Raw genomic sequence first — 144,179 nt, 5'->3', positions numbered from 1 at the left:
CGCGGTTAACGTTATACTAAACCCTAGTGGTATTGATACTAAGTTTTGTCGAGGGAAATTGTTTTAAGAGTAACGAAGTGCTGTCCGAGTACCGAGTCACCACCGTATCAAGTGAGTGCATAGTTACTTTCATCTTACACATAGATATGAAATATTTTATATAAATTACGTGCCATGTGTGCATATTATTTGGATACTTGTTGTCTATGCTGGATGAATGATTTTATACATGTTTTAAATGATTTAAACTATATATTTATTTTATATCTACAAATATGTTGGGATAAAACATGGGTAGATGAAATAATTGATGTGTGATGAAATAAAATGATGAGAGATAGGTGATGATGATTAGGTGATGATAGATAGGTGATGATGAATCGGTGATGTAGGATGAAAGATACGATAACCTTATCCGACAATTTGGAGATGTAGTCATCTACCACAGTATAGATGACGACCACAGACTATTATAGACAACCCCGTGGAAACATCAGCATGCTCATAACCTGTAGGTGATGAATTACGAGTTCAGGCTATGTTGTAATTACGTATTCATGCAATGATACTCTAACCCTTTACTATGAATTACAAGTTCAGGCGATGTTGTAACTACATATTCATGCGATGATACCCTAACCCTTGTTGGGCACGTATTGAGGGAGTAATCCCTGAATCAATATTGTCTATGCGATGTAGGCGATGACCCGTAGGGAGAGTCCTTAGGAACAAACATATAAGGAAATGCGATGTAAGGAGATGAGAGGTAAATATGATGTAGGAGACGACCCTCAGGATAAATCCTTAGGGAAGGTACTTAGGAATAAAGAAGATAATGGGATGGGTAATTGGGTTAATTGTTTGATGATTAAAAATAATAATTATATTATTGTGGGTTGAAAACCCTATGTACTCACCAGGTTTCCCAACTTGACCCACTCAGTTTAATTGTATCACAGGTGTCGATATAAAGCTACACTACACTGTGAGATTAAGGAGATGTAAATCACTAGTGATAATGAATGTAAGTTCTGTTTATGCTTCTGTTCATGTATTAACGATGACATCCCAAATGTTTTAAAATGAATAAAAATACTTTTCTTCGGAATACTTTGATAATGTATTTATCATGTTTTACTGGGAACAAATTCCGCAACATTTTTATTAAAGGAGGTACTCTGATTTTTATGAAGCATAAACAAAATCGGTCTTTTTTGGCCGTAAAAATGGTGTCACACCCCGAAACCATGATGACGGAAACGTTCCGGGGTGGAGGACGTCATGTGTAGCATCACAACATTTGTATAGCAAGCATAGTAAGCACAACCAAACATTGAATACAAATATGAAAAATGTTTACATCAATTTGAAACTTGTTTTAAATACATCAAAAGTATGTATAATATAGAAAAGATGACTCTTATTGCTCCGGCTTCACCAAATTCCTGGAAGTACCTGTCTACTAATTCCCTGAGAATACAAGCAGTTTGAAAAATATCAGCATAAAGCTGGTGAGTTCATAAGCATTTAGTTTTTAGAGAAAAATGTTCTTTGATGCTTTTGAAAAGTGTTCCTCAAGAAAATCCTATATTTTCTTATGAAAAGTAGTGTTGAAAGAATATCTATTAGTAAAAGATAAACCATCAGTTTTAGAAATCATGTTATCCGTCCTAGAGGTAGAAATGTCAGTTTAGAAATCCCTAAATACTATCTGTATATATAGGTAGTTTTATTACTCAAAATAAAACTCATGAAGGGTAGAGTCCGTAAACAAAGTTAGTCTATACTTATTTGCGAGTCGTATATGATGGGTTTTGGTCCTAAGAACATCTTATGTGCTCATACAAACCCTAATGCTTGGATCTAGGTTTCTCTATTGTACATGCAAGTTATCCAAGACTATAAACCCTAATTCTAGCAAGTCACAATTGTCACTCCTCTAATGGTTCACAAACACCAAAAGCAAGAGGATGAAGAGGAGAGAGGATAGAGGCTGCCCAAAACGTGTTCTAACCCTAGAAGAATTGTTCCCCACGTTTTTGAGCCTTAAGGGTTCTATATATAGTGAGGCTATTAGGGTTATCTAACAAGGAAACCCTAATTTGGATGCTTAAGCCCTAAGCAACCCATGGACTCATTTAATTAAGGCCTTGGACGATTTCTTATGGGCTTCCCCATAGAATTTGTCCACTCCTTCATATAAGGCAATCCATGGCCCAAATTGCAATTATCTTTATAATTACAATTCCAGTCCCTTAAGTTTAATTAATCTCTTTTAGTCACAAAACTAATTACCAATTAATTATTGACTAATATTAATTAAACAATATGATTTCTCCTTTAATATATTATTCTCATAATATATTAATAAATCATATTTAATCCTTTCTCTCCATAATTCATCCTATCAAGTTGCTTTGGTGAAGGCAACCCAAAAGGACCATGCACCATCAGGTCAAGTACATACCAAAATAGTTGTGGACTTAGACACTAATCTAACAGTCTCCCACTTGGATAAGTCTAATTACTATTATGCGTATGACTTCAGATCCTGATCTGCAATCGTAGCTTTCCAAAGCCGCTGTCAACTCTGATCCTATCAGATACGCGTGTCCTTAGATAAGGGATCATATATTCCTCCATTCTAGATATCGTATGAGACATGATTTCAAATCATTCTCTTTGTACTATATCTCGATTCCTGATTTATGACGACTGACTAATTGAACAAATCAAATTAGCCCTAGCTCGGCCGAGCATTTACGTTTGTCATCACAAAATCATCGAGGGGCCCAAAGATATCGCTTTTATCCTACCCTGGATAAAAGGAACGGATAAAATTTGATACAATGCTCGCTTGCACTCACTCACCAAATCACACACAACAATATGTTTTATAACACCAAGTTACTAGTGCGTTTACATATTATCAATGTGCAACCGATTCGCAAGATACAACTCACACATCTCGGTTTCAAGAATATAAGATGTTATCGTCTCACCAATCACTCGTGATATAATTCATGGAATGATCCAAGTGAGCGTGGGTTTAATCCAATGCTCAAATCATATTCATAAGCACTCATGAACGTTGTAGCAAACATTTGCTTATGTCTAATGCTCTTTAGACAATCCACACACCAATTCACGACAATCTTCATTCGTATCTACTTCCAACATATGAACGACTGTGGCCCGTTCGAATAATTCGATTATTCTTAATAAACTCAATTATTCTGGAAGTCAAAACATGCAAATGTGAAACACAAGAATAATACTAATCCCATATGGCCTCAAACCTTTGAGTATAAATAAAACACCTTTTATTTATCACCATATCGATTACTCATTATTTGTCGTTTCGGGTAATCAACTTCTTACTTGAATTATTACACTTGTCCCATGCTCTTAGCATGCACACAATGTTTACCTATGGTTCTTACTTTTGTGAAATAGATCAAATTGAACACATTTCCAATCATTCTCATTTCACAACTCCAAATATTTTCTCATAAGTGTGAGAATATCAAATTCTTGTTACTTATAAAATATGTTAGATTCTAACATTCTATGCAATGATCCTTTTGTAATGTCACTACACCAAAGTCACAAAGACTATTGCCAATGATATTACAAAGTCCTCTATCGGACATTGTTACAAGACAATTCTTTAGATATGATGTCTCTCACTCAAAGTACATTCCTTTGAACATCCTTTTGCATAAAGGTTTCTAATCTAGACATAGATTTTCAATATTCAATTCCCAATATGGACACGCTTCCATATTTTCCTATGACAACTCATTCTTAATAGAATCTTATCTATTCATAATAATGTCGATATGGTCCATCCAATATGAAAACATTTCCATATTTTCCATTACTATACTTCCAACTACTCACAAGCGACCAATCCTCGTCGAACTTTGGATTGTCCTTTGATAGTTGTTTAATTATTTTAGTCAAAACCGATTCTAGTCATTTTTCCCTCTAAATGCGCTAGACATTTGGAAAATTTTAGAATGGTCAAACATTAAAGCATTTGCAATCGATCCTATACCCGAAGCGTATGGGACACGACGCATAATGTTTTATTTGCTATGTTCTCAAAATTCGAATTGTGAAGAGGAATGCCGTAATCATAATTGAAATTTTAAGAACACACTATGTACCCTTGACTAAATTTATTGACATTCCACAACCTAAGCCTTTAGATTTGAAATGAAGCATAATATTCTCTCCCTTAATTATAGCAAAACAACTATTCCATCCTTACAACTTTGCAAAGAATGACTCTTGTTTTCTATAATTAATATTACCAACTTGCAATACTTTCTTTAATAATCATACAATCATAACATTTATGCTCCCACTATCATGATGATTATTATAAAACATAACACTTATGCTCCCACTAGCTCCGACATGTATTCATAAACATCTTAACTTTCAGAAAAACAATACTTATTGACTTTCTTAAGTTCATGTTTCTAATACTTAGTGCTTTGATAATCTTTTATCAAGGCTTCTTATACACTTTTGCCTTAGATAGTTCATATGTATGTCTAAACAATTGCGACTAATTGCCAAAATTCACAGTTCAAATTATGGAAAGGGATACCGTAACCATAATCGAATTCGAGAATACAATTTTACAATCACTATCTTCTTAAAATCTTTATTAGTGAAAGCATTTCCTCACAATCATTTTCATGAAGGAGGAAATCTTATGACACTTAGATTTAAACGGTGTATTTGTTCCTATCCATGTGAATTTGTCAAACCAAAGTTTACGACAAATTCAAACTCATATGGATCGAACTTTCTTAATCTTGATTTCTTGCCTTATGGTAGCACAGATGCCCACCATGTCTTCCAAGTAGTTAAGCAGCTCACCCTTTCCTATCAATGTACCTTTCATTGATTAAGGTGCCTTGCCTTTTATGCTTTCAAAATGAGAACTCATAGAACTCACATGTATAATTAACTCAATTGGAATAGCACAGAAACAAAATAACGTCAACACGATAGGTTGAAAACCTCAACTCGTGTGCTAGTGATGATCGATAAGGTTTATTTGATTTGTTCTTGAAACTTTTCAAGACCATTAAGACTCCCACTGACTCCTTGACATATAAGATTCTCTTGTCAATGAACATTTCTTGACAAACAAATATTCAAAAGTTAGTGTAGTTTTTATCAAAACACTTCATAAATTGGTCCTAGTTGGTCTTTGTCTTATTCAAGACATCACAACTTTCCACATTTGATGAATGTTATAAACCTTTAATACTTTTCACTCATTGTTACAATCTTAACTTTAAGACTTGTTATTGGAACAAAGTATGATAGACTCCTTAACCATTTCTTCAATTCTTGATTCCTCTTCTTAAACATACAATTGTAATAAGACTCACTTAGAGGATCAATTGAGATATGGTCCTTAATCATTAAGACCTATCATAAAGCATAAAAGGTACTCTCCCTTCTTCTTAGAATGGAGAAACTTTTATCTTTCTGCCTACTTGATTCTTCTTATTCGTTCTGCTATTGATTTAAACTTTTTCAATCAATTCATAATTACACTTAATCTTGTAAGTATAATCATATTTACTAAACCTTTAGTAAATCATGACGAATATCATTGTTACTCTTATGGTGGACTTGATTAACACGCAACTTTGTGTGCTTGATCTCCTAGTCCTTCACTTGACACTTTGTCAATGAATTAGTCTAATTTCCAAATATGAAATTTCTCATTCATCGGGCAACCAAGTTGCATGATTCCAAGTTTCTGTCCAATTGAAACTTGGGCGATGAGAAACTCTCCCTATTTGGTAAATTCTCGACATTTCCACAAACAACATAATTAAGAATCAAATCCATTATTGCTAACAATAGAAACATTCTAACATCAATTTTTCATACACGCCATTGCAAGGATAAATAAATAATATAAAATCAAAATTTATTTTATTGCGGAAAAAATTTTGTCCTTACAATGCAATTCATTGAAAAACTATGCTAATACGTCTTTCTTAGCTATCTAATTCTAACTCTAAGTAGTAGCTCAAGAATCTAATTTTCGAGAAATGCGATCGAAATCCATCCCTTCACGGTTAGATTCTGCTCACTTCTTCCCTTAAGCTTCCTTTCTTTTCTTCGATCCTACAAAACATCAATTGTAATCTTATCACATTATGTATTAAGGATCTAGAATGGAAGCTTAAAAGAGTTAGTTAATAGATTTTACCTATATTAGAGCCATACGTTTCGACTCTACCATCTCTTAGATCTCTTAGGTAAATGGGGCAGCTTCGTCTCCAATGCCCATTCTCTTGGCAATAAAAGCAAATTGACTCTTTTGGAACATGACATGGAACTACTTCAGACATTGTCTTTCTCTTATGATCAAACTTTTCGATCATAGCATGTCTTTCGTTGCCATTGTCAATTTCCATAGAGGTCTTAAAGGCAGATTCACCAATCAGCTTTGCTTTTCCATTGCGCCAAACCATTGTTGATTCAGTAGCAATAAGCATATAGGTGAGATCTATAAGGGTCACGTCGCGGTTCATCATATAGTACTTTCTTACGAACAACTATATGAGTTAGGAAGTGATTGAAGAATCCAATCAACAACCATTTCCTCACATACAACGGATCCCAACATTATTAACCTATCAATGTGTGACTTCATCCCTAGGACGTGTGCACACACCGACTTTCCTTCTTTATGTTTACTTGCCAAAAGGGCTTGAGTGATCTTGAACTTTTCAAGCCTTCGAACTTGTGGGTTAGGGAGAATAATTGGAGGAGGTGGAGGAAATGAAGCATGATTTCTTGTTCCTCGATCGAATCGTGGAATATCATCTTCATGTGGAAAGCTTGTTCCACAGGATTTGGGAAGACCATAGTTGTCGAACTTTGACATCTACAAAACGGGAGAAAATAAATTCAAGTTAGTTGATTGATTGAGTCCTTAGTAAATCACCCAAATGAGATACTAAGGCTAGGACCCAACACAATATTCTACAACTCGGGAGAGGGATGCCGTAACCCAAATTGCAGAACATTTGAAGGTAAGTGAATGACGATTCACTAATTTCCACCATGAAAAACGAAAAATAAATTTTAAGTTTTAAATCTATGAAAACTCCTAGATCCTTTGAGATTCATTGAACTTTCAATGGCATGTTTAAATCTCGATATGCCCCTCTTGTTTGTGACTGGGATGCCGAGGATCACAAAGCGGGTGTGAATAACCATGCAAACTTACATGGTGCCCTCACATGTTACAGTCACCTATTCGATGTTCCGGTAAACCACACACGCTCCACCGAAGTATGACAAACATTGGGTCACCCTTTGCTACCTTTTCTTAGAACCATTTAGTGTGCCGGTAAACCGCACACGCTCCACTAACGTCTTCGCAAGGGCACAAAGTGTAATTTCATGGAATTGCATCAATACACTTTGCCTAAGTAACTAAGATTGGGAATTTTAAAAGACATTTAGTTACTTTAATGATTCATTATACTTATAATGGAAGGTTTCGTCCTATCCTACCTGTTCGGCTAACGACCCTCCACTAGTCAAGAGTGCGGTGAGTAAGAGTGGATACCCATTCAATCGCCATTTTATAGGCAATTTCCTTAAACACCCCTCATATACCAGCTTCATGAATGAGGCCTACTAACGGTAAGACTGAATTTTAATCATACATATATATAATGTTAGACTTTTAATATTATATATAGTATAGGGTGTATTTTACACTTTTAAAATACTAGGTGGTTTAATTTAACAATTATACTTTTAATTCAATTAAATTGTTAACCTAAACTTTTATGGATTTATTAAACCTCTTTTAGTTATACACCTTAATTAATTAATAAAACCATAAGGGTGTGATTTGAACCTTTTCAAAAGAATACTAGGGTTTTAGAATTTAACATTCCTAATTAAACTTTTAATCAACTTTTAAATTCCAAAACTTGAGGGCAAGTTTTGAAACCTTTTTCAAAACATTAGGGTTTAGAATTTAAATATACATCAAAATTAAACTATTAATCAAAATTTAAATTCCAAAACTTGAGGGCAAGTTTTGAAACCTTTTTTCAAAACATTAGGGTTTCAACTATTTAAATTTCAAAACAACAAAACTTTTGAGATTCAAATTTAAACTATAAAACCTAAGGGGAAAATATGAAACATTTCATAACACAAGGATCAAATAACAAATAATCTAAATTAACATTTAATCACATAATTATCTATATTTGATTTATTTAATGATTTCTTGCAAAACAATTTACCAATTTAATCAAAATACTTAATCAATTATCACATAAGGAAACAAATATTTTATTAATTGATAAATATCTTCAATTAGATCAAGAATATAGTCATATATATCATAAAATCGGATTTATATTGATCTAATATGATAAAGGCAAGTATCTCAAAGATAAACAACAAGAAATCCCGAAAATAGCTCCATCTGACGCTCGAACTCGCCGAGTACCACACTGTACTCGCCGAGTACACTGTGGTACTCGCCGAGTTCATCAGGCAGATGGCTCAAAACTCGATTTTGCAACTTGAATAAACAGATAATGCATCAATACAACAGAAATCAATCAAGGCTCTGATACCACTGATGGGTTTTGGTCCTAAGAACATCCTATGTGCTCATACAAACCCTAATGCTTGGATCTAGGTTTCTCTATTGTACATGAAAGTTATCCAAGACTATAAACCCTAATTCTAGCATTCAAGTAATCATATTAACATAAGAATAGGTTTAAGATGTTACCTTGATTGTTATGTAGCAATAACAATCCCAAATCTCCTTGTATTGACTTTAGAAAGCTTAGAGTCACAATTGTCACTCCTCTAATGGTTCACAAACACCATAAGCAAGAGGATGAAGAGGAGAGAGGATAGAGGCTGCCCAAAACGTGTTCTAACCCTAGAAGAATTGTTCCCCACGTTTTTGAGCCTTAAGGGTTCTATATATAGTGAGGCTATTAGGGTTATCTAACAAGGAAACCCTAATTTGGATGCTTAAGCCCTAAGCAACCCATGGACTCATTTAATTAAGGCCTTGGACGAATTCTTATGGGCTTCCCCATAGAATACGTCCACTCCTTCATATAAGGCAATCCTTGACCCAAATTGCAATTATCTTATAATTACAATTCCAGTCCCTTAAGTTTAATTAATCTCTTTTAGTCACAAAACTAATTACCAATTAATTATTGACTAATATTAATTAAACAATATGATTTCTCCTTTAATATATTATTCTCATAATATATTAATAAATCATATTTAATCCTTTCTCTCCATAATTCATCCTATCAAGTTGCTTTGGTGAAGGCAACCCAAAAGGACCATGCACCATCGGGTCAAGTACATACCAAAATAGTTGTGGACTTAGACACTAATCCAACAGTATAACCATACTTGATATGACCGAGAGACCTTTATAACGTTCTTCAGGCGTTACACTAAATGACATTTGCTCACCCCAGGCGTGCCCGCCTAACTGTAGCTAGCAGTTCAGGTGTGGGATTGTCAGTCCCGAATAGATCTATTCACAAATCTCACGCTCTCCGTCAAGGAGAGTCTGGTTATACTAAAAGGATTTATCACTATACATCTAAGGGTACAATATTGAAGTAGCGCCTCATAATTCTGTATAATCTAGTTTACTAGCGTGAAATCAGTATAAAACAGTAATTATCCTTGAATAAATGTACTTTATACTTCTGAGAAAACATATAACATAAACTAAATCTGCCATAGTTTATATATATATATATATATATATATATATATATATATATATATTATCCTTGACAGACACCATGATCAACGAGTGATTGTGCCAGTTCCTTGGCGCTGTCGAAGGTCATGGGTTTGGAAGCTAACACACTTCCTCGAAGTTGGGGTGATAGTCCCCAGATGTATCTCTCAACCTTTTGGCTTTCCAGGATCAACATTCCTGGGCAAAGTGTTATTAAATCATTAAACCTGTTGGTGTAACCTGCGATGTCCGAGCCTACCATCGAAAGGCCCCACAGTTCCTGTTCAAGCTTCTGAATCTCGCCTCTTGGGCAGTACTCTCGAAGGAGCATTCGTTTCAAGTTTTCCCAACCCATGGAGTTCGCCACCACTAGGGTTAGTGTCTTGACGTGGCCGTTCCACCATGTCAGTGCGCGTTCAGAGAAAGTAAAAGCAGCAAACTTTACCTTGCTTTCTTTAGGGCATGCGTAAATTTCGAATACAGCTTCCATTTTCTCTATCCATTGAGATAGAGCCAATACTCCCCCAGTCCCATAAAAGGGAATAGGTTTTCCGTTGGTGAAGTCTTTGTAAGTGCATACCCCTGAACGGCCTTGACCTTGGCCATTTGTAAAGCTGTTTGTTCCTCCTCCCGACTCGTTGTTGCTCATTTGAGCCATCGCTGCGGTTACAACGGCGGTTACAGCAGTTTGGAACATAACGGCATCCATAATTGGAGGAGGTGGTGGAGGTGGTGTTGAAGTTGAGTTTCTGCGTGCTGATCTACGAGGAGGCATGTTCTGGTAGAGAAAATAAGAATGAATACTATAAGTTTCTAATGGTTTGATAATCGTGTGTTAGTTGTATCTTGTAATTTGTTTTGACTTTAGTTTATGGTTTCAAGGTTGGTATAGTAATTTTAGTTAATCCCATAAGTTTCGAGAGGTATACAAAGAAGTACTTCATTTTTATATATAGGTCACACCTGAGGTGTGTTACATTACGCTTCTTGTTTGGAAAATTTGACATACCTAGAGGTCTCCGATTACAGATACAAAAGGAAATAAGGAAAAAAATTTATCCGAGTCCTATTTTATAACAAAATTGTTGGGGTTTGAGCAAGCTCTACTTGCGGCGTGTTGCACGTTTGGAGCTAGATTCGGCATCCGACTGTTTGACTCCCATCAGGCGCCTCTCGAGATCTGCTTGTTGTTCCTTCATCTCTCTTATTTCTGCTAGTGCCGTTATCATTTGATTCTGAAGCGTCCCTGTGTAGATTTGGGTATTCTCATGTAGTCCTTCCAGACGGCGGATGTCTGCGGTGTTACCCTGAGTAGCAGCATTGACCTCGCGAACTCTGGCTGCTTGCTTGTCCGCCTGGTAGTTTTGGGTAGCTATAGCACCCACAATAACAGGAAGTGCTCGATCGGCTGAGCGTCCCCCACTAACATTGTAAAAATCTCGACACATGCCGAAGGGAGGGCGTACACCTTGCTGGCGGCTCCAGTAGTAGAGGTGGCTTCCCCACATGGGAATGGGTCCCGGTTGATATGGTCTGATTTCGGGAGGATGAGGGATGGGAGGGTCGATTACTTCCGGCTCGGAGTCTGTTCCACTAGTAATTTCCTCGACCTCCTCGTCGACTTCGAATTCCTCTCCGACTTCGACTTCGAATTCTTCTTCGACTTCCTCTTCGAGTTCTTCCTCGACCTCCTCTTCGATTTCCTCTGGGTCTTCCTCCGGGTCTTCTTCTATCCAGCCGCCGTTGCCTTGGTTTGGGTAGTAGGGATCTCCCGGTAAATGGAATCCGGCCATTTGTCTGTACTAGGATAGAGGTATGAGAATTTTATAAGAAAAGAAATTTCTATTTAACGACTTCCTACGTTTAACTATATCCTTACGGAGCGCAAATGTTTCATTGTACAATTATTTTTAATAATACTCCTATAGTATTTCAAATTGGCGAATCTAAAATAATTTGTATTTGGTAAGTTTTTGGCTTGTTGTCCACTACGACCATTCCTCGACGTACATTGGTCAAATCCAGGATAAATATAGTTGATCAGGCTATATTTATTCTCGACCTGATTACATACCCCGAGGCCCAATCGTAGTGTCGCAACTTGCCTTAATACTTTTTAGAAAACTTGTCATGATACAAGACTAATACATGTGAGTAAAAATGTATTTTATTTTTAAAAGGAAATGTATTGTTGATGAAAATGTTTTGTCAGAGGGTTTTTGGTCCCCTTTGCATTTATAGTTTGTATATCCTATGTGGTTCGATATACTTAGTTCACTATAAACAATGCTCTGATACCAATCTGTCACACCCCCAAACCAAAATGGCGGAAACATTCGGGGGTGGATGACTTCACGTAGTATCACAACAATTGAATATTGTAAAGAAAGTAACACAACCATCATATATATAATAAAAATGTATATTGTTGCGTTATACATATTTGCAAAAGAATATTACAATATGATGATATAAATGTTTAATGATAAACGTCCTTAGCGTTCCTTCTTCAAAAGCTGGTGATTACCTGTATTACTGATTCCCTGAGAAATACAAGTGGTTTCGAAAAAGTGTCAACAATTAAGTTGGTGAGTTCATAAGTGTTTTGCATTGAAAAGTATGTCCTTTTGGTAGTAAATCGATGAACGAGGTTTTCAGAAAATCCAATATTTTCTATAAATGGTTTGAAAAGTTCCCATAGTTGGAGTGCGTTAGTATGTTTCATACTTGAATAATAATGATAAACTTTGTGCTAAAAATAATGTGGAAAACTGAATGCATATATGAATCTCGTAAATCAAACTTGCTTTTATACTTTTTATGTGAGTTTTATAACCATACTATTGACACTGACTGCCTGTAACAATATTCTTCAAGTGTTGTAGTGTTATGACATTTGTCACCCCAGACCTGCCGGTCTAACTATAGCTAATAGTTTAGGTGCGGGGTTGTCAATCCCGTATAGATCTATACACAAGTATCACGCTCTCCCTCCAAGAGATTATGGTATATAATACAAGACTTGAAATGCATACATAAGAGTACGTTGAAGTTTGAATATCTCACATTGCTTGGTATAAATAGATTTACGATAAGAAAGACATTACTTCATTTGAAAGTATTTCGTTTTTCAAGATCTATATGTAAAAATGTATGAATAACTTGCTAACTATACTCATTATAGTTTCTCAGAAAGTATGTTTCCATTTAGTAAAAATAACTTGGTGATATAATAGCCCTTTAAACATAAAGATGTTTGTTTCGATACTCTATAAGATAGATATTACATTTACGTTTATAAAATGATACTTTGACTTGTAATGTACTTGTATTTCCCCCCTAAAACATGAAAAGAATTGAAAGGTAGGGGTATGAACTCACTCGTTTGGTTTGAAGAGAGAGAGGCTAGAGTTGAGCAGAACTTCGACCGCGGAAAGTTGCGTCTTCGGGCTCTTCGGGGATCTCGGTAGCGTAGATCTTTCGTCGGGGGCTCGGGTACGGAAACCGAGGGCGTCGAGACAGCTTCTGGAGCTTGAAAGTATGAGAGGGTGACTGGGAGTTTGAGAAAGTGTGCAAAAACCCGTAGCTCAAACCCTCTATTTATAGTGCTGGAGGATCGCGTACGTGGGGCGTACCACCGGAGTACGCTGGGCGTACGCGGTACGTGGGACGTACTTAGGTTATGCGGGGGGTAAAAATGCGTCACGGCTTACGACTCCGGTCTAGCTAAGCGTAGAGTTGCAGCCGATGGGACTCGACTCTGGGTCTAGTACGCTGGGCGTACTCCAGTCTCCCATCTTCTAAATTCCGTAACTTTCGCGTACGGGCTCCGTTTTTCGCGTTCTTTATATCCACGCGTAGGTGAGATTATGCTCTACAACTTTCATTTAGACCCGTCGGCTAGTTTTGAATTTATTTTTAATGATATATTTTTAATAGGCCGGGACTGCTAAAGTCCGTTAAAAACCCATAGTTTCTTTATTCGACGTCGGTTTTCGTTTGTCTTTTTATCATTTTACTCCTATTGTGGAGATCTTCAACTTTCGTTTAGGTGGCGATAGCTAACAAACACTCGATCTTCAATTCGAGTTTTTAGCCCTCTACTACTGTTACGAAACTTAGGAAAAATCGTAACTTCTTCATACGAGGTCCAATTTGGGCGATCTTTCTATGTACGTTTACAGTTTAACGAACTCTACAACTTTTGTTCAGATCCTTAAGGCTAAAATGCATTTTATTGAATTTCACTTTTTACGTTAAATAGCGTTTTAACGGTGTGTCGTAAATATACGATTGATTATAATTTCTTCAATATAACCCCATTTTGAACGTTCTTTACGTTTTTTTCTGGAAACCTTGGCACGGTATCTAATATTTGATGCATCCCAACTTAGATACTTGAACACTTTATTTTTGAGGTTAATTTAGTTGATTCCAAATAGTTTTCGTTGTTTTTGACTTTTGAGTGTTACACTGCTTTTGGAAAAATATAGGGTTGTCACATCATCCCCCTGTTAAGGGAATTTCGTCCCGAAATTTAATCTAAGATAGAGTTTACAGGTTAGGAAAAAGATGCGGGTACTTTTGTTTCATCTGATCCTCGCGTTCCCAGGTGTATTCAGGTCCTCGCTTGGTGTTCCAGTGGACCTTTACAATAGGTATGCGGCTTTGTTTAGTCCTTTTTATTTCCCGATCCATGTTCTCTACTGGTTCATCTACGAATTGGAGATTCTCATTTATTGCAATTTCGTCTAGAGGGATGACAAGGGTCTCATTGGACAAGCACTTCTTTAGGTTTGATACGTGAAAGGTAGGGTGTACGTTGTGGAGCTCCTGAGGTAATATAAGTTTGTAAGCCACTGGACCGATCCTGGCAATGATCTCGAATGGTCCGATGTATCTTGGGTTTAGTTTCCCGTGCTTTCCGAAGCGTATTAATCCCTTCCAGGGCGAGATCTTTAGTAGGACTCGATCTCCTACCTGGAATTCCAAGGGTTTCCGTCTTTTATCCGCGTAACTCTTTTGTCTGTCCCTTGATGCTTTTAGACGTTCCCGAATCTGAACAATCTTCTCCGTAGTTTCCCTTATGATTTCTGGTTCAGTGAGCGTGTTGTCTGTTGCTTGTCCTTTTGCTAGTTGTGTGTCCCCCACTTCAGCCCAACACAGAGGCGACCTGCATTTGCGGCCATAGAGGGCTTCGAACGAGGCAGCTTTAATACTGGTGTGGTAGCTATTGTTGTACGAGAACTCGACCAAAGGTAGATGTGTGTCCCATGCCTTGCCAAAATCGATTACGCAAGCTTTCAGCATATCTTCTAGGGTTTGTATGGTCCTCTCGCTTTGGCCGTCGGTTTGTGGGTGATAAGCGGTACTCATGTCTAGTCTTGTCCCCAAAGCTTTTTGTAGCGACTGCCAGAACCTTGAGGTGAACCTACTATCTCGGTCCGAGATAATGGATATGGGCACACCATGTAGTCGTACAATTTCTCTGAGGTATGTCCTAGTTAGCTTCTCTAATTTGTCTGTCTCTTTGATCGGTAGGAAGTGCGCTGATTTAGTTAATCTGTCGACGATCACCCAGATAGTGTCGAGTCCGCTTGCCGTTCTGGGTAGTTTGGTTATGAAATCCATGGTTATCCGTTCCCACTTCCATTCGGGTATTTCTGGTTGTTGCAACAATCCCGAGGGCTTTTGGTATTCTACCTTGACCTTGGCGCACGTCAGACATTTACTCACGTAGGTAGCAATTTCAGCTTTCATGCTCGGCCACCAGTACAATTTCTTGAGGTCGAGATACATCTTATCGGAGCTGGGGTGTATGGAGTATCGTGTTTTATGGGCTTCGTTCATGACGACTTCTCTGAATCCGCCAAACTTCGGCGTCCAAATCCGATCCATGAAGTAATGAACTCCATCATTCTTGACCTCAAACTTCTTATCCATTCCCCTTAAGGCTTCCCCTGCCACAATTCCATATGTTAAGGCTTCTATTTGGGCTTCCTTGATTTGTGTGGACAAGTGTGAATGGATTGTCATGGTTAAAGACTTCACTCTGCGGCCCGAGTATTCCTTTCGGCTGAGTGCATCGGCCACTACGTTAGCTTTTCCGGGATGATATCGAATCTCGCATTCATAATCATTTAGTAGTTCTACCCACCGTCTTTGTCTCATGTTGAATTCTTTCTGGTTAAGGATATGTTGGAGGCTTTTATGGTCGGTGAAGATCGTACATTTTGTTCCGTAGAGATAGTGCCTCCATATCTTTAGAGCGAAGATGACTGCTCCTAGCTCAAGATCATGCGTTGTGTAGTTCACTTCGTGCATCTTTAGTTGTCTTGAGGCGTAGGCGATGACCTTCCCTCGTTGCATCAGGACACACCCGAGTCCTTGGTTTGATGCATCGCAATAGACCACGAAGTCCTCCGTTCCTTCTGGAAAGGTTAGGATGGGCGCACTACATAAGGCTCGTTTTAGCGTTTGAAACGCGGTGTCTTGTTTTTCTCCCCAGTTGAAGGTCACACTCTTCTGAGTTAGGGTGGTAAGTGGTTTGGCAATCTTCAAAAAGTTCTGTATGAACCTTTGGTAATACCCGGCGAGTCCCAAAAATTGCCGGATTTCTGTAGGGGTCCTTGGAGTCGTCCAACTTTCTATTGCCTTGATCTTAGAAGGATCCACGTGTATCCCCTCCTTGCTTACTACATGTCCTAGGAAACCCACTTTCCGAATCCAAAATTTGCACTTGGAAAATTTTGCGTAAAGCTTTTCTGCCCTCAACGTTTCCAAAACTTGGCGGAGGTGTTGGCTGTGTTCTTCCTGGCTTCTAGAATAGATGAGTATATCATCTATGAACACGAACACAAATTTATCCAGGAAGGGACGACATACTCGGTCCATCAAGTCCATGAACACCGCTGGAGCATTTGTCAATCCGAAGGGCATTACTACAAACTCGTAGTGGCCATAACGTGTTCGGAAAGCCGTTTTGGGGACGTCTCCTTCCAATACTCGCAGTTGGTGATAACCTGATCTTATATCAATCTTTGAGAAGTAGCTTGCTCCCTGTAGTTGGTCGAACAGATCGTCTATGCGCGGTAAGGGATATCGGTTCTTGATCGTGAGTTTGTTCAGTTCTCGATAATCGATGCACATGCAAAAGGATTCGTCCTTCTTTTTCACGAATAGGACTGGTGCTCCCCATGGTGAGAAACTCGGTCTTATGAAGCCCTTGCTCAACAGCTCGTTTAATTGACTGGGCAGTTCCTGCATCTCGGCTGGGGCTAAACGGTAAGGCGAATTTGCTACAGGGGTAGCTCCGGGGATTAAGTCGATTCTGAACTCAACTTGGCGCTCTGATGGAATTCCTGGAAGATCTTCTGGGAAAATATCTGGGAAGTTGCAGACTTCCGGAATGTCTTTAATGTTCTTTGGTTCTTGTTTCTGGTCTACTACATGGGCTAGAAAGGCATGGTATTCCTTGCGAAGATATTTTGGTGCCTTAACACAAGAGATGATTTGTAAACTTGAACTAGGTTTGTCACCATAAATGACAAGAGTTTCGCCGTTTGGCAGATTGAGGCGAACGGCCCTTTCGTGACAAAGTATATCGGCATGGTGAAGGCTCAACCAGTCCATACCGATGATGACATCGAAACTTCTTATCGAAATGGGCATTAGGTCGATTTGAAATAAGTGTTCGTTTAAATTTAATGTGCACCCTACGTACATATCGCTTGTGCTTTCCGTTTTACCGTTAGCCGTTTCTACCGTGAATATTTTATTGAGTGGTTGAGGTCTTTGATTAAGTAAGTGTTTGAATTTATGGCTCACAAAACTTCTCTCCGCACCGCAGTCAAAGAGTATGCATGCATAAATGTTGTTGAGGAGAAACGTACCCGTAACCACCGTTGGGTCGGCTATTGCTTCATTTTGACCTATTGCCAGCACTCTCCCAACACCGCCAACATTCCTCGTCTTGGGGCAGTCCCTCTTGAAGTTCCCAGTTTCTCCACACCCATAACATGCCTGGCTTATCCCAGTACCAGGAACTTGAGTGACTGGTCGCGTTGGTGCCTTACAAAAACGGGCTGTGTGCCCTTTCATATCGCAGTTCTTACAGTGCATCTCGCGGCAATTACCGTGGTGATGGTAGTTGCATTTGCTGCACTTGGGCAGGTTCCCTGCATATGGTTTTGTTGGCGCAGGGGTAGTAGGAGTTGTGGTGGGAGCAGTAGCATCATGAACCGCAACCATTTGTTTCTTTGAAGGTTCTTGCGAAGTTTGCCCCTTTCTCTTGTTCCAGAATTTCTTCTTGCTGTTGTTGTTGGCATTGATCTCGTTGTTGATGTTCCCTTTGGTTGGTTCAGCCATGACAATCGTGACTCCTTGACAGACACCATGATCAACGAGTGATTGTGCCAGTTCCTTGGCGCTGTCGAAGGTCATGGGTTTGGAAGCTAACACACTTCCTCGAAGTTGGGGTGATAGTCCCCAGATGTATCTCTCAACCTTTTGGCTTTCCAGGATCAACATTCCTGGGCAAAGTGTTATTAAATCATTAAACCTGTTGGTGTAACCTGCGATGTCCGAGCCTACCATCGAAAGGCCCCACAGTTCCTGTTCAAGCTTCTGAATCTCGCCTCTTGGGCAGTACTCTCGAAGGAGCATTCGTTTCAAGTTTTCCCAACCCATGGAGTTCGCCACCACTAGGGTTAGTGTCTTGACGTGGCCGTTCCACCATGTCAGTGCGCGTTCAGAGAAAGTAAAAGCAGCAAACTTTACCTTGCTTTCTTTAGGGCATGCGTAAATTTCGAATACAGCTTCCGTTTTCTCTATCCATTGAGATAGAGCCAATACTCCCCCAGTCCCATAAAAGGGAATAGGTTTTCCGTTGGTGAAGTCTTTGTAAGTGCATACCCCTGAACGGCCTTGACCTTGGCCATTTGTAAAGCTGTTTGTTCCTCCTCCCGACTCGTTGTTGCTCATTTGAGCCATCGCTGCGGTTACAACGGCGGTTACAGCAGTTTGGAACATAACGGCATCCATAATTGGAGGAGGTGGTGGAGGTGGTGTTGAAGTTGAGTTTCTGCGTGCTGATCTACGAGGAGGCATGTTCTGGTAGAGAAAATAAGAATGAATACTATAAGTTTCTAATGGTTTGATAATCGTGTGTTAGTTGTATCTTGTAATTTGTTTTGACTTTAGTTTATGGTTTCAAGGTTGGTATAGTAATTTTAGTTAATCCCATAAGTTTCGAGAGGTATACAAAGAAGTACTTCATTTTTATATATAGGTCACACCTGAGGTGTGTTACATTACGCTTCTTGTTTGGAAAATTTGACATACCTAGAGGTCTCCGATTACAGATACAAAAGGAAATAAGGAAAAAATTTTATCCGAGTCCTATTTTATAACAAAATTGTTGGGGTTTGAGCAAGCTCTACTTGCGGCGTGTTGCACGTTTGGAGCTAGATTCGGCATCCGACTGTTTGACTCCCATCAGGCGCCTCTCGAGATCTGCTTGTTGTTCCTTCATCTCTCTTATTTCTGCTAGTGCCGTTATCATTTGATTCTGAAGCGTCCCTGTGTAGATTTGGGTATTCTCATGTAGTCCTTCCAGACGGCGGATGTCTGCGGTGTTACCCTGAGTAGCAGCATTGACCTCGCGAACTCTGGCTGCTTGCTTGTCCGCCTGGTAGTTTTGGGTAGCTATAGCACCCACAATAACAGGAAGTGCTCGATCGGCTGAGCGTCCCCCACTAACATTGTAAAAATCTCGACACATGCCGAAGGGAGGGCGTACACCTTGCTGGCGGCTCCAGTAGTAGAGGTGGCTTCCCCACATGGGAATGGGTCCCGGTTGATATGGTCTGATTTCGGGAGGATGAGGGATGGGAGGGTCGATTACTTCCGGCTCGGAGTCTGTTCCACTAGTAATTTCCTCGACCTCCTCGTCGACTTCGAATTCCTCTCCGACTTCGACTTCGAATTCTTCTTCGACTTCCTCTTCGAGTTCTTCCTCGACCTCCTCTTCGATTTCCTCTGGGTCTTCCTCCGGGTCTTCTTCTATCCAGCCGCCGTTGCCTTGGTTTGGGTAGTAGGGATCTCCCGGTAAATGGAATCCGGCCATTTGTCTGTACTAGGATAGAGGTATGAGAATTTTATAAGAAAAGAAATTTCTATTTAACGACTTCCTACGTTTAACTATATCCTTACGGAGCGCAAATGTTTCATTGTACAATTATTTTTAATAATACTCCTATAGTATTTCAAATTGGCGAATCTAAAATAATTTGTATTTGGTAAGTTTTTGGCTTGTTGTCCACTACGACCATTCCTCGACGTACATTGGTCAAATCCAGGATAAATATAGTTGATCAGGCTATATTTATTCTCGACCTGATTACATACCCCGAGGCCCAATCGTAGTGTCGCAACTTGCCTTAATACTTTTTAGAAAACTTGTCATGATACAAGACTAATACATGTGAGTAAAAATGTATTTTATTTTTAAAAGGAAATGTATTGTTGATGAAAATGTTTTGTCAGAGGGTTTTTGGTCCCCTTTGCATTTATAGTTTGTATATCCTATGTGGTTCGATATACTTAGTTCACTATAAACAATGCTCTGATACCAATCTGTCACACCCCCAAACCAAAATGGCGGAAACATTCGGGGGTGGATGACTTCACGTAGTATCACAACAATTGAATATTGTAAAGAAAGTAACACAACCATCATATATATAATAAAAATGTATATTGTTGCGTTATACATATTTGCAAAAGAATATTACAATATGATGATATAAATGTTTAATGATAAACGTCCTTAGCGTTCCTTCTTCAAAAGCTGGTGATTACCTGTATTACTGATTCCCTGAGAAATACAAGTGGTTTCGAAAAAGTGTCAACAATTAAGTTGGTGAGTTCATAAGTGTTTTGCATTGAAAAGTATGTCCTTTTGGTAGTAAATCGATGAACGAGGTTTTCAGAAAATCCAATATTTTCTATAAATGGTTTGAAAAGTTCCCATAGTTGGAGTGCGTTAGTATGTTTCATACTTGAATAATAATGATAAACTTTGTGCTAAAAATAATGTGGAAAACTGAATGCATATATGAATCTCGTAAATCAAACTTGCTTTTATACTTTTTATGTGAGTTTTATAACCATACTATTGACACTGACTGCCTGTAACAATATTCTTCAAGTGTTGTAGTGTTATGACATTTGTCACCCCAGACCTGCCGGTCTAACTATAGCTAATAGTTTAGGTGCGGGGTTGTCAATCCCGTATAGATCTATACACAAGTATCACGCTCTCCCTCCAAGAGATTATGGTATATAATACAAGACTTGAAATGCATACATAAGAGTACGTTGAAGTTTGAATATCTCACATTGCTTGGTATAAATAGATTTACGATAAGAAAGACATTACTTCATTTGAAAGTATTTCGTTTTTCAAGATCTATATGTAAAAATGTATGAATAACTTGCTAACTATACTCATTATAGTTTCTCAGAAAGTATGTTTCCATTTAGTAAAAATAACTTGGTGATATAATAGCCCTTTAAACATAAAGATGTTTGTTTCGATACTCTATAAGATAGATATTACATTTACGTTTATAAAATGATACTTTGACTTGTAATGTACTTGTATTTCCCCCCTAAAACATGAAAAGAATTGAAAGGTAGGGGTATGAACTCACTCGTTTGGTTTGAAGAGAGAGAGGCTAGAGTTGAGCAGAACTTCGACCGCGGAAAGTTGCGTCTTCGGGCTCTTCGGGGATCTCGGTAGCGTAGATCTTTCGTCGGGGGCTCGGGTACGGAAACCGAGGGCGTCGAGACAGCTTCTGGAGCTTGAAAGTATGAGAGGGTGACTGGGAGTTTGAGAAAGTGTGCAAAAACCCGTAGCTCAAACCCTCTATTTATAGTGCTGGAGGATCGCGTACGTGGGGCGTACCACCGGAGTACGCTGGGCGTACGCGGTACGTGGGACGTACTTAGGTTATGCGGGGGGTAAAAATGCGTCACGGCTTACGACTCCGGTCTAGCTAAGCGTAGAGTTGCAGCCGATGGGACTCGACTCTGGGTCTAGTACGCTGGGCGTAATCTGGGATTACGCTGGGCGTACTCCAGTCTCCCATCTTCTAAATTCCGTAACTTTCGCGTACGGGCTCCGTTTTTCGCGTTCTTTATATCCACGCGTAGGTGAGATTATGCTCTACAACTTTCATTTAGACCCGTCGGCTAGTTTTGAATTTATTTTTAATGATATATTTTTAATAGGCCGGGACTGCTAAAGTCCGTTAAAAACCCATAGTTTCTTTATTCGACGTCGGTTTTCGTTTGTCTTTTTATCATTTTACTCCTATTGTGGAGATCTTCAACTTTCGTTTAGGTGGCGATAGCTAACAAACACTCGATCTTCAATTCGAGTTTTTAGCCCTCTACTACTGTTACGAAACTTAGGAAAAATCGTAACTTCTTCATACGAGGTCCAATTTGGGCGATCTTTCTATGTACGTTTACAGTTTAACGAACTCTACAACTTTTGTTCAGATCCTTAAGGCTAAAATGCATTTTATTGAATTTCACTTTTTACGTTAAATAGCGTTTTAACGGTGTGTCGTAAATATACGATTGATTATAATTTCTTCAATATAACCCCATTTTGAACGTTCTTTACGTTTTTTTCTGGAAACCTTGGCACGGTATCTAATATTTGATGCATCCCAACTTAGATACTTGAACACTTTATTTTTGAGGTTAATTTAGTTGATTCCAAATAGTTTTCGTTGTTTTTGACTTTTGAGCGTTACACTGCGTTTGGAAAAATATAGGGTTGTCACAACTTGAATTTGGTTGAGGAATGTTACCGAGACTTTCTTCAATCAAAGGAATGAGTTTACGGCCTTAGAACACGAGTTTACGGTTTCTAAAGTTGACCGAGTTTACGTCCGTAAACTCAAGAACTGAATTTACGGTCTATGAAAGTTGAACCGTAAACTCGGAAAATGATGTTTGGATGCTGATTTCGACGAGGAGAGTGATCCCAGACGTTCAAAAGGGCTCCAAACGGTGTTTTTCGATGTTTCCCGGAGTTAAAACACGATTTTGAGAGTTTACGGTTGATGAATCTTAGAGAAAGGAGGAGAGAATGCGGCCAGAAACGTCCCAATAAAGTTGGGGGCATCGTATTTACAAGGTGAAAGTGGGGTCCACTCGTCACATACCATAAATGGAGTTTACGGTCGTAAACTTAGTTTACGGTCATAATCCCATTTTAGACCGAAAATGTTGTTTTCTCGAGATTTTCGGGTTTCCGCGCTATTTTTGGTTCCGAATCGTAAATAATTTAATTAAATATAACTAGATTATTTTATTAAACCAAAAAGTTTGACGGAAAGGTTAACGGATCTGAAATTTCATTAATGGAAAATGCGAAACAGAAACGGAAAAAGTTTTGGGTTGTCACATCATCCCCCCGTTAGAGGGAATTTCGTCCCGAAATTTGAACCTACAATACAAATCATGGATTAGGAAAGAGATGCGGATACTTCTATTTCATTTGGTCCTCGCGCTCCCAAGTGAATTCAGGTCCCCGCTTGGCATTCCAATGAACCTTCACTATCGGGATGTGACTTTGTTTCGTTCGTTTGACCTCTCTGTCCATGAATTCGACCAGTTCTTCCACAAAGTTGAGGTTCTCATTGATTTCAATCTCATCGAGAGGAATCACAAGTGTCTCATTGGACATACACTTCTTTAGGTTTGATACATGGAAAACAAGATGGACGTTGCTGAGTTCTCGCGGTAACTGAAGTTTGTATGCTACGGGACCGATCCTAGCAAGGATTTCGAATGGCCCAATGTACCTTGGATAATACCTTGGATGTTCATATTTGCGTGTATAATAAAGAAAACATAGATCCAAGGTATTTAGGGTTGCATGTACACTTAGGAGTGTTAGAATGCTCAAAACCCAACAGTGGTATCAGAGCCTAGGCTTGTTTTCTTGTTACACTTGCAAAAGTAGCTGAAAAAACGAGTTTTGATGCTGTCTGCCCAGCAGACTCGCCGAGTCCAAGGCAAAAAGCATCCAAATCGCCGAGTTGGTTTGTGCACTCGACGAGTTGGACCCCCAGACAGCATATATTCGACTTTTTTGGCTGGAATTGGACTAGGAACATTACCCTAAGATGTTTTTGGACTTATAAACTTGTTTTTTGATGTGGTAATGTTCATGCTAATCCAATTTCAAAGATAAATGTCAATAGATTCATGTTTTGTATTAGTTTAAGGTTTAGACTAATTACATGAAAAAGTTTTGATTTGAATTATCTTGTTCTTATGAGTTGCTTAGATTAATAGTAAGTTATGTGAAATAGTTGTTTTCAATCCAAATTAATCTAAGAGTTGATTCTAAAATGTGTTTTTGTAACTTGTCCTCAAGTTATATGAAAAGTCACATTTAAGTTTCATAAAACTCATAAAAGGTTGGCAAAGGTTACAAAATGAAGAGTCTAGTTCTAATTAAATGGTTTTATGACTCCATAACTTGTCCTCAAGTTATGGAGGACCAAGAGTCTCTTCATTAAATAATAAATTAAAAAAGTGTAACCTTAATTAATTCCATAAGTTATAAAATAAAGATAAGTTAATTCTTTTATTAGTTTAAAGTCTTCCATAACTTCTCCTCAAGTTATGGAACTTGAAGAGTTTTTGGATTAAAACTACTTTAAACAAATAAGTTATGGAATTAATTAGTTTTGAATAGTTTCAAAACTTGCCCTCAAGTTTTGGAATTTGTAAAGTTTTCTCTTATGAATACTTTAATTCCAAGTTAGCCCTTAGAATTTTAAAAGTTAAAATTCAACCCTTATACTTTATAATATTATAAGTTAATATATATATATATATATATATATATATATATATATATATATGTATGTATGTATAAGAGCAAGTCAGTCTTACCGTTAGTAGGCCTCATTCACGAAGCTGGTCTATAAGGGGGGTATAAGGTTACTGCCTATAAAATGGCAGTTTAATGGGTGTCCACTCTCACCCACCGCTTCCTTAACTGGTAGAGGGTCGTTATCCGAACGGGTAGGACAAGGACTAGAATTCTCCATTCATTAAAAGTATTAATGATAAATACTAAGTAACTAAACTCTTAATAATACCCAATCTTAGTTACTTAGGAAAATGTGAATAAGGTGCTAATCCATGAAATTACATTTTTCACTTTGTTTAAGTTGGTTAGTGGAGCGTGTGTGGTTAATCGGCACATTAACTCGTATTTAACAAGGTAGGCAAAGGGTAACTTAATGTTTATCATAGTATCGATGGAGCGTGTGTGGTTAACCGGCACATCGATTGAGGGGTAAACACTTAAGGGTACCAAGTAATTTGCATGGTTACTTCACACCTTGTTTTGTGATCCTCGGCATCCCAGTCACAAAACCTGAAGGGCACACTCGAGATTGAAACATGCCATTGAACAATTCAATGAATCTAAAAAGATCTAGGAGTTTCAAATCCAATTAAAACCTAATAACACATTTCGTTTATCTTGGTGGAAATTGGTGAATCGTCATTCACCTACCTTCAAATATTTTATAGCTTGGATTACGGCATCCCTCTTCCAAGTTATAAAAATATTGTCTTAGGTCCTAGCCTTAATATTTCATATTGGGTGTCATATTAAGGACTTTAGATCAACTATCTTGAATATCTCCCAAAACATGTCTGGTTTAGACATCTATGATCTTCCCAAATCTCTTGAAACAAGTTTCCTAAATGAAGATGATGTCCCATGGAAATAATACTTCTTTCACCTCCTCCAATTATTCTCCCTAACCCACAAGTTCTTAAAAGTCTAAGGTCACTCAAGCCCTATTGGCAAGGCAAGGTCTAGGTGTGCTCACATCTTGGAGATGGAGACACATACTGACAAGCCGGGAGAGTTGGGTGTCAAAGTCTTGAGAAAGTTGATGGCTCAATCACTTTATAAGTCACATAGTGAGTTCCTTTGGGACACCTATGAAATAGACTATGACAAGACCCTTAATGATCTTATCTATTTGCTAAGATCAACTTCCTAAAACTTTATGGACATTGATAATGATGACATTGGATATCCAGTAAAGCTCTCTCTTCCCAATGGAAAGGGATCGGCCATAGTCAACTCGGTTGACCAAATGGTAAAGAGAAAAGCTAAGTCTGTGATAGTCCCGTGCACCATTACCAAAGGGTCCATATGTTTATATTGCCAAAGGAAGGGGCATTGGTTGCGAGTCCGCCAATTTACCTAAGGATGTTAAAGTCAATAAGTTTGACTCTACTTCAGGTAAAATCCACTAACTAACTCTGCTAAGTTTCTATTCCGAGATTCTTGATACATGATGTGACTGGGTCACATGATGATGTTTTAAGAATCAAAGAAAAGTAAAGAAACTTAAAGAAAGAATATGTTGAATCTGATCACGTAGATGGATTTCTATTGCATAGTTTGAAGATTGGATTCTTGAGCTACTTCTTAGGAGTTATGAGATATTGCTTAGGAATAGATAACAACAAGTTTTCATGTGTTTTTGCACTGTAAGGATAGTTTTTTTTCCACAAAGATTTTAAAATAAAAGGAAAGTTTTGATTTTATTTATTTTAAAGTATCCTTACAATGGCATTTGTGAAAAATTGTTGCTTATATGATTCCATTAAAAGCAAGAGTGGAAATATGAAATTGATTCTTTCATTTGTGGTAATGTCTAAATTAACCAAATCAGCTATAGACATAGAATTTGCCAATTCTAACACAAAGGACTTATTAGATCGAATGTACTTATGAATAAGATGAGCGGAAAGTCTTCAAACTCTTCCCACTATTCTTTTATGCGCTTTCTCGCTAACAAGCCAAGCAGTCCCTAGCAGGCTATCCAACCAAAGTCTAGCCCAATTTCTGCCTGAAAGTCTGGATTTGAACCTAACTTCTCAACAGACTTAGTAGAGTTCACGACCCTTGCCACTATGACTCCTAATCAGATTTTCTCTCGTCCAAAGCATGATTGAACGGGATGGAGCCGTATGATGCGGAAGTCTCACGTACGGTTCCCCGAGAAGGGAGTGGCTACCTAGATAAGGAAAGATTCTCATCACCCAAGTTTCAATTGGACCGGAACTTAGAATCATGCAAGTTGTATAGCATGATGAATAAGAACTTTAAAGTATTGGAAAATTAAGACTAATTACTTGTCACATGGATGTGTGAGTCAAGTAATGGACTAAAGGATCGAGTACACATTCTTGTGCACTAATTAAGTCCACCACAAAAGATCAATAAGACTACTCATCATAGTTTACTAAAGCTCAGTAAATATGATTATACTTACAAGATTAAGTGTAATTTTGAGACATTGGAAAAGGTTCCAATGTATGGTAGAGCGAATAAGAAGAATCAAATTAGGCAGAAGGATAAAAGTTTCTCAAATCTGAAAAGATGGGAGAGTACTTTAGTATCAGTTTTTGTGGTCATCTTAATGATTAAGAAACCATATCAAAATTAGTTCTCTAAGGAAATCTTAGTGCATTCTTATGACTAAGAAGATGAACTTGAATTGTGGAAATGGTTAAATCAAGAAGATGAGTCATACTTCGTTCCAATACAAGTCTTAGAGTCATACTCCAAGATTATAATTTGAGTGACATGTCTTAAAGAAGGTTTAAAACACTTGTCAAATGTAAGAGTAAAAGTTTTCTACTCTTGTACATTTGAAATTGGTAAGTTGTGATGTTTTGGATAAAATAAAGATCAACTTAGGCCAATTGTGTGAAGTGTTTGTCTTGATTAGAATCCACATTATCTCTTGAATATCTGAAAAGAAAGTCTTATATGTCAAGATGACAGTGGGAGTCTTAAAGGTCTTGAAAGTCTCAAGAACTAATCAAGAGTAAAAACCTGAAGTTCTTCACTAGCACACGACTTGAGATTTATAATATATCGTGTTGACATATTCTGTGCCCATTCCAGTTAAAGTTGGCTTTGCATATGAGTTCTTAGAGTTCTCAATTTGTTGCACAACAACTTGGAAGCAATGGCAGGCCCTTGAGTTGCCAGGTGGCAAGAAATTAAGATTGAGTTCAGTCCATATGAGTTTGGATTTGTCATTACCCTTGTCTTGTGACTATGGTTTTCACAATTTACATGGATAAGAACACATACATCAGTAAATATAAGTGTCATAAGGTTTCTCTCCGATTCATGAAAGTGATGGTGAGGAAACACTTTCACTAAGTAGATTTTACCAAGATAGCAATTGTGATATTTGCATTCTCAAAGTCGTTAGTGGAGTGTATGTGGTTTACCGGCACACTAACATGGACTTGTGAGAAGTGGAAAAGGTCTAAACAATTGAAACTATGATTACGGCATCCCTTTTCATAGTTTTTAAAATTGTTTAGACACACTTGTGAGCTATCTAAGATAAGGTGTATGATTTTGATAAAGTTTTATCAAAACAATCTAGTATCTGAAATCTGAACTTTGGTAAGAAAGTCAGCTGATTTCTGAGTACATGTCAAAGCTAGTGGGAGCATAAGTGTTATGCAAATAATCATCATGTTAGTGGGAGAATGATAATTATGATAAGTATTGCAAGTTAGCAATGTTAATTATAGAAAACAAAAGGTTTCAATTGGGAAAAAGTTGTTTTGCTATAATTAAGGGAGAGGAAATTATACTTCATCTCAAATCTAAAAGCTTAGATTGAGGTTTCAATCGTATTTGGTCAAGAATATATATATGAATGTTATGTTGGAATGGCTCAACATAAGAAAATTCTATATATGGGTCCATTATTTGCGTTCTAAAATTCAATTATGATTACGGCATCCCTTTTCATAATCTGAATTATGAAAACTTGGCAAATAGAAATGGAAATAGTATAGCAAAAGACTAGTTTAGTCTTTATGTGAGACATCATGAATCGTGTCCCATATGCTTCGAATATAGGATCGATTACATGTGCTATATTCATCCTTTCTAAAATTTTCCAAATGCCTGGGGCATTAAGAAGGGAAAAGGTCTAGAATTGGATATGACTAAAAGGATTAAACAATTGTCGAGGACAATCTAAGGTTTACCAAAGATTGGTTGCTCAAGAACAGTTGGAAGTATAGTGATAATTATGGAAGGACCATATTGACATAATCTGTAAGGAGGCAACTCTTGTTCAGAAGTAATAGTCAAAAATGAATCTGGAAATGTTTCAAAGTTAGAATTTTCAATCTGAGTAAGATTAAGGAAACTTAATGCAAGGAGTTGATCTCCTTTGGAATACTCTGTAATGATTGTTGCCAAGTCTTTATGATTTGTGCATAATCATTACAAGAGGATCAATGCATATAAGTTTAGAATCTAACGGATTTCAGTAAATGGCATGAATTTGGAATTCTTGCATTTGCAGTAAGGAATTGGGAATGTGAAATGAGGATCATTGGAGTTATGTTCAATTGATCTATTTCACAAAGTAAAGATCATAGACAAACATAGTATGCATACTTGGTGTATGGCATGACTAGTGTTTAGAAAACATAGTGTACATGCTTGGAGCATGGGACAACTATTGTTTTAAATTCAAGAATACAGTTGATAGCTGAAACAGCATACAATGAATAATGTGTAATCATATGGTGATAAATAAAAGGTGTTTTATTTATGTTCATAAGTTCTTAGACCATATTAGATTCCATTATTATTGTGTTTCATTTTGCATGTTTTGACTTCCAGAATAAACTAGGTCATTGTTCTAGGTGACTAAGTTATTCAAACCATCCACAGTCGGTCATATGTTGGAAGTAGATATGAATCAAGACTGTCATGGGTTGGGCTTGTTGAGGTCTAAGATGTTGGACAAAGGGCTACAACACTCATGAGTGCTCATAAGTTCTGAGTATTGGATTCAACTCGCGCTCATTGGAATCACTTCATGGATTTTATCACGAGTGATCATGAGACGATAATATCTTATATTCTTCAAACCTAGAGATATGAGTTGTTACTATGAGTTGATAGTACATTGATTGCACGAAAACGCATTGGTAACTCGATGTTATAAAACGTGCCTTTGTGTATGATTCAACAAGTAGCAGAACAAGCCATATGAGTCGAAGTTTATCCATTCCTTTTTCCTTCGGGATAAAAGCGATATATGTGGGCCCCTCGATGATTTGATGATGACAAATGGAAGTGCTCGGCCGAGCTAGGACTGATTTGATTTGTTCAATTAGTCAGTCGTCATAAATTGGAAATCGGGAAACAACAGTTGGACAGAGAGAATGATTTATAATCCATATCTCAGTCCATATGATATCTAGAATGGAGGAATACATGATCCCTTATCTAATGGACAAGTCATTGACAAAGGTCAGAGTTCATCGGCAAGGTCAGAGTTCGACAGAAGCTTTTGAGAGCTACGATTGCTAGTCGGTTCTTGAATTCATACGCAATAATAGTTTTAGACTTATCCAAGTGGGAGACTGTTGGATTAATGTCTAAGTCCATAACTATAATTGGTAAGACTTGACCCGACCCGGCATGGTCCATTTGGGTTGCATGACATCATGCACTTGGATAGACTAAATGAGAGAAATAAGACACTTATGGTTATTAATATATAATAAGTTCTAGTATATTAATAATAAGAATAATAATATTTAATTAGTATTAATCAAGAATTAATTTAGAATTAATTATGTGATCAAAAGAAGACTAATTAAATATATGGGTTGATTGTGCAAATCATCCATAACTTATATAGTGGGCCAAAGCTCCATGGATAAACAAGCTGGGTTAAACCCATAGGATGCTCCATGGAGGTTACATAACCCATGGGTCATGGAAATGAAAGGTCATGACAATTAGGGTTTACATGGTGTAACCCTAATTGTAACACACTATATAAGCATCATATTATTCACCAAAATCGGCCATTAGTGTGGGTAATAAAAGGGCTAGCCGATTTTCAAGGAGTGTAGAATTCTTTGAAGTTATTCCAAGTGTAGTTGGTGTTGTGTGAACCATTTGAGGTGTCACACTTGAGGCACTTGGCACTCAAGCTTCATGAAGACTTTCTACATGAAAGAGGTATGTATTCTATCTTGTTATATTCATTGTTTTATAGCTTAGATTAGGATAATACCTTGGATGTTCATATTTGCATGTATAATAGAGAAAACATAGATCCAAGGTATTTAGGGTTGCATGTACACTTAGGAGTGTTAGAATGCTCAAAACCCAACAATACTTAGAGTGAATCTGCATACTGAGTTTGGCTCTAGCGAAAATACTCCTATAGTATTTTATGTGAGATGATTTTTGGTAAGTTTTAGGCCTGCTGTAACACCATAGTCACTTTCAAGCACATGTTGGTCATGTTTTGACTGGATATAGTTGATCAGGCTATATTCACCCAAAACATGATTACATAACTACCCAGGTTTGACCGCAGTGTCCTAACATCCAAATACTTTTTGTGTTGTTATACTAATGACACGAATTCTGTTAGGTATGCATGCTTGTATACTTTTATAAAAATACTTATAATTTTGAAAGTATACTTTTAGTGTAGAGCACTTATTCCCCTTTATATTTATAGTTGTATACCATGTAAGTTTCGGTATACTTAGTTCGCTATAAACAAGGGCTCTGATACCAATCTGTCACACCCTGAAACCGTGATGGCAGAAACGTTCCGGGGTGGAGGACGTCATGTGTAGCATCACAACATTTGTATAGCAAGCATAGTAAGCACAACCAAACATTGAATACAAATATGAAAAATGTTTACATCAATTTGAAGCTTGTTTTAAATACATCAAAAGTATGTGTAATATAGAAAACATGACTCTTATTGCTCCGGCTTCACCAAATTCGTGGAAGTACCTGTCTACTAATTCCCTGAGAATACAAGTAGTTTGAAAAATATCATCATAAAGCTGGTGAGTTCATAAGCATTTAGTTTTTAGAGAAAAATGTTCTTTAATGCTTTTGAAAAGTGTTCCTCAAGAAAATCCTATATTTTCTTATGAAAAGTAGTGTGGAAAGAATATCTATTAGTAAAAGATAAACCATCAGTTTTAGACATCATGTTATCCGTCCTAGAGGTAGAAATGCCAGTTTAGAAATCCCTGAATACTATCTGTATATATAGGTAGTTTTATTACTCAAAATAAAAATCACGAAGGGTAGAGTCCGTAAACAAAGTTAGTCTATACTTATTTGCGAGTTGTATAACCATACTTGATATGACCGAGAGACCTTTATAACGTTCTTCAGGCGTTAAGCTAAATGACATTTGCTCACCCCAGGTGTGCCCGCCTAACTGTAGCTAGCAGTTCAGGTGTGTGATTGCCAGTCCCGAATAGATCTATTCACAAATCTCACACTCTCCCTCCAGGAGAATCTGGTTATACTAAAAGGATTTATCACTATACACCTAAGGGTACAGTATTGAAGTAGCGCCTCATAGTTCTGTATAATCTAGTTTACTAGCGTGAAATCAGTATAAAACAATAATTATCCTTGAATAAATGTACTTTATACTTCTGAGAAAACATATAACATAAACTAAATCTTCCATAGTTTATATATATATATATATATATATATATATATATATATATATATATTGATTTCGGAAATCTGATTAAGTAGAGACTGCCTAGAGGGTTATCCCAAACTATACCCATTATAGTTCATTAGAGTTGATATGGAAAATGTTTTGTAAAAACCTTTCTGAAAGCTAAGAAGTTGTATTTCCCAAATAAAAGTTTCCCTTATGTTCAACATATTACAAAAGAAGATAAAATATCTGAATATGTTGTTAAACGTGGAAATTGTTGGACTGAATTAATAAGTTTAATACTTTAACAAAATACTTAGCGTTTGGCTTGTGTTCCCCCCCCCCCCCCCTTAAAACATTAAAAAAAACAAGGAAAATGTAGGGGTATGAACACACAGTTGTTCCGTGGAGTGGTTGATTGAAATAAGGATTCCCGAGTTGATGCACGTGACACTTAACGAAATCCTATTATCAAATAAATACGTATATGTATCTAAATTAGCAATTTCGATAAATAAAGTTTCGGAAAACACTTGAATTTGGTTGAGGAATGTTACCGAGACTTGCTTGAATCAAAGGAATGAGTTTACGGCCTTAGAACACGAGTTTATGGTTTCTGAAGTTGGCCGAGTTTACAGCCGTAAACTCAAGAACTGAGTTTATGGTGTTTGAAAGTTGAACTGTAAACTCAGAAAATGATGTTTGGATGTTGATTTCGACAAGGAGAGTGATCCCAGAAGTTCCAAAGGGCTCCAAACGGCGTTTTTCGATGTTTCCAAGAGTTAAAACGCGATTTTGAGAGTTTACGGTTGATGAATCTTAGAGAGAGGAGGAGAGAATACGGCCAGAAACGTCTCATGAAGTCGGTGGCATCGTATTTATAGGGTGAAAGTGGGGTCCACTCGTCACAGACCGTAAACGGAGTTTACGGTCGTAATCCCATTTTAGACCGAAAATGTTGTTTTCTCAAGATTTTCGGGTTTCCGCGCTATTTTTGGTTCCGAATCATAAATAATTTAATTAAATATAACTAGATTATTTTATTAAACCAAAAATTTTGACGGAAAGGTTAACGGATCTGAAATTTCATTAACGGAAAATGCGAAACAGAAATGGAAAAAGTTTCGGGTTGTCACAAATGGGGATGTCATAGAATCTCTTATTCGAATGTTTATAGGTTCTGAGTTATGTACAATTGGTATATATGGGGCCATTGGTGAGATTAGCAGAGACTCGAACAAAGCGGATCAGCGGCTGGGAGGAGCCTAGGATGAGTACCTAGGAGCTAAGATGTTGCATTTTATAGCACCTTAGTGTGAGTGCATAGCTGCAAGAAGAGAAGAGTAATTTTTTTGGTATTTAGGACCTCGAAATGAAGTCTAAGTTAACTACGAATAGGTGTGGAAAGTGAGTATGGGCCCGTACTACTGAAAGCATAGGAACCATATGAGATTTAGAAGGAATCTCGAGTGTGTTAGGGGATTTTCTATGATATCTGTAATGTATGTATGTGATGTCGCGGGTTTTGACCTTTTTCCTTGTGTATTTTAGTATGGTGTTCACTCGAGGTTTAGGCTCTAGTGTTCCAGAGAGGTAGGGTACTAGTGATGATAAGATTCGTAGGATCATTGCCACAGAGGTGGCCAAGACTGTCTGGGAGGCCATCCCGGAGGTGTTTGGCTCTATCAAGACCACGATGATTGAGATGTTTGCTGAGCGATATGTCGTTGTCACTGAGGTTGCTATTTCCGCAGCCACCACAGTTGTGGTCTCCGCGAGACCACACGTGGTGATTCGATTCAATACCAGGAGTTTAAAAGCATACACCCCTGGATTTCAATGGGGTTTAGGACCTGATTGTGGCCATAAGGTGGATTGCTGATGTTGAGGGATCTTCTTATACCTGCTCCTGTTTGGATGATCTGATGGTTCGCTTTGCGTTGAACCTACTTCGCTTGGGGGAGAAGGATTGGTGGAAGTTTGTGACTACCAGCTACACAACTGTGTAGCGAGCTGCGGTGACATAGGAGCGATTTGTGGAGATGTTTCGAGAGGAGTATGTTCCCTTGGTAAAAAGGGAACAAATGGATTATGAGTACCTGTCACTCCGATAGACGGCCGAGACAGTGATTGAGATCACCAGGATGTTTCACGAGAGAGATTGGTTTTTCCTTAAGTATGCATCCACTGAGCAGGCACAGATGACCCGATACTTGAGTATGCTAAAGAAGGATATCAGAGAGTTCGTGACGAACTCCCAATACCGGACATTGGTTGAGCTGCAGTCTAATGCCAAGAGGAGGGAGATTAAGATGAAGTTGTAGGTGAGGGAGACCAAGGTGGATACACATAGGAGAAATAAAAGGTCAGTCCAGTCGCAACCAGCAGCTAAGCGGGTAAATCCCGCTGAATTGAGAGTAGGAGGTCAGAGGAGCCGCACATGCATTAGGTACGGTATGGGTCATGAGGTTCCTTATCGATTGGGGACGGTATGCTACTTGTGTGGCAAATAGGGTCACTTCACAAAGGAGTGTCAGAAGGGTTTGAGAGTATGTTTTAGCTACAACCAGGCGGGGCATGCGAAGGCCGAATGTCCACTCCTTGTGGCAAAGTAGGTTTAAACTCCTGCTCCTGCGACCCTGCGCATCACTAAGGGGCGTCAGGGTAAGGTCGAGGTCCCGAAGGCCGAGGGTCGAGCTTTTCAGTTGATCGCGGAGGAGGCCCGAGCAGCACCCAATGTCGTCGCTGGTATGTGTCTATTTTATATTCATGTTGAATTATTTTATTAAATATGCTAATGTTTTATTTATGTTAGGTACTTTTCTTGCGAATTATGTGCCTTCCCTGGTGTTATTTGACTCGGGTGCGAGTCGGTCATTTGTGTCTTCATCCTTTTGTAGAGGTTTTAGTATTGCTTATGAGGCCTAAGGCCAACCTTTGAATGTCACTATAGCTGATGACCACACAATTTCGGCAACTGAAGTCTACCGGGAGTATGTATTGGCAGTTTTTGGTGTCGGATTCTTGATTGATCTCATTCCGACTACGATGGGAGACATTTGTTTGATTGCGGGTATGGATTGGTTGAGCCAATTCAAGCATTGATAAACTGTGAAATCTAGTTAATGATGATTCGTAACCCTACTGGGGGTGACGACTATCTACGATGATGGTACTAGGGCCAGATCCACATTTTGTTCCACTGCTAGAGCAAGGCAGTGTTTTCAGCATGGATGTGTGGGGTACCTTTCTTATGTGGTCGATACACGAGTTGAAAGGAAGAAGTCAGTTTTCGATGTCCCTATTGTGAGAGAGTTTCCTGATGTTTTCCTTGAGGAATTTCCTGGCATGCCTCCTGAGAGGCAAGTTGAGCTCATGACCGATCTGATCCCTAGTGTTGCCCCAATTGCGAAGGCGCCATATCGCCTTGCTCCAACAGACATGCAAAAGTTATCCTCACAGCTGCGGGAGCTATTGGGGAAGGAGATTATTCGGTCGAGTAGCTCGCCATGGGGAGCACCGATCCTTTTTATTAAAAAGAACGATTGTTCACACCGGATGTGCATTGATTACCGAGAGTTGAACAAGTTTACGGTGAAGAACGAGTACCCATTACCATGGATTGACAACCTTTTTGATCGGTTACAGGGGGAATCTTGGTTTTCCATGATTGACTTGAGGTCTGGTTATCATCAGATGAGGGTTCGGAAAGAGGAAATCCTGAAGACGACTTTCTGAACTCGCTATGGGCATTATGAGTTTGCGGTGATGCCTTTCGGGCTCACCAACAACATTCATGGATCCCATGAATCAGGTATGTACACCTATGTTGGACTGATCAATGATTGTTTTCATTGATGATATCTTGGTCAATTCCAAGACGAAGGAACGGCATGAGGAGCATCAGTGTGAACTTCTTGGAGTTCTTAGGGAAAATAAGTTGTATGCCAAGTTCTCCAAGTGTGAATTCTGGTTGCGCAAGGTCTAGTTTCTGGGGCACCTCATCAACGAGGACGATATTCTGGTTGATCCGGCCAAGATGAGACAGTAATGCAGTCGGTGGTCCTAAAGTCCTCGTCTGAGATTAGGAGTTTTTTTGGGTTGGATGCTTATTATCAGAGATTTATTTAGGTTTTGTCTAAGATTTTTGTTCCTTTGACTCACCTAATGAAGAAGGGTGTGAATTTCCATTAGGAGCCTGAGCAGCAGTCAACATTTGAGACTTTGAGGAGGAAGTTATGTCAGGCCTCGATATTGACCCTCCCCGAGAGTGTTGAGGACTTTGTGGTATTTTGTAATGCGCCGAACATAGGTTTTCGGGTGGTCTCATGCATCGGGGTAGTGTCATAGCATATGCTGTTGGATTAGTGTCTAAGTCCATAACTATTTTGGTATGTACTTGACCCGATTATGAGCATGGTCCTTTTGGGTTGCCTTCACCATAGCAATATGTAGGATGAATTAAGGAGATAAAGGTTTAAATATGATATATTAATATATTATGAGAATAATATATTAAAAGAGAAATCATATTGTTTAATTAATATTAGTCAAGAATTAATTGATAATTAATTTTGTGGCTAAAAGAGATTAATTAAATATAGGAGACTGGACTACAATTATTGGATAATTGAGTTAGTGGGCTAAGGAATGCTAAAGGAACAAGGGGTGAACGAAATTATGATGGGAGCCCATCATATTTTTGTCAATGGCCTTATCCCAGAAGGTTCCATGGGTTGCTTAGACTTTAAGCTGTCCATTAGGGTTTTGACTGAAACCCTAGCAGCCCACATAAGTATATAAAGAACCCCTTATGCCCCAAAAACGTGGGTAACTGAATCCTTAGGGTTTCTAGACGTTTTTGGGTGCCTCATCTCTTCTCCTTCTTCATCTAGTTGCTTAGTGGTGTTTGTGACTCCATTAGAGGTGCAACACTTAAGGCACTAAGCTTTCTGAAGCCAATCAAAGCAAGGAATTGATTGTTATTGCTATATAACAATCAAAGGTAATTCTCTAAACCCTAATTAAGTTTATTATATGTTAGATCTAGGGTTTATAGCCTTGGATATTCAATTGCATGTTCATTAGACAAACTAGATCCAAAAGCTATTAGGGTTTGCATTTGCACCATAGGATTGATGTTTTGCTTAAAACCCAACATATGCATCTAGGCAATTGAAGCCTCATGAGACTAGGTATCCCACACATGATCGGGAGCTGGGGGCGGTGGTTTTTGCCCTTATGATTTGGAGACATTATCACTATGGAGCCTGGTGTAGCATCTACATGGATCACAAGAGTTTGAGATATCTTATGGATCAGCCAAATTTGAACATGAGGCAACGCAGATGGCCTGACGTGGTCAAGGATTATGATTGTGAGATTCTCTATCACCCGGGGAAGGCCAATGTGGTCGTCGGCGCTTTGAGTCGCAAGGTGGCTACTACTCCTGCTTGAGAGCACTGTCAGAGGATGACCATCGACTCCCCACTTCTGGATTTGATCAGGGAGGCTCAGGTTGAGGGAGTCAAGAAGGAAAATTTGAAGCATGAGAGGATCAGATGTGAGATTTAAAAACTTTCTACCTATAGTGACAGACTTTTGACCCAGTGCGGTCGGGTATGGGTGCCATTTTTTGGCGAGGTCTGACATATAGTATTAGATGAGGCTTATAAGTCCAAGTTCTCGATTCATCCTGGAGCCACAAAGATGTATCGGGACTTGCGACTCAGTTATCGGTGGCTATGCATGAAGCGGGAGATTGCATGGTACGAGAGAGATGCTTGACTTGCCATATGCTCAAGGCAGAGCACCAGAGGACACATGGAAATTTGCAGCCTTTGGAGGCGCTCATGTGGAAATGGAAGCAGATCACTATGGATTTCATCACCAAGTTGTCGAGGATGACCAGTGGATCTGATTTGATTTGAGTTATTGTCGACCATTTGACCAAGAGTGCCCATTTTCTTGCCATTCGGATGAATTCTTCAGCCAAAAAATTGGCCGACATGTATGTACGCAAGATTGTTGCTCGCCACAGTATGCCGGTTTCTATCGTCTTCGACCGTGATGTATGGTTTACCTCTCGGTTATGGAAGAGATTTCATGAGGATCTTGGTACGAGACTGCATTTCAACACATCTTATCACCCTCAGACTGATGGACAGAGCGAGCGGACCATTCAGACACTCGTGGACATGCTGAGGGTGTGTTTCATCGATTTTGATAGGAATTGGGATTCCTACCTTCCTATAATTGAGTTTTCTCACATCAACAACTATCATTCTAGTATTGGTGCACTGCCTTTCAAGCTTATCTTTGGTAGGAAGTGTCGTACACCATTATGTTGGGGAGAGGTTGGACACATGGTCATGGGAAACACTGAGGTGGTGCTCAAGATGACGGAGCTCATACAACATGTTAGGCAGAGACTTCAGACATCTCAGATTCTCCAGAAGAGCTATGCTGACCGTCGCATATCTGAGTTGGAGTTTCAGGTCAGTGATATGGTACTTCTGAAGGTATTTCCATGGAAAGGCATCATCCGATTCTGAAATCGGAGCAAGTTGGGCCCTAGGTTTATCGGTCCTTTACGGGTAGCAGCTAAGGTGGGCAGGGAAGCCTACCGCTTAGATTTACCAGATGAGCTCAATCAGGTTCATAGCACCTTCCATGTATCCCAGTTACGGAAGTGTGTCGAAGATGAGACTGCTATAGTACCCTTGGATGATATACATGTGGATCGCTGCCTAAATTATGTTGAGCGGTCGGTAGCAATTACCGATTCAAAAACGAAGACTCTACAGAAGAAGGTAATATACCTAGTGAAGGTGCAGTGGCAGCACCGAAAGGGTTCTGAGTGGACCTAGGAACCCGAGGAGGAGATGTGAGAGCATTACCCTGAGTTATTTTCAGCAGCGGACTTTGAGGACGAAATCCGATTCTAGCGGGGGAGAGTTGTAACATCCGGTTTTTAGGTATAATTCTTTACGTATAAAAAATTGATTAGTTTATTTAATATGGAAAAATTATGGCTCTACGTGGGGCGAAGCCGGCCCAGTTATGCAGGGTGTAACTCATTGCGTGGGCACGAGGACTTAATGCCTTACACAGGGTGTAACTAGGTTACGTAGGGCATACCCACACAGGGTGTAAACCCTAGTTTCGGGGTCTTGGACCCTATTTAAGGACATCGACTTCTTGATAGCCTCTTTATAGCCTGCCTCCATCCTCCCAACTTGTCATTTCGAAACCTTAATCATTTGTGAGTGATTTATGAGGTTCTAAGTGTTTGTGTGTGTGCTCCTTTGAAGAAGAAGATCATTGTAGAAGCATCTAAGAGTTCAAGCCTTGTAGATCCAAATTCTTCAGCTTGTTTTCCACCTCCAAGAGGTATAAAATTTCCATCATGGCAATCCTTCATTATAGATCTAGTTATTGTGCATTTTGTGTATTTTTGTCCCATAACCCTGGATCTAGTGAGTATGAGCTACTCTCGACCTCTTGATGATCATTCCTTGTTGTTTTGGGGTTTCTGAATCATTAAGTTGAGAGCTTGATCACCCACATTCTCCCATGCATGAGATCTTGAGCATTAGTGCATTTCATGGACTAGGGCTTGGGTTATTGCTCATTTATGGCATGTAAATGGATAAAGTCATAGACTTTATCCATTAAGTCGCCCCTTTGATTCATATTTGAAAGTTTGAGGAGCTAACTTTCTGTATTAAGAGCTTAATGAGATTTTTGACGTTCAGACCAGTACGTAGAGTGTAATATATGCTACACTGGGCGTAGCTTGATTTCATTATGTAACTACCGAAGCTCTACGCCATGCGTAGAGCAGCTTGGACGCACGACGTAGACCGTTGACTTTTACCATTGTTGAGTTTTGGTAAAATTTAGGTTTTGACCATAGTTTGAAAAGTGTAGTTTCTTAATTGTTGATTAGGTGCTTATTTGTACATGTCTACCTTGTGTAAGCTGTTATATTTAGCTGCTACTTGTGAGGTTAGTCTTCTCACTACATTTACTTGTGTGGTATTCATGTCTGTGACCAGTTGGGTTTTATGTGTTGTTTATTTTTATGTGTGAATTGAATTATATTACTGATAACTCGGGATTACTGAGAATCCCTAGGGTTGCTGATAACCCGTAGAACATGTTGTTAATCTACAGGGTGTGCAGCAAGCCCACTGAGATTGTTGATAATCCTTAGGGTTGCTAATAATCCATAGATGTTTATTATGTTGTGTTGTATCGATATTTTGGGAAAGAATCACTAATCTTTATGCTTGCAGTTATGGATTAAATGTGTTTCAGGTACTTCAGATGATCGCGAGAAGGTGAATGCTTGATTGAACACTCCAACTCGCAGATTTCATGATTTTCCACCTTTTGATACTCTGATATGGATGATTGTATTGATGTACCTAGGATTGTTTGTGACCTGGTTTTTATGACACTTGTTGTTTTTCCTAAAATAAAAATGAAAAATTTTGTGGTAAAAATCGGTATGTTACACCCCCGGTACATAAAATAACGAAACTCATATTTTGACTGAAAAATTAAAAAAAAAATCTCCCTAAAACTAAGACTTCCAATTATTTTTACAAAAAAAACATATTTTGTAAGTTCCATTTCACAGAGCATTAAGGTCATTCCACGGAGCCCTCATAAAGCCATCTACATGCAAGACTTAATGCACATTTAAGCCCCGAAGCTTCCACTCTGTAGAGGCCGCGGAGGGAGCTCTGCAGACATGTTTTTTGAAAGATTACAAAACTACTCCTGATTTATTTACGAAGATGTCATTCTGCAGACATATCTTTCAATCTGTGGAGTCCATAGAGGAACTATCCACGGAAAGCATATTTATTACTGTAAAAACATTTTTTATGACTAAACTTTTTTGAAATTTCCCCCAAAAAAATGTCTATTGCTGGTAAGAGCATCCACAATGCATATTTCAATGAGAGTTGAATGACGTGACATGTCTAATTGGCATTCAATGGATTAAACTTTACTATTGTGGGATGCCATATTGACATTTAATGGATATGAAGTTCAATGGCAATGAACTCTTCAATGGGAAAAAGGAAACCGTTTAACTATTAAATATATATTTCGTTTATAGGAAAATTAATATAGAGTTGTATAGCAAATAAAATGATGATGTGTCAATCTACTAAACTCTAACAAGTTTAATGTATCGTGGATGCCCCTAAAATCTTTTGTTTATATTTAGCTGATTTTTTTGTTTTATCCGTTAGATCTTACGTGTTGACCCAAACTAACGAATATTATCATAAATTAATTGAAAGCATTTGTCTAATTGAAACTTCTTATTGCATGCTTTACTACCCGCTTGGGGAATGGAATGTGCGCATGTAAAGAGAGGAGCTAGTAGTGCTCTGAAAAACTTGATTACTTCACACCAAATATCTCCATCTGAACGGTGGAAAATGTCCATTTGATAGACTATGCAAGTTTCAGACACCTGAGACCCCACTACTGTGTCTATTATGATTATAAAGCGCGAAATACGTCCAGTAATCAGACTAAGTTGGTACGAAATCGACTGTCTTGTAGGGTTTCAACTTTCAAACACTATATCATATGTAAGAAACGAATTATAGCGCAAGAATGTGGGATACTGACAACGGCCAAGATTCTGATGCTCATTGCCTCACTATCTCCGATACGTATCGCTTTTAATTATTGGAAAGAATATCCCGAGTTTTGTTCCTAGCAATCTCTGATGTTAATGTATCACCGAAGAAGTTATGCTCATATTGGTGACAGCCGAATACCTCACTACAAATATGTATGCCCCAATTTGTCTGCCAACTTTCCACTACACCATATTCCATATATATTATTGCAATGATCGTTTGTCCCAGGTCAGGTTTCAAACTGGACGATGCCACGATATGGCTAGGCCGGTCAATTAACCGGTGCAATGTCCCACGTTTGTTTCAGTAGCCACTTACGTAAAAGGTCACTCTATGACCCGCTTTCTATTTCGTGTAACAGAGCCAGAGAGAATATATAAGCATGGACCCCGTTACTTAGAAGAAGTAGAATATTTGGTATGGTATATATGATTAGAAAAGGGTGACATGCATAATTTTCATTACAATAGTCTTGGTTAATACTAAATTTAGTTTGTTCCACATTTTCAGTCACAATATCTTATGTATAGGATACTACTCACATTGCCCATCAAACGTGGAATACTGACATTGCAGTATTCACTACAATAAAAGGACAAATTTTTATAGTTAAATATACGTCAGGTCGTCAACAACTTTTCCTTTTGTTAAGGAGAGATAGCGTAATCATAAGAATAAAGAATCGTTGGTAGCTAGTTTAGAGGAGTTCTTCGTAACTCATTTAATTTGTACTAATTATTATTTTTATTATGCTAAGATGCCTAGTATGGTTTGTATATATAAAAATATGCATGAGTAAACATATATATCCTTGTTTTGTAATACTTTATAATCTTGTGATTCTGGTCATTTCTTATATGTCAATTGTTCACTACTTGATCATCTTCCAAATCTGAGGATAGATTGAGTTGACATATATATATATATATATATATATATATATATATATATATATATATATATATATATATATATATATATATATATATATATATACTAGTGGAGTAATATGGCCCGTGCTAAGCACGACCCACAAATGGAGTAACGTTTTAGTTAATGTGGATATTGGGGGAAGAATCTACCAAAAGTAAATTGCTATCATCGATAAGAAAGTTAGTGTATTGTTATAATGGATAAAAACTAAAGTATATTGCCTATTCAGAACAACATCAAGAATAAAAAACCAGCCACATGTTCAAATAATGTTTTTCCAAGCCCTGATGCATAGAAGGGCCCACAAATAGATAGACAATTCATGTATAGTAAATGCAAAAATAGAGAAACTATGTCATCTAGAAAATATGGCATGTTAAAGCTTGCATTATAAACAGGTTCAAATCCAACTTCACTGCAGCAATCATTTTGACAACTGGAAAAAAAAATTTAAACTGATACAAAAAAAAAATTCAATGAGTAAATTTGAATTAGATTATGAAAATAGAACATGTATGAGAATTTATGATTTTAAATAGTTGATGAAAAAGCAATTCTCAAAATGATTAAATTGAAAATGTTTGTTCTTATACAATGATCTAAAAACATCATCAATGGAACTAAGAGCTAAAAGATTATGAGTACTTATGAGAGTTGGCATAGCCACCAAAATGTGTGCTTTATTTTTTATGATATGCCTACCTGCTACTAACAAGTGTCCACAATAGATCCCTCATCCCTCTTGCATGCAATAACCTCAAGGACTGCACTGCAATCTCCACATGCAATAGAAAAATATCATAGTTAGTGGACATAAGGTACTCCCATCAAAAAACCATTTTTCAATGCTAGTTCTTTCTGATGTATAACCAATATAAGTTTCCACATGGTCAACCATAACTTTTGTTGGGTTTGGGCAGTAAAAAAAATTAGAGAGGCTCTAATGGTATGACTACCCACATTCAAATATTTTATTTATTTTTCTTCATCAATACAAATGGCATATGCCCTTTCTAACAACGTAATAATCTTTTTCAGTTGTCCATTTGTAGCTAAAAACACTACATGGAAAACAAAACCCTAGATAGTTAAAGATGATCTCAGATGTTATAAATACAGTATATCACAAAATTAGAGAAATATTTTACATGATTGAAACTTAGGATAGGAGCGAGCGACCTATATGCTTGGACAAGTGAGCTTCCTGTCTTTGTCCAATTTTTTAGGTTAATTACATTGGTTTCTCTTCTTGATATTATGCTCGATCTCTGATAAGTAAACCCGCATACTTTCTAATATCATGTAGCTTCGTTTTCTATTCACCATCTTCTTCTTCTCCTCAAGTCTTTATACATTGTGGCAATCAAGAATTTCAAGCATCCTATCCTCTTTCCAATCTTCATTCGTAAGAAGATAGTGTTTCTCTAAGCTAGCACTATATATACCTATATCTCCATTTCCATTCTTTATAACTTTTTAAACCATCATATTTTCCTTAGCTTTAGCGTTCATGCCTACTTCAGTTATGCAAAGTGGCCTTTTTTCGTCATCTGGCTTTGGGATCACAACATGAAACCTTCATTTCTATTTCTTTAATGGGAGCAATCACTTTAGGGATATGATAACTATAGGTATAATGGCGGAAGAAGTAAAACCAAAAAGAGAAAAAGGAAAAGGAGACTTACAATGATAAGATTCATGAGGAGCAATCTGATTTAATTCATCTTTAGTTTCCATGGCCAAGAGAATCGGTTGAAGGTCTATTATGTCCATGATGCCTGCAAAAGTTAAAATCATTCTTCAGCCTCTTGTAGTAAAAATGGAAAGCGTTAATTGTGTAAAAAGGGAAAAAAATTCCATCTAACCTACTTAAGTGCTGCTAGAGCTTTTGTAAAATATCATCAGTTATAAAAAAAAAATTAGCAACGATTTGGGCATAAATTTTTGCCTAATAATATCCTAATTCTAATGGACCACTAATTCAAAAATCATCAATATTGAAGTACATTAGGCTAGCAAAATTGAGTCAAATATTTCATGAACATTCAAAGATAGAAATCAATAATAAAAATCATGTAGAACAACTAAACAACAACTGAAACAAAGCATAATACATGCTACCAAATGCATGACTTACACTTTTGAAGCCATAATCAAACTGAAACAAGAATAATGATAATTAAATGAACATAAATGAAGGGTGTAGCTGGAATCACAAAATCGAAGTGGAAGAGGCATAACAAACAACAATAAGCATCTGATTAAATAAACATTGAAGTTAAATTTAACAATCTAGACAATGTCAACAAGGGAAGCGAGCAGATGCTTTTTTGCACAAATGGAGACGATAAACGGTGAATGGCTGATACGAGAATATGACCTTCAGACTTTAATAGAAATTTTGTGGTGCTAAAAAGCCCTAATTTCATACGAAGGGAGAGGGCGTGAGGCGTCGATCGCTTTTAGGGAAGAGGGACGTATGATCGGTGATCCACCAATCTTCATTGTTGTGCCCTTCCTACCTCTTGCAATTCAGGCGTTGTCTCGCTGATCATGAAAGACACGATTCTCTAGTAGAACTCTTTGACTCTCGACTGCTCTCCCATTTTTCCTATAAGATAAAAACGAAAATCGAAAGAAAGCACTAGAGGAAACTGAGTCGGCGTCTCGGCGAGAATGTCATCAACTTCCTGAAGAAGCTTGGTGGAATTCTCGATAAGCTAACCAGGGGCGCTTAAAAAAATTAAGCGTGAATGGCACGGTTTATTCTCAAGGCATAATCCAAAAGTATAAAACAATTTTTGACTATCCAGATTGAACTTAAAATCGATCGTCATAAGTGAAATGGATCCACAATTGCCTAGCCTAAAAAATCCCACAAAATTCCTAGAAAAATCCATAAAATTCCATAAAAAATCAACAAAATATCTCAAGTTCCCCACCATCCACTTTCCTAAATAACTAAAAGATAGGGTTTCTTTATATATATAAGATATATATATATATATATATATATATATATATATATATATATATATATATATATATATATAGGTAAAGGTTCAAATGAGAACCAAAAAAGATTAAGAATCTAAGAACCAACTAATTAAGGGAAATTCTTGTCAAAACACGGAATGACATAAGCTGTAATTCTCACGAAATAGAAGCTGTAAAGGTTTACTATCTACAACCACCACCTACCTCCAGTGATTGTACAACCCCGCTGCCACCTACCTCCAGCAACTGTACAACATCGATGTCACCTACCTCCGACGACTATCCACCACCGCCACCTAGTGTCTTCACCATGTCACTGCCTCATGCCGCCGACAAAACTCGTTACCACCGCCGTTACGTGCTTTTCCGGCGACTTCCAAAATACTAGTTGAAGGATTCTTGTGGTCTTGTCTCATTTCTGGTGGTCTTCGTAGTTCAGATCTGTTCAGATATGGTCAGATCTAGAACCTCCAGCTTCAGATCTACAACATTTGCCTTCAGATCTGCCCTCATCTCCGTCACCGTTACTTCTTGCTACCGACGTCGATCTCGCCACCACCATCTGCCAACCTTCAGATCTGGAGTCGCCACCTTCAGATCTAGAACATCCGCCTTTAGAACTCTTGAACTTATTTTTTTCTCTGAAATGTTCCATCACCGGCGAAAATGTTTGTCAAATTTGTACCAGATTTGTTATGTGTCACCTCTTTCCCATGTATAACTCATTTTCGTCTTTGTCTCTCTTATTTTTGGTTAGAACACCACCAAATCGACATCTGATCTGATGTTTTTGTCCATTTCAGGTTAGATCTGGTGTGTGTATGGTGTTTAATAAAAGGAAGTTCTGAAAAAAAGATGCACATAAGGTGTTTGATGAAATGCCTCAATAAAATTTGGTAAGTTATTAAGCTGTGAATTAAATTGTGAATGCATATTTTTTGTATATTAAACTATGAAGTTTGTGTATTTAGCTGTGATATTTGTATTTAAAATTGCGAATTGAATGCATTAAGCTGTGAATTTGTTGTTTAAACTGTAAATTGACTATATTAAGCTGTGAGTTTTGTACATTTAACTATGAATTAATTGTATTAAATCTTTTAGTTGAAAATATGCTTTTGAATACATATTTTTTTGGGTATTAAATAGTGAATTTTCTGTATTTAACTATGAATTAAAAGTTTTAAGTTGATATTATGTTTTTCTACTTACATTTGTTGTAGATCTCTATTATATTTTGTTTTTTTTTTTGTTTTTTTTTCTGTTAATTTGTGAATTTGATATTTTAATCTCTCATTTGTCATATAATTTTGTAATGTTAGTTTTAACTGCTATTAACTTGTGAATGTATAATTATTTTTGAATTAAACTTTAAATTTATTATACTAGTTTGTGAATTTTATATATTAAATTGTGTATTAATTGTAATAAGTGTTTTAAGTTGATAATATGGATGTGAATACTACTTTTTGTGTATTAAAATGTGAATTTAGTCTACTAAGCTGTCATTTTTGTGTTTTAAACTGTGAATTGATTACATTAAGCTTTGAATTTTCTTTTTAAACTATGAATTGACTGTATTAAGCTGTGAATTTTCTATTTGAACTGTAAATTGACTAGATTAAGTTGTGAATTATATGTATGAAACTATGAAGTTACTTGTATTAAGCTATGAATTTTGTGTATAAACTTTGTATTGACTATATAAAGAGTGTTAAGCTAAAAATATGGTTATGGATGCATACTTTTTGTGTATTAAACTTTGAATTTTGTGTATTAAACTATGACTTTTGTGTTTTAAATTGTGAATTGACTGCATTAAACTATATATTTTCTTCCTAGACTAAGAATTGACTATATTAAGCTGTAAATTTTGTGTATTAAATTATGAGTTGATTGTATAAAGCTATGAATGAATTGACATTAAGCTGTGATTATTTTATAATTTTTTGTTTGCTTTTGAAATAATGTAAATTTTATTCACGACTTAATATATTAAATTCACAATTTAAAATATGAATGATTTATGTATAAATTTTTTTGTTAATTTTTTTCTGAATATATTTATTTGTTGTGTTGTATAAGTATATAAGATTACATTAGTTTTAATAATAATTTTGCATTAAATTCAAAATGAGTGAAATAAATTGTTTTATTAGACTGTGAATGTAGTATTTATGTTATTAATGCATGACTTTGTTTACAGATCTAATTTAGAAGAAAATAATAGTTGCGATGCTGGTATAGGTGATTGGTGGCAGCGTGTGGAGGTGGTAGTAGTAGGGTTTGAAATTTTGATTTATTTAAGTTTATGAATTAGTATAAAATGGTTTGTATTAAATTGTGAATTTTGTGAATTAAATAACAAATGGACTATATAAACTTGTAATTTATATAAGTTTTGTGTTTAAATATGAGAGCATATATGAATGAAAATATTATACTGCAAAAATTACAATTTTGCCCTTTTTGTATCGAAAAGAGAAAAAAAAAGATTTTCACATGTTTAACAAGCATATCATGTAAATATTTATTAACTAATGAGGTTCTTAGGTTCTTAATCTTTTATAGTTTTCATTTGAACCACTCCCTATATATATATATATATATATATATATATATATATATATATAGAGAGAGAGAGAGAGAGAGAGAGAGAGATCATGAATGAAGAAGATGGAAAGCATAATAGAGTCGGCAATTCAGCATGGGAGGTTTACTTTCTCCGTTGGAAATATCTTCACTTTTAATGTCTCTCTTCCCATACAACTACTAAGAATGATGATCCCTACTCTTCCTAGTCTCCGACAATAAATGGAGGAGGCTTCTTCGTCCATTAGTTTTGAATTTAAGTGGAATCGTATTATTAATATAAAAAATGCAAAATTATAAACCATGTTAACAAAAATTATATATATATATATATATATATATATATATATATATATATATATATATATATATATATATAAAAGTTCAAGTGAGATCACTATATTTTCTGAGATGGAAAGACACAATCCTAGTCACTTATTTTATAGATAATTTTTTTTTAAAATGCAATATAATTGAAAATTTTCGAAAACAAATTTAAAAATATTATATTTGTCACTTTTTTATCCAAAAAACAAAAATAAAAAAATTACCGTTTTTTTAAAATATCTGTGAAATATTCCAATAGAATATTAAAATATTTTATATATCTGACAAATTTACTAGAATATTCTAACATTCTAAAAATCACATTTGAATATTTACAGTGTAATATTCTATTAGAATATTAGAATACTTCACGTATTTTTCAAAAAAAAAAAAAACAGTAATTTTTTTTTAATTTTTTTAGGTATAGAAAATGATGAAAATACTAATTAATTTTTTTTTTCGGATTTTTCGTTTTATTTTTGAATTTTAAAATTATTTTTAAATTGCGTCTCACTGTCTCACAAAATTAACATGCTCTCTAATGAACCTAAACATATATATATATATATATATATATATATATATATATATATATATATATATATATATATATATATATATATATATAGAGAGAGAGAGAGAGAGCTAGGTTCAAGTATCTAACTAATTGTTGTGTGGATGTAGGAATCACTTTGAGCCAATCATTTCAAACCTAAATAAAGTAAAATTTTAATGTTATCTATTAATTAATTTTAGTAATTAAATAAATATTTAATTAATCCCTTTAATTTAGGCAAGATAGCTTAAGAATTAATTAAATAAGGTAAAATTTAAATGTTATCTATTAATTAATTTTAGTAATCAAATCTATTTGTTCACTAATTGTATATTTAAGGATGTTATTTAGACTATTATTTTTTTAAGAATATCTATTAATCTATATTTGCATTAAAATTTTTAAATATATAAGAATCATGTTATTATTCAATTGAATTTTCAAGAATGTTGTTTTTTACAAGAAGTTACTTCAATCAAAATATGTACTCTATCAGAATATATTCTGGCATTTTCATAGAATATCGTTCTAACATAATTGCATTCTAAAAGAATAAAATCGAGTAAAATTAAATATTATGATAGAATTAAAACTGAATTAAATAAAAAAATAAGAATTCAAAATAAAAAGAATCGATATCCCTTAAAATTCAAATTTTAATTAATTAAACATGTGTTTCCTAATTTAAACATGTGTCTCCTAATTTAAAGATAGACAAATCATTACTTAAAATAATTAAAACCATTGGTCTACATTTGTCCCTATATCCACACAATAATTAATTAGAATAGAATAACTTAAGCCTATATATATATATATATATATATATATATATATATATATATATATATATATATATTGGTAAATGATCACTTGCTCTAGAATATAGCATTCTGGAGCTGTGGTCTTCGTTCCAGAGTACCTAGTCTGGAGTTCCTACTTCTGATTATAACCTTGGTCTTCTTTTATTCGTCTTATATATATATATATATATATATATATATATATATGTGTGTGTGTGTGTGTGTGTGTGTGTGTGCGCTTAGAACCCTACCTTCAACCTAGCAATTCATAATTATCTCTTATAAAATTGCTTCAAAATGAGTTTCTTAGAAAGTCGAAGAAAGCTTTCACAACCTCTTTGTTTACAACCTTAGGTGACCTTACACGCATACTTACACTCACATAAAAAATGATTTGATGGATCTTTTCGAAGCTTGTTTGTGTGACTATTGAATGAGTGGTATATTTGTTTTTTACAATTTTCTATTGTTTCTTTAAAAAATATAAGAGTAAATTACTGAAATCGTCCCTGTGGTTTGGTCAAAATTACACGTTTGGTCCCTAACTTTTTTTTTTTGCACTCGGATCGTCCCTGTGGTTTGATTTTGTTGCGTTTTTCGTCCCTGTGGTTTGGTAAAAACCACATGTTTGGTCCCTAACTTTATGTATGTAAGGGACGAAAAATGCAACAAAATTAAACCATAGGGACGAAAAACGCAACAAAATCAAACGACAGGGGCGATCCGAGTGCAAAAAAAAATTAGGGACCAAATGTGCAATTTTAACCAAACCACAGGGACGATTTCAGTAATTTACTAAATATATAATCTTTGTAAATCTAAATTAATTCGTTTTTTTTTTCAAAAAATAGCTCCATGTATTCATAGGCTGCTTCTTGCCCGTGATCTTCATAGGTAGTGTCCCTCTTAGAGGGGACTACCTGAAAACAATGTTTTTAGCGGTTGCTATCGACGGTAACAACCAGACACTCCCTATAACATTTGGTCTAGCTGTGTAAAATAAGTTATAATGTTGTACCTGGTTCCTTATGAGGTTAAGAGAAGCTTTGAGACAAGGTAGGAAAGTATCTGAATGATGTCGTTAGTTCTTGCATAGAGCATGTATTCCCTTATTCTTATCGTGTATATGCGCATAAAAGGTGTTTCTGGAAGAACATTACAACCTTTGTTTTGGATGACATCCAACTCATATATTGTGTCTAATCTTGAAGAAAACTTATGTCGGTGACGCCTAATGCTCGTGAAGTGTTTGCCAACATCGGTCATGCAAAATAAGCAAGATCATATTTCCCTAACATCCGTTGGAATGTAGTCAACATTGATGTTCCCAATTTTTTTTGTGTTAACGGTAAATCAACGTAATGTACCGATAATAATGTTTACCGAAGCAATTCGTGACTACATTCAACGGACTTTCGATGAACGCAGATTAATGGCAAGTAAAATATTGGGTGAAATAGTAAATTTATTTAAATGCTTGTATAAGAACCTTATTTGATCATATTTACTTTTCAATGACTTTGACTACTATACTCACCCCGTATGCTGAAATGGTGCTTCATAACAGGATGCAAAAGTCTGTTCGGTGGCAAACAACAAAGATCTCGCTAGAGATCCTGTCTCCGCTACCGCCCGACATATATTGATTTTTTGATTTAAAAAAACTTGTGTTGTTGATCTGAGTCGTCATACATGTGCATGTGGGAAATGACGCAGTTTGGGTATAGCTTGCGGTCATGCTATTACGGCATCACGTCATCGAACATCCATGAATTACCTGATATGATTCAGATATATTACCAAGATGATGTGTTTTAGACTGTCTACTAGACACAAACCGTGCACCGTCTTCCCCCTCCATCATAATGGGAAATAGCAGACCCCTTGATTGCAGTCTTATTGCCAATGTAATTGCAATTAATTATGCTTGTAATTGATTTGCATAGTGTAATGAAAAATGTTATTATTTCCCTAATATTTGTTACATATTACAATGATTGAAAAAACATAATTTACAAGTATCATAGTAATGATAACAAACAAGCAAACATTACATATTAAAGATATTAATAAGTGTTACAGAAGGGAAACTTAGTTGATGAATATAAAGCTTACAACTTTTTCACAATGATTCCAAAAAAGAAAATCCAACTACAAATTAACGCTATCTAAAAATGCATATTTTGGGTTTCAAGTTTCTTCTTCGATCGAAATAAGTTACTGATTATTAACGAATTATTGTCTTTTGCTTTCCAACAGATAAACCCAAATAATGGTCTCTGAAAATTTAAGATCAAACACATGATGTATATTGTGAAAATTGATAATAATTCAATGAAAAATAATAAAATGATAACCCACATACCTCTTTAGGACAAGCATAAAAAAAGTTGTCCAGATTTATTTCTAATCGTTGATGTCCTTATAATACCTTCAGAGCCACAATCGCAGTATGCCATTTCTTTGGATTATAAGAAATGGATTTTTAGTAGTAAATTTAACAAGGTAAAGAGTTTTGACGCTTAAATTCCTTAATATAATGAAATTTACTAGGTTTATGGTTCCTAAAACTATTTAGGAAACAGATTCATGAGCCATATTTTGGAATTGATATTTTGGATCCTAATTTTGGAACAATAATTGTCCTAGATTCCTGACATATGTGTAGTCATTTCGAACAGTAAAAGTCATAGATTCCTGAAATATGTATAGTTATTCCGAAAAGTAAATGTCATAAATTCTTAAATATATTTCGGACCATCTACTTCGAACCATTGTTACGGAGCCACGTTTCGGACAAGCTATTTCGGAGCCACGTTTCAGACTAGATATTCCGGACCATTGTTCTGGACATTGCTTTTGTACGTAATTGTCATAGATTCCTGGCATATGTGTAGTCTTTCGCAATAATAAAAGTCATAGATTCTAGACAATATGTGTAGTGATTCCGAACAGTAAATGTCATAGATTCCTAATAGTATTACAGACCTTTATTCCGGAACCCCATTCTGGAGCCACGTTCTGGAATGGCTATTTCAAATACTTGTTCCAAACTTGCTTTTCGACCTTAAAATGCACCTAGCATGAATTCTCAATATTGAAATAAAATTGGAATGAGTTCATCTCACGATGGTGTTTTGCATTGTGAAGAAGTAGATTGTTATGTTTATTCAAATAATAACCCGTTTCCGGAAGGCCCATATTTCACACTCTCGGATAAAATGCTTGATGATGTTTTCCAAGCTATAAAGGTTGTTGAAGAAGCAAACGAAATGGACTCTGAAACAAGTTGCAAGCTAAATCAACGTGTAGATGATCTAGCGGAGCAAGTAAATGAAAAGGAAAAATGGGTTGCTAAAACGATGAAAGAAGTGAAATAAGCTAAGAAGTAGATTTAAAATGAAAATAAGGAGATCAATAAGTTGCATGCAAAATGGACCGTATAATAGATGTTGTTAGAATTAGAGGAGATTTTGTTGACCGGGAACAAATCTAAGTATGTATTAGATTTTATAACGCTCTTTTCAATAATGTTAACGAAAAAGGATAATTGTCATTGTAGATAATCATATCGTTCATTTTACAAAATTTAGTTTGAAAAGACATTACAATATCCATATTTAAAATTAGATTACATTTATGGCTAATAACTACGAACTTGCATCCGATGCAAACTAGCCGTGTCTACATGATTTTCAAATAATTCCATGTAGGTCTCAGTTAGTTCGAAACCATTATCAGTTAAATCGACTCGATATGCTATTTTTGGAGTTGTCCTACGTGTTTCTCTGATGATGTCTATTGTGTTCACAAATTGCCGTATATCTTCAGACATGGTAATGAGGACCATTTTCATGTTATACAATGCTACTTTTCTCCAATCCTCATCCGGTGAAGGTGGTAATGGGATTTCCAGTATTACCATTCGTTGTTTAGCACGTTGATAATCAAGAATCATTTTTAATGCAGTCGTATCAACAAGACGTTGTTGGTCGTCTTTAAGACGTGGTATAGTATACTCTATAGGCATCTCATCCTCATCGTTCGAGTCACTAGATGTTGGAGACTGAAAATAGAATATACCTAAATTATATTTGTAACATCCTGGTGTTCAGGTATTTCTAAATTCAACCCTATAATCTTATCATATCGCGTGTTGGTCCCTAAGTAGAAGGAAGTGTCCATTGGAAGCCCTAGTGGCAAAATTGTAATTTCGGAGGAATGGGAGTATGCCATGTGTACATGCGTACGCTTAGCGTACTAGGGCACGCCCTAGTACGATGGGCGTACATCAGTGTATGCGGGGCGTACTTGCCAGGTTTGGAAACCCTAAATTTTAGGGTTGAGCCCCAATATAACCATCCTTATAACCTCATTTCCCTTACCTCTCCAGCTTCCACTCCCCTTGTGATGTTTTTGAAAACCCTAATCCATTGAGTGTGTGTTTTGAGATTAAGTGTGTGTTCTTGGTGTGTTGAAGGAAGAAAGAAGATTCATTGAGGAGCCCTAGGTAAAAGCAAGCTTGTAGATCTAGGATTTTTGTCTTGTTAGGAAACTTCAGAAGGTATAAAGCTTTGATCTTGACTTGTATTTCCTTAAAATTTTGCCATGTGAAGTTTTATGAGTTTTTAGTCCCTTTTTCTTGGAATTAATGAGTATGAGATACTCTAAGACCGAAGGAGCTGTCTTTTTAGAACATTTGAGGTGCATTAAGTCGTAAAAATGTTATCTTGACTCCTTTGATATTTGCATGCAAGTTATAGGAGTCTTAAGTGGTTAAGACAAACTAGGGTTTTGGTTTTTGGATTTATTAAGGCATGCATAACCATAAAAGAATACTCTTAAAACTACAACCATAAACCAACTCTATCAATGTGCCCTCGAAACCAGGACCCATCAGTTCTAAACTTCGGAAACCATGCTCTAGGAATGTTGATCATTCATTCGTCACACCTACCCCTAGTCCTTGACTAGGAAAACCACTAAAACATGCAAAAAGAATACTCACAACATGCCGATCATGAATTTTGCCAAATCCCAAATCCAGAAATTATATCCAAAAACTTTAGATACACACTTGACTTCCTAAAAACTCATCACCAACCCACTGCTCCCACAATCATAATGATTGTCCACCCCAAGAATTTCACGTTGCATCCAAATCCCTTAAAAACTCAGGTGTACCTCCATATGAAAAATCACCCCATACATTCACAATGACTTTTATGACTTGAGATTCTATAACTGATACCCAACGTTGGTTACCAAACTCTTACTAAATAGCCTGCAAAGCAAACGTGATTCATAATGTAAACACACTACAAGAGACTTCTAATGCACAATTGTTACTCCTAGCAACCTTTAACTACCCCCATGATCCAGAACAACTGATCATTAAGTCTTCCGACTGCCACAATGTACTAACACCCAAACATGACTAGAAAACTAAGGATCTGAGACCTAAGAGCCTTAATCAATTGACTACCAGGTCTCTCCCATATGCGTCATTCTGCCATTGGTTCATGATACATCGTGACACCATCCAACCATCGAGATGAGAAGCACGGTTCCTTACCATTTTTTTTGCCAAATCTCGATCTTAGCCATGAAGATCCCCAACCAGTATCATGTGAGCCTATGTACATACAACCATGATCCCACCGAGCTGCATGAATCCAGGTAATGTCTCACTTAACACTTACCAAAACCACATGAGCCATACCACACTACAATACACATTCTTACAACCATTCATGGTACGACCTCATTCATCCCATAAAATGCTACGTTCCAAGTCGTAGACTTACCACACTTTCACGCCCGTATACCACCTAGTGAACAATACAGTTACCCCATGTTCTTACTACACTTCCACAACTACAATGGGCCCTGCCCATGGTTTCACCAACCATCTACAAGAATACCTAATTGAAGATCAATATGAGCCAGAACCCCTACCGAGATACACAAATCCTCAATGTCTGATTCTCTGATTATGATCAAAACAAACTATTCTATTTCCCTTAGATATGAATTTCAAGTTAATCCGCATTTGAAATTATTATCGATATTTCTAAGAGATTCTCCATACTTGGAATCAGCCCATCTCTAATAGCTTCAAGACTTTTACTATAAATTTACAATCCATAGCATATGTACCCTAAACTTTCTAGTTTAATCACCATCCATATCAATAAACTTCCCATAGAACCTTCTCAACCATAAAATCAAAACCCACTCAAAAGTACATCAATTACATCTTGAAGTAGATTGATAAATCAACATTTGATCTACACCCTACTAATAATAGTGATTGATTCAATGAGCCAACCCCACCTTAAATTGATAATCAACTCGAGGAATACGCACTCCTCTTAACTCTATTTCGTTGTCCCAGAAGGGACAACCGGCTACAATGAGATCTTGTCTAAAAGCTTTTGGCGCAAGAACTGTGTGCACAACCCCAAGAGCATGAATCTAACCCCAACTCACCCTGCACCCAATTCAGATCAATTCACAATCTTATCCACCATAAAAGATCTCAATAGTCTCAAACACCAGAAATCCAACGAACTTAAACTGCAACTTCCTTCGGCCCATCGCGTGGAAACCATCAAAATCAAGTTGGTTGTTGATCCTTCAAGTTGAACGCTCAGTCCTCCCCCGATCAGGTCTTACTCCTCATTATCCGACGTCTTCCACGTCGAAGCCTAAAACCAGTTCATCCAGGTACTCTCTAACATAGCTCTCGGTATGCAAATGGCATATGACAATTCTCGAATAATAACAAGTAATCGCAAGGAAAATCTCGATCCAAAGATGGAGACGTCAGAAGCTTTCCCAACATTAGAGCTTCCAAACTTTTACAAATGATCCTCTTACTCTTATGATTTACGAAGCACCCACCCTAAAAGCCAAAACCCTGACCCATTAAAACCTATTGATGCTAACATAATAGTTCTAATAAGCTAACTATACGAATGACTATCCATTCAAGATTAACCTGAGGATCAAAATTTGTGCCTGCCTTTTCTTTCGTTTCAACCTTGACCCCCTGTCGAACGGTGGGTATCTGGGATTTTACTCCCTCTGCTACCCATGAAGGACAACAGGTTTAAGATGACCCAACTGGTGATAGTGGAAACATATTCAATCCTTCTTGCAGTCGCAAACGACATGCCCTTTCTCTCCGTATTTGTAGAATTTAAACTTGTGACAAGCAAACCCGTGGGTTCCACCATACTTCCCATATATATATATATATATATATATATATATATATATATATATATATATATATATATATATATATATATATATATATATCAAAGCCTCTTGACTTCCAATACCTAGGTTAGCAGCCTCAAACTCTTCATCCATCACTGAATGAGCCCTTTTCTCTTTCTGGGTCACGTTTCCACATCAAGATCTCCCCCGGTACTCACCATAGCAGTCCCACTTACAATCTGCATGGCTGCAATTCACTCCTCAAACTTGGCAATTGGCCTGTCAGTTATCTGATCCATGACGCTAGATAACTCTTCCTTTAATATTTGTGAAACCTCAGTGGAAATCATCTGCCGTATCTTATCAAAACCCCAGCCTATCCTGGCCACTAGATCCCCTCGTGAACACCATATTGAAAATGAACCAAAATATATCAGAAAGGCCACAACTCATACCATTTTAGCCAAAACAGAGAGACTAAACTCTCAGGTTTGTAACTTCCTTGCTACGCATACGTGTCCTATGCTCTTAGTAACACGGGCCCATACTACCTTCCACACTTACCCGTATTTGTCTCAATGGATCATCACAAACTACCCGAAAACAATCCCAGAATTAGGATACTTATACATCATATGCTCACTCTCTCGAGAGTGGCTAAACATTCCTTAGTTGTCCTGCTACACACACTCACCCAATATGACACTCCCAACACTCGCTAAATAGCGCAACATGAGTACTACACACTCCCTAGGTTAATTTAGGATCCCCATCTCACCCCTGCCATCAACTACCGAAAGACCCTTATTGGTGCCAGTTAACTACTTCATGAATACAATCACATGCAACATAACTTAAATAATCAAAATTAAAAGATTCAACCCTACAACGGTTGGACTCAGACAAGAGTTACGCAATAGGACCAAATACTTCACTCTAAGATTATTTAACACATGCAACATGTGAATTAACGTATTCAATTAGTAGTTAATTCGCACCCGAAAGAGTCCTACAAACAACAAGCAAGCGACATACGAGTAGAAAAACTCTATAGGCATAAGGCATCAAAATTCAGGCAATTCTATCATGCAATTCCTAAAGATCCCAACCCTACAACTAGCATGCAGTTATATCATAAGCAAATAACAATATGATTAATTTGGGGTATACTTTCTTTCTCCGGTTGATCGTATATGTCTCGTCCTTCCTTGGTTACTTTTGAAAAGCATTTTGAAAACAAATTGGAAACTTTTGCAGATCCTTAGTTTGAGTATGGAGTCACATGAATGTTCGTCCAATTCTCTCAAACCAGAGCTCTGATACCAACTTGTAACATCCCAAAATTCAGAATAAATTTTTCATCTTTGCAAAAACAATCCAACAACCACAATTGTTTACAAAACATTGTTTGCAAGAATAATAGTCACAATCAGAGTATCCCAAAATCAAAAATCATAAAACCAAGAGGATATGCACGGTCACATCTTTTCTTTCCCACGATCGTCTGAAGTACCTGAAATAATAAACCGAAACTGTAAGCCAACACTTAGTGAGTTCCCCCAAAGTAGCACACACAACATATAACATATACAATCATGCATGCTAGGTCCAATCAGTCATCGAACTAGAATACCTTCGGGTCCACAGCCATCAGACTGTATTACTCCTGGCCCAAATAGTCATCAGACTGGAATACCATCGGATCCACAACCATCAAGCTGGATTGCCTCCGACCCAGTTAGTCATTGGACTGCAATACCTTCTGGTCCATAAACATCAAGTTGGATTACCCCCACCCCAAGTATGATGGGTTTTGGGCATTCTAACACTTCCTAAGTGTACATGCAACCCTAATAACCTTGAATCTATGTTTTCTCTATATACATGCAAATTTCTTTTTCAAGGTTATTTCCTAACTAGCATGGCATGGGGAATAAATAAAATATAAAACTAGTAGAAATACATACCTTGATGTTGCTTGGATTCCTTCAAGACTTTGTGAGCCTAGCACCCCAAATGTTGTGCCTCAAATGCTTCACACAACACCACAAAACTTGGAATAACTTGAGAGAATACTTCTAGCACTCAAAATCGGTTATGCCCTCTCTAGTAACCCTAGGTCACGATTTTGCTAGCCAAAGGGTTCCTTTTATAGTGGTGTCACAATTAGGGTTTCATTAAGAAGACCCATAATTGTCATGACTCTTCATTTCTCATGACCCATGGGTTTGTAACTCCCATGGACTATCCATGGAGCTCCAAGTGGTTACATCCATAACCCATAAACCATGGATCATTAATCCACCATAAAAGAATTGATGATTGTCATAATCAACCCTATATATTTAATTAGTCTCATTTCGATCACCAAATTAATACTAGATTAATACTTGATCAAATACCAATTAAATAATACTATTATTAATATATTAGAACTTATAATATATTAATAATCATAAGTGTCATATTCTCTCATTTACTCTATCCAAGTATTGCAATGCCATGCAACCCAGATGGACCATGCCGGGTCGGGTCAAGTACATACCAAATATAGTTATGGACTTAGACACTATATCCAACAGTCTCCCACTAGGATAAGTCTAATAACTATATTTGAAAATATGACTTCAAAATCCGACTAGCAATCGTAGCTCTTTCAAAGTCTCTCGGAACTGAGATGATGATAATACGTCATTTAAGATAAGTGATCATATAATCCTTTGCTCTCATGATATCAGCCGGACAAACACTTGGAACATGGTCTTACTTATTGTCCAGCATTTGTTTCTCGATCTCCGATTTGTTTCGACATAGAACTAAATTCAACACATCAATTAGGTTCTGACCGGGCCCGGTACATAGGTCAAAACAAAATCATCGAGGGGCCCAGATATCGCTTCTATTTCTAGAAGGAACAAATAAACTTCGACTGATATGCTTGTACTAACTACTTGTTGAATTACTCACAAAGGCACGTTTTATAACATCGAGTTACCAATGCATTTTCGTACAATAAATGAATAACCAACTCATATCCAACAACTCATATCTCTAGGTTTGAAGATTTATATGATATTACCGTCTCACGGTCACTCGAGATAAATTCCATGAAGTGATGCAAGTGAGCATGGGTTGAATCCAATACTCAGCCCTTATGAGTACTCATGAATGTTGTAGCAACCATTGCATTGTCTAAAGCACTTTAGCCAAATCATACAAGCCAAATTCATGACAATCTTAAATCAATACTTACTTCCAAAGTTTGACTAACTGTGGATGGTTTGAATAATAACATGATTATTCTGGAAGTAAAAACATGCAAAACTGAAACATAGTAAACAATCAACACAAGATAGTAACACCTTACTCATAAATAAATAACAACTTTTATTTATCATCAAATGTCAATTACATTTTACAAGTTTCAGGAATCTAATTATTGAAACTAAAATCATCCTTCAGCCCAATGTGCCTCGCATGCTGTAAATGCTTAACCATGCTCAGTCCCTTTGTGAGGGGATATGTCGGGTTCTCATCTGATGATACCCTCTTTGCCACGAGGAGTCCTTCTTCTATTCTATGTCTGATGAAATGGAATTTTCTGTCAATGTGCCTAGATCTCCCGTGATCTCTTGGTTCTTTCGCCAAAGCAACCGCACTTTCACTGTCACAAAAAATTTCCATTGGCTCCTTTATAGTTGGTACAACTCCAAGGTCTCCGATGAAGTTCTTTAGCCATATTGCCTCTTTTACTGCCTCGCTTGCTGCTATGTACTCTGATTCCCAAGTTGAATCAACTACTGTCTCCTGCTTGGAACTTTTCCAAGTAATTGCTCCTCCATTTAGGATAAAGACCCAGCCTGACTGAGAGCGGAAATTATCCCTATCAGTTTGAAATCTAGCATCACTATATCCTTCCACTCTCAAGTCATCACTGCCTCCGAGGGTAAGGACCCAGTCCTTAGTCCTCCGCAAATACTTGAGAATGTTCATTACCACTGTCCAGTGTGCCTTGCCAGGGTTCCCTTGATATCTACTGACCATGCTCAAAGAAAAGGCCACATCAGGGTGAGTACAAGTCATAGCATACATGATCGAGCCCACAACGGTAACATATTGTATCTGACACATTTCAGCTATCTCAGCCTCTGTGCTCGGACTCTGAGTCTTACTTAGCTTGGCATTACTCTGGATTGGTAATTCTCCTTTCTTGGAATCTTGCATACTGAACCTCTTCATTACCTTATCCACATAAGTAATTTGACTAAGTCCAATTAGTCTCTTACTCCTATCTATCAATATCCTTATCCCTAGGATATAGGCAGCTTCCCCAAGGTCTTTCATAGCAAAACACTTCCCAAGCCAGGCCTTAACCTCCTGCAAAGTTGGGATGTCGTTTCCTATGAGAAGTATGTCATCCACATACAACACCAAGAAGCTAACTATGCTCCCACTTTCCCTGACATACACACAAGACTCATCCTCACTCCTAGAAAGCCAAACTCTTTGACTTTCTCATCAAAGCAAAGATTCCACCTTCGAGATGCTTGTTTCAATCCATAGATGGATTTTTCAAGCTTACACACTCTATTAGGGTATTTTGGATCGACAAAACCCTCTGGCTGAGCCATGTAAACATCCTCAGCCAACTTTCCATTAAGGAAAGCAGTTTTGACATCCATTTGCCATATTTCATAGTCATGAAATGCAGCTATGGCTAACAACACTCTAATAGACTTAATCTTAGATACTGGTGAGAAGTTCTCATCATAGTCAACTCCTCGAGTTTGAGTAAAGCCCTTCGCAACCAGTCACGCTTTATAAGTGTGTACTTTCCCATCCATGTCGGTCTTCTTCTTGAAGATCCATTTACACCCAACTGTCTTACGACCTGGTACATTGTCAACCAAGTTCCAAACTTGATTGTCATACATGGACTGAATCTCGTTGTCCATAGCCTCCTTCCATTTCGCAGACTCAGGGCCTGCCATGGCTTCCTTATAATTATTAGGTTCATCCAAATCTATCAGTGTACTATCACTGATAAATGTATCACCTTTAGTGGTGATGTGATAACCATAATAAAATTCAGGTCTGTTCCTCACCCTAGTGGAACGTCTTGGAGGTACAGACTCATCTATCGACTCAATAGGAGTTTCCTCCTCAGGTTGGCTGATAGCATTTGAGGTTCCTTCACCACTTGACTCTTGAAGCTCCTCAAGGTCAATTTGCCTCCCACTGTCCCCTTGGCTTATGAATTCTCTCTCACGAAAGACTCCTCTTCTTGCTACAAAGACCACATTATCACTGGGTTTGCAGAAGAGGTAACCAAAGGATCTCTGTGGGTAGCCGATGAAAATACACCTCTCGCTTTGGGGCTCAAGCTTGTCATGAGTCTCACGCCTCACAAAGGCTTCACAACCCCAAATCTTGATGTGGTCCAAATTGGGCACTTTCCCAGTCCACATCTCGTGAGGTGTTTTGGCAACCTTTTTAGTAGGTACTAGATTAAGGATATGGGCGGCAGTCTCTAAGGCATACCCCCAGAAAGAGATTGGTAACGAAGCTCGACTCATCATGGAACGAACCATATCTAACAGGGTTCGATTGCGCCTCTCAGCTACACCATTCAACTGTGGGGTCCTGGGAGGTGTCAATTGTGAGACAATCCCACATTCCTTAAGATAGTCAAGGAACTCAATGCTAAGATACTCTCCTCCCCGATCGGATTGGAGCATCTTGATGTTCCTGCCCAATTGATTCTCAACTTCCTGCTTAAACTCTTTGAACTTTTCAAAGGTTTGTGACTTGTGCTTGATTAAGTAAATATATCCATATCTACTATAAATCATCAGTAAAAGTCACATAATAACGATTAGCATCCCTTGTAGCAACTCTGAAGAGCCCACACACATCCGGGTGTACAAGGTCCAACAAACCTTCACCCCTATCACAAGTACATGTGAAGGGTGACTTTGTCATTTTTCCAAGTAAACAAGACTCGCAACTATCATCTGACTTGAGGTCAAATGATTCCAAGACTCCAGCCTTTTGGAGTTGGCCTATGCGCTTCTTGCTAACATGTCCAAGACGACAATGCCACAAGGATGCTTTGTCCAAGCTATCAGAAGAATAAATATACAACACATTATTTCCTAAATTGTCTACAACATTCACAGCTTCATATACACCATCACAAGGTATTGCTTTAAAGTAAAATACATCATTGTAATAAACATTAATAGCACCATTTTTATTATCAAATGAAAATGTAAAACCTTGTTTGTACAAGCCATGAAAATAAATAATATTTCTCGCCATTTCGGGAGAGTAACAACACTTATTCAAATCTAACATTAACCCATTATTAAGCAATAAAAAATAAACTCCTATCTTGGTTACAGGTGATGCTTTCCGGTTGCCCATGACTAAGTTTATCTTCTCGTGCTCCACTTGCTCACTTCTTCTTAGTGCCTGCAAATCAGTACAAATGTGAATACCACACCCTGTATCAAGCACCCAAGAATTAGCATTAGATGAGTTGTTAGACAATATTGTGTAAATACCTACATGGGTGGGTTTAACCTTCCCATCCTTTACATCTTGCAGATATTTGGCGCAGCTTCGCTTGAAGTGTCCCTTATCCTGGCAATAGAAGTACTGTGCTTCCTTTGGGTTTGAAGAAGGAGTAATGGGACCTTTCTTTGTCCCACTTGAAGAGGAACCATCAAGAGTCTTACCCTTGGTACCCTTCGAAGGCCTTTTCCTCTTCTTACCCTTCCCTTGCCCAATTGCAAGAATAGGGGTTGTTAAAGGAGTAGAAGTAGCAACCGCTTTACCCTTAAGGCCATTTTCAGCTGTCCTTAAGAGTCCTTGAAGTTTGCTAAGTGTGACTTCCTCCTTGTTCATATGATAAGTCATACGAAACTGATCATAACTTGGAGGTAAGGAACGGAGAATGATGTCAATCGCCAATTCCTCAGGGAAGTCAACATTGAGCTTTAGCAACCGGTCAACGAACCTCTGCATCTTCTGCAAGTGACCGGTGATGGGTTCACCATCCTTCATCCTTGCGGTTATCATGGAGGAAATGATTTCATACCTCTCTTGACGCGCGCTCTGATGCTACCTTTCCATCAGATCTAGGTGCATCTCATAGGGGTAGAAATCTTCATAAGATTTTTGGAGTTCCGGAGTCATTGTGGCCATCATGATGTAGGGGACCTTGGTGGCATCCTTTTCATGTGCAATGAACTCCGCAAGCTCTTCTGGAGTAGCAGTGGATTCATTAACAACCTTAAGCTCCCTGTCAAGGACATATTCTTTGTCCTCATAGCGGGTAATCATCCTGATGTTTCTGATCCACCCATTAAAGTTGGATCACCATCCATATCAATAAACTTCCCATAAAACCTTCTCAACCATAAAATCGAAACCCACTCAAAAGTACATCAATTAAATCTTGAAATAGATTGATAACTCAACATTTGATCTACACCCTACTAATAATAATGATTGATTCAATGAGCCAACCCCACCTTAAATTCATAATCAACTCGAGGAATACGCACTCCTCTTAACTCTATTTCGTTGTCCCAGAAGGGACAACCGGCTACAATGAGATCTTGTCTAAAAGCTTTTGGCGCAAGAACTGTGTGCACAACCCCAAGAGCATGAATCTAACCCCAACTCACCCTGCACCCACTTCAGATCAATTCACAATCTTATCCACCATAAAAGATCTCAATAGTCTCAAACACCAGAAATCCAACGAACTTAAACTGCAACTTCCTTCGGCCCATCGCGTGGAAACCATCAAAATCAAGTTGGTTGTTGATCCTTCAAGTTGAACGCTCAGTCCTCCCCCGATCAGGTCTTACTCCTCATTATCCGACGTCTTCCACGTCGAAGCCTAAAACCAGTTCATCCAGGTACTCTCTAACATAGCTCTCGGTATGCAAATGGCATATGACAATTCTCGAATAATAACAAGTAATCGCAAGGAAAATCTCGATCCAAAGATGGAGACGTCAGAAGCTTTCCCAACATTAGAGCTTCCAAACTTTTACAAATGATCTTCTTACTCTTATGATTTACGAAGCACCCTAAAAGCCAAAACCCTGACCCATTAAAACCTATTGATGCTAACATAATAGTTCTAATAAGCTAACTATACGAATGACTATCCATTCAAGATTAACCTGAGGATCAAAATTTGTGCCTGCCTTTTCTTTCGTTTCAACCTTGACCCCCTGTCGAACGGTGGGTATCTGGGATTTTACTCCCTCTGCTACCCATGAAGGACAACAGGTTTGAGATGACCCAACTGGTGATAGTGGAAACATATTCAATCCTTCTTGCAGTCGCAAACGACATGCCCTTTCTCTCCGTATTTGTAGAATTTAAACTTGTGACAAGCAAACCCGTGGGTTCCACCATACTTCCCATATATATATATATATATATATATATATATATATATATATATATATATATCAAAGCCTCTTGACTTCCAATACCTAGGTTAGCAGCCTCAAACTCTTCATCCATCACTGAATGAGCCCTTTTCTCTTTCTGGGTCACGTTTCCACATCAAGATCTCCCCCGGTACTCACCATAGCAGTCCCACTTACAATCTGCATGGCTGCAATTCACTCCTCAAACTTGGCAATTGGCCTGTCAGTTATCTGATCCGTGACGCTAGATAACTCTTCCTTTAATATTTGTGAAACCTCAGTGGAAATCATCTGCCGTATCTTATCAAAACCCCATCCTATCCTGGCCACTAGATCCCCTCGTGAACACCATATTGAAAATGAACCAAAATATATCAGAAAGGCCACAACTCATACCATTTTAGCCAAAACAGAGAGACTAAACTCTCAGGTTTGTAACTTCCTTGCTACGCATACGTGTCCTATGCTCTTAGTAACACGGGCCCATACTACCTTCCACACTTACCCGTATTTGTCTCAATGGATCATCACAAACTACCCGAAAACAATCCCAGAACTAGGATACTTATACATCATATGCTCACTCTCTCGAGAGTGGCTAAACATTCCTTAGTTGTCCTGCTACACACACTCACCCAATATGACACTCCCAACACTCGCTAAATAGCGCAACATGAGTACTACACACTCCCTAGGTTAATTTAGGATCCCCATCTCACCCCTGCCATCAACTACCGAAAGACCCTTATTGGTGCCAGTTAACTACTTCATGAATACAATCACATGCAACATAACTTAAATAATCAAAATTAAAAGATTCAACCCTACAACGGTTGGACTCAGACAAGAGTTACGCAATAGGACCAAATACTTCACTCTAAGATTATTTAACACATGCAACATGTGAATTAACGTATTCAATTAGTAGTTAATTCGCACCCGAAAGAGTCCTACAAACAACAAGCAAGCGACATACGAGTAGAAAAACTCTATAGGCATAAGGCATCAAAATTCAGGCAATTCTATCATGCAATTCCTAAAGATCCCAACCTTACAACTAGCATGCAGTTATATCATAAGCAAATAACAATATGGTTAATTTGGGGTATACTTTCTTTCTCCGGTTGATCGTATATGTCTCGTCCTTCCTTGGTTACTTTTGAAAAGCATTTTGAAAACAAATTGGAAACTTTTGCAGATCCTTAGTTTGAGTATGGAGTCACATGAATGTTCGTCCAATTCTCTCAAACCAGAGCTCTGATACCAACTTGTAACATCCCAAAATTCAGAATAAATTTTTCATCTTTGCAAAAACAATCCAACAACCACAATTGTTTACAAAACATTGTTTGCAAGAATAATAGTCACAATCAGAGTATCCCAAAATCAAAAATCATAAAACCAAGAGGATATGCACGGTCACATCTTTTCTTTCCCACGATCTTCTGAAGTACCTGAAATAATAAACCGAAACTGTAAGCCAACACTTAGTGAGTTCCCCCAAAGTAGCACACACAACATATAACATATACAATCATGCATGCTAGGTCCAATCAGTCATCGAACTAGAATACCTTCGGGTCCACAGCCATCAGACTGTATTACTCCTGGCCCAAATAGTCATCAGACTGGAATACCATCGGATCCACAACCATCAAGCTGGATTGCCTCCGACCCAGTTAGTCATTGGACTGCAATACCTTCTGGTCCATAAACATCGAGTTGGATTACCCCCATCCCAAGTATGATGGGTTTTGGGCATTCTAACACTTCCTAAGTGTACATGCAACCCTAATAACCTTGAATCTATGTTTTCTCTATATACATGCAAATTTCTTTTTCAAGGTTATTTCCTAACTAGCATGGCATGGGGAATAAATAAAATATAAAACTAGTAGAAATACATACCTTGATGTTGCTTGGATTCCTTCAAGACTTTGTGAGCCTAGCACCCCAAATGTTGTGCCTCAAATGCTTCACACAACACCACAAAACTTGGAATAACTTGAGAGAATACTTCTAGCACTCAAAATCGGTTATGCCCTCTCTAGTAACCCTAGGTCACGATTTTGCTAGCCAAAGGGTTCCTTTTATAGTGGTGTCACAATTAGGGTTTCATTAAGAAGACCCATAATTGTCATGACTCTTCATTTCTCATGACCCATGGGTTTGTAACTCCCATGGACTATCCATGGAGCTCCAAGTGGTTACATCCATAACCCATAAACCATGGATCATTAATCCACCATAAAAGAATTGATGATTGTCATAATCAACCCTATATATTTAATTAGTCTCATTTCGATCACCAAATTAATACTAGATTAATACTTGATCAAATACTAATTAAATAATACTATTATTAATATATTAGAACTTATAATATATTAATAATCATAAGTGCCATATTCTCTCATTTACTCTATCCAAGTATTGCAATGCCATGCAATCCAGATGGACCATGCCGGGTCGGGTCAAGTACATACCAAATATAGTTATGGACTTAGACACTATATCCAACAAATTATTCATTAGGCTGGAATGCAACTATGAAACGGGTCCAATTAGTCATCAGACTGGTGTACCCTTGGGTCCACAACCATCAGACTGGATTACCTTCGGTCTGTTGGCTTACGCACATAGCAACAAAGCCTCAACCCAAAACAATAATTTGTCGACATATGCAACTAATAAACGTCTAAATAGTCAACATGCGATAGGCAGATCTACATATCACTATTGTATAACAACATTCCATATACCAGGATATAGATCTAACATGTCGCTACAACATAACAACATCCTATATTCCAGGATACAGATCTAACAGATCACCATCGCATAGCAACATTCCATATACCGGATACTGATCTAACAAATCGCTACATCATAACAACATCTTATATACCAGGATACAGATCTAAAAGATCACTACCACATAATAACATCTTATATACCAGGATACATAACCTAGTGGGTCGGTATTGGTTCCTTCGAACCACAAGTACAATGAGGAAAACTCACCTCTCAGTCTAAAAAGATATCTGGATACACCACCGCTATGTATACCAACTGTACAGGTCAAACCATTACTAAAATACCCTTAGGTTAAACTTGGTCAAAGTCAAGAGTCAAAGGGTAAACTGTGTTAGCTCAGCCGAGTACGCCCAACGTACTCAGCTTGTACGTGCGACATACTAAACCTTGACCATATAATGGGGAGTTAACCACATACGCACAACATACCATTAGGTACTCCTAGCATACACGTCTGCCAACTACCTTTTCTAATAAGTGCTTAATCCATTAATCCCTTTCGTTTAAAATCCATATATAGTCCTCAAATGATTTTCTTAATCATAAAGTTTCCAACTTTAGGATCTTGCATGGCTATAAAGTGCCCAATACCAAAAACCCTAACTCCTCAACTCATTAAAACATCATAGTTCATGCATGGAAGGAAACTAAGGACCAATATAACATTTTGATGACTCTAAACACTCCAAAACGTTTGAAAGGACAGCTCAAATGAATTAGATTAGACCATACTCATAAACACCAAGCTTATGGGACCAAAATGAACACGAATCCATGGATAAGAAGATCTAAGCAAAAACTTCATCAAGGTTAGAGCTTTTTACCTCCAAGTAAAGCTTTATGGCAAGGTACTTTTGCATCCAAAGTGCTTTACTCTCCTAAGATGTCCTCTTCTCTTCCATTTCCTTTAAAGACACCACAAAGCACGCTTTCAAGCTCAAAATGCACGCACAAGGAAATAAGATTTGCTTGGGACGAAAATGAGGATGGAGGCTGATGAATGAAGGGGTCTCAAAGAGTTAAAGATGTTTAAATAGGGTCCAAACACTAAAAATTAGGGTTTGAGTCTCTACCACGTACTCCTAGTATACCAAGCATATGCCCAACATACGTGATCAAATCCAAAATTTCATTTAAATGTCATTCGTGGCCAATTTGCAAACAATACTCTTACCAAGGGTCAAAATCTAAATACCTAGAAATCGAGTTGTTACATGTTCATATGAACCAAACGTGTTTGCTTTTCTTATTTTTTCCTACTCATGATTGTTGTTTTTTGTTAATATATTTTGAACTTCTTTTTGTTATTCTTGGGATGAACATTAGTAGTGATATGTATTGAAAGGACCCACAATCCAACATATATATTCTTACCGAGTAGTAATACATTAGCAACCAGAGCAAATTTGGGATGGAGCCAAGACACACTTGAGTCCAAAGTTACATTGAGGCAAAGAAAACTTCCTGTCTAATTTGAATTAAGGATAACATGCCACCCACGATCACTTGCAAAAACATATATGATAAAAGTATATAAATCATAAATATGGACATATATTGTCCGCCTCTTCAACACTACAAACACATCTTCCATAGAAGTTATCACTGTTGGATTAGTGTCTAAGCCCGTAACTATATTTTGTATGTACTTGACCCGGTTGTGCATGGTCCTTTTGGGTTGCCTTCACCAAAGCAACATGGTAGGAAGAACTCGACGAGTCCATAAGAGGACTCGACGAGTCGGAGCGTCAGACAAAGGGAATTTCGGGATTTCTTGTTGTTTTGCTTAAGGATAATTACCTAAATTGTTTTAGTCTAATAAAATCCGAATTTTATTACCTTTTTATCAATATCCTCATCAAAACAAAAGATAATTACCAATTGTTTAAATAATAATTTCCTTATTTGATAATACTTGATTATTTAAATTAATTATTGAGTTATCTTGCATGTAATATTGACTAGGTCAAATTTATATAATTATTAAATTAAATGTTTAATTGAAAATTATTTGCTATTTGATTTTTGTGTTTTGAAAAATTTCAAAACTTATCCTCAAGTTTTGAAATTTAAATTTTATGATCAAAATGTTTAATTTGAACTATTTAAATTTCAAACCCTAGAATTTTACAAGTTTAAAATTCGACCTTATACTTTATAATATTATAAGATTAATATATATATATATATATATATATATATATATATATATATATATATATATATATATATTAGGTGTGAAACCTGTGTATTACACGGGTTTTTTTAAAAAATAAAAATTTAATATGAATATATAAACATTAAATATTTTATAAAATAATGTTTTCCATAACAAAATGTAATATTTTGGAGTATTTATGAAAAAAATCAAATTGTTTGGAGCATTTATAAGAATTTATTATCAAATTAATAGAATGATAACTTTACATATATATAACCCATTAGAATTTTTTGGAAATTTATTTTAAGAAAATGGAAATTCCCAAAAAAATGACAAGTGGAAAATAACAATTTTAAAAATCCTAGAAAATGACATGTGTCAAAATGAAAGAGAAGATGACAAGTGGCAAAAGTATTTTCATTTATTAGGGAGTATATATATATATATATATATATATATATATATATATATATATAATTTAAATGCTAGTCTTACCGTTAGTAGGCCTCATTCACGAAGTCGATCTATAAGGGGGGTTATAAGGTTATGGCCTATAAAATGGCCGTTTAATGGGTGTCCACTCTCACCCACCGCTTCCTTGATTGGTGGAGGGAGGGTCGTTAGCCGAACGGGTAGGATAGGGCAAACTTTTCATCATTAAAAGTATAAAAAATCTATATAAAGTAACTAAATGTTTTTACAAAATTTCCAATCTTAGTTACTTTAGGCAAAGTGAATTGATGCAATCCCATGAAATTACACTCTGTACCCTTGCTAAGAAGTTAGTGGAGCGTGTGTGGTTAACCGGCACACTAATTGGTTTCTAAGCAAAGGTGGCAAAGGGTGACTCATTGTTTGTCATATTCTGATGGAGTGTGTGTGGTTAACCGACACATCGAATAGGTCACTGTAACAATGAGGGCACCGTGTACATTTGCATGGTTATTCACACCCAATTTGTGATCCTCGGCGTCCTAGACATAAACTTGAGGGGCATATCGAGATTTAAACATGCCATTGAAAGGTTCAATGAATCTCAAAAGAATCTAGGAGTTTTCAATACATTTAAAACTTAATCTTCTTTTCGTTTTTCATGATGGAGAATTAGTGAATCGTCATTCACTTACCTTCAAGTTATTTGCATGTTAGATTACGACATCCCTTTTCTAAAATGTAAATAATGTTGTTGGATCCTAGCGCTAATTTCTCATTTTGGGTGTTTAATTAGGGATTCATTTCTAATCAAACTTTGTTCCTTTCTTTTTCAGATGTCGAACATGAACAACAACAACGCTTTTGGCTCGAGTTCCTCCGACTCTTTCTCACTCATGAATTTGTGTGGGAGGGTGATATTCGACGAAAACAATTTCAACGATTGGATCCGCAACATTAGAATGGTCACCCATTATGAGGACAAAGAGTATGTCCTAGATAAGGAGTTGAAGGAGATCGACATGAACACTGCTACTCCCGAAGAGATCACTGCTTTTGAGGCCCACGAGTGTGATGCCACGAAAGTCCATTGCATCATGCTGGAGGCAATGACTTCCGAACTCCAAAAGTCCTATGAGGACATGTATCCCTATGAAATGCATCAAGACTTGCTGGATCGGTACCACCAAAGTGCGAGGCAAGAGAGGTATGAGATCATCACTTCGATGATCACTACCCGAATGGGTAGTGGAGAGTCCCTTACCACTCATCTGCAAAAGATGCAGAGATATGTTGACCGTCTTCTCAAGTTGAATGTTAACTTGGATGAAGAGCTGGCAATTGACATTATCCTTCACTCCCTGCCTCCCTGGTACAATCAGTTACGCATGACCTACCATATGAATAAGGAAGAGGTCACCTTGAGCAAGCTTCAGGGCTTGCTTAGGACTGCTGAGAGCAATCTCAAGGATAAATCTGTTGCATCAACTTCCGCTCCAACCGCAACCCCTGTTTTGGCAATTGGGCAAGGGAGGGGTAAGAAGAGGAAGGCTCCCTCAAAGAGCAACCATAAGGGTAAACCCCAAGATAGTACCTCTTCTAGTGGAACCAAAGTTGGTTCTGCTAAAACCATCTCTAACCCGAAGGAGTCAGAGTGCCAACACTACCACAAAATAGGGAATTGGAAGAGAAGCTGCCCATAATATCTGCAAGCCATCAAGGATGGAAAGATCAAGCCATCTTACACAGGTATTTACATAATTAAATCTAATGATTCATCACGTTCTATTTCTTGGGTACTTGATACAAGATGTGGTTTTTACATTTGTTCTGATTTGCAGGGCCTAAGAAGAGATAGGGATGTGAAGCATGGGAAGATAAATTTGATCATGGGGAACAGAAGATCGCCGCCAGTCACCAAGATCGAAATTTACTCTTTAATGCTTAATAATGGATTAGGATTAGATTTAAACAATTGTTTCTATTCGCCAGATATGGAAAGAAACATCATTTCGTTTCATGGTTTATATAGACAAGGTTTTATATATTCATTTGATAATGAAAAGGGTTCTATTAATGCTTATCTTAATGGTGTATTTTATTTTGAAGCATTACCTTGTAATGAAATATATGAAACTGTGATGGTTGTAGATAACTTTGGAAATGATGTGTTGTGTGTTGATTTATCCAACGGTTTGGATAAAGCATGCTTGTGGCATTGTCGTCTTGGACATGTCAACAAGAAACGCATAGCCCAACTCCAAAAGGATAGAGTGTTGGAGTCATTCGACCTTAGGGACGATGACGTGTGTGAGTCTTGTTTACATGAAAATATGACCAAGTCACCCTTCACTAGAACTTTTGAGAGGGGTGAGGGTCTATTGGATCTCATATACACCGATGTGTGTGGGCCCTTTAGATCAACCACAAGGGATGCGAGCCGCTTCTACGTGACTTTTACCGATGATTATAGTAGATATGGGTATATCTACTTAATCAAGCACAAGTCAGAAACCTTTGAAAAGTTCAAAGAATTTAAACAAGAAGTGGAGAATCAGTTGGGCAGGAAAATCAAGATCCTTCGATCCGATTAAGGAGGAGAGTACCTAAATCTTGAGTTCCACGACTATCTTAAGGAATGCGGAATCATTTCGCAATTGAAGCCACCTAGGACACCGCAGTTGAACGGTGTGGCTGAGAGGAGTAATCGAACCTTGTTGGACATGGTTCGTTCCATGATGAGTTGTGCTTCACTACCTATCTCATTTTAGGGGTACGCCTTATAGACTGCTACCCATATCCTTAACTTAGTCCCTACGAAGAAGGTTGCCAAAACACCTCACGAGATGTGGATAGGGAAGGCTCCCTCGTTGGCATATATAAAGGTTTGGGGTTGTGAGGCTTTCGTAAGACGAGAGACTCACGACAAGCTCGAAACTCGTAGTGAGGGGTGTATTTTCATCGGCTACCCGCAGAAATCCTTTGGATATCTCTTCTATAGACCAAGTGACAATGTTGTCTTCGTTGCGAGGAGAGGGGTTTTCCGAAAGCGAGAACTCATAAGTCAAGGGGACAGTGGGAGGCAAATCGATCTTGAAGAGATTCAAGAACGGAGCGATGAAGGAACCTCTAATGCTGGCACTCAACCCGATGAGGAAACTTCAGTTGAACCGATTAACGAATCATTACCTCTTAGACGTTCCGAAAGAGTTAGAGTTCAACCCCAATTATATGGTCTTCATATTACTACAGAAGGGGACACGTATATTAGTGATAGTGCACTAATAAATTTGGACGAACCTAATAGCTATAAGGAAGCCATGGCAGGCCCGAAGTCTGCGAAATGGAAAGAGGCGATGGACAACGAGATTCAGTCCATGAACGACAACCAAGTTTGGAATTTGGTTGACCATGTTCCCGGACATAAGACCGTCGGGTGCAAGTGGATCTTCAACAAGAAGACCGACATGGATGGGAATGTGCAAACATATAAGGCACGATTGGTCGTGAAGGGTTTCACTCAAACTCCCGAAGTTGACTATGATGAAACCTTCTCACCGGTTGCCAAGATAAAATCTATTAGGGTGATGTTGGCCATTGCCGCATTTCATAATTATGAAATATGGCATATGGATGTCAAAACCGCTTTCCTTAATGGGAAGTTGGTTGAGGATGTTTACATGTCTCATCCAGAGGGTTTTGTCAATGCGAAGCATCCCAATAGAGTGTGCAAGCTTGAGAAGTCCATCCATGAACTTAAGCAAGCGTCTCGCAGATGGAATCTTTGCTTCGACGAGAACGTCAAAGAGTTTGGTTTTCTACGAAGCGAGGATGAATCATGTATATATGTCAAAGCGAGTAGGAGTATAGTTAGCTTTCTCGTATTGTATGTCTGATAGGTGCATTTTATGCACCTATTTTGCATGTTTATTTCCGTCTTTTTATAGCATTCCACTTCATAATTCTTGCATTTAGTTGATTATTAGGGTAATTGCATATTTCATTAAGAATGCCTAGTATTTCACTATTTTTGATTTATTTTGCAGGCATTATGGAGCATGGAACATGAAGCTTGGATGCATGGATGCTTGGATGCTTGGAGCATAGAGCTTTGGAACATGAAGAGAAGATGAACCGGTCATTCCATGGCAGAAAACATGAAGATGGAGCCAACAGTGAAAACTTTCTGGAATTTTAGCAAAAAGCATGGGCCATGCCAAAAACACATGGTCAAGACAAACGACCATGCCAAAAACACATGGGCAAAAGGCATGGCCATGCCAAAAACGCATGGCCTTATGGCAAGTCACGTGAACTTTAATTAAAAGAGCAGAAGAATGTCATTTGAAGGCATAACGGTTTTGGGAGCAGTTTCTGGCGATCTAGGGCAATTTTGGGAGAATTCTTGGAGCTTTTGAGAAGACTTAATCATTGCAAACATTTTGATTTCATTTTTGTAAGCATTAAACATTTCCATTCCATCATTTTTCTTGTTTGAATTGTTCTTAGCCATGTGTGGCTAAGAAACCCTAGTTTCTAGTTCTTGTTCAAAACATGTTGATTGCTTGACTTGAAGCATATGATTTGATGTTTGATTTGTGATTCTATTCTAGTGATTATGTTTTTGTTTAAACTAGAATCCTTGAATTTGATTTGTGTTTGATTGGCCACTTTCATGAATTGATTTTTTGTGCAGTTAATTAACTTTTAGGGCACCTAATCGTTCTATTAAGTTAATAATTGGTAACAAGCAATAAGTTTTCTTATTGTAAAACATATATCACATGTTTTCACACTTCCGAGCGTATGAGAAGAAATGAACATTGTTGGGAAGCTTGTACAAAACTTAATGCAGTTTTTCAATACAATCTAAGAGCGTGTTTAGGTTGAATTAGTAAAGCTAGGTCTAATCAAAGAGCGTGTTTTGGTTAGATAATTTGGCAAGCGAGAGGTATTAGAGCGTGTTAATATCTTTAAGTGCCAACATAGAATAGCAATCTTGAATTACATCAAGTCATAATCAAGTTGAACAACATCATTGAGAACTAGAACTAGAACCGTTCAATCAATTTGTTTACAAATCTATTTCATTTTGTGCATGCTTTTAAAGTAGATTGTTATTTAGTTATTTACTTTTGCAAACAAACCCCCCCTTTTGTGACCAAAGTACCTTGCGCAAAGAGGTATAGACTTTTGTCCCGTGTCTCTGTGGTTCGACCCTGTTTGCCTTGTACTACTTTTTTAGTGCATTCAAGCATCGTATTTTGGAGTATATCGTACCCCTATTATTTGTTGGGTCTGACACGCCTAACAAATTGGCGTCGTTACCGGGGACATGGTGTTACTAATTGTTTATGCCTAGATCTTTTCGTACAGGTACACCACTGCCAATTGACTCGGAGATAGAGAAGACTGCAAAGAAGTTAAGGAAGCAAGCCAAGCTTCATAAGAGGTAACCGGTTTCCGGTACTTCTTCATCATGCAATCTCCCGGTCATTAACATTTGGGAAGATATTCCCCTCTCAAGTGTGTCCGCATCCGAAACAGAAAGTTCATCACCTTCACCTGAACCATCCTCATTTAGAAATACCACTCCACCCTCTTCACCTACTCATTACAGCCCAAACACTACACCCACAGAAACTTCAACCACTACTCATATCATGGGAGACAACCATGGAGGGAATCCACCACCCAAACAAACCCTTCGCCAATGGGCGAGGCAAGAGGTTACTCAACAACCTCTTTGCATCACCTATCCGGCAGCCACAAACCTTGAATTGAAATCCGATCTCATTCACTTACTCCCAACCTTTAGAGGCTTAGAAAATGAAGATCCCCACAAGTTCCTCATGGAGTTCCATGTTGTGTGTGTTGGCATGAAACCATACAATGTCACTGAAGACCAAATCAAGCTTAGGGCATCCCCCTTCGCAGTGCAAGACTCAGCAAAAGATTGGCTTTATGACCTTCCACCGGGGACGGTCAACACATGGGTAGATCTTGCACGCCTCTTCTTAGACAAATACTTCCCAGAAATGAAAGCCTCAGCCTTAAGAAGAGAGATAATTGGGATCAAACAACACAAGAGAGAAGTCTTTCATACATATTGGGAGAGGTTCAAAAAGCTTTGTGCCTGTTGCCCAAAGCATGGTATTAGTGAGTATCAAATTCTTCAATACTTCATTGAAGGCATGACTCTTTGGGAAAGAAGACTTCTTAATGCTTCAAGTGGAGGATCTTTGACTGAAAAGACCCCAACGGAGATTCGGGATCTCATAAAAAACATGGCGGAGGATTCAAAGCATACTAGTCAAGATGAAGATCGGTACACAGATGCACCTCGAGGTGTAAAAGAGGTGCACACTCCTAAAATTGAAGCTCAACTATCCGAGTTGACTAAGGTGGTAATGATGCTTGCTAAGGACAAAGGTGTGCAATCCACACCCCATCCCTATGGCATTTGCACTCAAGTAGGACACCCGACTAATATGTGTCCTCAATTGCAAGAAGAAGAATATGAAGAAGCAAATGTTATAGGAGGCTATTCCGGGCATAATCAAAGAACTTATGATCAGCCCCGAGGCAATCAAGGGTGGAACAACAACCAAAGCATGGGCTATCAACAAAGACCACCACCCCATTACCAAGCAAGGCCTCCATTCCCACAACAAAATTACCAACCGAGGCAACTACAACCTCCTCCTCAACAAGTCGGATCCTCAAGTATGTCCTTAGAAGACATAGTCAAAAGCTTTGCCACCAGCACCCAAAGTTTTCAGCAGAAGACCAAGGCAAGCATCAAGAATCTTGAGCAATAAATGGCACAACTTGCTCAATTGGTGAGCAAAATGGAGAATCAAGGAAAGCTACCTCCTCAAACTGAAAAGAACCCAAAGCACAATGCTTGTGCAATTAGCTTGAGGAGTGGAAAGAAATATGACGGCCCAAAGATGCCCGAAGAAGAAGAAGAGGAGTTGGTGATAAAAGAACCACCAAAGAAGGATGAAAAGAAAGAAGAAATGGTGGAGAAAAAGAAGCCGGAAGAGAAAGAAGCAAAGATCACACCACCACCTTTTCCATCAAGATTGAGCAGCAACAAAAAAGAGAGAGAAGATAGTGAAATCATGGCAATGTTCCGGAAAGTTGAAGTCAACATCCCTCTCTTAGATGCGATCAAACAGGTACCTAGATATGCTAAGTTCCTTAAGGAACTTTGCACATCTAAAAAGAAGCTGCGAGGTAATGAGATAGTGAAAGTAAGTGAAAATGTGTCTGCAGTTTTGCAGAAAAGGATGCCCCCAAAGTGCAAGGATCCAGGTGTTTTTACCGTTCCTTGCAAATTGGGAAACTTGTATGTCCCCCGTGCTATGCTAGATTTAGGAGCTTCAATTAATGTTTTACCATATTCTGTTTATAAATCTATTGGCATAGGCACTTTAACAAAAACAGGGGTGATCATCCAACTTGCAGATCGTTCTATAGTACACCCAAAAGGTGTATTAGAGGATGTTTTGGTGCAAGTTAATGAGCTTGTCTTTCCTGCAGATTTTTATGTGCTTGATATGGGAGATGATGACCATCCATCCTCGAGTTCCATACTTTTAGGTAGACCATTCTTGAAAACAGCAAGAACAAAAATTGATGTCTACAATGGTACATTATCCATGGAATTCGATGGGGAGGTCATCAACTTGAATATCTATGAAGCAATGAGGTACCCAAGTGATGTCCATTGCATAAATTTTGTTGATATAATCCAACCTTTGACTGAAAAGTGTTTTGAGTTGACTAACCATGATTTGTTGGAGTTAGTTTTGAGCAGGAATTTTGATAACAATTCAGTCAAAGAGATTGCAGAAAATTTCAAGTTAGATGAAGAGTTGTTGGAAATTGTGGAGAGCATGGAAGAAAAGAAGAAAATGAGGTATAATAATAGCAACGTGAAATTGCCCATTTCTAACACAAAACTTCTTCCTTCCGTTGTGCAGGAACCTAAGCTAGAATTGAAGACTCTTCCATATCATTTGAAGTATGCATACCTTAGGGAAGAGAAGACTTTGCCTGTCATTATCTCCAACAAGCTGTTCGTTGCAGAAGAAGATGAGTTGGTGACTTTGCTGAAAAAGTATAAGAAAGCTATTAGGTGGACAATTGCTAACATAAAAGGGTTGAGCCCTTCCTTGTGCATGCATAAGATTCTCATGGAGGAAGACTTCAAACCAAATCGAGAGGCACAGAGAAGACTGAATCCACCCATGATGGAGGTGGTAAAGAAAGAAATCATGAAACTTTTGGATGCAGGTATGATTTACCCTATCTCTGAAAGTAAATGGGTGAGCTCCGTTCAGGTAGTCCCGAAAAAAGATGGGGTCACAGTTGTCAAGAATTCTGAGGGAGATTTGGTGCCAACCCGTGTGCAAAACGGGTGGAGGGTTTGTATTGACTATAGAAAGTTGAATGCCTCAATGAGAAAAGACCATTTTCCCTTGCCATTTATTGACCAAATGCTAGAGAGATTAGCGGGTAAATCTCATTACTGTTGCTTGGATGGTTTCTCGGGTTTTCATCAAATTCCAGTAGCCCCGGAAGACCAAGAGAAAGCCACCTTCACTTGTCCCTTTGGCACATTTGCCTATAGGCGTATGCCTTTTGGTCTATGCAATGCACCTGCAACATTTCAGAGATGCATGGTGAGCATTTTTTCTGAATATGTTGAAAACATCATTAAAGTTTTCATGGACGACTTCACAGTCTATGGAAACTCCTTTGATGAATGTTATAGGAATCTAACAAAAATTTTGCAAAGGTGCATTGACACAGATCTTGTGCTTAACTATGAAAAATGCCATTTCATGGTGGACAAAGGATTGATTCTTGGTCATATTGTGTCCCGAAAAGGCTTGGAAGTTGACAAAGCCAAGATAGATGTTATCAAAAGTCTTCCTTACCCGACAAATGTTCGGGAAGTTCGTTCGTTTCTTGGCCATGCAGGTTTCTATCAGCGGTTCATTAAAGATTTTTCAAAGATTACAGTGCCGATGTGTCAACTACTCCAAAAAGATGCTGAATTTGAGTTCACTCAGCCATGCAAGGATGCCTTCGATCGTTTGAAGGATTTACTCACCTCTGCTCCAATCATCCAACCACCTAATTGGGATCTCCCGTTTGAGATCATGTGTGACGCGAACAACACGGCTGTAGGGGCAGTATTGGGTCAAAAGGTGGGTCGAGCACACCATGTCATCTACTATGCATCAAAGACCCTTGATAGTGCACAATGCAACTACACCACAACAGAAAAAGAGTTGATCGCTATTGTTTTTGCGCTAGAGAAGTTCCGACAATACCTCCTAGGAACTAAAGTGATCATATACTCGGACCTTGCAGCCATAAAGCACTTACTTACCAAGAAAGATTCGAAGTTGAGGTTAATACGGTGGATGTTGCTTTTGCAAGAGTTCGATATTGAGATCAAAGATAAGAGCGGGAAAGAGAACCTAGCTAGTCGCCGACCATTTGAGCCGAATAGTTCAACCTGAAGATGCGATTCCCATCCATGACACATTCTCGGACGAGCACTTGTTTGCTATCCAAACACCACCTTGGTATGCGGATATATGCAACTTCATGGTCACGGGAAAGTTCCCACCCGACCTCACGAGGTCACAGAGAGATAAGATTAAGAAAGATGCAAGAAGGTACATTTGGGATGAACCGTACCTTTGGAAACATTGTGCAGATCAGGTAATAAGAAAATATGTTGAAGAACATGAGGTACAATCTATCCTCAACTTTCGTCATAGTTATGCTTGTGGAGGGCATTTTGGTCCTCAAAGAACTGCCAGGAAAATTTTAGACTGTGGATTTTATTGGCCCCGACTTTTTCATGACTCTTACACTTTTTGTAAAAGTTGTGACAGATGTCAAATGACTGGTTCTTTGAGTTCCCGAAACCAAATGCCCTTAACCCCCATCTTGGTTTGTGAAATATTTGATATATGGGGTATTGATTTTGTGGGTCCTTTTCCTTCATCCTTTGGAAATTTATACATCCTTTTGGCTGTTGACTATGTTTCCAAATGGGTAGAAGCAAAGGCAACAAGAACTGATGATGCAAAAGTTGTTGTAGATTTTGTCAAGGTTAACATTTTATGTAGGTTTGGAACTCCAAAAGCCTTGATCAGTGACAGGGGCACACACTTCTGCAACAAAACTCTTGGATCGGTTCTCAAGAAGTATGGAGTCCAACATCGGGTGTCCACAGCTTATCACCCGCAAACAAATGGACAAGCTAAAGTGTCAAACAGAGAAATCAAGTCCATACTTGAGAAAACAGTGAACACAAACCGCAAAGATTGGAGTTTGAGATTAGATGATGATCTTTGGGCATACCGAACTGCATATAAAACTCCAATTGGGATGTCACCTTATAGACTTGTGTTTGGCAAAGCTTGCCACCTCCCTGTTGAACTGGAACACAAAGCTTTCTGGGCTGTCAAAAAGCTAAACATGAAGATTGATGAAGCGGGTGTTCATCGGAAGTTAGAGATCCAAGAGTTGGAGGAGATAAGAAATGAAGCATTCGAGAGTTCACGCATCTACAAAGACAAGACCAAAGCATTCCATGGTAAGTACCTCTCCCGTAAGACCTTTGAGATTGGTCAAAAGTTATTACTCTATGACTCTCGACTTAAATGGTTTTCCGGTAAGTTATGGTCCCGGTGGGTGGGACCGTTCATTGTTACTAATGTATTTGATCATGGTGCAGTTGAGATTAAGAGTAACAAAACTGGAAAAGTGTTCAAAGTTAATGGCCACAGATCAAAAGTTTTCTATGAAGGTTTCCAAGAGAAAGACATGGAGGTTGATATCTTGGAACGCCCGGACTACATTGAGTGAACCTAAAGGGCAAAGTCGAGCCAAAGACTTGAAACAAGGGCGGCTAACCGAGAGGCAACTCGGGAGTATTTCTTTCTATTTTCTTTATTTTGATTTATTTCATCCGTGTTGCAAGTTTTTACGTCTTTTCGAGGGTCCCACACAATTAATTTTCCTATGTAATGCTCAAAGAAAATTTGGTTTTCAATAAAAAAAAAAGGTGATTCGAGGTTTATAGAAAGAAAACGCACGGTGTCACATAAAATCGCATGGGCTACCCCTAAATCGCATGGTCATTTTTTTTACCCGTGCCATGCCATCGAGGTTTAAAAAAAAACAAAAAATTTTGCATGGGCTTGAAAGGAAAAACGCATGGCCGGGCAGACCGTGCGTCCCATAGCAGAAAAAAAGGCACGACCAAAGAGTTAACAATCGCATGGATGGACCAGCTTAAAACTCACGGCCTACAGCCCGTGCGATTTGATCGAGATTACAAAAAACGCACAACCCCTTAAATTCTTTAGAAAAGCGCACGGCTAGGACTCAGGGACAAATCAAAACAGCCAAGCAAAGCCTCGATCGAGCACTTTGCGTCTCACGATCGTGCGTTTGCTTCCCCCCTCCTTACTCTTTAACCGAGAACCCTTCAAAATCGTAATCAATTTTTCGATTTTCTTCTTCAATTAATCCAAGATTAAGCCACCAAGGTATGTTACTATCAATTTCTAACTTCATGATCTTCATTATCTAGATCGATTTCTTCAATTAGTGGGAAAAAAATCGAATTTTCCTTCATAAACCCTATAAACCCTAGTTCTTGATTTTTGTAAAGTTTGAATTAATTCTTGTATTGGGTTTCAAAAATTCTTGTATAGGGTTCAAGACCAAGCTTGGGGAGGTGCTTTTGGAAGAAAGATTAGAAGCTTTCATCTCCAATTGGACATTCCACCATTGAAGAGTTCAAGCCTTCTTGAGGTTGAAGATGAAGTGAATAATACAAGCCAACACCTCAAATCCAAGCGTTTAAACGATACATTCCTTCCATATCTCAAGTTTTACGCATTGAATTTAAAATTGTTTGGTTGGAATAATTGTAAATCCGTTCTTGTGCTTCATATAATTGTTCATTCGTGCTTGTCTAGTTGTGTTATCATTTTTGGGCACCACCCGTTTGTCATAAATCCGGTTTTTCATCATGCCAAAACGAAAAAACCCACAACCAAAAGAACAATGAGAATCCAAATATGGTGTCACCACCATTATTCACAACTCTCTTGAGCACCGTGAGCGATTCCTTCACCTTAAGGACCGCGAATATTCTCAACAACGGTTTGTAGATATTCCCACTCTCCAAGAACTAGAAGTTTATGATGGCGTCCATAGATTGTTTAGCAACATCGGTTAGGAGAGACTTCTCACTTTGGCACCAACTGAATCGTATAAAAACACAACCATTGAATTCTTACAATCTTTGGAATTCAAAGACAATGCCAAATGTCTCTCATTCTGTCTCATGCGTTTGCAATTTAAACAGAGTCTAGACGATCTTAGTGGGTTTGTTGGGATTTCTAAATTCAATACATATGGTCCTAAATTAGGCTACATGCGAGAGAAAAATAATCTTTTTAAAGCCTAGGCCAAAGCCTTTTGGAAGGAAATCACAGGACTTGATGTGTATGAGGCTCGATCCGCCAAAGCATCTCATATCATCCATCCAGTCTTAAGGGTGGCCCTCCAAATTATTGCTAACCTTGTCTTCCCCCAAGAAGACGTTAGCAGAGCCGATAAGATGGAGTTAGAAATTATTTGGTGCATGGTCACCGGCTTGAAGAGACCTCATTTTGGCGCCTTCCTTGCTTCCAAACTTCTTAAGGTCTCTACCAGCGATTATGCCCTATTCATTGTCGCGGGATTATCTCCTATCTTGCCACCCGCCTTGCTTGTGCCGAGCTTTTTGAGAGCAAGCGCCCGGACCTCGAGAAAATCACACAAGGCACTAATACCATCACATCCAATGTCCTTATAGCCTCATCTTTCTTCCGTAGAGAAGGTGATGGTAGTATCACATGGCTGGTGCAAGGTGAGCCATACCTCTTAGTTCTTGCTGGGGATTTCAGCTCTCTCCAACTCTAGCAGGACATCACTCAGACTCGGTGGTGTATACCAAAGAACACTTCTGAAAATTCCATCGCACGCGCTCCTGCGCCCATCCCGAGAGCTCCTGAGTGGCCAGTCGTCGACCACGAAGACGACATCCTTATTCCTCCTGCTCACTCCATTGCTCGTCCTGTAAGGGGGTCCACTTCTGCTGTCCCAGTAGAGACTGCACGTTATTTCTACACCCGGCGGGTGACTTAGTACCACGACATATACATGAGGCGTTTTGATCACCTTGATCAAGCTGTTGCTGACATTCGCGCTGACGTTCAACAATTGACACAAACGGTACAACAAGCCATGCAGTTCATGCAGCGTTGGGCCCCTCGCAGCTAGTAGATTGCCCTACCCTCTCCGAGCATCGAGGACGATGCTAAATCTTAAGCTTGGGGAGGGGTCTTTATACATTAGGTTCTAGTTAGTCTCCACATGCATTTCATAAAAAAAATAAAAAAAAATTAACTTTTTTTTTCCATTTTTAGCATTTTTATCTTTCCACATCATAAAAAAAATCAATCTAAAGGAACATAATCTTCTTAAATAAGTTGAAGTGGTAAATTAGTCGTGGCTTGAGATTAGAACTTGTTCATTTTTCAGTTAAAAGCTTGAAGCAACCCAATCTCACACGAACACGTCTCCCGAAGCTACTCGTGCAAAACAAAAAATGATAAGGTTATCAACATCGAAGCATAACGACATATATAGTTTAGCCCTTGGAACACACGATCGGTCTTATGAGTTATTGCTCATTCATATCCAAATTCCAAATTCAAAAGAGCCATAAAATGAATATAAAATTTCAGTGACTCGAATTCTCCATCGCTCTAAAAAGTGTTTTCTACTTATTCCCTTCTAAATACCCTGCTTGGGGACATTGTTTCCGACTATACTTACAAGTCTTTGCGCGTTTACATCAGTCCCTCTAAAAGACTCATAATAATAAAAAAATAAAATAATAATAATAATAATAATAATAATAATAATAATAATAAATTAAATAAATAAAAATATTATTAAGTTAATCTATGACCTTTGGGATTCGAACAAGTAAAATCCGAGGGGTGTTTTACACCTAATCGCCTAAAGTTGAATAGTTTGGGACTGATTGAGTTGAAAATTCGTTACACGGGTTCCATAGAAAGTCATGAACTTAACAATAACAAATAAAGCTAATCTGTGGCCTTTGAGGTTCGGTCAAGTAAACCCGAGGGATCTCTTTAAATCTAGCACACTAAGGTCATCTGATTTGGATGTGTTGGTTGGAAGCCCGTTACACGGATTTCAAAGGAAGCCATGAGCTTTATTTGCAGAAAAATATAATTAGATAGTTTGTATATATATATATATATATATATATATATATATATATATATATATATATATATATATATATTTATGTTTATAGTTTAATTGAATAATGTGTTTGAAAAATGTTTGGTTGTAAACATTGGGACTGACTATAAACTACTTTGACTGGTGTAAGTGGTTTGAAACATGTAACCAATCTGGGTAAATATTAGGGAATTTTTAGAAATTTTTTTTTGTTAGTCAACAAATAGCTGGAGTCGGTCATTGTCATGTTTTGAAAAATGAAAATGAGCATATTTTGCATCACATGTTTTCACGAGAGTAAGACCATAAGTTGATCCATGTGCTAACCCAACACCTGTAAAAGTGAACAAGTGTTGTAACTTTTGATTTTGTTGAGGTGCGTTAGGGAATGGCTAAAAACCTTGTTTTACTTGTTATATATCTTTGTGGGGTTAATGTCAAGTTATCTCAAGGCCCGACAGTTACACCTTCGACTGTATGACATTATGAGGTTAATTGGATTGAATATGTTCGTTTGTTTTGTTCATTACATTAATGTTTGAAAAAACAAATCTTTTTGTACATATGTTATTTTCATTAGTTCTTCTTTTATTGCATGCATGCACTCTTAATTCCATTTAGTCCTTTTCGTTCCTTCCATTCTTTTCATCTTAGTTTCTTTTTAGTCACCTATCGTCTTTTCTAGGTAGATTCTCAATTTTCTCTTTCTTGAGGAAAAGAAAGGTCTAAGCTTGGGGAGGTTTGATAGATGCATTTTATGCACCTATTTTGCATGTTTATTTCCGTCTTTTTATAGCATTCCACTTCATAATTCTTGCATTTAGTTGATTATTAGGGTAATTGCATATTTCATTAAGAATGCCTAGTATTTCACTATTTTTGATTTATTTTGCAGGCATTATGGAGCATGGAACGTGAAGCTTGGATGCATGGATGCTTGGATGCTTGGAGCATAGAGCTTTGGAACATGAAGAGAAGATGAACTGGTCATTCCATGGCAGAAAACATGAAGATGGAGCCAACAGTGAAAACTTTCTGGATTTTAGCAAAAAGCATGGGCCATGCCAAAAACACATGGTCAAGACAAATGGCCATGCCAAAAACACATGGGCAAAAGGCATGGCCATGCCAAAAACGCATGGCCTTATGGCAAGTCACGTGAACTTTAATTAAAAGAGCAGAAGAACGTCATTTGAAGGCATAACGGTTTTGGGAGCAGTTTCTGGCGATCTAGGGCAATTTTGGGAGAATTCTTGGAGCTTTTGAGAAGACTTAATCATTGCAAACATTTTGATTTCATTTTTGTAAGCATTAAACATTTCAATTCCATCATTTTTCTTGTTTGAATTGTTCTTAGCCATGTGTGGCTAAGAAACCCTAGTTTCTAGTTCTTGTTCAAAACATGTTGATTGCTTGACTTGAAGCATATGATTTGATGTTTGATTTGTGATTCTATTCTAGTGATTATGTTTTTGTTTAAACTAGAATCCTTGAATTTGATTTGTGTTTGATTGGCCACTTTCATGAATTGATTTTTTGTGCAGTTAATTAACTTTTAGGGCACCTAATCGTTCTATTAAGTTAATAATTGGTGACAAGCAATAAGTTTTCTTATTGTAAAACATATATCACATGTTTTCACACTTCCGAGCGTATGAGAAGAAATGAACATTGTTGGGAAGCTTGTACAAAACTTAATGCCATTTTTCAATACAATCTAAGAGCGTGTTTAGGTTGAATTAGTAAAGTTAGGTCTAATCAAAGAGCGTGTTTTGGTTAGATAATTTGGCAAGCGAGAGGTATTAGAGCGTGTTAATATCTTTCAGTACCAACATAGAATAGCAATCTTGAATTACATCAAGTCATAATCAAGTTGAACAACATCATTGAGAACTAGAACTAGAACCATTCAATCAATTTGTTTACAAATCTATTTCATTTTGTGCATGCTTTTAAAGTAGATTGTTATTTAGTTATTTACTTTTGCAAAGAAACCCCTCTTTTGTGACCAAAGTACCTTGCGCAAAGAGGTATAGACTTTTGTCCCGTGTCTCTGTGGTTCGACCCTGCTTGCCTTGTACTACTTTTTAGTGCATTAAAGCAGCGTATTTTGGAGTATATTGTACCCCTATTATTTGTTGGGTCTGACACGCCTAATAGTCGATGACATACTACTCATTGGAAACGACATCCTGAAACTGCAGGAGGTTAAGTCCTGGCTCGGGAAGTGCTTCGCTATGAAGGACCTCGGAGAGGCTTCCTATATTTCGGGAATAGAGATAGTAAGAGACAGAAGTAAGAGACTAACAGGACTTAGTCATAATACTTACTTGGACAAGGTACTAAAACGTTTTAGTATGGAGAACTCAAAGAAGGGAGAGTACCGAAGTCGAGATAGTAGAAATGAGCCAGGTACCACACGCATCCGCAGTTTGCTCGATTATGTATGCTATGACTTGTACTCGCCCAGATGTGGTCTTCACTTTGAGCATGGTTAGTAGATATTAGGGGAACCCTGGCAAAGCGCATTGGACCACAATCAAGAACATTCTTAAGTACCTTCGGAGGACCAAGGAATGGTTTCTAGTCCTCAGAGGGAGTGATGACTGATGGGTTTTGGCCATAAGAACATCCTATGTGCTCATACAAACCCTAATGCTTGGAGCTAGGTTTCTCTATTGTACATGCAATGTATCCAAGACTTACAATCTTAGATCTAACATATTATAAACTGAAATTAGGGTTTAGAGAATTACCTTTGATTGTTATGTAGCAATAACAATCTCAATTCCTCCTTACAATGACTTTAGAAAGCTTAGAGTCACAATTGTCACTCCTCTAATGGCTCACAAACACCAAGAGCAAGAGGATGAAGAATAAGGAGAGTGGAGGCTGCCCAAAACGTCCAGAAACCCTAGAGGAACTCTTAGCCACGTTTTTGGGGCTTAAGGGTACTATATATACATGTAGGCTATTAGGGTTTTCAACTAGGAAACCCTAATTTGACTGCTTAAGCCCTAAGCAGCCCATGGACCCTTTTATAATAACCCTTGGACGATTTCTAATGGGTTTCCCCATAGAATTCGTCCAACCTATTATTCCAAGGTGATCCATAGCCCAAATGTAATTATCTTATAATTACAATTCTAGTCCCTTAAGTTTAATTAATCTCTTTTAGCCACAAAATTAATTATCAATTAATTCTTGACTAATATTAATTAAACAATATGATTTCTCCTTTAATATATTATTCTCATAATATATTAATAAATCATAATTAATCCTTTCTCTCCATAATTCATCCTATCAAGTTGCTTTGGTGAAGGCAACCCAAAAGGACCATGCACCATCGGGTCAAGTACATACCAAAATAGTTATGGACTTAGACACTAATCTAACAATGACATAAAGGTGCGAGGGTATAGTGACGCCAGTTTTCAGACCGATAGAGACAACTACCGTTCGCAGTCAAGCTGGGCCTTTACCCTTAATGGAGGAGTAGTAACTTGGAAAAGTTCCAAGCAAGAGACAATAGCTGATTCAACGTGCGAATCAGAGTACATTGCAGCGAGCGAAGCGTCAAAGGAGGCGATATGGTTGAAGAACTTCATTGGAGACCTTGGAGTTGTGCCAACCATAAAGGAGCTCATGGAAATTTTCTGTGATAATAAAGGAGCGGTTACCTTGACCAAGGAACCGAGGGATCATGGCAGATCTCGACATATCGACAAAAAATATCATTTTATTCGACATCGGGTGGAAGAAGGACTCCTCATAGTAAAGAGGGTATCATCAGAGGATAACCCAACAGATCCACTTCGGAAGGGACTGAGCAGTGTTAAGCACTTGCAACACGTTAGGAGCATCGGGCTGAAGGACGATATTAGTTTAGATTAGATGGTTTAGAAACATGTAATAGATAAACTGTAATTAACATTTGATGATTAAATAAAAAGGTATTATTTATTAGTAATGTTACTGTCTTATGTTAATTGTTTACCTATTGTTTCAATTTTTGCATGTTTTGACTTTCGGAATAATAAGAATTATTCGAACTGTCCACAGTCGTTCATATGTTGGAAGTAGGTATGAATGAAGATTGTCATGAATTGGTTTGTAGATTGTCTAAAATGTATTAGACATTGCAAAGGTTTGCTACAACGTTCATGAGTGCTTATGATATTGATTTGAGCATTGGTATAAACCCTCGCTTGCTGGAATCACTTCATGGAATTTATCTCGAGTGATCGCAAGACGATAATATCATATGATCTTAAAACTTAGATATATAGTTTATTGTTTGGTAATTGGTTATGCATTGATAATGCAAAAACGCATCAGTAACTTGATGTTATAAAATGCATTGTTGTGTATGATTTGGTTAGTGAATAATAAATGCGTATAAGTCGAAGTTTATCTGTTCCTTTTATCCTAAGAGGATAAAAGCGATATCAGGGCCCCTTGATGATTTGTTTTGACTTATGTGTCGGGCCCGGTCAGGACTGAATTGACGTGTTCAATTAAGTTCTATGTCAAACGAATTAGAGATCGAGAAACAATCTGCTAGACAATAAGTATGACTATGTTCCATGTAATTGTCCGCACGATATCTAGAATAGAGAACTATACGACCCCTTATCTAAAGGACAGGTTGCTGATAAGATTAGAGTTCGACAACGTCTTTGAGAGCTAAGATTGCTAATCGGATTGTGCTTACATTTATAGTTACTAGACTTATCCAAGTGGGAGACTGTTGGATTAGTGTATAAGCCCGTAACTATATTTGGTAAGTACTTGACCCGGTTGTGCATGGTCCTTTTGGGTTGCCTTCATCAAAGCAACATGATAGGATGATTTGTAAATAAAGAGGTTATTATGATTTATTAATTTATTATATGATAAATATATTAAAGGAGAAATCATATAGTTTAATTAATATTAGACAAGAATTAATTATGTGGCTAAAAGAGATTAATTAAATAAAAGGGACTGGAAATGTCAATTGTGTGATTGGTTGTTTTGGGCTGTGGATCCATATGGATCATAGGGTGGACGAAATTAAGGTGTATGGACTCCTTGAATTCGTCCAAGCCTTATTCTATAAGGATCCTTGGACTGCTTAAGGCCTAAGTTATCCAATTAGGGTTTCAGGTTTTAACCCTAGCAGCTCAAGTATTTAAAGACCCCAAGGGATACAAAAATCGGCTACCAGAAAACCTAAGGAGTTCCTAGAGCCGATTTTGTGTCTACAACCTCTCTCCAAATCATCCTCTTGCTTCTTGGTGTTTGTAAGCCATTAGAGGAGTGACATTTGTGACTCTAAGCTCCAAGGATAACAAGATTCAAGCTTTCAAGAAGAGGTAATCATCTAGATCTACTTTGTCATGTCAATTTTCGAATTGTATACTATAGCTCTAGGGTTTGCAAGTCTTGGATGAAAAGCATGTTCATTAGAGAAACCTAGATCCAAGCATCAGGGTTTTCATGTGCACATAGGAATGTTCTTATGACTCAAACCCATCAATCACCAATTAACAATTCACTCCCAAATTCTTTCTAAAATTCTAATACAGTCTCTCAACTAATACACTCTAAGTTAGACATTATTGCATAATCCCAAGTTGTGTCCAGATTGTGGCTGACCATAGTTCTTCCTTTATGATCAATAGGTATCAAAGCATCCAAATTAAGTAAGAAGACTCTAGTTTATAATTAGTCTCACCTCAAGCCTTTCCCTCGAGGACTTGGTTGTATAAACATTATGTTTTAACAATGAAAAGGATACATATAGTCGTGGAGGATGCGTTAGAGCAGTGTTGTTTCTGTGGCATCAATATTGAGGATGGTGATTTTTGGCTATTATACCTTTTTTTTATGCGGATGATACCATATTTTTTGGTGAATGGAATCGGGATAACATCCTTAATTTAATTGATATTTTTTTATGGATTTAGGTCTTCATGTTAACTTGTACAAGTGTAACCCTTTTGGCATTGGATTTACAAACACTTTGGTAGAACAATTTGCTTCCGTTGTTGGTTGGAAAGCGGTGAAACTCCCGTTTTCTTATCTTGGTCTTCCGATGAGAGTTATTATCTCTCGTTCTAAAGAGTGGAAACTGATTACTGACAATTTTAAGAAGAAATTATCGGCTTGGAAAAGAAAGCTTTTGTCCTCCAGTGTTCATTCTATGTTGCTCAAGTCGGTGTTAGGATCTTTAGGGATTTATTACATGTCTTTATTTTCAATGTCGGAAATTTTAATAAGTCCATTGAGAAGTTGAGATAAGGTTTTTTCTGGGGAGAAGGAGGTATGAATGAAAGCTTCATTGGGTCAAATGAGATCTTATTTTAGCTAGTAAGGAAACAGACGATTTTGAGATCGGTTCTTTAGATGCAATTAATAATGCACTTCTTTTTAAATGGAAGTGGCGTTTTTTAAATAACCTAGATGACTTGTGGTGTAAGGTTTTAAAACTACTACATGGTCCTAATAATGGGTTAAAGGGTTCAGTTGATAACTCCATTATAAGGGGTAGAGTTTGGGCAAAAGTTGTTGGCATAATTAATTAACCACACGAAAAAGAGATTATTCTGCGATATGTTGTTCAATGAATTATCAGTAATGACAATTCTACTTTATTCTAGAAAGATCATTGGGTTGGTGATAATCCTTTAATGACTCCGTTTCCAAGATCGTTTGCCTTAGAAACGGAGAAAGACTGCTCTATTAACTAGAGATGGGATGGTATTGATTGAAGATGATCTTGGTTTTGTTCCATTACTTCTTGAACCATATACGTCCATTTTCAACAACTTTTAGATATTCTTCGTGATTTTCACTTATCGGGATTCAAGAGGTAGACGTAGACAGAATTTGGGAGTGTTGGATTATTTCATGGTTGCGAAATTCAAAAGGCGTATTGATGATATTATTCTTCCAGTGGGTAATGTCCATACTAGATGGTTAAAATTTATTCCTCATTAAAGTTCATGTATTTTATTGGAGAACTTGTTTAAATAGACTTATCACATGTATAAATTTAGGCAGTAAAGGTCTTGACATTCCTTCAGTCATTTGAGGATGGTGTGATGTGTCATCTTGCTTCCACCATTTTAAATTTTATTGGTAGATGGTGTGATGTGATCATCCTGAGTTTTCATGGTATTCAAGATGTCGTGGATTGGATTGAGGCTTCTTGACTTTCAAAAGCAAATAAGTAAGTGTTGGAGTCGATAATTGCTATCATGTAGTGATTGTTGTGGAATTTTTCGTAATACCACTCTTTTTATGGGCAAAAGGTTAAAAGGAATTGAGTGACTGATTGATCGAGTATTTTTATGATTTGATCATAAAAAGGAATAGAAAATTAGTATTAGTAAAATGTCTTGACATTTAAGCCCTATTTTTTTTCTTTTCTGATGTAATTTGTTTTTAGCTCTCCACTAACTTTTTTTAATAAAATCTTTTAGTTGTTGGATTTTTTGTAGTTACGATTTGCATTTGTACATGACCTACATCATTATCGAGAAAAAATATTGCATAATATAATGACTTATTGTATCACTGCACAATATCATAAATGAATGTTATATTAATGCAACTACATCAAACCAAAAAGAAACGGAAACTATAGAACTTGAAATGGTTGTTGATGTTGATGTTCGGTTCCAAACATTTTTGGGCTGAAATAAACAAAAAATAAGAGACAAGGAAATTTGTACTGAACATCGAAATGCATTAATTAAACATTTATGGGATGCATATGTTATCTCAAAAACTAATTTAAATTAACTGGTAATTAAAATTGTATGTTTTCAAATATATAATGAATATAATGTTTCTTTAGTAACGTACTAACACAATGTCGTAATTTTAGTTTTAAAATTATTCATAACATAAACTAATTTTCAAAATTAATTAACTAACTTGAATATTATTAATTTAGATATTAAACAATTAAATTGTAAGATACAATATATTGATAAAGTTATTATAATATTAAAATATATTTTCAGTGTTAACCGTAAACTTTTAGTATTGAAAAAAAATATTAGTGTAAAATTTACTTCAAAACAATATCTTAATGAGCCAAAATTTTAATAAATAAAATTGGCCTCGATTAATCATATACATTTCGCCTTATTGGCAGCTGAAGCCCAAACGCACAGTGGACTGGATTTACACCTTATGTTGTAATTCAGCCCAACAGCCGCCGATCGCCACCAACCTCCGGAGCTCCGACTCCGTGGCCATATTTTGGTCCACGAAAGATGTTCTCAGTTTAGCATTTGTTCCAAGGTTTATACCAGACGACGAAGCAGAAATTCCTCAATCGATTCTAATCGCTCTTGTAAGGTTTGGCTTTTCTTTGTTCTCTATTATCTAATTGACATATTTGCTCGTGTTGCCTTTTGATTTTCAATCTTTGCTGAATTTGCATAAGAACAGCCTCGATTTTTGTTTTCACATCATTGATTCCTTTAAATTCCGACATTTAGCGTATTATGTAGGTATATAATCGAGTTCTTGGATGCTGAAGATCTTACCAATTTCAGTTTCTTTTTGGTGTTTGGCATTAAAGTCGAAGTAATAGAGTTAGGATGGAACATGATGAAGAAATGTTTTTGTATATATGTATATGTATCATTCCCAATGTGCCAAAAGACTTATTAAAAACATCAGATTTAGGGTATATAGAGTTCCTTCAAAGAAAACTTATTGCTAATATAAACCTAAAACTGCTCAATTCTGCATCTCAATTCGCTTTGTAATTGGAGATCTAAGCACCCCCATGAACTGTTATGCTTGTTAATGGAGATTCATTAGCTGCAAGTTGATCTTAACAAATCTGTACTCATTTTACACTATCCAATGGGGTCTTTTTTATTGGTCTACAGAGAAACTATTGAAGAGAAGATGCAATGGGAGGTTCAAGGGCACAAAAGTTATCTGGTATTCAGAAGCAAGTTCTTTCCCTATACAGATGTTTTCTCAGAACAACACGTTCTAAACCACAGGAAAACCGGGCCCACATGGAATCGATTATATCAGGTGAATTTCGTAAGAATTCAAAACTTATAGATCGCAAAGATTTCCTACATATTGAGTACTTGCTTCGTAGGGGTAAAAAGCAACTTGATCAGCTTAAAACTGTTGATTCTGTTACCTTATCTTCATCTAATCTAGACTCTACAAAATCATAATCACTTCTACCTCTTCTTTGTATCTGAAATAAATTTAAAGAAAAGATAGCATACAGTTATGTTTCTTGATTGGTTTAAGCTGGATTTTGTATTGAATGAGTATGTATAAGACATGGGTTCATGTGTTACATTGAGTTTAGAGCTTATTATGAGGTTTTAACATTTATTAGTTATCAAACTAGTTAATTTGGTTTATGGGTGTAACTGTTATTCAAATGTATTTGAGGCTTCTTATTCCTCCTTCATTTTTGTTTCTGTGTGATTTTTTTAAAGTGGATTTCTGTAGCATTCAATAAGCATTATCTGTGAAAATTTACAAGAGTTTTATCTATAGTTAAGTTGTTATTTTGGTAGGGCACATTAGGTGTTTGATAAAATGCCAAAACAAAGTAATGCTACAAGTTGGAAAGATGATTTGTTTTTTTAATGTTTTTTGTGTAGCATTCACCATAAAATTTCATAACTAGATATGGCGGACCTTGAGTGCTGTAATGGCTGGCATTAGCAATTACAAAAAAAAATGTGAATTTCTTAGAATGTTGAACTTAACAAATGTATGTGAACTTGTTTAATTTAATAATATGTTTAGTTATTATGCTCATTTAAACTATTAATCTTGATGTAGTCAAATACATTTCGGACTTGTTTCGGACTAGTGTTCTGTTATATCAAACTACTTTTTTCTGATCAAAAAATTCATTTTGGATTTTGGACCAAGTATTTCAGATAGGAAAAGAAAAGTATTCCAAAATTTCAAGAACATGTTTGAAATCCGAAAAACAAGTGTGATATGTTGAGAAAATGCTTAGTTTTTGCTATTGATATCTAAAAAAAAGTGAAAGAAATATAGCAAAAACGAAGTAGATTAGGATACAAATAAATAAACAATGCCATTTAGTTGAAAAAACGGTGAAATCACGGAGTAGAGAAATTTTTTGAAAAGTGTTTGGTGGAAATGAGAAAAAAATGAATGTTATATAGGTCATTTACTTGCATCTTTCATCTTGTTATATTCCATAACAAGAAGTCATTTTTGTTATTATCCTAAATACAATTCTAGTTTAAGAAAATTATTTGGGGTATACCTGACCATTTAGTATTTTATTTATATAGAACCGAATTAAAAAATAAATAAATAAATAAAAAAGAAACGTTTCTTTAGTAATGTTTGGGTTACTTGATACGGTATATATAAACACGGGTAAAGATTGTGTATCCATCTTTAGAAACGAATACACAATCTTTAGCTTTGAACAATCGATTTTTATTAAAGATTGTTAAATCTTAGATGCTCCTTTAATGCTTAACGAGATTCTCGAATGGCATGAATTGCGTCATTTTGGTAAATTGATTTTAGTTTTTGACAGATTTTGCTTATACGTTTAAATTCACAAAAAATAAACATCTTACATAATATTGACTTTGTAGTTTCTTTAAATCAAGGGTAAAAGTGTAATTTAGTTTCTATCCCTAATAGAAGACTCTAATACGTTAAAACAACACAATTGGTAAAAAATGCTTATCATGAAAATCAACTTTTTTTAACCCAAACACTTAAAACGTTTTGTGCATATTGTTGATGCCAAGCCACAATATACTAGTAAACACTTTAAATAAACGGTTTCAAACGCCCCATTAATGCATGTCTCATATGTGATGAGACAACTTATCGGTAAAACATGTTTATTAATTAATAAATGTGGGTTTATTAAACCGAGTATTTAGGCCGCGCGGAGTGGGCTTGACATTGCATCAGTAGGAGCTGTGTCAGCTCGGCAAACATCGTACCCTAAGCTCGGCATGCCGAGGTCGATAGTCCAACTCGGTAACAGTCTGTCATGTCTCTGTCCTCTCTTGCTACACTATATATCTTCCCATTCTCTTCTTCCCCAACACTGCAAAACTCACCATTTCCTTACTGGAGTTAAGGTGGAGTCCGACATGTCGACACCATTTGTCTCAACCTTATAGACATCTAAGCCTAAAATGTAAAAGGAACAATGATAAACTAATAATAAAGCTATACAAACACTAACACCAAGGAAAGTAATACAAAAGGAAGTATTATATACCATTATTGCCTTATTGTACATGCAACGACCACCTATATAAAATGAAAACGAAATGAAAAACACAAGCAAACAAAAGTTAATCAATTTTTTTGCAATCCTTTCGAATAATGCCCAAAATTATGACTAGTGATTTAAAAGCTTGTGTTGAATAACACGTAATTGGGTCAAAAAACGACGTAGCATCAACATCTTGTAAAAGAGTCATCAACTAGACAACCACAACTTCATGGTGGACCAAAATTGGCTCTTGGCTGGGGTGAAGCTTCTATTCTTGTACTACATGTACTTAAAATTTACAAGCTTTTGTACTACGACTTATTTCCCTTCACCAACCCAAATATTCTCTCTTTAAAGATATTTGTTAATTATTAATCATTATTGTCATTAATGGTATGAAGTAATCATAAAAAACATGTTTGTGACTTACAATTAATATTATATATTTGAATATGTGGTTAGAAGTAAATCTTAATAGAAGTAGTATTTCGTTGTCTAGAACATGTGATGGAAATTAATATCTTTCCACCAAACATGGATCAAATTTCGCTGATAATTGAGTTCATATATAATGTTAATTTACCAAGTTTGATTATTAATTAAAAGTCATGTAATTATTATTTTATGAAATACAAATTGTTATAACAATAGTAATTTATATAGGAATTTTTGTTATGTAATTACAAGGCTGCATCCACTACTAGAGAAATATATTTCGTGTTATAAAGGTACATATAACATACAAATGTCTGTCATTAAAGTCTCAGTTGTAAATAAAGGATAATGCGCGCCCATTGACATAGATGCACAAGTATTTCATGTCGGGAGAACGATTTGTCTTTTATAAAAATATTCTTAAACATGTTTGTTTTGTGTATTTCCATGTGACATAATCAAATAATTAATGATAGGTTTAAACTGATTCGTACGGTATCCATCAAATCTTTTTGTAAAAAAAAGCGTAAAGTATTTTTGACATATTGACATTTTGGCATAGAAAACACGTTTAATTTACATGTCACAAAGAATATAAAAACATTTTCATGCATGCATGGAAAGTAAATTAACCTGATACCTAAACATCTAAGTCCATTGACTGTACACGATTTCAAAAATGGCCTTCTAATGTTTTCTTTTAACGAGTAATTAATTAATTTGTTGTCCATTTCATAATTTAACAAGACTTGTAGTATCGGTAAGAATAGGTCGAATATTATTTCAATCTAAGTATATGATGTGAACATGTATTTTGTATGATATTTACAAAAGTATATAAAAAATGTAACAATTTTAAGTGATCAAGAATCTACATAGAGAAACAAGCACTGCTGGCGGCGGTGATGGTGGTGGGGGAAGCTTTAACCGGTGGAGCAACTCTTGAAAGATCATCACCAATTTCCTCCCATCTCCGCCTGTGATATGGCCGTGGAAGATCTTCCGGCACAATTGTCTCCAATGAATTCAACTGCCATGCCGGACATATTCTCTTACCACTCCACCGCTTCCCTTTTATCTTGGACGCCACCACCTTTGGCTCAATGGCAACCGCGTAGTCATGGTTATTTACAACTATGCCCTCCACTTGTAATCCAATTATCACACATGCCATTCCAACTACGCATTGATTCCTCCAAGAAACCTCCTTCTTTGGTCTACACAAACACAACCCAAAAAAGTCAACACAAAAACAACTTTAAGTCTAGCAGGCGTATGTTAGAAGAGATGCGCGTGGTGTGCTAACGTGCACAGATTTGGGAGGGCGGGTTTTATAAAGACACGTGTTCTTATAGTTGGATCAACGGCGGCTGATGCGTCGACGGAGGTAGGTTAATTTGACATACCTGACGGATGACGGTGGTTGACTGGTGGATGTGGTGGCCGGAGGAACTGTAGGTGGCCGTGGGTTGAAACAGCAGCTGGTTGTCATCATCACCATCTTCCTCTCCAAAAGTTTAATGGAGATGTGATCATGTCTATAAAGCCTTTTATTAGGATTTTTTTAGGAGTTGTGATCTCATAGTTCGTCCACGTGGGTTGGACCCACTTAACGATTGACCCACAAATGTGAAAATGTTTTTTGTAACAAGTTTAAAATCTAAACAATTAGATATTTATTTTTCTTAATCATAAAAACATATTATATTTTTGTAGTTTAAATTAAATTAATTAATATAAATAATCAGTTTAATATAAAATAAGAAGTAAATAGTGCAATTTCGATAAAAGAAAAAAAATATATATATATTTAAATCTTAATAGTCGTAACAAAAACGTTACTTGCGGTATTTCAACAATTTTATTTTCCATGGCGTGTGGGCTTATTCGATGGAGACCATGGGAACTGGCTTGCACGTTTCCTTTTAAAATGGAGCATTTATGTGTATAAAAAATATATATACGAATCAATATATCTATTTTTTACGATGGTTACTTATCTTCCAAAAAAATGACAAAAGATTATAAGTATTTATATTAAAGTTATTGTGATCGTGATTGCTCGGTTTTGTTCATATTTGTTTATTTATCTTTTTTGGAATTTGGTGGGTTTTCATCTTCTTTTTTGGAATTTGGTGGGTTTTCATCTACTCTTGATGACTTTGGGATCTTTTATTGATCGATGAATATTTTAAATATGTTAATTATATAATAATAATAATAATAATAATAATAATAGTTTATTTCTAAAAATTTTCTAATATGAGTTCGTTCAATTAATGGTAATTGATTGTTGCAAAATAACTAAAAACATTACTGGAATTGCAAAAATAAACCTTTAAAAACGAAACAAGTCATCTAAGAAATAGTTCAGGGACTAGTTTCGGAAAAACTAAATTCAGCTTTATAAACCCCATCTCATAAATGTCTCCGCCGATCTGAACCTTCCGGTGGGAGGTGTTCGGAGAACTCGTGAATTACCTGCCGGCGTCAGACCACGCCATACCATATTCTTCCGATCTTCGCCTCCATTACTGCTGTAGCCAATGATTTTTGCGTAATGTTTTTTTTTTTTTATCTTGTTTCATTGTAACTTTTACTCGATAATTGGTACAAATTTCCAAAATATTACGCAAAAATCGTTTGCTATCAGAAGATATCGGAGCAAAGATTAGATGGGTTTTTTGGGTTTGGCTTGAGTTGACTCCGTCAGATTTCATCTGTAGAACACAAAGATTATCTGTAGAGGTGTAGCCGTTTTCCCCGATCTAAACAGACCAAGGTATATTTATCTGGAACATTGATTTATCGTAGTGTGTTTTGTTGAACAGAAATTTCCTGAATGTAATTGATATATTATTTAATTTCTTCATGTTTTATTGTGCATCTCCTTGATTGGTTCTGCATCTGATCTTATCTATTCCAGTTTTTAACCCATGAAAATGATTTACATTTCTGTAGGATTTTCTTTTTGGGGATAGAATCCATAGAATCTTGTGTTCTTCTACCGATTGTTGAAAAATGATATCTCTAACTTCCTCACATAAGATTTACATGATGAATTGTAAATCTTTTATTTTCTGGAACATATAGATTGCCTTGTATTATATGTTACATGGAAACCATGAGTATAGTATAATCGGAAATCTTTTATTTAAGTGTATAACTATATCCAGGCTTGAGCATCACCTAAATGCTTACTTTTTTTTTTGTGTGTTCGATACATGCTAAACAAATTATTATACAAAGAGTTCATCTATGAATAAAGGTTCAAATTTCAATGCGATCTTGATAGTATAGCACATGTCATGACATGTTGAGGAGAAGAACTTGATTCATTAATCCAAACTTGCTTTCCATCTATTCTGTTCATTTTTGCTTCATCTTCACTGATTACAACTTCTATGAGAGTAATCATTCCACCTCCTTGAATCATATCACTTCATTCACATTCACATTCTCCAATTTTTATTATTGATTTTATTATCACCCGAGCATTTCGTCTCTTACGATTTTAAATATTACATATACAAATTTAGTTTGTTGCTTCAGTCCTAAGAACTCAAAGTTCCATCTTGTCGCATTGAAGTTTAGGAAACCCAGCATCAATTAAGGAAAGTGAACTTTACACTCTAAATATCAACTCCCTTTTCTCCCTCTATATCTAACAATTTTAAAGCCATATCTTAAAAAGATCGATCACGTTCTATTTCTAGTTGCTTGATTTTCTAGTTTCCTAATTCCCTCATGTACGTACGTTAGACTTAGAAAGTTAGCTAGAAGTCAAAATAATTGAGTTTTCTCATTTGCATGATCACTATTAGAATTTTGCCTCTAAAAGTCTCTATCTAGACATAGTAGAACATTTTTTTAGTTACTTTTTAAATTTTAACCACTTGTAAAAAGTAGGTCTTCTCCTAGGAAAATTCCTGGAAGCTCACAATTGATACAAAAACAAACAAAAGCAACAAAAAGTACGCATCAGTGAATGATAAAATATTTATGCATGGATCGTGACTTGTCCTCCTTGATTTAGTATAAGTCAAAGCAGACACACACATACACACACAATTAAGGCAAAATGGGAGGCAGGGTGACCGTGTTTGAAAACAGGGCAGCAGTAGATATGGAAATTCGAGTGTTTGTTCCACCTGCCCGGCCTGACCGATACCGGATGATCATTAGGGTCAAACCAGGTGAGGTCAGAAAAGTGTTGACCAAAAGGTTATGCAACTGTAATGAGTATTTCCCTTTCCCTAGTGAAAAAACTGAGAATCATATCTTTCTCATGGTTTTCATGGATGGGACTTACACGGGTGTCACTTTGCTTCCATGGGAAGTAAAGAAATACGCAAAAATCATTGGCTATTATATGGATGACTGCCACGTCATCCTAAAAGGTGTTAGATGCACCTTCACTACCTTCTTCAGACTCAAGTAAAGACTACTTCTGGTATTTTCAGACGAAAATTAAGACGAATTTGAAGCTTGAAGCTATGTATCATTTCAATAAAGTGCATGTTTCTTTTGTTGTCTCATATATAAGTTGATGTGTTTTCTGTTGTAAACGTTTTGTGTTTAAATAGCTATGGAATGCATATTTCAAGCTTTATGCTTGATACTTCTTGATTCATAATACGGGGTAATGTTAGGTTAAATATTTTTTTTTTGTACACCATATGTTGCTGAACTTGTAAAAAGTTTTCAACCATATTCACTTTTAGGATTGGTTATATTGGTTGCATATGTAAATTTGATTATGTTGTATCCACTTTTAGTATGTTTGACAATACGTACGGCGACTATAGTTTCGAAACTCATAAAATATTAATTTAATAATAACTATATATCTATTCTATGCAACTGAAACAACAAGAAGAAAATTAGATTTTAATAAACATAAAACTAAACTAGATAATGTGCATGGGAGGAATAAAAATTACACGATAGAAACAATTCTAAACTACGTATATCTAATATCCCTCAAGTACAAATATATCAAACTATGTAAATGGAAGCTCAAATTCAAACAATCACAACAGTTACAATCTCGGATTCTCATACGAAAAAAGTCGTCTCTGTGGTTTAAAGAGATGTCTTGAACTAATGGTTGAGTGAAAAGAATCCATCAAAAGATGATAATGTAATGTAGCATATGAAATGATAGGTATAAAAGCAAAAACGCTAATTGGAATTGCAACCGTGATTAACTTCTCTTCATATAGCAAGAAGAAGCTGATGCTAAAAGCAACCATCATGGTCATTATTGATAGGAAAAGTGTTCCTAGACCTATCAATAATTTTTTGGGTAATGATTTCAAGAAATCTTGTTGAGCATAGCGTGATGTGAGGATTGATAAGAACACAAGAATTGAAGTCGAAGATAAGATTAAAGAAATGGCATCCACTATGACAAACGCTATGAAGACCCCATTTTTGCGAAACATAGGAAAGCCATCACTTTGGTTGTAACCACCTGGAATTGTAAAAGCCACAGCAAACACAATGGTGGCTATAAGTGCAGCAACCACCATGCATTGACTAGCTGTTCCTTTCATCCATTCCTCACCTTTCGACACTAGATCTTTATGGCTTTCGGTGAATAATTCAAGTGGTGTTAATCCATCATTGTTCTTCTCTTTTCTATAAAAAGGAGGAATCATAGACTCTACCTCCTGCGCAACACAATGTACAAAAGATTATAAATGTCCTCCAACCTTTAGCATGCTAACGTAACTATGCATGGAAGATATATAATGTGTACCTTGAACCATTGTAATTCACGTTGCATTTGAAAAGCTACTCCTGAGACATCCTCAAGTCGATTTTTCACTCTATTCTTACCAACTAAATGCAACATATTATTGCGATCTGTGTCTGTGAGACGAGTTATAACATCCTTCATTGATCCTATCTCATATAATAGTTTGTAGATACCCTCATTACGATGAGACACAGCAATGTGAAATATACTTTGCTTATTTTCGTTGTTCTTCCATATAAGATCAGGATATTTACTAATGAGCTCAAGTACAAAGTCCGTGTTACCCATTTCTGCTGCAACAAACAATATATGAGAGGAATATGTTATCCTTCCATTAATCACTGTCCCCGGACCTCTCAGTATATTATCTACTTCAGACTTTGGCTTTTCAACAACTCTTGTCCAAATCTTTCTTAGTACTTGCATAGCCTGGCTTTCCCCTACATCAGCTCCTACCTTTAAACAAATGCCTACAAAAAATGATAACATAGATCAAATAATAAAAGTTGTAGCTAGACGTACAATAATTACAAAAATTTGAAGACCATTTATAACAAAATAGATAACTTTAATGCACCGATGTGATATATATACCTAGCTAAATGAGGGATACTTACTTGACTTGACGATTCTCCAAATGTTATGTGTTTGTGGTTCGTAAAATGCATAAGGCTTTTGAGCCAAAACTCCGAGTATAGTCCCATTTTGAGCGAGGTCTGAATGGTTTTCCAATATTTAAGTGCAGCATCTGCAAAAGATTCCAACATCTCTTATTCAAACATGTTTTTATTGTGTGTGTGTGTGTATATAAATATGTATATATATCTTACCAAAGAGATCAAACTCAACGCACTTTAACAAAAGCCATTGCTTTGTGGAGGCTTTCCATTCAGATCCTTCCATTCTGTTGGACTTTTTGTAGAGATAACGAACCATATCACCGTTCCCATAAAATGCAGCGACACAGAGTGGCACCAATCCTTCACTACCACGGATTGTGAGCAAGTTTTTGTTCTTAGCCACCATGATCTTTGCCATTTTCACGTTTCCAGCTGCAGCTGCTAAGCAGAGGGCAGTGTCGCCGGTTTTAGTTTGAAGTAGCAAGTGTTCGACTTCCATCATGTTGACAAGATTATTTACGAAAGTGATGCTTTCGCCTAATGCTGCAACATGAAGCGCTGTTTCACATCTTTCTGTGATACTAGAGTATAACAGATCTGGTGTCGCTTGAATGATGATTTCCGCAGTTTTCCAATCGCCTTTAATCGATGCTTTGCACAGACGAACACAAATTTCATTGAAGTCTATTCTTCTGTGATCTAAGTATTGATTTCCGATATAATATTAAACTACTATCCAATGCATGTATCGCAAGATAAGGGCAAAACCTAATAAATTATGCTAATTAATTAATTAAGAACCAATTTCATCTTTTTGATTAGTAAAGGTAAATGGCACTAGAAGAAAGTCGAAATATATTTGTATCACCAACCATGCAAGGTTTTTGTTGGTAGGACTCGTTGTATGAATGATACATAGAACTTACCAGCAAGAAACTTTTGACTAGGAAGCTTTTTATGCAATTGTGAGTGTGGTGGTGGTGGTGGTGGTGGTGGTATTGGTGGTGCAGGATGCTGCCAGATTTTTGCATTCAGCTCAACCATTGGAACAACCTGTTATTGCCCTGCACAACTATATTATTTATCGTTGCAATTATATTTGTCTTAAACGATGTTCATAATTAAAAGCAATTATATTTGTCTTAATTAAACGATGATCATAATTAAAAACAAGTTTGTAAGACATCTCATGTAAAAGTAAAACAAACATTTATTTCATTTTCCTTTGTATTTCTTTTCCTTGTTTAAAGCTCCAAGTTTGATTATTGATCTTTTAGAGAAGCTTAGAAGACGATTTTTTTAGGGAAGTAGTGATGAGAAAAACAAAATAAACTAGGTTGCTTGGAAAGTCATTTTAGGTGACAAAGAAAAAAGGAGGCTTGGGGATCTTTGTGTCCTTAAATTAGGCCCTCCTTATTAAATGGATTTGGCAATATAAGATGGATCATAATTCCTTATGGAGACGATCGTTTGTGGAATCCATTATCTTGATAGAAAACCAATGAAGTCAATGGCAAAAAATAATTCCCCGATGTTTGGTATAATATTTCGAGGGTAATTCAAGATTTAGAGAGTATATATATTGATTTTAACTCTTTTTTTGATACTAATGTCAATTCCGGTGTGGGTACTCTCTTTTGGCATGACAAATGGATTGGAAAAAATAAACTTGCTTTTGACTTTCTGTCTTTAATTATATGAGTTGGACAAGAAAAAATTCTACTTTGTTTCTGAAAGATTGGGTATCGATTCAATTAATTGGGCTTGGAAAAGGGCTCCGAGTAGTCAATTCAAGATTGCTGAGTTAATCACTTTAAAAAACTGTTTGGAGTCTGCAATTGTTTCTTACTAGAACGATATTTGGAGATCGAATCTCTCTCCGGATGGGAAATTCTATGTAAGTGTTCTTCGTAGTTTGATTGACTCGAGACTCACTGTTCCGGTGAATAACTCTACTATTTGGATTTAATTAGTTCCATTAAAAGTCATTTGCTTCACGTGGTGTGCTTGCTTGGATCACATTCCTTATGTGATGGCGCTTTCTCATAGAGGTGTTAGAGTTCAAGTTACTTCTTGTTGTAGCTGTAATTCGGGGTTGGATGAAACGGAGCACATTTTCCTTAGTTATCCCTTTGCTCTCGAGACCCTGGACAAGATTCTTTAGTGGCGTAATATCTCCTTTAATCTTGCTTCATCGGTTGATCGGTTGGTTAACTTTGCTACCCATCGGGGAAATTGACCACAAAAGAGAAAGCTTTTCCTAGCCATCATTTACGATTATTTATGGGGTGTTTGGCGGGCTCGGAATGACAAGATTTTCAATAAAACGTGTATCTCTTCTTCGAAATTGGCGGATAATATCATCACAATGATGTTTAGTTGGGTAAAACATAGGAGAAGTTATAGAAACTAGAAAAAAAAACTTGGGCGTTGCCCCATATCAGTTCTTCTTTGATAATATGGTTTCTCTACTTTGTTATAATGGATCTCAGTAGAGTTATTTGAATATATGGGCATGTTGTAAATTGGACACATAGACCTGTTGAATATTATTATATTATATTCGTCAAATTTTAAAAGATATGTGTTGAAAGTGTAAATCGACACAAATAGGGAGAAAGTTGACAACCCCTAAAATTAGATGCCAAAAGTGTACAACAACCAAAAGAAGGGACACTGGTGGACAAAATCCAAAAATGTTGTGGCAATAGTGTAAAAATTGCCAAAGTTGGGAAAATATGGTGACAAAAATCTAAAGGAGGTTTTTTATGTTTTTTTTATGTCAAAATGTAGAAGTTTTGACTGCAAGGACGAAAAGTGTCAAAAGCACTAAAAATTTGTGGCAGAAACACCAAAATGTAAAAGTTTTAACTGCAAGGACAAAAAGTGTCAAAGTCGCTAAAGATTTGTGGCAAAAACTACGTCGTTTTTTGTGAAAATCGGAAAACTTTAAAAGATATGTGATTAAAAGTGTAAATCAAAAAGTATAGGGACCATTTCCGTGAACATAGTTTTAAAGTAGGGATTGCATATGTAAATATTAAGACGGTAGCAATCGAAGGACCAAAACTGTCAACCTCCCAAACATATTATGGCAAAAACTACAAAACAAAGCAATCGAAGGATTAAAATTGTCAACCTTCCAAACTTTTGGCCAAAACCTAAAGCATTGAAAGTTTTGTGGCCAAAACCAAAAATATAGAAAGTCACTATTCCTAACTTTCATGTGCTTTGTGAAAATCAAAAAACTTTAAAAGATATGTGATTAAAAGTGTAAATCACAAAGTATAGGGACCATTCCTATGAACATAGTTTTAAAGCATGGATTGCTTATGTAAATAGTAAGGCGGTAGCAATCCAAGAATCAAAACTGTCAGCCTCCCAAACATATTATGGCCAAAACTACAAAACAAAGCAATCAAATGATTAAAATTGTCAACCTTCCAAACTTGTTGTGGCCAAAACCTAACTAAAAGTATAGAAAGTTACTATTCCTAACTTTCATGTGCTTTTATATATACTAGGAAAGGTCCGTGCGTTACACGGATCATTCTTTTTAGAAAAAGACAGTGAAAGTTGTGTGACGAAATTGAGAAACAATAAACAATGGGGACTAAAATTATCAAAACTTGAAAATTATATGGCCAAACTCTAAAAGCAAAAACATTCCTGTTGAAAGAGTTCTTTAAAAAAAACGGTGAAAATTGTATGATGAAATTGAGAAAAAATAAACATGGGGACTAAAATTATCAAACTTTGAAAATTACGTGGCCTTTTTAAAAAAAAGATGGTGAAAGTTGTGTGACGAAATTGAGAAAAAATAAACAATGGGGACTAAAATTATCAAAGTTTGAAAATTATGTTGCCAAACTCCAAAACCAAAAAGATTCCTGTTGAAAATTATGTGTTTGTCCTTTAAACATTTTGTAATTTTTTCTTTGTTTTCTCTTTGCCCTTCCTTTGTTTTAGGAAGTGGTTTTTAATTAATTCCGCATTTCAAAAAAAAAAAAAAAAAAAACTTTCAAGATCATGTAAAACAAACATTTATTTCAAATTATTAATACCTAATCGGATTTGATTTTAGAAGCTAAATGAATTCATGACATACTAATTGAGCCAGAAAGTCGTTTAGCCCCATCGTAGGAAGCAACTTTTAACATGGACAAGATAAAATAAACCACTAATTAGCAATTGCAAATTTGGCAAACTTTTGTGCGTGATGTTTATATAAATAAGGATATATATAAAATCTAACCCAATTTCTCTGACCTTCTCTTCTCTTGGTTAAACGTGACAAACATGCTAGATGTAGGGACCATTTTAAATAAAGGAAAATTTCTAAACTTTGCACATATAGATAGATATATCCACTTTTATTTCCTGTTAGAAAGACTTTTTTTTTTCATTTCTGATTTTCTTTCTCTTTACATTCTGATAGAAGAAATAAAAGAAGCCATAATTTCTTGAAGTATAGTTTTTTGTTGTAATCGGTTCCACAAACGTGTTCCAATTCATTTTCAATCCAACACCCTCAACTAATGGACGATACAAGTATTGATGTATATGTATGGGACTCGTAATGAAAATCGCCGTTCATAACAAGAAGTCAAACTTGATGTTAAATTAGTCGATCAACCGCTGGCCAGATAAAAACAAACATTTCAGAGCAAAGTTATAGCAAATGCAGTAACAGCAAAACATACCTTCTGAAATCCGGTAATTGTATTCTGGCTGGTCTCTGCAAAATAACAACTACGTATACTTATCCAAAAAAGAAAAGACGTTTTGAGAAATCAAGAGAAAGATGAATCCTGCAATCTATGAGTCATGAAAAATATGAGAAATATCAAGTGGTTGTTGAGCTCCAATAGTATTATTGATTACTGCATTTATGAGTTTGAACTGCATGCTGAGCTTCTCCATTAAATCGGATCTGATTTGATGACTATAGTCAAAAGTCCAAACTTTAATTTTGTTTAAGAATTATTCATTAAAATAATTACTTTTGGTGCAAATATCACCACCAACTTCCATTTAGGGAAAATAAATGACATTGGAGATCGTGAATGACCATCGTGAGTTAGCCATATTTTGAACAAAATACTTGCGATATTTGCGAATAATACATGTGCCATTGTCTTCTTATAACTATCTTATGTGTGTCATTAATCATTATTAATTCTTTGCGATATATATATATATATATATATATATATATATATATATATATATATATATATATATATATATATATATCCGTTAAACGGAAATATTTGTAATCCTGAAAAATAGCGTTATTATTTATTTATTTATTTATTTTTTAATGACGAAAATTATTTAAAAAACAAAACCCCACGACTAGCAAGGAACTAGAGGGGGGCAAATAAACAAGGCAAGTACAAATTACAAGCAAAGAAAATGAGAAGAATAACCCCAGTCTGCCGTCTACAATTTTTATTCTCCCTCTTATGTTTATACCATGTGTATATGCATGGGATTACATCATCCGCCACGATAGTAGGAGACTGTACCATTTATTTAAAAACTTTTTCGTTTCTCGCCTTCCATAATCTCAATAGAAATCCATAGAATAGCTAAGAGGATTTTGCGTTTTTTTGGACAATTAGTCCAGCCTGCTGTAAAGTTTAAAAAAATCTACCAGATTCTCACGAATTGTCTATGTGCAATCCCACACCATTTAAACATCCAATTCAATGCCATTTGGACAAATGCACATATGATGAGAACATGGTCCACCGATTTTTCAACGTTTTTGCAAAAACATGTAACAACGCATTTTAGCAAAGTCTTTGCAACAAGTATTCTTCCAAGTCTCGATTTTCATTTGAAGCATGATATTTTTGGAGGGACTATTCTTAACAAACAATCAATTTGCCACTTGTCAATATAGTTAACTTGTATTTTTAACAAACTCTTCATGGTAGTTAACTTGTATGTTTAACAAACTCTTCATTACTTTCATATTTCTTTCAACTTGATAAGTTTTATTGCAAGTATTATTGTTATGAAAAATATTGGTTAGGCAATTCAAGAAGTCCATAAACGGGGAATTATTGGTGGTGCTAAAAAGCTTTTATTTAAAACATATCCAATAAGAGATTTTTTAGAGGTTATTACTATTATTATATATATTATACTATATATTAAAATTCTCCACCCTTAGCTATAGTAAAGTGGCTGAGGGATGACAAAAATGGTCCTTTAAGTATTCCTTTTGTTGCAGTTTGAGATTTGTACTAAGGGAATGACAAAAATGGTCCTTTAACTATACCTTTTGTTGCAGTAATGTTCCTTACCATTTTGTCATAATTCACCCATTTCTTTTTAGGAAATACAGGCTAAAATACTCCAGGTACTGTTCATCGTGTAACCGGTCACTGTTCATTGGGTTAACCACTACACCGCCTCAAATATCTCGACGACCATCTTTTCTACTCCCTCATTCTCATCGTTACCGACTACTGCTTGCCTTATCCATTGTTTCACAAAAAGCAGTCGACGCCTTCAGCTATTGGTGATCCCGCTTCAAGATCTTCCTCGCTATCTCTTTCTATAAACCCTTCGTCTCCATCGTGTCTCACCGCCACTAGAGAGACACCCACGACACACCACTTCCCATTCTCTGCCATCTGTGGATGTTTCCGATTGGGATATCGACTTCGCTGCCAATGCAAGCCTTGATTTTTCGTAAGGGTGGCGGGAGGAATAGCGATTGAACTCCTCCCAAACCTCCGGTGTCTGTTCATCGCCTTCAATGAAGTCGCCGAAAGCGTGAAGCGAAATCAGATTCAGGTGCAGGTATCTTTCTCTGCTTTATTTTTTTTCCCTTTGTGTTCAACGTATTTGCAGTTTTGTATTTGCTTTCGCATGAAGATGCGCATCTGCTCATATGCCTTTATGTCCCTTCACACTTCTCACAAAGACGACTATCAATCATCCACTTCTGTCTGTCACACCTCTTCTCCACCTCCTTGACTTCCCTTTTTTTTGTGTGTGTGTGAAGAACTAAAAATCTGTAGGAATCCTTTTGATTCAGTTTCAGGAGTGTTCTTTTTGGAATCTATTGAAGGGGAATCTAAAAGGTGTATACGGAGGTTGACTTTGCTTCATAATTCTTAGTTGTAGGTTTTCGATCAGGGCTTTCTTCTGAGGTATACACTTATTGTAAAATAGAGTCAAAAGGACATCAATGTCTGGCTTCAAGAACTTTCTTTGGCATGGTGGTTCTGCTTATGATGCTTGGTTCAGTTGGGTTTCAAACCAGGTAATTTACCATATCACCTTCTATACCTTGTAGTTATCCTCTCTTTTTTCATAAAAAAATTTAGTCATTTTTGTCTATTGTTTTGTGATTTCAGGTAGCACAAGTGTTGTTGAACTAGAGTTGCGTTTAATGTTTTTTTTCATTTGTTTTGGTCTCATGTTTCTTCCAGGGGGGATTAACAGTGAGTTTTTGGTGTGTTTTTGTCCCTCTTGCTATTGCTATGTTCCATATGGTGAAGGGTAGTTTGGTAAATTTAAAATTATTTCAAGGGAAGTTATACAAATTTAGTAACTAGAGTTAGGTTTAATGTTTTTTTTTCATTTGTTTTGGTCTCATGTTTCTTGTAGGATTAATTAACAGTGAGTTTTTGGTGTGTTTTTCTCCTCTTGCAATTGCTATGTTCCATATGGTGAAGGGTAGTTTGGTAAATTTAAAATTATTTCAAGGGAAGTGATACAATTTTAGTAACTACAGTTGGGTTTAATTTTTTTTCATCATTTGTTTTGGTGTGATGTTTCTTGCAGGAGGAATTAATTATCCATGAAAAGGGTTTTTTGCTTCAACTTCCATTAAGATGAACTACCCTGCTATTCCGATTCTACCATTGTCACCCCTTAATCTTCGATTTTGTTTCTTTACTATGGAATCATTTGGAGTGTATTTTTAGTTGTATTCGAAGAATTTCTTATTAATTGGAATTGTATCTCATTTTGCACGCTATGTTTTTGATGAAATATCCGATTCAACCAGCTGTTTCTATAGCTTACAAGAGCTAATTTGGACTGCCTGGATCAGATGGAAGTATGTTATTGTTTCTTTCTTTTCAACCCTAAAACAACTGATTCTTGACCTTCCTAGTAATCTTGAAGCTAATTTTACTTTAAATAATATTATTTTTCCAGACATGCAGTCAATACATTCTTAGATTATAGGTACTTAGGTTCACATGTACGAGTAGATAGAACTGTTGGCGAGTAAGTCTACTTATAACTTAACAAAGTTCCATTCCAGGCTGACCATTGTATAGCATAGCTTATTAACATGTTTGTTTGACATGTGTGATTAAGTCATTGTTTTTACATGGACATTTTGAGGATGTTTTATAGCTGATAAAGAGGTTGATTTTAAACTGTTTGATTAGAGCATTTGACTTCTTGATGGATGTTTCAGCGCTGTACACATCAGGTAACCAAACTTGACCATTTTACTCTAGCCGAATTTTTCGCCCCTCAAATCGTTTACTTTCAGTCGAGTCAATGTAATAAGAAGAAGGCGAGAAGTGCCCTTTCACCATGAAAACATTTGGTAGTGCTCAAAGTCATGAGAAAATTGAAAATTTATTTAATTGTTCTTAATCATGTAATATAAAAACAATGAAACCCACTGAATAAGTAAATTGGCACCAACCATGGTATTTACTTTATTCATTTTTTGTAAAGGATTTTCAAGCACATCATTTTATTATTATATAGGATCTGACACAAAAGGTTATTGTACTTCAGCTAAATTAATCCTTCGGATAATTGTAGTATATTGTGAATATATGTTTAAATTAAAATATAGTGTTGTTAAATTATAAAAAGTGTGTATGCAAATCCTTTAAATCAGTTCCCGTTTCTCTTCATGTTTTTTAAAAAGCTTTTATATATTACTATTATTATTATATATAATGTAATTATATTTTTCTTTTTTAATGGTGTGACATGTGGGATTTCATCTAAAATTTGATTCCATAATTTCTCCTACAAAAGGCGTTATCGGTATAAATACTTTTGTGTGTTTTGATGAAGAAAAATGTTTGTGATGAGTAGGTCCATATGTTGCGCTTACATGGAGTCTCAAATCAGATCGTAAGCTGGACACAATGCAACTGTTGCACAACATCAGTGAAGGTTCGTGTATCAAAATTTATATTACCAATGTATTTATAAGTGTATGTAACAAAGGTAAAAATGTATTTTTCTACGCTTACAGTTTTTTTTTGTTTTTTTTCTTAGCTTTGTGTGTGCAAAGAAAAGTCGAACATCATAGATATTCTTGAAAAGATTGAGGCAATCCAAGATTGATTGTTATCAGTAGCTAGCTTCCCACCTTTATTAAAAAGGTTTCAAATATGTGGCCAACGTATGTATCTATTAATCAAAATAAAGGGCATTTTAGACATTTGGTCAATAGTCAAACTTTCCTATGTAACTATATGCCAAGTCAAATATTGCATTATTTTCAGGATGATGGGGGTGATGGGCTGCACAATGACATCTTCAATTTGATATAAGTAAAGTTAAACCAATAGTTCTCCCAATTCTACCCTCTGTCTATTTGTTTAGGTCTTTCTATTTCTAACCAAATGACATGATCACATATTGTAAAGTTTTGATATAAGCATTTTGTTTTTGTGATTAAAGATGTATACTTAAATTCTGAATATGTGTTTTTGTTTATCTGTGTAGCTTTAAGAATCCAACATATGTGTTTTAAAAAGAGAATAGATCTCAGTTCACTTCTACTTTATTTCATTTTTAGGCATCATACTTTCATAGACAACCAACTATAGTATCCTACTTCCATGACGAACGACTGATAAACGATGACACCATCTTTTACATAATGTCTTCAGTCGGTTTTCTTTGATATTAGCGGCGAATCCGACCCCCGCGAAGCGGGGTTTCCTATCTAGTATATATTAAAATTGTGGAGAAAAGGAACAGTTAAATTGACATAGTTTGTCTAGATTTCGTCCCTTGATTTATATATCCGACCCCTCTATAATTGGTTGTGTGTCACTTCTTTAATTTATTCATGTCATTTTCTTTGTGTTCCATTCCATTTCTTTAATTTATTACTTTCTTTGTCAGACGTGTTTGCTTCTTTCAGGAGTGATACGTCTTCTGTACACGTGTCCACTGCTTCCTTCACCTGGTTAATCCATCAACAGATTCCACCGCCTCAAATACTTCTTTATTCTTTTTAATCGCTCGCTTCCTCACTTCCACCGCCTCCCTCACTTCCACCGCCTCTCCCTTCTTCTGTTTGTCTCTATTTTTCCTGTCGATCGTCTCCACCACCTCAATCCACAAGTTCTTCTAATCACCTTCTGAAGCTGCGGCGCCACCGCTACCGGCACCACCTGCACCGATTCTCCCGGTGGAAGGGGATGAGGAAGACGAGGAATATGAATCAAAGAAGAGTTATTCCCACTGCGCGACCCACCCACCGTCGAAGAGTTCTGAAGCTGCGGCGCCACCGCTGTCGTATATGTCATTACGCCCTTTTGATGTTACCAAATCAAGCCCTTTTCATTTTTTGATGTTACCAAATGACTTCTAATGTAATGGTATAAGGAGTTGATGAATAGGTTCCCCTCATGTGACTTCCCTAATTTTCGGGGCCAAATAAAAAAAATTCTTTATGTATTTAATATGGAGTATCATTTTGCAGAATAGGATAGTATGAAAATTGTCCCAAAATATTTAATATAGAGTATCATTTTTATAATTGTGACTATGATTGTTGGGTTTTGTTCATATTTGTTTCCTCTTTTGGAATTTGGTGGGTTCTCTACTACTCTTGATGACTTTGGAATCTTTTATTGATCGTTAGATATTCAAATACTAGGTGTGAGATCCATGCATTACATGAGTCTATTTAAAAAAAATTAAATATAAAATTTTAACAATTTGAAAAGTTTGAATTTATAAGAAAAATGAGAATTTTTTTGCATTATTAAAATTAATGAGACTTTAATGTATTGAATACATTACATATATAAACCCTTTATGAATAAATACCTTACATATATATTACCTTACATATTAAATGTGAAATTTTAATTTAATAAAATAAAAAATACAATAAAATGACAAGTGGAAAATAGAAATTTAAAAATTTTAGAAAATATCATGTGTCCAAATGAAAGAGAAGAGGACATATGACAAAAAAACCTTTATTTATTAGAGTAGATTTTAATTTCATAGATATAAAAAATCTAGTTTATTTCTTAAAATTTTCTAATCTTCAATTAATGGAAGTTGATTGTTCCAACGTAGCCAAAAACAGTACTGGAATTGTAAAAATAAATCTTGAAAAAGGAAATAAGTCATTTAACAAATAGTTCAGGAACTAGTTTGGGAAAAAGTAAATTCAGCCTTATAAACCCCATCCCACTAATATCTCAGCTGATCTGAACCTTCCGGTGGGAGGCAATCGGAGAATTCGTGAATAACCTACCGGCGTCACCCCACGCCATACCATATTCTTCCGATCTTCGCCTCGATTACTGCTGCATCCAATTGTTTTTGCGTAATTTTATTTAGCTCCGTTGATTGTAACTTTTACTCGATAACTGGTACAATTTCCAAGATATTACACAAAAATCGTTGGCTATCAGAAGATATAGGAGCAAAGATTAGATGGGTTTTTTGGGTTTGGCTTGGGTTGACTCCGTTAGATTTCATCTGTAGAACACAAAAATTATCTTTAGAGGTCTAGCCGTTTTCCCCGATCTAAACAGACCAAGGTATATTTATCTGGAAAATTGATTTATCGTAGTGTGTTTTGTTGAATAAAAATTGCATGAATGTAATTGATATGCTATTTAATTTCATCATGTTTGAGTATGGTTGTGCATCTTCATGATTGGTTCTGCATATGATCTTGTTTATTCCAGTTTTTAACCCATGAAAATGATTTGCATTTCTGTAGGATTTTCTTTTTGGGGATAGAATCCCTAAAATCTTGTGTTCTTCTACTGATTGTTGAAAAATGATATCTCCAACTTCCTCAGATAAGATTACATGAACACATAGTTATATGAATCGGAAATCTTCTATTTTCTGGAACTATAGATTGCCTTGTATTCATAAATCCAAACTTGCTTTCCATCTATTCTGTAGATTTTTTCTTCATCTTCCCTGATTACAACTTCTATGAGAGTAATCATTCCACCTCCTTGAGTCATATCACCTCATCCACATTCAAATTCTCCAATTTTTATTATTGATTTTAGTGTCACCCAAGCATTTGATCTCTTACGATTTTAAATATTACATATACAATTTTAGTTTGTTGCTTCAGTCCATCCTGTCGCATTGAAGTTTGGAAACCCAGTCTCAATTAAGGAAAGTGAACTTTACACTCTAAATATCATCAACTCCCTTTTCTCCCTCTATATCTAACAATTTTAAAGCCATATCTAAAAAAGATCACGTTCTATTTCTAGTTGCTTAATTCCTTCATCTACGTACGTTAGACTTAGAAAGTTAGCTAGAAGTCAAAATTAGTTGGTTAACTTTTTATAAATACTTGAGTTTTCTCAATTGCATGATCAGTATTAAAAATTTGCCTCTAAAAGTCTCTATCTAGATATATAGTAGAATATTTTTTAAGTTGCTTTTTAAATTTTAACCACTTGTAAAAAGTAGGTCTTCGCCTAGGAAAATTCCTGGAAACTCACAAGTGATACAAAAACAAACAAAAGCAACAAAAAGTAAGCATCAGTGAACAATAAGATATTTATGCTTGGATTGTGAATTGTCCTCCTTGATTTAGTATAAGTCAAAGTAAACACACACACACACATAAACACACACAGTTAAGGCAAAATGGGAGGCAGGGTGACCGTGTTTGAAAACAGGGCAGCAGTAGATATGGAAATTCGAGTGTTTGTTCCACCTGCCCGGCCTGACCGATACCGGATGATCATTAGGGTCAAACCAGGTGAGGTCAGAAAAGTGTTGACCAAAAGTTTATGCAACTGGAACAGTGAAAAAACAGATAACTAAATCTTTCTCATGCTTTTCATGAGTCACGGGACTTACACTGGTGTCACTTTGCTTCCATGGGAAGTAAAGAAATATGCAAAAATCATTTGCTATTATGTGGATGACTGCCACGTCATCCTCAAAGGTGTTCGATGCACCTTCACTACCTTCTTCCGACTCAAGTAAAGACTACTTCTGGTGTTTTCAGACGAAAATTAAGACGAATTTGAAGCTTTAAACTATGTATTGTTTCTATAAAGTGTGTTTGCCAACTTGGCATGCCATGTTTCTTTTGTTGTCTCATATATAAGTTGATGTGTTTTATGTTGTGAACGTTTCGTGTTTAAAATGGCTATTGAATGCATATTTCAAGCTTTACCTTATGCATGATACTTCTCAATTCATAATAAGGGTGATGTTATGTTAAGAATCTTTTTATATACCATATGTGGTTGAACTTGTAAAACGTGTTCAACCATATTCATTTTTAGAATTGGTTATAATGGTTGCATATGTAAAATTGATTATGTTTATGTTTGACAACACTTCAAACCTTCGAATACACATGATCAAAGTTAGTAAATGGAATCTTAAATTCAAACAATCATAGTAACAATTACAATCTTGGATTTTCATAGAAAAACAGTCGTCTCCGTGGTTTAAAAAGATATCTTGAACTACGTGTCGAGTGAAACGAATCCATCAGAAGAGGATAATGTAGTTTAGCATATGAAATGATAGGTATAACAGCAAATATGCTAATTGGAATTGCTACCGTGATTAACTTTTCTTCATATAGCAAGAAGAAGCTAATGCTAAAAGCAACCATCATAGTCATTATTGAGAGGAAAAGTGTTCCTAGACCTATCAATAGCTTTTTGGGTAATGCTTTTAAGAAATCCTGCTGAGCATAACGAGATGTAAGGATGGATAAGAACACAAGGATTGAAGTCGAAGATAAAACTAAAGAAATTGCATCCACTATGACAAAAGCTATGAAGAGTCCTTTTGGGAGGAACACGGGAAACCCATTTTGGTTGTAACCACCTGGAATTGTAAAAGCCACAGCAAACACAATGGTGGCTATAAGTGCAGCAACCACCATGCATTGACTAGCTGTTCCTTTCATCCATTCCTCACCTTTTGACACTAGATCTTTATGGCTTTCGGTGAATAATTCAAGTGGTGTTAAGCCATCATTATTCTTTTCTTTTCTATAAAAAGGAGGAATCATAGACTCTACCTCCTGCAACACAATGTAAGTTATTATATATCCATATTTTTTCATAAATCAAGTAGCTTAATTAAAGAGAATGATGTACCTTGAACCATATTAATTCACGTTGCATTTGAAAAGCTACTCCTGAGACATCCTCAAGTCGGTTTTTCACTGCATTCTTACCAACTAAATGAAGCATATTATTGCGATCTGTGTCTGTGAGACGAGTTATAACATCCTTCATTGATCCTATCTCATATAATAGTTTGTAAATACCCTCATTACGATGAGAGACAGCAATGTGAAATATACTTTGTTTATTTTCATTGTTCTTCCATATAAGATCAGGATATTTACTAATAAGCTCAAGTACAAACTCCGTGTTCCCCATTTCGGCTGCAACAAACAGTATATGAGAGGAGTATATTACCCTTCCACTAATCACAGTCCCGGGACCTCTGAGTATATTATCTACTTCAGCCTTTGGCCTTTGAACAATTCTTGTCCAAACTTTTCTTAGAACTTGCATGGCCTGGCTTTCTCTTGCATCAGGTCCTACCTTCAAACAAATGGCTGCAAAAAACACAACTATAATTACACTTGAAGATCATTTATGACAATATATATATGGATAATAACTACTTACTTGACTTGATGATTCTCCAAATGATATGTGGTTGTGGTTCGTTAAATGCGTAAGGCTTTTGAGCTAAAACTCCGAGTATAGTCCCACTTTGAGCGAGGTCTGGGTGGTCTTCGAGTATATTTAGTGCAGCATCTGCGAATAATTTCAAAATCACTTACCGAATCACCAAAAATCCAGACAGGAGTCAAATTTTACCGAAGAGGTCAAACTCAATGCATTTTAACAAAAGCCATTGCTTAGTTGAAGCTTTCCAATCAAGCCCTGTCATTTTGTTAGACTTTTCATAAAGATAATCCACCATATCACGGTTTCCATAAAATGCTGCAACACAGAGTGGTTCTAATCCTTCACTACCACGGATGTTCAGCAGGCTGTCGTTCTTAGCCACCATGATCTTTGCCATCCTGACATTTCCAGCTGCAGCTGCTAAACAGAGGGCAGTGTCGCCAGTTTTCGTTTGAAGTAGCAAGTCCTTGGGTTCCATGATTTCCACAAGATTATTCACGAAACTGGTGCTTTCGGCTAATGCTGCAACATGAAGTGCTGTTTCATGTTTTTCAGTGATGCTACAACGGATGAGTTCTTTGTTCTTTTGAAGAATGGCTTTTGCAGTTTTCCAATCTCCTTTGATTGATGCTTTGCATAGACGAACACAAATGTCATTGAATTCTCCTCTTCTGTCATCTAAGTATTACCAAAATCAAGTTAATGAGAAAACCTATTCTGTAAATTAAGGTTGGACACACCAATTATAATGATAAGATTCATTGTATGATATACAAAACTTGCCAGCAAGAAAATCTTGACAAGGAAGATTCTGTTGCAACGGTGATGGTGGTGGTGGTGGTGGTGGCGTTGGTGGTGCAGGATTCTGCCGGATTATTGCATTCAGCTCAACCATTGGAACTAATTACGATTGAAGCCTGCTCTCCTACTGTACCTATTGCACTACACATCGATAGCAATAACCACTGGAATCGTATTTTATATACGTAGCATTTATGATATCAAACTTTTCAAAGGCAAATTTATTATAATTTTAGTAAGATATCATTTCTTTCTTCACGATTGCATGTGAAACGTTTATTCGTACAAATTAAACATACTTTTGTCATTTTAATTTGCAATCATGAGGAGAGTTAGTATTAATACCTAATCGGATCTGAATTTAGAAGATATAGATTAAACTTATGGCAAATGCATTGTCACCAAAGTATACCTTGTTGAAATCCAGTAGTGGTGGCTTGGCTAGTCTCTTGAAAATAACAACTAATAAAAAAAAATGAGGTTTTGAGAAGATAAGAGAAAGATATATAAATATATAAAAATAATGCAGGGGATTATTAAACTCTTCCGGCAAGGAGTCATGAAAAACGTGGGAATGATGGTATTGCTTGTTGAGCTCCTCTATTATTGAGTACGAAAAACATGAATGTTGAAATGGATTTAATTTGGTGACGAGAGTCCAAACTAGTACTAGCCGGTTTAATCTTAACTTATAACTTTATTGGTTGTTCCAATATTTTATCCTCTTTTTCAAAATTGTTCAACTTAGAACAAACATTAAAACTTCAAATAATTTCGTACATATATTTTTTTTCTTTGAAAAGGGAGGGACAACAATTCACCAGCTAGGCCAAAATCCTTTTGTTCGTACATACTATATATATAACACAACTAAAAACATCCAAATTGACTTGTTAGAATTATAAACTTATTTAAAGTGTTCACGTTTAGGAATTTTTTTTTATACATGTAGGCAACCAATTTATTGGAAATGTTCATATATGGCCATTATGGCCAAGTATAGCAAGTTACAGTTTACGTGACATATACAACGTAGCAAAGATAATTACCCAGGAGGGTAATGAACTATAGGTACTGTTCACATGTAAACAATTTTTTTTGGTTCATGTTCGATCCTCCAACTTGTTAAAGTTGTTCACTTAATATCATTGTTTCAGAAATTTAAATCGGTAGTTGAAGTCTGGAACATTCGCTCCACTCTCGTTACCTCTAACTACTAATGGCCTATATATCAAGTAAGAAAATAATCAACTAGCCAACACATAGTAGCATATAAATCAACCGTCTAAAGTATGCTAGTGCACCTTTTAAGTTCTAACTATGTAAGCATACGACATAATGAGTTTGTGGTTCTATGTGAAATACCTTAGTGTACTAAGACCCTTAAGGTGTATTTAAGGGAAATATATTAGTGTATTTAGGCCATGTTAAAATTTCACCTTGATGATGTCGACAAGTTAGGTGTATTTGAAAATAAGATTAAAAATGAACTCCATTTATTTTACTAATATAATTTGGTCGCACAAAAGAAAATAAATATACAACCATTTGATTTGTGTGAGAAACTGTCAATATCAACATAATCAAATTCTTATATATTTATTTTCTTTTGTGCGGCCGAATTATATGAGTAAAGTGATTAGAGTTCATTTTTTATCTTCTTGTCGAACACACATAACTTCTCGACGTCACTAAGGTGAAATTTAAACATGGTCTAAGTACACTAAGTTATTTCCATTAAACACACCTTAAGGGTATAAGTACACTAAGGTATTTCCCTTAAAACAATACGAACTCACTAGACCCTATGTTTACACGGTTATAACTTTAAAGATGTAGTAGCATGCTTTAGACGGTTGATTTATAGGCTATTATGTGCTAGCTGATTGATTGTATTTTCTTACTTGATATATGTTGAGAGTTTTGCATCAGTTTTAGTACATTAATGGTAATAGTTGGTGACAATTACCAAAGAAGGCTATAAGTAATTTCAGGCAACAAAGGTTGGAGCAAACTTCAATTACCAATTAAAATTTATGAAACAATGGTATTATGTAGGGTCGAATATGAACAAAAAAAAGAAATTAGTGAGTTATGAACAAAACCAACACTTCTTTACCCTGGTGAATAGTTATCTTTGTTGTGTATATGCCACAAAAGTTGTAGCTTGGTACAATCATTTATAATTGTTATACGTAAGTAATTCCAATAAATTTCTTTCAAACACAAATATATATTTGGCAAAATGCCGTGTGTTGCACAAAATATAATTATATAGTTAAAATATTAACAAATATATTGTGTTCAAAATAACTATATTAATATTAGTAATTGTGAAATTATTATTATTATATTACTTTAATATAAATATTTTAATTATTGTGAACCATATCGTAAAATAGACACCCTTTGTAATTACATCATCTTAGATATAATTTACGATTTATGTTTTATGTTTTATATCCTATTTAAATTAACCAATAAAAATAATTTGACAATTCAAAAGGTGAAACACTAAAATTATAATAATTTATATCAATAATATATTTAATTAATAAATTATGTATACTAGCTTGATAGTTGACTAGGCCACATTAATTTTAAAATATTAACTATTTTTAATATAATAAAATTTCAGATTTAAGATATATATATATATATATATATATATATATATATATATATATATATATATATATATATATATATATTCCGAACAAATTCAAAAGGTAGCAACTTATATATGATATTAAATATTTACAATTATATGTAGGTTGCTTAGAATAAGTAAGTCATTGTATTATTTAATTCTTAGGATTTTAATGTTTTAAAAGTAAATAAAAGGTTACCAAGAATGATGACATTTAATTTAACAAATTAAGTTCATTATCTAATTTGAAATAAAAAATTTATACACATTACAACTCCTATGCTTAAACACAAAACACTCTAAGTGAGGTCGTTTTAGAGCTTAGTATACCATCTGGATGCATGTTCTTCCTCCTTTCTATATTCATTACTTCATCTCGATGGAGATTACTTCTTCCCACAATCATGAACATAATTAATACTCCTTATTCCATATCAAGATTTTAGTTTCAATCGTGAATCCACAGCTTCAAGCGTTAATCAAGAATTTCCGAATTGCCTTCTTTAACAACACAAATGAGAATTCCCCAACCGCCTTATGTAACAAACACAATCCCTTTTCTATCTATTTTCTAAAGATTCCTTCTTCTTTGTTAGCGTCTATAGCCTCCTTCCCCACCACCATCTTTTACCACTTAATCCCCCATCGCCTGAAAAATTGGTCTCAACTTCTTAACTGATTTGATCAAAACCTCAGAGATATATTTTTTAGCAGGTTATCTGCATGGCTGATACTCTACAGTTCGGTCATTATGAGGTAACTCGACTTACAATTAGTTTTTAGCTCACCCTTCTTATACTTTCTACCACTTAATGATGCACAAAACACATCAAAAATCTTTACAAGAGCTCAAAAGCACCACATAAAAGCTAAGGGACAATATTAGGGTACTGAAGATATGGAGGCTAAGTAAACATGACGAAATGAGGCTATCATATGGTTTACATAGGGTGCACGCCCTAAAATTAGGGTTTCATAATTGCTCACGTACGCCATACATACTCCACGTACGCCCAACATACGTGGATGAGCTCTATGATCATAATGGGCTAGTACGTTAATTGTACCACCTAGTACGCCCTGCGTACTAGATTAAGGACCAATTTTGCGAACTTGTGAGAATAGAGATTAAATATGAAACTTACCAACTTCAAGTGTTACAATTCTCCCCCACTTGAATCAGACATCGTCCTCGAAGTCCATTGCTCCAAATAACCCCGGATAGTGCTCCTTCATCTCATCTTCCGGATCCCATGTCCATTCAGAACCCTTGCGATGCTGCCACTGGACTTTCACCAACCTTGTTCCTCAAGGTTTCTGTCTTCCGGTGAAAAATTACCACCGACCTCTCAATATAATTTAGGGGGTCATCCACCTGAATATCCTCCAATGGAACTACTACGAAATCATCCACTAAACACTTCTGCAACTGAGAGACATGGAACGTGATATGGATTTGATTGAGCTCATCTGGAAGGTCCAAGCGATATGCAACCAGGCCCACCCGGAACAAAACCCTGAAAGGACTGATATACCTGGGGCCCAACTTACCCCTCTTCCTGAATCGGATGACACCTTTCTTCAAGGTGACACCTTCGGGAGAACCATAGCCCCCACATGGAACTCTAAGTCTGATTGGCGTTTGTCGGCATAACATTTCTGCCAACTCTGAGCTGTCTGAAGCCTACTCCAAACCTATTGGATCAGTTCGGTAGTCTTGAGTACTACCTTGGTACTCCACATAACCTGCTGAACGACCTCACCCTAACAAATCGGGGGCCTACATTTCCACCCATAGAGCTTCTCAAAAGGAGGTCGATGGATGATGGGATGATAGTGGTTGTTATACGAAAATTCCGCTAATAGAAGATACGTATCCCAACTCCCACCAAAGTCCAAAACATACGTCCGAAGCATATCCTCTATGGTCTGAATAATTCGCTCGCTCTGATCATCGGTCCGCGGATGGAACACTGTGCTTAAATGGAGACGAGTAACCAATCGTCATTGAACCTCTTCCAAAACCTGGAAGTAAACCTAACATCCCTATCTGAATCCACAGAAACCGGAACCCGATGTCGTGCCACAACCTCCCTGATATATACCTCATCTAATTTCTCCGTAGAAATACTCTCCTAAATCGGGTTGAAATACGTGTTATTGGTCAACCGATCCACGATGAGCCAAATCGAATCCACCCCGTGCACAGTCCGAGGTAACTTCATGATAAAATCCATGGTAATATCTTCCCATTTCCATATGGGAATCTCCAACGGCTGCATCTTTCCTTGAGGTCGTTGATGCTCGACCTTGATTTTCCTGCAAGTCAAGCACCTCTCCACATACCAAGCCACATCCCGCTTCATGCAGGGCCATTAATAATCAGGACGAAGATCTCTATACATCTTCGTCGCCCCAAGATGAATGCAGAACCTAAACTTGTCCATCTCTTCCATCAGAACCTGATGCACATCGCCCCTTATACGTAATCCAAACCCGCCGATGAAGAGTCAACAACCCACGACTATCATAATTGAAGGAAGCCACCTAACCCACAATACACTTACTATTCTGGTGCTCTTCCTTCGTAGCCTCGACCTGAGCCTCACTAATCCGCTCCAAAAGCGGACTAATCTTATTCATCCTTAAACATATATACCTGATCGGAGCCACAACCGCCTTGCGGCTAAGAGCATCGGCCACCACATTAGCCTTCGGTAGGTGATAAAGGATCTCACAATCATAATCTTTCACCACATCTAACCATTAACACTTCCTCATATTCAAATTTGGATGATCCATTAGATACCTCAGGCTCTTATGGTCCGTTTAAATTGTACAGTGGACCCCATAAAGGTAATGTCGCCAAATCTTGAAGGCGAAAACCACAGCCCCCAGCTCCAAATCATGCGTAGGATAATTCGCCTCATGAGACTTCAGCTGCCTTGAAGCATAGGTGATCATGCAATCCCTTTGCATCAACATTGCCCCCAAACATGTGATCGACACATCACAATAAACCACATAATCATCAACACCCTCCGGCAGGGTCAAAATTGGTGCCTCACACAACTGCTGTCACAACGTCTCAAAAACTACATACTGCTCAGACCCCCAGTGAAATGTAACCGTCTTCTTTGTCAACGGTCTAAGGAATAACTATCTTGGAGAAATATTGGAGGAATCTTCGATAATAACCTGCTAGACCAAGGAAAATCCGAATCTCAGATGGAGACCTCAGAACCTCCCATCGCATCAGGGCCTTGACCCTTGCCAGATTGATCAGAATACCATTCTGGTTGACAAGGTGACCTAGAAACTGCACCTCGCGCAACAATACTCACACTTGAAGAACTTTGCAAAAAGTCTCTCCCTCCTTAAAGTCTTTAGCACCTCCCTCAAGTGCTCCACATGCTGCTCTTGGTTCTTAAAATAAACCAAGATATCATCAATGAATATAATCATATACCGATCTATCATCGGCCTGCACATGCGACTCATGACATCCATGAATGCAGCTAGAGCAGTGGTGAGCCCAAAAACACATCCAGATAATACCGCACAATAGGTACATCATCCTTAGTCGCCTTACCCTTATCACGGGTATCCATGTATAGGCAATAAATCTAGATGAACCATTTTGAATATAGCATCTGGACCTCTCTGTTGAACATATCATCGGCCCACTCTGAGCTCTTTCTCCCTGAACCACTAACTCTCTTCCACTTGGGGTTCGAATTCGAACTAACTACTGCTCACAATCGATCACCACCCCATTGGGGCTTAGCCAATCCATACTGACAATATAGGTGCTTCCCACGCAAAGGAATGGGAACCAAATCAACCAGATATTGGTCGCTGAACAACTGGTGAGTATAATTCCAATAAACTCTTGCTAACTGGAAAGATCGATCATTTTCAATCTCGACATCTAAAGGACAATCTAACTCCAATGGAGATCCGACAAACCTCTTGCTAAGTGCAAGCGACACAAAGTAGCAGGTAGCCCACAAATCAAACAATAAAAATGCAGAAATATTGTTCACAAGGAGCGACCCTAAAATAAACCACATGAATATAAACAGGAAATTCAATATAAATAAAGAAATAAGGAGAAGATACATACCCATCACCACATCAAGAGCAGCATGAGCCTCTTCGGCTGTCAGCTGGAAAGTCCTAATCTTCACCACAGGTGCATCCACCTTGACTAGGAGGTTGTTAGTAATCCGTAGAGTTGCAGGAGCAAGTGCTGACACTGGTCCTGCTGTAGTCAAAATCAAGCAATAGGCCTTCTTGTGGCCCCTCTGATTGCAATGAAAGCAAATCATATTAGATAACGGGGTGGTGATGGTAGTATCATTACAATCTCTGCTGATATGACCCGTTCGACCGCACTTGAAGCAACTGGAACCACCCACTGTCACACCCACAAACCAAGGATAGCGGAAACGTCCGGGGGTGGAGGACTTCATGTATAGTATCACAACAACGAGTATAATAGTGCTCAAAGTAAATACAACCAATCGTATATATATATATATATATATATATATATATATATATTAAAGGGTTACATTATTGTATGAATTACATGTTTCTAAAATCAATTACAATATGTAGACAAAAAGTGTGAAATGTTTGACGCCTTAACGTCCCATCCTCAAAAACACTTGGTTACCTGTTTAGTGATTTCCTGAGAATACAAGTTGTTTGGAAAAGTGTCAACGCAAAGGTTGGTGAGTTCATAAGCTTTCAATAGTAAGAGTTTGAAAATCGATCTTTGTAATGAGTTGTATGTTACCAAGAAAAATCCAATATTTTCCTTATAAAAGTTATGTGATCCTAAATACCAGGACCGAGAATGAACAAGTATTTGTCATACTTAAGGATATAAAAGTGGTTTTAAATTGGTGTAAAACCCTCTTTAATTTGAGAAAAACCCGTAATGAATGATGTGTAGTCTTAAATACCAAGACCGAAAGTATACCATAATATCTGTAATTATTGATATAAAAAGTGATTTTAAATCGTCATAAAACCCCTTTTGATTTATAAAAATCCCCGTAAACTTTATGTATTGTTAACTCCCTATGTGAGTCGCTATAACCATACTATGACTAGAGGTAACCTGCACAACGTCTTTCAGACGCCCTGATCCTATGACTCTTGTCACCCGCAGACCTGCCGGTCCGGCTGTAGCTAGCAGCAAGGTGTGGGATGTCAACCCCAATATAGATCTATACACAATTATCACGCTCTCCCTACAAGAGACTCTGGTTATAACTTACAGGAATTTAAATCCCGTACTCGGACGTACGGGGAGAGAATGTCTCACAACCTGAGTTAACAAGTTTGTTCATAAATTTTCCCTTGATTTTTAGTGACCTCTAACTTGTGTGAACAACTCCATAATCACAGACTGGTCCGGATTGAGGTTTGAAATGATAGGCAGTTTTGTAAAAATCACCATAAATCGTAGAAAAATCATGTGGAGATGTGCAAGTAGTCATTTTAAAGCTAATAGCTGGAAATACTTGCACCTAAAACAGTTTTGAAAACTAAAATGTTTAAGTTGTCCAAAACAGTCCGTGAATGGAGTCCAATGTTTCTGATGAAAGCTGTTAGAAAAGTTTAGTTATGTTCTTGGTGTTTTAACTTGTTTCCACCATAAAAACTAAAGAAAACATGAAAATGTAGGGGTATGAACTCACTTTATATGATGTAAGTGGGTGGTTGTTGACGGAGAGAAGTGTTCAACTCAAGAACACTTGAAGATGCCTAGAAGATTTTCGAGTATCTAACACCAAAGTGATGGAATTTGTGTAAGGATTCTATGATATGAGTAAAGGGGAGTGTAATAATCATAAGAAAGATGATAATACTTACCAAATGAAGAAGAAAAGCCTTGGAGTATGCCTTAAATCTCGAATTTTAGTGAGAGAATTGAGAGAGAAAAGGGTGTTTGATCTTGTGTGGAAGAATAAGAAAATGAGAGAATGTCAGGAGAGAGGATGGATGTTCCAGCTCTAAGAACGTGGGGAGGGTTGGAAAGAGAGGGAAAAAGTACAAGGATGTGACTAGGTATGGTGGGGAGAGGTGTGGGTTGGTCATGGAGTGGGTATGGGAGGTTGCTTGTGTCATGCACTAAAGAAGAGTCAACACTCCTCCTAAATATCTTACCAACTAGATTTTATTCTTAGGCAAGGATTTTTCCCAAAATATAATTAAAATATGAATATTTGGGGTTTATTACGTTAAAATATGAGTTTGGGTGAAAATCCCGCGTTCAAATCTCGAAAAACGGGCTTAAAACGAAGTTTGGGTCAAAAACCGGCAACCTGGACCGAACCTGCGAGGTTCGGCTCTAAGAGGATGAGAACCGAGAGAAGGGAAAGAAGGGACCGAGAGGAAGAGGAGGGGACCGAAGGTGCGAAGGTTCGGTCTGCTGAGCTTCGGTCCGAGGGAACCTTTGGTCATCTGAGGTTCGGCTTCGGTTCTTCATCAGCAGTGTTCGGTCCTCATGATGCTTCTGACAGCTTCACTTCTGACAAGGTGCTGGCTCCTAAGAAGGATTCGGCTCCTTAAGAGGGTTCGGCTCCTAAGAAGGGTTCGGCTCCTAAGAGGTTTCGGTTCCTAAGAGGAGTTTCAGATCCTAAGAGGAGTTTCGGCTCCTTAAGTCTGTTTTTTGCGTAGACTTCTGTTTTTAAGCCGTTTCTGCCAAATTCGAGGGTCGGTATGCCCCGAGTGATTATAAAAAGTTGAGAGAGATTTTGAGAGAGGCTTGGGAGAGATTTCACATACTTGGAGAGATTTGGGAGAGATTTGACATTCTTGGAGAGATTTCTCATACAGAGAGAGATTTGGGAGAGATTTCACATTCTTGGAGAGATTTCTCATACAAAGAAAGATTTGGGAGAGATTTCACATTCTTGGAGAGATTTCTCATACAAAGAGAGATTTGGGAGAGATTTCCCATTCTTGGAGAGATTTCTCATACAAAGAGAGATTTGGGAGAGATTTCACATTTTTGGAGAGATTTCTCATACAAAGAGAGATTTGGGAGAGATTTGAGAGAGATTTCCCATTCTTGGAGAGATTTCTCATACAAAGAGAGATTTGGGAGAGATTTCACATTCTTGGAGAGAATTGGGAGAGATTCTAGATAGAGAGATAGAGTGAAAACGATTGAGAGAGGTTTCGTGTGTGACACTTGTGAGTGTCCGGCTTCGCAATGCAAGGTCCGTAAACCCCGTTAAGCCATGTTTAAGGATCTTACACACTCCTGATGAGTATGAAACATTTGTTTGTCGGTTTGGTTCATTACTTAACATCGTTTTAGGTTAATGAAATCTAGATATACCAACTTTTCAATTGATTATTTCTCCTTAGAATAACGAGTTATACAGAAATAACATAGTGTAAACCCTAGTACACAAGGGTTAATTGAGTTGACTGGTTTGACTTGTTGGCTTTAGTTGACTTTGACTTGACCGTAAATTGACGATTGTCACACCCACCCACCCTGCACGCCACGTTGATCTTCATGTCACACTTTCCATAGCTACCCCGACCCTACTGTCCATTTGATCTCGTATCAACAACCTTGGGCCTCTTGACCAAACCCTCTGTACTCGGCATATAATCTGGCTTCCTCTTCTTCTCCATCTCCAGATCAATATCTCTGTCACTAGCCCTTGTTATCATATCCTCCAACGTCCTGTAGCTGGACCAGCTCATAAACTGCCAAATATCACTCCTCAACTCTTATGGTACCTCGCCTTCATCATCTCCTCATCTTTCATATACTGCGAAACCAGTAGTTCCCTCTCACGAAAGATCGTGGTGATCACAACCACTGTCTCAGTAGTGTGGCGGCGATCCTGAAACTCTCGTGTCAACTGATGGACCTCAATCACTAGTGTAAATTAAACCCTAAATCTAGTTATAAAACCATCCCATGACATTGAATCACTAGCCTCATCACCAACGGAGCACCCAACCTCTTCCCATCGGTCTCGTGCCCTATCCTTCGGAAGAGAGGAAGAAAGTCTGACCTTTGCCAACTCGGGACAAGTGCTAGTGCGGAAGGCATTATAAACATATGCTAACCACCTCCTGCTGGTTATCGTGTCCTTCGCCCCATGATATTCTGGAGCTGCACATGCCTGGAACTCCCTGAAAGTCAAAGAATATACTCCTACCAAGGCCACCATCTCTGAATGAAAGGAGCTCAATCGCTCATCCAAAATCTCCATAATGCCTTCCTTGATCATACTAAAGATCACATTAGTCTGCTCAAGAATGCAAAACGTAATCTCAGATGAAATGGACTCCCTCATCTAATCATCCGACTGCCTGACTCTAGAACCTAATCCCGAGCGCTCCCCAACACCATAACTGCCAACCGGTCTGCCTCGCAGAGTTACCATACTAAAAATAGACCATATAAATAATCATAATACACATCAAAATATATCGAGTGATCACATATTGTACAAGATTCCTAGTTTCATTGCATCTCTCTTTGACTCGAGTACGGATCCTTCGCTTACAGTAGTACGAGGCCATACTACCTTCCACATCTATCCGTACTTTCCTCAAGGATTTCCTTGAATCTGCTAAGTCACTTTATATCCATACAATTAACACTCATCAAGATAAGGCTCCCAACACTAAATCTATTCCTAGGTTCTCTTAGGGAAAACTCCACACCATTCTCCGCCATCAGCTGCAGAGGGAACTCCTGCTAGCTTCCTCTAACTAGCTTACAAATACAATTACGTATCACCAAAAACAGATAATTATTCAAATGATAGGTCTCACTCTATAACGGTTGGACTCAAACAAGATCTGTGCAATAGAGTTTAAACCTAACCTTCTAAAATTATCTAGTCTCAGTATTAAGTAACTTAACATATTCACTTACTAGTTAGCTGAAAGTAGTGAGAACTCCTAAAAAGCACAAAGCAAGCAACATTCGAGCATCAAGTAATCAGAACCATGCATAACCTAATTAGGCCATCCTATCACTAACTGATCAGTACTAGCATGCAAGTATACAAGCTCATACAATAGGCATAGAAACACATAACTCCTAGAATTCTATCAGGCAAATACTAAGCAAATCGTTAGCCCTAACTAGCATGCAATTCACTGATTCACAAATCAAATCATATAAGATAACTTGTACGAGTATTTTGGGAAAACCTACTTGAGCTTGGTCGATTGCATGCACCACACCCGTTCCTTGAATTAGAAAACCCTTTTCTTTAAAAACACTTATTTTTGAATTTTTTATACCAAATCCTCAGTTTAAGTTCAGACACACCCGAGCGTATGTATGAATCCCTCAAACTAAGGCTCTGATACCAACTTGTAACATCCCAAAAGTAAGACCCAAAAATTCCATTTTCAGTTAATAAAAACATTATCCCAAAATAGCATCATAAATCTCAAAAGGATCAAATGTACCAAAACATCATAAATTATCAAAGTTATCATGTAAATGTGTAATTATATTGTGTGTGCACTATAATTACCCCGAGCTCTTCCATTTTGCACCAAAAATAATTGAAACATAAACTAAAAAGCTTAATCACGAAGATTAGTAAGTCTCCCCCAAATACCACATACCACACATATCAAACATATAATAGGCCCCACTCGATGAGTGTAACAGGCCCCGCCCACTGAGTATAACGGGTCTCGCCCTAACACGTATAATAGGCCTCGCCCTAACACATATAACGGGATCTAACCATTAAGTATAATGAGCCTCGCCCTAACTCTCACAACGGGCCCCACCCACCATACAAACATACAGGTTGTAAGTCCCTAATTTGCCTATGTATCAGTCAGATCCGTTTGATGGTGCGGAATCCCAATCAAACGGATGATGTCAGATCAAATAGAAGAGAAGGAGAAGAAGAAAATGATGAATCTCAATGTATTAATGAATAAAATGATGATCCGGATACAAGAGATTCACACACACACACTAACACACAATAGTTCTTCTCTCTCTCTGGCCGTAAACTCTCTTCGTGTTCATCAATCTCTACTCCTCACCCTAACACCTATATTTATACTTGGAGAACATGGGCGGGATAACATGGGTCGTAAATGGGTTTACGGCCGTAAAGTATTTACGGCTGTAAACTCAACCGTAAACTCCAAAAATATTACAGAAAAATACAATTACCCAGAAAAGCAAAGTATAAACCATATTTTGACCCAACAATCTCCCCATTTGTTTATATCTTTCTTTTCTTAATTGAACCAACAAGCTCCCCCTAAAAAGTAGTTGGCTCTTCTTGTCAATCTTCAATGGGAGCTTGGCTTCAGCTTTAACCTTCGGTTTCTTCACAGCATCAGGATGAACATATGAATCTTCAATGAATGACTTCATCTTAAGCACTTGTGCTTTTCTTCAAGATTTGACACTGAACGCACATTGGGTGAGGAGGCTTCATGTACTGATTCTTGAAAATTGGTGCTTTCAGCTTGAGAATCTTCAGAGAGAACTTCAAAGAGAAATAATCTTCTGGATCACTTCAGCAGGTTGAAGATTACAGCAGACTGATTAAGGAGGATTCAATGCAATCCGTCACATAATCTTCAATTTTAGCTTCACCTTGCTTCTGGGGTTGAAAGATTGAATTTGAAAGAATAATCTTCATTTCTTGCTCCTTCGAATGCGAATTCTTCGATGCTCACGGACGAGGCTTTGGCTCAGAAATCTTCAACACAAACTCCATGAGTCTTATCTATACCTGAAATCACTTTTCAAGACAAAACAAAACTAAAAGAAAACTTAGCACACAAATTAAAACAGAAACAAAAATATTTTTGGATTTTTGATTTTTCTGAACAAGAAATAAAACATAAATAACACTATTTTTGGATTTTTAATTTTTTTGATTTTTCTTTGATTTTTTTTTTATTTTCATTATTTTTAATTTTTTTTAATTCTCCCCTAATATTTAAATTAGAAGAAACTATGACAAATTTAACAAAAATAAAAATGATATCTAACTTTAAGAGTGATTTGGGATCGAAGTTTTTAGACAACCTTTATCCACTTGTCGGTACCTTCTATCTTCACGTCTTTGTCTGGTCGATCGCCGGTATTGTGGTCCACTTAAACACGAAAAATTGTTTACAAATTTAGGACACACTATTTGTTACAAGACAAAGTGAACTTAAGTTCCTAAAAATTATATCTGATCCTAATTTCTTAGATACTATATCTTAAGGACCATTCATCTGACGACGACCAGGGATATTGTTGTCCACCTAAATTGAGCAGCGAGATCTATAGACAATCTGTATGTGTTCAATTTTAAGTGTACTAGAATGTGTTTCCCGCTTCCTGATATGCCCCAGCCATCAAGAACTTCTAGAGTACTCCTTATACCGGGTGAGCAGACAACCATTCAGAGAGAGGATAGATTTAGAATTCTATTACTTATTACTTCAAAGGGGTTGAGAAGAAGAAGGTTGCATATGCTGTGTAGCAGGTCGGATTAGAAGTCACGCAAAGGAGACAACATATGGCTAACATATAGGAAGTATTTCACATATACAACATACAGAGAAATAAAGTTACATATGTTGTGTACCAGGTTGGATTGGAAGTCACGCAAAGGAGACAACATATGACTAATAGACGGAAAGAAAGAAAATGATATTCTACAGACCTAATTTATTGGAATTTACCAGTCGCCCCATCCAACCGGAATTAAGGACATAATCCGCACATCGAGGAAAAGTTAAAACACGGTTCCAAGTACGGGTTCAATTAATGTGACGAGTAGATTCCCATATATATATATATATATATATATATATATATATATATATATATGTATATATATATCTCCCTGCTCAACCTATCCGAGTGTCATATTGTCAGGCTGAACGTATCTAACTAGGTCAAGATTTGTCAAGTCTATAAATTTCCTAAGTTCAACTCTCCCTAGTCAAGTCCATTTAAAATTTTTCGTGCCTACTGACGCATCAAACCAGAGCATAGACCCTTCAAATTCGGGTACATTACGCAGACTCAGGTTGCCTGTTATCACTTGATAATATCACTTCCCAAAACATCTCCCTCAAACACATTTCATTTACACCATATATATATTTTTTTTTAAATTTTGTAATGTTTTTGGATTTTTTTTTAATATTCTAATTTTTGTTTTGTTTTTATTTCTCCCCCTAAATTTGTGCATAGGAGAGAAACGAAAATAAATGCACAAATTTAAAATATCCTAAAACAAAAATTAGTCTTTAAAGCGAATCAGCTTAAGAAAAACTCAGGAGAATAGAGAAGAAAACGCAAACCGTAATTCACCGATTGAATCTGCATTCAGAAGGTCTGAGAACAGCACGCGTAATCTCAGAACAGATCCGAAAATTCTTCATATTATTAAGCACTAACCCCATGAGTGATCCCTTCCTTTCTTCCCTTCCCGTAAAGGACACATACTCTCAAATAATGTTCTGAGTGTTGTACAGTTGAGAGATGTCCCCAATCATATGCCAGGAGCAGCCACTACCAACAAACCGAAGTCTGATGATATGCCTCCATAGCTGCTCCGACACAGAGCCGGATCAGTTGGTCTTTGGAACCCAGTCCATTTTGAAACTGGGTCGACCTTTGTCATCAATGCATGGTACTCTCTCCCATGACATATCCTGCTTATCACAAATAGAAGATGTAGATATATTAGAATCATTAATTGATTTGGGAGTTTTCACCTTTGGTACCCATCTATATTCGGGTTTAACCCATTTCTTGTTCAATCCGATGGGTGCCTCGACACTTGATTTGGAACTTGAAGCCGGCTGCCTAGATGACTTTGACCTAACTGGTCTTGGCTTCACAGGAGCATCTCTTGAACTAGACTTCTGGGCCAACATTCCCTTCTTGTTCTTGGGAGTTGGATGATTGGCCTTGGGAGTTGAATTCTTGGCCTTCATGGCATTCCAGTCGGCATTGTCTGAACGTGACTTTGAGGGGTTTCTTTTGAAAAATCTCCCTCTTGGCGCGTTCTGCCAGCCTTGTGCATAGTAGGGAACATATGCGCGATTAGGACAATTTCTGGCAATGTGTCCAGGTGTTCCACAGTGAAAACAAGTCTTTTTCTTCACTGTGAAGTTATCTCTTCCTGCCCCTGGTGGCGTATATTTGCCTTGTCTCTTGTTGTTCCCACATGCACACTTGCCACAAGAACTCTATTGCGTTGGAATTGGTGGCCTGTATTTTTAAACGGCAGGTTGATCGGAAGCAGTTGAGTTCGAAGCAACAGATTCAGAGTTCAAGGAGATGTTGGTTTGTTCAATGGTTTTCTCCTTGTTCTCATGTTCTGCTACTTTACCTGCACATGAAGCAGAAACATTAGTATTTTCAACCTGAATAAATCCTCCTGACACAAATCCAGCTCGTTTACCATATCGAAGATGTGGCTCCCTGTCAGTTTCATCCTGTGTCATAGGGATGGATGAGTAGTTATGATTATAAGGAGGAGGTACACTATCATACCCTAGACCCTTGTTTTGATTTTCTTTGAATTTTAATTGGGTTTCATATATGGACTCGACTGTCTGACTTGACGCAGTATAATTTTTGAAACTGACATCAGTTTTTCCACACTTAATTTTTAAAGCATCAAGTTCTTCAGTTACAGCAGCAAGTTGGCTCTTAACATAATCATAATTTTCACACTTGTTGCTATACTCTTCCTGAAGTTTCCTAAAGTCCTTGGTTTTTGCTTCTAACTCAGCCTTCAGGGGTTTCTGTCCTTTCCTGAGTTGATATCCTTCATATCTTAGGTCTTCAACTTCTCTTTTAAATAAATCAATTTGTTCCCGAAGAAATTTAATCGTGGCTTCACAAGCTGGAGTGCATGTAACTTCAGTGACCGGAATGTTTTCAGAACTCATTGTTTCTCTACACTTCAAAGCATCAAGTTCTTGAATAACATCAGCAAGACTAAGATGATTGAGATCTTTTGTCTTCTTGATGATGGCCACGTTCATATCCCACGATTTTGGAAGTGAATTCAACAACTTTTTGTTTATCTCAGATTTGGACAAGAAGATCCCAGCTATATTCATCTCAGTAATGAGTGTGGTAAATCGCTGCAACTGAGCTTCCAGGGTTTCTCCAAGAATATAATCGAACATGTTGAAATTTTGTCTTAACATCTCCTGACGAATCTCTTTCATGTTTTTCAATTCCCTCGTAAATCACAACTAGAAGTCAAACTTAAATTTAAAAATGCCCTTTGACTATAAACCTCAAAAATCAACCTTAAAAGTCAAATTTAAAAAGTCAAACTCAAAAGTCAAACTTAAAAAAGTCAAACTAGAAAGTCAAACCGAAAAGCTAAATTTGAAAATTTAAAAGTTAATCGAAAAAGTCAAAGTTTAAAATCAAAGGTCAAACCTGAAAATCAAAATCAAAATTTTAAATAAAAAATCAAAAATAAAAGTTAAAAAATAAATTTTTTTTAATTATTTTATTATTATTATTTATTTATTTATTTATTTATTTATTTTTTTAATTTTCGATGAAAAAGGAATTTAAAATTAAAAGAATTTGAGTTTTTGGGTTAAAATTGTCAAAATTCGAAATTGGGTGCGAAAAGGAATCTTTATGAATTAAAATCGGAAGGGATAAACCAAGAAGCAGACTAGAAGACTTGGTAAGACGCGTGGACTAGTAGGGAGGAGACCCAGGTTCGATCCCCGACACCTCCACCTTCGCTTGCTATTTTTTATATGCGAAGGGTTGCTGCTGCTGCGAAGCGATGAGGAGGTCCAAGCTGCGAGGCCGTAAACCACCGAGGCCGGGGCCGCAAACTCCGGGCCGTGAACCTCCAGCGACCGTGAACAATTTCCGGCCGCAAACTCCGGCCGTGAACTCCGAAACCCTAGCCGCCGGCCCCAAACTTTGACCAAAAACACCGATTTTTCGACTTTGAAGCTCCAAAACTCGATCAAAAACCCTTTTTTATGAAAAACATGAAGAACGAACCCCCTTTATTTTTGCGAGATCTATCCAAAAATGCAAAAATATTTCGAAAATAAGATCAAATAATGCCCCAAATCTGACAAAATTGGCTTATACAACTTGGCTCTGATACCAATTGTAAGTCCCTAATTTGCCTGTGTATTAGTCAGATCCGTTTGATGGTGCGGAATCCCAATCAAACGGATGATGTCAGATCAAATAGAAGAGAAGGAGAAGAAGAAGATGATGAATCTCAATGTATTAATGAATAGAATGATGATCCGGATACAAGAGATTCACACACACACACACACACACACTAACACACAATAGTTCTTCTCTCTCTCTGACCGTAAACTCTCTTCGTGTTCATCAATCTCTACTCCTCACCCTAACACCTATATTTATACTTGGAGAACATGGGCCGGATAACATGGGCCGTAAATGGGTTTACGGCCGTAAGGTGTTTACGACTGTAAACTCAACCGTAAACATGAACGTAAACTCCAAAAATATTACAGAAAAATACAATTGCCCAGAAAAGCAAAGTATAAACCATATTTTGACCCAACACAAGTATAACAAGTAATGGTATACAAATTATCCATTGGTCCCCGCCTACTAAGCATACATACACATGTAAGAGTCACGCAGACACCTATTACTCAAACATAATAAATCATGGGTCAGCATTGGTGCCTTCAACCCACTAAACACAGTGAGGAAGACTCACTTCAGACTGCTGAATCTCACAGATGAATCTCTACTTGCTGGTCCAAAAATCCCCGCGCTGTCACATAAAATAACAACCAATTAATAATTGGGTCCTGATTCATACTAAGAGTCTAAACTAGGGTAAAATACCATTTTACCTTTTACCTAATTTAGCCCAAGGCCAATGCCCAAACCAATTACTCAAAAAGACCCAATTTAAAAAATAGTCACTCAAGGCCCAAATATGGCCCAATCATTCAAATTGGGCCTAAACCCCTTCATAGGCCTTCATCCAAAAATCCAAACTAGAAATCTGATGGCCCAAGAAATCCCTAAACTCCTAAGGTCCACACATGGCCCAAAATCAAAAATCCCAAAACCGAAGTCCACCTGCTGAGTACGCTAGGCGAACTCACCTTGTATGCTTAGCGTACATGCTCTGGAGCTAGTATGTTCAGCGTACCAGCTTATTTGCCCAATGTACTCCCCAGTTGGCCAACCCATATCAAAAAGCACCTAGTCCATTCACCCCTAACTCCATACTCTTAGATCTTGACCCAAAATATGACTTATCACATATAGTTGACAACTTTACGTGCATGCATGGCTTAATGAGGCTCTATCGCTCAAAAGAGCTTAACCAAGGGTCTTAACACATGCATGAGTCCATATACACCATAAAGTTTACATTTCTATGCTTAAGGGACCCCTAAAATGTCCAGATCTAAAAGGTTAAGCTTCTAAAACGGCCTTAGCTCACAAGAACCAACCAAAAGGGACCAAAATACCCATAAACATGCCCAAAAGAAGATCTATGCAAAAGCCCAAGAATCCCCTAGTGCGGAAAATCATGTATGATGCGCTGCAGTCATGCCGACCCCTTTCCCTTTGAAGAAGAGGTACGTAAAACCAAAACTGAAATTATAAGCACAAATCTTAGTAAGTTCCCCCATCATACCACATACCATACAATAACATACTGCATAGCATATCTGGGTGCTTGTCTACCCCTTCAGTCTCTTTCAACTGGTAACTGCCTAGCATATTAGGGTGCTAACCTACCCCTTCGGTCTCTTTTAGCTAGTAACTGCCTAGCATATCTGGGTGCTGGCCTACCCCTTCAGTCTCTTTCAACTGGTAACATGGACTATTTCACCCCTATCACTACCACATATCATCTTAATACGAGAGCATATAAGTCACATACTGCCTAGCATATCAGGGTGCTGACCTACCCCTTCGATCCTTTCGACCGGTAATGGGGTCTATCCCACCCCTCCTACCACTATCACCTATTGTCATAGCATACTATCACACCTCGAAATCGGCACGACGAAAACGTTCAGGGACGGAAGACTTCATGTACAGTATCACAACAATGCATAATAGTAATCAAAGTACAACAACCATTGTATTAACAAAGCTGTAAGTTTTACATCTATGTTCAAAATATTGTGTATATGACACCAAAACTACAAGTTAAAAGACATGAGTCTATAGACCTCCGTCTTCTAAAAAATCTGGGGATGTACCTGTCTACTGATTCCCTGAGAATACAAGTAGTTTTAAAAAGGTGTCAACAATTAAGTTGGTGAGTTCATAAGTATGTTTGTAACTAAAATCTGTTTTCTTGTTCTTTGATAATATAAACATGTTTTTCCCAGAAAATCCTATATTTTCTGTTGTAGTATGTTGTAAGCAAAATGTGTAAATGTTATTGTACTCTAAAGAAGGAAAAGGTAGTTTAGTTCACATGAAACAATGAAAAGTATGTTTTCTCTATACTGAAATAGTATTTTGTACTTGTACTAGTATGCAACCCATGTGTTTGTAATTGTCTAGTGTAACCAACTATACTTGTAAAATACTATATTATACTTTTATTATTGAATAAAACTATGTGAAGTTGTTTATTTATTGATACACTAACCATTTTGTTCAATATCAAATTGTGAGTTATTATAACCATGCTTGATGACCTAAGATGGCCTGAACACGACGTTCTTCAGGCGTCACAAATGTTATGACATTTATCACCATAGGTTTGCCGACCTAGCTATTGCAAGCAGCTCTGGTGCGGGATTGTCAGTCCCGTATAGATCTATACACAAGTGTCACGATGTCCCTCTAGGAGACTCTGGTTATAATTTCAGGACTTGGTTGGTACTTAGATAAGTACTTGAAGTGTGTCTCACAAATGCTATATTGATGATTATGCGTAGAATAATGAAAAGTTACTTTGTAATAAACACACTGTAAGTATGTCTCATAAACTATATTTAATATAGTTTATCTGTTTGTTTTCTGAAATAAACACTCAGTTTGTTTTCTGTAATGTACTTTGAACATGTAAAGTAATGCATATGACCCATAAACTATACCCATTATAGTTTATATGATTGATTTCTATTTTGTAATCTGAACCTTGAAAGAAATGAGTAAGTTTCATAAACTATACCTATTATAGTTTATATGTTTGTTTTACCGTAATGAAAATCGTTGTCAATTCTTGTAAAAATCTGTAATACTATTGTTCCTTGAAATCCACTGTTTATAATCATCTGATACTAAAACAGTTTGCAAAACTGGTGTTTCTGTTTAACAAGTTTGTAAATCATTTTATACTTATATAAATATAATATTTATATAATTGTGATTAAATAGACCTTCAAATAAATAACTTTACCCCAAGCCCACAACCAAACAAGGAACAGGAAATGCGGTCAAATTACATATTCTAAATATGTTGAATCCAAATTTTATATATATATATATATATATATATAATTTTGATAATGACAACAATTTGAAAACATTAAAACCATTTAGATATCAACACAGTTTTTATTGTGTTTCACTTATATCCCCCCCCCCCCCCCCCCAATAGTTAAAAATCATGAAAATATAGGGGTATGAACGCACCTTTTGTGAGTTTCCGGTTGAAGATACTGTGTAGTCGCGTTAATTTTACAAGCTAGAACCCGCGATATAACCGAATTAATAATTCTTAGAATAATGTGTGGGTGTTCTTCGTAAAAACTAATGTATTTTGGTGTTTTTGGTCAAAATAAGAAGATTGAAAGGTGTTTTTGGAAAGATAACAAGATCAATGGATGATACTTGCAAGATCTTTAAGAAGATACAAAGGATTTTAGCATGGAATTCATGAGAGGTGAGGATTTCACATGTTCTTGTAAGAGAGAAGGGAGTTTTCGGTTGGATTCCTAGAGAGAAAAGTTGTAGTTTTTGGATGTATTGTGTGAAAATGAGGAGTGTTTTCGGTTCCTGCATGTATATATGAGAATAAAGTGGTGGCGGTTAGAGGTTCTCGGTTGGGAACTCAAACCGAGGCGAGGGTTTGCGGTCCGAAGCGAGGTTTGCAGCTGTTTATAGTTCTCGGTCAAGAACACAAACCGAGGAAGAGTTCTCGGTTGGGAACTCAAACTGAGGAGATAAGGAATTTTTCTGAGGAGATAAGGCTTCACGAATCAGCCTCGTACGTTTACAGTCCGAGGGTTCTCGGCGGTAGACGGTTTGTTGCCTTCGGTTTGCGGTCCGAAGAGGGAAAGGTTGTCCGAGGGTTTTCGGTTGAGGCGAGAATCATCGGTTTCTTGAGTGTTTTAACTTCCTGACTTTACAACACTTTAACACAATGCTTATACATATCAAATTGTTTTACTTTAACTTTATTAAATTAACAAAACAAAAATTTTGACCTTTATTTGATATGTTTGACTTTTGTTGACTTTTACAAGATAGAAAATAACGAGTTGTCACACATACTAGCACATAAAGCATAACAAATAGTGGCATACCAGACAATTATCACAAATACAATCATCTCAAATATAATCAACTACTAGTGGGCTGGCATTTATGCCTTCGACGCATTTCTACTAGAAGGTAACTCACTTTTATAACTAGAAGTAGATGCAAAAAGCTCCGACTCTGAAATCATTCCCTCTCAAAATCCTACACATAAAACATTTCCTTTAATTTCCCTTCTATACTAATGACCCCTTAATGGTCAACTTTGGTCAAAGTCAAGGTCAATTTCAACACCCTGGTCAAAGTTAACATTTTGGGTTGACTCAACTCGCCAAGTTGGCTCGTCAACTTGTTGAGTTCCATAAACCATAAAACCATGGAATTGCGATCCAATTGGTCGAGTTCTTTAATGAACTTGTCAAGTTCCTCCATATCGATAGCATTGGGACTTCTCTAGTCAACCAGTTGAGTCCATCCTTGAACTTGTCGAGTTCTTCCTTTTACAGAATTGGGGCATTTCAACTGAACTCATCGAGTTCCTCTATGAACTCGTCGAGTTCTTCATTCTGTTTGGCTTTCTTAATGTGTTAATCCATTATCATGCGAATCTAAGTCCCATATTTCCATATCTGGATTAAAAACACATCTAGGAGGGTAATGTTTCTGACTTTACCCATTGAGACCCATTCTAGAAGAAATGAGCCCTAACCCTTACTCAAAATGGCTTAGATCTAACTCTAAAAGCCCTCAAAAGTTCAAGATAAGCCAAGGGGTCATAGATTGGATCCCAGGGACAGTTTTGTCACATATAGTTCCTATCTTTACTTGCATGCATGGGGTACTTGGCTCAAAAGGCCAAAAGGGTGGTCGACAAGTTGCATGGGACCTTCATGGCCATAAAGTTGGCACCTTTATGTCATGAATCCCCTTAAAGACTCTAGATCTAAAGGGTTTTCCGACATTGGATGTCCGAGTCCCAAAGACCAACATTCTTGGACCAAAACATGAAGAAATCAATCTAAAACTAGATCTAAACATTCAATAGACAAGATAGGACCCTTATACCTCCGATGAACCAGAATGAAGCTCAACTTTTGGATCTACTCCTCTCTTACACGTCATTGCTCCTTCTTCAAGTATCTTCTTATTCAAAATCACAAAGAATGCACAAGAATGGCTCAAAACTCTCAAAAGTGAATTAGGGTTTCGTAGCTAGGGCTTGGGAAAATGGAGGCTGGAGGTAAGGCTAGCTTATGGGGGTTAATGTGTTTAAATAGGGTGCAAATCCCTAAAAATTAGGGTTTCATTCTTCCAGGCCAACTCGTATAGTTAAGGCTCTCAAGTCGTCGAGTAGACTTCATAACCCACCTCCAAATCCATCTCTACTCGACGAGTTCGGGGCCTCCAACTCGCCGAGTTTCTATTCAAAAATGAATAAATTTTGAATTAAATATATACCAGGAACCGAGATTTACAAATCTCCGCCACTTATTTCAGACTTCATCCTCGAAGTCTGCTACATCTTGAAATAGCTCTGGGTAGTGCTCGCTCATCCCATCCTCTGGCTCCCATGTCCATTCCGAGCCCTTGCGATGCTGCCATTACACCTTCACCGAATCTACCATCTTGTTCCTAAGATCCTTCGTCTTCCCATCGATAATGGCTACTGCTCTCTCGATGTAGTTCATGATGTCATCCACCTGAATGTCCTCTAAAGGCACGACTGCATAGTCGTCTACTAAGCACTTCCACAACTGGGAGACATGAAAGGTGTTGTGGATTTGCTAAAGCTCAACTAGCAGATCCAACTGGTATGCAACCTTGCCCACCTGGGCTATAACCCTGAAAGGTCCGATGTATCTGGGGTGCAACTTGCCCTACTTCCTGAACTAGATGACACCTTTCCAAGGTAGCACCTTCAAGAGGACCATATCTCTTACCCGAAACTCTAGGTCAGATCGATGTCTGTTGGCATAGCTCTTCTGCCGACTCTAGGCTGTCTGGAGTCTACTCCGGACCTGCTGGATCCTATCTGTCGTCTTAAGTACCACTTTGGTACTCCCCTTGACCCTCTGTCCAACCTCACCCCAGCATATCGGAGTTCTGCACTTCTTTCCACAAAGCATCTCGAAGGGTGGATGGTCGATGCTGGCGGGGTAGCTATTATTATAAGAAAACTCTACCAAGGAAAATTAGGTATCCCAGCTACAACCGAAATCTAAAACGCATGCCCGCAACATATCCTCCAAGGTCTGGATGGTCCGCTCGCTCTGACCATTCGTCTGCGGGTGAAAAACCGTTCTAAAGTGTAGATGAGTCCCTAACTCGTAATGAAATTTCTTCCAGAATATGGAAGTAAACCGTACATCTCGGTTAGAAATCATAGAAACTAGCACCCCGTGTCGAGTTACTACCTCTCTGATGTAGA

At 36.9% G+C, this 144,179-nt stretch overlaps 7 protein-coding genes and 2 long non-coding RNA genes across 23 annotated transcripts; 5 read left to right on the top strand and 4 right to left on the bottom strand.

The window, feature by feature from the left end:
* The first annotated feature begins 78,238 nt into the window (after positions 1–78,238).
* Positions 78,239–82,319, top strand: LOC145055238 (uncharacterized). The gene is made up of 5 exons (XM_079003540.1): positions 78,239–79,503; positions 79,936–80,222; positions 80,793–80,847; positions 81,224–82,047; positions 82,189–82,319. The coding sequence occupies exons 1-5, from the start codon at positions 78,239–78,241 to the stop codon at positions 82,317–82,319; spliced, it is 2,562 nt and encodes an 853-aa protein (XP_078859666.1).
* Positions 82,320–91,559: 9,240 nt separating this feature from the next.
* On the top strand, positions 91,560–92,070 carry LOC145055228 (uncharacterized). Its single transcript, XM_079003529.1, has 2 exons — positions 91,560–91,632; positions 91,742–92,070. The coding sequence occupies exons 1-2, from the start codon at positions 91,560–91,562 to the stop codon at positions 92,068–92,070; spliced, it is 402 nt and encodes a 133-aa protein (XP_078859655.1).
* Positions 92,071–93,988: 1,918 nt separating this feature from the next.
* On the top strand, positions 93,989–95,238 carry LOC145089010 (LYR family of Fe/S cluster biogenesis protein). Of its 2 annotated transcripts, none has more exons than XM_079027515.1 (2): positions 93,989–94,145; positions 94,688–95,238. In XM_079027515.1, exon 2 carries the CDS (start codon positions 94,712–94,714, stop codon positions 94,991–94,993), a length of 282 nt encoding a protein of 93 aa, XP_078883641.1. In that variant the 5' UTR covers positions 93,989–94,145; positions 94,688–94,711; the 3' UTR covers positions 94,994–95,238. The 2 variants fall into 2 exon arrangements, with proteins under 2 accessions (XP_078883641.1, XP_078883644.1); XM_079027518.1 differs by having other exon boundaries at positions 94,002–94,140.
* A 3,014-nt stretch (positions 95,239–98,252) lies between these two features.
* On the bottom strand, positions 98,253–99,055 carry LOC145089006 (histone deacetylase-like protein). Its single transcript, XM_079027513.1, has 2 exons — positions 98,904–99,055; positions 98,253–98,714 (listed from the first exon to the last, which is right to left on the bottom strand). The coding sequence occupies exons 1-2, from the start codon at positions 98,996–98,998 to the stop codon at positions 98,369–98,371; spliced, it is 441 nt and encodes a 146-aa protein (XP_078883639.1). The 5' UTR covers positions 98,999–99,055; the 3' UTR covers positions 98,253–98,368.
* A 3,484-nt stretch (positions 99,056–102,539) lies between these two features.
* On the bottom strand, positions 102,540–103,687 carry LOC145055217 (uncharacterized). Its single transcript, XM_079003520.1, has 2 exons — positions 103,262–103,687; positions 102,540–103,172 (listed from the first exon to the last, which is right to left on the bottom strand). The coding sequence occupies exons 1-2, from the start codon at positions 103,685–103,687 to the stop codon at positions 102,540–102,542; spliced, it is 1,059 nt and encodes a 352-aa protein (XP_078859646.1).
* Positions 103,583–108,803, bottom strand: LOC145088998 (uncharacterized). 2 transcript variants are annotated; one of them, XM_079027506.1, is made up of 5 exons: positions 108,585–108,803; positions 104,808–104,945; positions 104,092–104,580; positions 103,879–104,009; positions 103,583–103,731 (listed from the first exon to the last, which is right to left on the bottom strand). In XM_079027506.1, the coding sequence occupies exons 2-5, from the start codon at positions 104,923–104,925 to the stop codon at positions 103,720–103,722; spliced, it is 750 nt and encodes a 249-aa protein (XP_078883632.1). In that variant the 5' UTR covers positions 104,926–104,945; positions 108,585–108,803; the 3' UTR covers positions 103,583–103,719. The 2 variants fall into 2 exon arrangements, 1 of the variants encoding a protein (XP_078883632.1); XR_013701373.1 differs by lacking the exons at positions 103,583–103,731; positions 103,879–104,009; positions 104,092–104,580; positions 104,808–104,945 and adding an exon at positions 108,080–108,519.
* Positions 108,804–110,272: 1,469 nt separating this feature from the next.
* Positions 110,273–113,607, top strand: LOC145088974 (uncharacterized). 11 transcript variants are annotated; one of them, XR_013701372.1, is made up of 5 exons: positions 110,273–110,700; positions 111,022–111,166; positions 111,261–111,413; positions 111,514–113,058; positions 113,164–113,607. It is a non-coding gene; the product is annotated as an uncharacterized LOC145088974 (long non-coding RNA). The 11 variants fall into 11 exon arrangements; XR_013701371.1 differs by having other exon boundaries at positions 111,261–111,590; positions 111,691–113,058; XR_013701360.1 differs by having other exon boundaries at positions 110,274–110,700; positions 111,261–113,058; positions 113,164–113,290; positions 113,394–113,607.
* Positions 113,608–115,267: 1,660 nt separating this feature from the next.
* LOC145088968 (uncharacterized) lies at positions 115,268–117,308 on the top strand. The gene is made up of 2 exons (XR_013701349.1): positions 115,268–115,682; positions 115,868–117,308. It is a non-coding gene; the product is annotated as an uncharacterized LOC145088968 (long non-coding RNA).
* Positions 117,309–117,500: 192 nt separating this feature from the next.
* Positions 117,501–120,079, bottom strand: LOC145088952 (uncharacterized). 3 transcript variants are annotated; one of them, XM_079027465.1, is made up of 6 exons: positions 120,010–120,079; positions 119,580–119,738; positions 118,986–119,474; positions 118,791–118,922; positions 118,248–118,717; positions 117,501–118,171 (listed from the first exon to the last, which is right to left on the bottom strand). In XM_079027465.1, exons 2-6 carry the CDS (start codon positions 119,689–119,691, stop codon positions 117,542–117,544), a joined length of 1,833 nt encoding a protein of 610 aa, XP_078883591.1. In that variant the 5' UTR covers positions 119,692–119,738; positions 120,010–120,079; the 3' UTR covers positions 117,501–117,541. The 3 variants fall into 3 exon arrangements, with proteins under 3 accessions (XP_078883591.1, XP_078883595.1, XP_078883583.1); XM_079027469.1 differs by having other exon boundaries at positions 119,580–119,730; positions 120,010–120,044; XM_079027457.1 differs by lacking the exon at positions 120,010–120,079 and having other exon boundaries at positions 119,580–119,985.
* Between the last annotated feature and the right edge of the window lie 24,100 nt (positions 120,080–144,179).

Source organism: Lactuca serriola, chromosome 1 (assembly GCF_051521515.1).
Source record: "Lactuca serriola cultivar US96UC23 chromosome 1, Lser_US96UC23_V15, whole genome shotgun sequence".
NCBI lineage: Eukaryota > Viridiplantae > Streptophyta > Magnoliopsida > Asterales > Asteraceae > Lactuca > Lactuca serriola.
This window is presented reverse-complemented; position numbering and strand designations above follow the sequence as displayed.

Bases quoted from the DNA above. Each gene is read 5' to 3' on its own strand.
- LOC145055238 (XM_079003540.1), top strand. From the start codon at position 78,239: ATGGCACAACTTGCTCAATTGGTGAGCAAAATGGAGAATCAAGGAAAG. The intron at 79,504-79,935 runs GTTCGTTGCAGA...AATGCTAGAGAG, and splicing joins GTCATTATCTCCAACAAGCT to ATTAGCGGGTAAATCTCATT. The intron at 82,048-82,188 runs GTAAGTACCTCT...ATCATGGTGCAG, and splicing joins CAAGACCAAAGCATTCCATG to TTGAGATTAAGAGTAACAAA.
- LOC145055228 (XM_079003529.1), top strand. From the start codon at position 91,560: ATGAAAAGGATACATATAGTCGTGGAGGATGCGTTAGAGCAGTGTTGT. The intron at 91,633-91,741 runs GTGATTTTTGGC...TTATGGATTTAG, and splicing joins TGGCATCAATATTGAGGATG to GTCTTCATGTTAACTTGTAC.
- LOC145089010 (XM_079027515.1), top strand. From the start codon at position 94,712: ATGGGAGGTTCAAGGGCACAAAAGTTATCTGGTATTCAGAAGCAAGTT.
- LOC145089006 (XM_079027513.1), bottom strand. From the start codon at position 98,998: ATGGTGATGATGACAACCAGCTGCTGTTTCAACCCACGGCCACCTACA. The intron at 98,715-98,903 runs GTATGTCAAATT...GTGTTTGTGTAG, and splicing joins CAACCACCGTCATCCGTCAG to ACCAAAGAAGGAGGTTTCTT.
- LOC145055217 (XM_079003520.1), bottom strand. From the start codon at position 103,687: ATGCAAGTACTAAGAAAGATTTGGACAAGAGTTGTTGAAAAGCCAAAG. The intron at 103,173-103,261 runs GTACACATTATA...TGTGTTGCGCAG, and splicing joins GTGAATTACAATGGTTCAAG to GAGGTAGAGTCTATGATTCC.
- LOC145088998 (XM_079027506.1), bottom strand. From the start codon at position 104,925: ATGGTTGAGCTGAATGCAAAAATCTGGCAGCATCCTGCACCACCAATA. The intron at 104,581-104,807 runs GTAAGTTCTATG...ATCAATACTTAG, and splicing joins TAGTCAAAAGTTTCTTGCTG to ATCACAGAAGAATAGACTTC. The intron at 104,010-104,091 runs GTAAGATATATA...AATCTTTTGCAG, and splicing joins CGTTGAGTTTGATCTCTTTG to ATGCTGCACTTAAATATTGG.
- LOC145088952 (XM_079027465.1), bottom strand. From the start codon at position 119,691: ATGGTTGAGCTGAATGCAATAATCCGGCAGAATCCTGCACCACCAACG. The intron at 119,475-119,579 runs GCAAGTTTTGTA...GGTAATACTTAG, and splicing joins TTGTCAAGATTTTCTTGCTG to ATGACAGAAGAGGAGAATTC. The intron at 118,923-118,985 runs GTAAAATTTGAC...AATTATTCGCAG, and splicing joins CATTGAGTTTGACCTCTTCG to ATGCTGCACTAAATATACTC.